We start from the raw sequence: 144,179 nt of genomic DNA, 5'->3' as shown, positions 1-144,179 counted from the left end.
ATAAGGAGGTCAGTATTCTTTATGGTTCGTTATATGGGGACCAATATCCTGTATGGAGCATTTTATGGGGGCCAGTATCCTGTATGGAGCATTTTATGGGGGCCAGTATCCTGTATTGAGCATTTTATGGGGCCAGTATTCTGTATGGAGCGATTCGCTGGTTTCTGAGCTATTGTGGAATTTACAATAGATATCGCTCACGTAATGTAAGAAGTGAAATCTTTGGCATTGTACTATATATACCATTTCTCTGTCCTATCTGTGAATCATGAATCGTGGTATGTGTTAAAGAGGCCCACTGAGACTTTTTCGCCCGGGGCCCAGAAAAACCTGGAGCCGGCCCTGCATTGGAGTTCCTCCAAGTTTTTGGCAGCCGTTGCTTAACTGCATAGGCAAACTGAATAGGAGACCCACTTCCTAATAATATGAACATTGTTTTCAGGAGCCCCCTGGCCTCTACGTCTCTTGCAAGTGGCATTGGAGTGCCTCCAAATTTTTGACAGCCATTGCAGTCACTGCATAGGCAAATAGTATGGGAGACCCGCTCCTTTCTAATGGGAATATGTCGTTACTGAGGCCTACCTCTGTGTCTTTAAATTGTTAGTGGGGTGTTTCCTAAATTTTGTAAGCCGTTGGACTCACTGCATACCCTATAACTGAATAGCACACCCTCTCCTTTCTAATTGGAACATGTCATACTCGTTACTGTGTCCCAGCTCTATGTGTCGTTTAATTGTTAGTGGGGTTTTTCCCAAATTTTGGCAGCCCTTGCAGTCACAGCATGGGCATTACCACTGTAGGAGACCTGCTCCTTTAAAAATGGGAACATTTTTTTTTACTGAGACCCTCCTCTATGTCTCTTCAAAGGGGTATTGGGTTGCGTCCAAATTTTTGGCAGCCCTTGCAGTCACTGCATATGCAATAACAGTATAGGAGACCCACTCGTTAAAATGGGAACAACAAAATATAGCCGGCTGATGGCTCTCTAACAATAGCAAGGGCCGACTGGTGGCCCTTTAAGAATAGTAAGCGCCGCTTGATGGCCCTCTAAAAATAGGCTTTGTGACTTTCAGAGTCCCTCCATCATAAATGAAACAGGATGTGTCTGCTGATGTGTCACACACCACATGGTCAGATAAGGTTGTAATATGTTAAAAGGACATTTCCCGGTGAATGCATTTGTCACTGTTGAAAGCATTGCAAAATTGCTAAAACGCATCAAAAACGCTACGTGTGAACATTATTATTATTATTATTATTTATTTATATAGCGCCATTGATTCCATGGTGCTGCACATAAGAAGGGGTTACATACCAAGTAAAAATATCACTTACAGTAAACAAACTAACAATGATAGACTGGTACAGAGGGAAGAGGGGACATAGCCCAAGGTGTGAAGGAGCATTTTTGTTTTTTCATATTTATTTTGCCTTATATACAAGTCATTACCCAGGAAAGGATGTTCCTTAACATATTTCCCAGGAAAATCCATTTTGGTTTTGTATTTGTATGTGTTATTGTGAGACTGTAAAAGTGGCGTAAAACTTTGACAGCAGTAACCTGGGAGTCAGAAATGCTTCCAGGGGTCCTTCCCATGCCATTTGAGCACTGTTCCCATCGATTTGGGCAATTTTTAGGCCCTCTGCAGACCGCCTGGGGGGGGGGGGGTCACCGGAAAAATGCTCGATTTTCCTGTAGACTTACATTGGGCTCGTTACTCAGACCGAGCACTCGAGAATTCCAATTTGCTTGACTCAAACGACGAATACCAAAGCATTTTAATGCTCGCTCATCACTAGTTATGACTGTATAAGAACACTTACCCGAGTTACATAAAGAACAAGAGAGACAAACACCTTAACACACCATGTCCCTGTTCAGACTATTAAAGTCCTTAATCGGACTCTGATTTGTCCCTTCCTGACAGCGGAGGTTGGCACTATATGTATACACAATGGCGGCTCCACTCAGCGTCGACTTACCCTTAATGTTCTTAACTGCACCCTCTATGTAAACAATGTTCAACACTAGAATAATAATAACTACAAAGTGAAATACACAAAAGCATACTGGGAGCAAGGAAAGGAAAGGATACTGGGGAGACACACAAACAACCATAGGAAAAGCAACAGAGATTAACCAGAAAAAAGAATCCCTTGCTGAGGAGCTGTTTTTTTCCAACGCCATGTGTCTTGAAATATAGCCAAAAAAGATTCAGGTGCAAAGTGAGTATAAATACCCCCTCCCAAGAAGTGACAGAACAGAACCAAATATGAAGTGACATAAACCTGAATAGAGGCAAACCAAAGAAAGGAAAGAAACGACAAAAGAATCATCAGCAGCTGAACAGAGAAAGCTGTCTGTAGCTCAGCAGAAAGGGAAACTGACCACGCAGCAAGAGGTCACTGTATCCTGAAACCAAGGCATAAGAGTTCCCCCCTTCTAAGAGGGGCCACTGGATCCCTACCATCTCACTTCACTGATGGAACTCTCTCATCAGGAGATCCACATGAAGATCCTCTGAATTAACCCAGGATTTATCTTTAGGACCATAACTCTTTGTAACTGGTCTGGGAGGTGTAACCTCTGAGCTACTATACAAAGGGGCAGTCCTTGTAAGGAAGCGGGTGGCTCCCAGGGAAGGCGGGCAGGTAGTCACGGCAAGTGACAGGAACAGTCTCTGGGTAGAAGGGCAGGAGGTCACGGCAAGTGACGGGAACAGTCTCTTGACAGGCGGGTGGTCACAGCAAATGACAGCAGGGTAAGAGTCTCTAGACAGGCAGGTGGTCACGGCAAGTGACAGCAGGGTAAGAGTCTCTAGACAGGCAGGTGGTCGCGGCAAGTGACGGCAGAGCCTCCAGGTAGGCTAGCAGGCAGGTAGCAGGTGAGCGGGTAAGAGTCTCTCGGCTGGCTGGCAGGTCATCACGGCAAGTGACGGCAGAGCCTCCAGGTAGGCTAGCTGGCGGGTAGCAGGTGAGCGCTCCCAGGTAAGAGTCTCTCAGCTGGCTGGCAGGTTGTCTCAGGCAGGTATCAGGCAGGTATCAGGCAGGAAACAGGCAGGTGTCAGGCAGGTATCAGGCAGGTATCAGGCAGGTGCTTCCTGATCCGCAGGCGGACTGGTCCATAGACAGACTGGCGGATGCAGGTAGACAGACTGTCGGACGGCAGGAATACAAGCAGGTAGACAGAACTGGAAAGCAGACTGCCAACGGGACCTGAGGGCTGAAGCAGAGGTGAAAGGCTTTGCAACAACTTTGCTCGGGCATCTCCATTTTGGAGGAGGTGCCTTATATATGGGAGCTCCACCGGCAATTAGCCGGGGACTCCTAAGGATGGCGCGCGCGGCCCCTTTAAGAGAGAGGGAGCGCGCCCTAAGCACAGTGCCCGGGAAGCGGCGAGCGCTGCCAGCAGCGTGGGAAGAGGACGCCGAGGATGGAGCAGGGAGGTGAGAGGAGAAGCGTCTCTGCCTAGCAGGAGGCAGGGACGCCGACGCTACACTCTTCCACTTGACGAGATACTGTAAATGGCATTTAACCTGCCTGAACCCTAGAACTTTCTCCACCTCATAGTCCCAATCCTCCTCCAAATCCACCTTAATAATGTCTTGAGGACCAGGTGTCCCCTCAAACTTTTTTAAAGGAGAAGGAAGAAAGGAGTTATTGATCTTCCAAGCCACAAGGAGTTGAAGTTCATCAGTCACAGGATTCAAAACTCCAATAATCTTATAAGGGCCTACAAATTTGGGGGCAAACCTCTTATATGCAACTTTAAAAAGTAGATTTTTTGTGGATAACCACACAAACTCCCCCGCCCTGAAGAGAGAGACCTTTCAACGTCTGCAGTTGGCACCTTTTTTGGCTTGGTCACCGAAAGACCTCCTTCTACTTCCTTCCTAGCTTTAATTAATTGGGGTTTTCCCACAAACAAAAGTTAATTTTAAGCATTGGTTGTGTCTGACCCTGTACGGAACATACTACAGCTCCTGGGCAGGGGAGGAAGCAAAAGACAATACAGACATTATGGTAGGGGATCGCAGAGGATTAATTTTGTGAGGTAAAACATTTCACTGCCTGTTTTTAAACAACATTTTACCTCACAAAATGATTCCTCTGCAATCCCCTTCTGTAATATCTGTATACTCTTTTGCTTCCTCTCCCACCCAGGAGCTGTAGTATTATCAGGCTGTGTAACGTACACGGTCAGACAAAGCTATAGATTAAAATTAACTTTTGCTTGTGGGAAAAATCCTTTATGTCTCTCCTCCTCTGGATTAAGCAAATCAGTGACAAAGTCCATGGACAATTGAGTACTGGGCTGTGATGGAACCTCGCTAGGCAAGAGAAAACCTGCTGGAATTAAACAAGAGGTTTTAGCTTGGGCACAGACTTTGCAATTATGGACATCACTAAGCGACAAAACATCAGCCTTAACATTCTTAGATCCTGGGTGACACGTTAAGGAAGCCAAATATCTCGACAGACATCTAGAAAAGCAGGGGTCACCCCATAACCTAACCTCTTGGGTCTCTCAATTGATATTCGGATTGTGCTTTAATAACCATGGCAAGCCTGGCACTAATTTGGCAGGTGAAGGTAGAGCCATAAATGAGATGGATTCAGTGTGTAACCCTCCTACCTTCATACATACATTCTCGACCTGCATATCAATAGCAAAAACTTGAATGGTTAGACAGAGAGGAGAAATCATAACCACAATCAACAGCGAAGTCATGTTTAATTAGATTCAAGGTAGAACCTGAATCCATAAATGCAGACTTTGTCTCTGGTGTAGGCGCCCATTTTTTTCATACAGGTATCCCTTGAGACTATCTCAGAATCTTGGAACCTGCAACTCTATGAAAAGTCTCTTCTTTATTTTCCTTTTGAAATGCATTAATATATTTGAACCATTGATCCATTGTTATGATTGTGTACTAACTCACAAGGTAAAATAGATAAAACTCTAGAAATCGCAAATGACCCAGCTGGTTCTTGTACAGATTACAGATTCTGACCCCGCAGTCCCTAGTGGTACCTTCATGGGCAGGAATACCCCTAACAGACTAAACAATGGTAGCTTGGACCTATGCTGCCTGAAAGGCCATCAAGGTCTTCACGTTCCTCCTAAGGAACAGGAGGACGGAGTAGAGTGCAATTTTCCTACAGAAGGTAAGGAGTGCCAAGATAGAAAGAGATCCTAGAATGAATTAAAGCAAATCATGAAATACAAAATGAGAAAAAAAATGTACATACTGCTATAGAGTATTGCTGCCTACTTCGTAAACAAGAAACAGAAGATACGTGCAGGGTGAAAAGCATAATAAGCAGAGAGATAAACCCTAGCAGGACTTTCACTGACTGACATGAACAAAGGCAGTATGGCTGGACATCCAAATGAGAATATCACCAGCAGGAAATACCTGCAGGGGAAAAATAATATTATATATATATATTTATATATATATATATATATATATATATATATATATATGTACACTGCTCAAAAAAATAAAGGGAACACTAAAACAACAGACTATAACTCCAAATAAATCAAACTTCTGTGAAATCAAACTGTCCACTTAGGAAGCAACACTGATTGACAATCAATTTCACATGCTGTTGTGCAAATGGAATAGACAATAGATGGAAATTATTGCCAATTATCAAGACAAACTCAATAAAGGAGTGGTTCTAGAGGTGGGAACAACAGACCACATCTCAGTACCAATGCTTTCTGGCTGATGTTCTGGTCACTTTTAATTGTTGGTGGTGCTTTCACACTCGTGGTAGCATGAGACGGACTCTACAACCTACAGAAGTTGCTCAGGTAGTGCAGCTCATGCAGGATGGCACATCAATGCGAGCTGTGGCAAGAAGGTTTGCTGTGTCTGTCAGCATAGTGTCCAGAGGCTGGAGGCACTACCAGGAGACAGGCCAGTACACCAGGAGACGTGGAGGGGGCCGTAGGAGGGCAACGACCTAGCAGCAGGACCACTACCTCCGCCGTTGTGCAAGGAGGAACAGGAGGAACACTGCCAGAGCCCTGCAAAATGACCTCCCGCAGGCCACAAATGTGCATGTGTCTGCACAAACGGTTGGAAACCGAACCATGTGGGTGGTATGAGGGCCCGATGTCCACAGATGGGGGTTGTGCTCACAGCCCAACACCGTGCAGGACGCTTGGCATTTTCCACAGAACACCAGGATTGGCAAAGTCGCCACTGGCGCCAATTTGCTCTTCACAGATGAAAGCAGGTTCACACTGAGCACATGTGACAGACGTGACAGTCTGGAGACACCGTGGAGAGCAATCTGCTGCCTGCAACATCCTTCAGTATGACTGGTTTGGCAGTGGGTCAGTAATGGTGTGGGATGGCATTTCTTTGGAGGGCCGTACAGCCCTCCATGTGCTCGACAGAGGTAGCCTGACTGCCATTAGGTACCGAAATGAGATCCTCAGATCCCTTGTGAGACCATATGCTGGTGTGGTTGGCCCTGGATTCCTCCTAATGCAGGACAATGCCAGACCTCATGTGGCTGGAGTGTGTCAGCAGTTCCTGCAAGATGAAGGCATTGAAGCTATGGACTGGCCCGCCCGTTCCCCAGACCTGAATCTGATTGAGCACATCTGGGACATCATGTCTCACTCCATCCACCAACGTCACGTTGCACCACAGACTGTCGAGGAGTTGGCGGATGCTTTAGACCAGGTCTAGGAGGAGATCCCATAGGAGACCATTCACAATCTCATCAGGAGCATGCCCAGACATTGTAGGGAGGTAATACCGGCACGTGGAGGCCACACACAATACTGAGCCTCATTTTGACTTGTTTTAAGGACATTACATCAAAGTTGGATAAGCCTGTAGTGTGTTTTCCCACTTTAATTTTGGGGGTGACTCCAAATCCAGACCTCCATTGGTTAATAAATTTGATTTCCATTGATGATTTTTGTGTGATATTGTTGTCAGCACATTCAACTTTGTACAGAACAAAGTATTCAAGAAGAATATTTCATTCATTCACATCTAGGATGTGTTATTTGAGTGTTCCCTTTATTTTTTTGAGCAGTGTATATATATATATATATATATATATATATATATATATATATATATATATATATACATATACAGTATATATATATACATATATATGTGATTGGGCAGACAAATGAATAAATAGATACACCAGTTAACCTAAAAAGACTGAAGCAAGGATAACAGATAATAAACACCCATGGAAAAGGTGTAACTTCTGTGGTTCAGCGGATAAGCTGATCACAAAGCACAGGCTCAGCGTTTCAAACCTAGACACTTGACAACTGTGACGTGACCATAATCACCCCGATATAAACAGAACTGAGCTAATGCTCCAAGTTCAGTTCCCCTCTGGTGTCTCTGTAAGCACCAATTTGCATAGGTTCACCAGTCTCAACTGGTAGCAAGGAAGATGCCATTGAAAAGCATTCAAACGTGTCTCTATCTCTCAGGCGTCCATCAAACGAACAGCGTCATTGCTTCCTCCAGGGACTGCGGGCAGGGACTGTAACCCATCATGTCCCTAATCTGACCCAAAAGCCCCTGATAGAAGTCTTTCTACAGAGGAAAATGCTGGAGAACCCTCAAGCAAGAAAATGCCCAGACCTGCGGATACCTCATGGGGTAAAGACGAAATAATGCACATGCACTGACTCTCACACGCAGAGGAGACAGGACAGAGGCGAAAGTATAACTTGCATGAGGTAGAAAAATTGAGAACTTACTTCTATCTCCGTTGAAGCAGTCTAGTAACTTTACCTTCGGTTCCACTGAGCCATTATGATTAGCGAGTTGTTGATAACGCCTGGTGTTCGCAACTTCCAAGGGCAAAGTTTGAAGTTGTACAGCCAAAGCTTTCATGGATTCCATATATATAAATCAAGAGAGACAAACACCTGAACCCAACAGGTCCCTGATCAGACTAGGAAAGTTCCTAATTTGTCCCTGCGTCTCCACTCAACATCGACTCTGAATTTCCTTAATTGTACCCTCTCTTTAAACAATGCGCAACATTAGAACAATAATAACTATAAAGTGAAATTCACAAAAATCTGAGGAAAAGGCACAGGCCTATGAACATGTTTACACATACACTCAGGAAAGATGGAAGAAAGTAAGAAGAACCACACAACAAACGGAATACGTGGAAAGCCTCCCAGACCCCAAACATAAAAGAAAGTAAAAGATACTGGGGAGGAAGACACACAAACAAACCATAGTAAAAGCAACAGAGATTAATGGGGTAAAATAATCCCTAGCTGAGGAGCTGGATCTCCAAACAACACCTGTCTTGAAATATAGCCAGCAAAGAAGCAGGGGCAAGGTGATAAATAGCCCTCCCAAGAAGTTATAGGACAGAACCAAATTGGGAGTGAGAAACACTTGAATAGAAGCAAACCAAAGAAAAGAAAGAAAAGACAAAAGAACCATCAGCAGTTGGTCAGAGACCAAACTGACTGTGGCTTAGCAGAAAGGGAAACAAACCACGCAGCAAGAGGTCACTGGATCAAGTCTTGAAACCGAGGCATGACAGTATCATTTTAGTCAGCTTTTTATGACCTGCATGCACATAAAGATCATACTGACAGATGTCCTTTAAAGCAACTTTAGAAAGAAGTGGCAAAAAGACCAGTAGACACCGGGCAAATCAGGATACCTCAAGTGTGAGATAGCGATAGTACACTGGAAATTTCAGCTTCTGAACTATGGATGTAAATACTCACATACAAAAATGAGTTCTTGAAGTGTTCTTGAAGTGATACCTTTATTGGCTAACCAGAAAAAAATATATACTGTATGTGCAAGCTTTCAGAGCACAGAGACTCCTTCATCAGGCAATATTACAAATGAATTTATAAGACAAAGGGCACAGCATTTAAGAAATGTTACAGTGTGACATTTGTTCATGAGGAGGGGGTGATGCCTCCTAATGATAAGTCCAAGAGATGTCTGTGGGAATGTTTAATTACTTGGGTACCACCTGGTGGAGGTGTGCATTGACTCCATGTAGTGAGTCATAAACCCAGGTGTTAGATTGAGTCCTGTTGTCAGTGAATTGAACATCTTTATGAATTTGAATTCCCAGATTCTTCTCTCCCTGTCGTCTTTGAAGTGACCTTTTAGTACTAAAACTTTTAGATCTTTTATGCAGTGTCCCTGACTAGAGAAATGTTTTCCCACAGGCGTGTCCAGTTCATTCTTAATTGTGTGTCTGTGTAAATTCATTCTCGTTTGCAGCCTTTGCATAGTTTCTCCAATATAAACTCCTTTTGGGCACCTTGTACATTGTATCATGTACACCACATTGGAGGATGTACATGAAAAGACATCCACGATTTTGTAGTCCTGAATTGTGTTTTAAGAATTTACACAGACACACAATCTTACAGCTGTAGCCGTGGGTTAGTGGGAAGTACAGTTGAATAGAGTGACTGAGGATAACAAATAGGCCAGACCTGGGAGTTTATGTGAGAAAATACTGGGATTGCCGAGTAGGGCACTACAAGAGATTGCGCTGTGGACAAGGCGAGCTGAAGATAGAGGGCCCCTTTGATGTCTATTATATTACTTCAATGTTGTTTACAAGATATGTGTCGCCACCTGCAACAAAAAAGCATGCACCTCATTGTGAAGAAGATGCTAATGTCAAGTTTGATACCTGACACCTGAAATATATATGTTCTATTGTACATACAGTGGGTACGGAAAGTATTCAGACCACTTTAAATGTTTCACTCTTTCTTTCATTACATCCATTTGGTAAATTCTAAAAAGTTATTTTTTTTTCTCATTAAAGTACACCCTGCACCCCATCTTGACTGAAAAAAAACATAAATGTAGAAATTTTTGCAAATTTATTAAAAAAGAAAAACTGAAATATCACATGGTATTCAGACCCTTTGCTCAGACACTCATATTTAAGTCACATGCTGTCCATTTCCTTGAGATGGTTCTACTCCTTCATTGGAGTCCAGCTGTGTTTAATTAAACTGATAGGACTTGATTTGGAAAGGCACACAACTGTCTATATAAGACATCACAGCTCACAGTGCATGTCAGACCAAATGAGAATCATGAGCTCAAAGGAACTGCCCAAGGAGCTCAGAGACAGAATTGTGGCAAGGCACAGATCTGCATTACCCAAGGTTCCTAAGAGCACAGTGGCCTTCATAAACCTTAAATGGAAGAAGTTTGGGACCACCAGAAGTCATCCAAGACCTGGCCTTCCAGCCAAACTGAGCAATCATGGGAGCCTTGGTGAGAGAGGTAAAGAAGAACCCCAAGATCACTGTGGCTGAGCTCAAGAGATGCAGTAGGGAGATGGGAGAAAGTTCCACAAAGTCAACTATCACTGCAGCCCTCCACCAGTCAGGCCTTTATGGCAGAGTGGTCCGACCGAAGCCTCTCCTCAGTGCAAGACATATGAAAGCCCACATAGAGTATGCTCAAAAACACATGAAGGACTTCCAGATTATGAGAAATAAGATTCTCTGGTCTGATGAGATGAAGATAGAACTTTTTGGTGATAATTCTAAGTGGTATATGTGGAGAAAACCAGGCACTGCTCATCACCTGCCCAATACAATCCCAAAAATTAAACATGGTGGTGGCAGCATCATGCTATGGGGGTGTTTTTCAGCTGTAGGGACAGGACGACTGGTTGCAATTGAAGGAAACATGAATGCGGCCAAGTACAGAGATATCCTGGATGAAAACCTCTTCAAGAGTGCTCTGGACCATAGACTTGGCCAAAGGTTCACCTTTCAACAAGACAATGACCCTAAGCTAAAATAACAAATTAGTGGCTTCAGAACAACTGTGTGACCATTCTTGATTGGCCCAGCCAGACCCCTGACCTAAACCCAATTGAGCATCTCTGGAGAGGCCTGAAAATGGCTGTCCACCAACGTTCACCATCCAACTTGACGGAACTGGAGAGAATCTGCAAGGAAGAATGACAGAGGATCCCCAAATCCAGGTGTGAAAAACTTGTTGCATCAGTCCCAAGAAGACTCATGGCTGTACTAGCTCAAAATGGTGCTTCTACTCAATAATGAGCAAAGGGTCTGAATACTTATGACCATGTGATATTTCAGTTTTTCTTTTTTAATAAATTTGCAAAAATTTCTACATTTCTGTTTTTTTTCGGTCGAGATGGGGTGCAGAGTGTACATTAATCAGAAAAAATAATGAATTTTTTAGAATTTACCAAATGGCTGCAATGAAACAAAGAGTGAAAAATTTAAAGGGGTCTGAATACTTTCCAAACACACTGTATGTTACCTATTCATGCTATTAACAGCCGTTTATCTTTGTATCCTTGAGTGACAAGGCCGGTAACAACACGCTGTGGGCCGGAACTGAGTTCTCTTAGCCCTGTGTCCCCTATTCTATAAAGAGCTGAGAGTGGAGTGTGTAGTGTGATAAAGGATTTTCTGTACTCACTGTTACATCGTCCAAGGGAACGGAACCGACTTCAAACAAGACAGGAGATTTCAGATCCGGATGAACAGACTCACTTTTACTGTGCAATTCTTCTACACACAGCTGCAGCATACAGATTAAGACATGGTCTTTAGTTATCCAACGTGTCCTCATTCTGTTCAGAAAACTTGTGCAGATAAAACACTTTCTACACTGCTGTATCTGCTGCTGGAATCTGTCTCCCTGACCTTTCAGTCTTCCTCCTACACTCCACTCTCACTCACATAGGACCTGAACCGGTCCCGCTCCATTGGGGTCGTGTACCCAGAACTCGGGTGTCCGTGTCATGGACTACACCCTGGCTAATTCCCCGTCTAACTGTCTGCAACCGGAAATTGTTTTCTATAAAAATTGTTCTAACCCCTCCCAACTAATGATGTAATCCCTGAGTTTAACTATCTGATGTCTAAGTAATGTAATGTAAACTATATCCCTACCTACTGTATGGTTCCCATAGTGGACAGACTTTTCACATCCCAGGGACAGCCTTAGTCAGAGCCTATAGAAGAACCGGCATACAATAACGGTCATAGGGATAATACACAGCAAAGAAACTTTATCACATAACTTATAATACACATATTTAGCATAAACCCTTAACTCTGTAAACCCATTGAAACGATGTCTTCTCAGCCAGCCACCCTCCTACAACATCTTCCTTATGAGGTTACTGTGTCATGGTTTGCTATGTCATGTAGCAATATGCGGTTTAGTAGTAGAATCAAGAAAAAGGACAACACAAATCAAGGGACCCATTTCACCGGTGATTAGGAATGTATCGCTACACTTTGACCCGTTGTCCCTTACACAGACATCAAGATGGAATGATTTAAATTCCTCATATCGCCTGGTCAAGAGGTCCAAACAAGTACAAGTAAATGTTTTTAAATGATAGTGAAAGTGAAATTTGTCAGTGTGGTTTCCAAACGTGGTAGATTTTGGCACCTTAGAGTCACTATTACTGGGGCATTTTTGCAACTCATTCTTTCAAACAACCTGACCCATGGCTTAGATCCAGAGAATCTTAGTCATCTAATGAATATCCTTGAGATCAGTTATTCTGCGTACACCCAGGATCTTTTACTCAATGTGTATATTTTGTTGTCAATTACTTATGCCCCATTATCCTCGCCACTGATAAGACACAATACTACACTTAGGTTAGCCAAAAGGCTGAGAACTGATATGTTAAGTGGGTTTGGTGATGAAAGTCTGCCATACTATAATTTCTTTTATTTTCACTTGCTCAAGCCATTGCCTAATATGAGTAAAATCATCCAGGTTGTTGAGATCTTTAATGGAGACAGATTTCCTTCATAATCCTGCAAGGAATTGTAGAGCTACAATTATACTGACAAACACTCTTGTTACGCTTTGTTAAATGCTATTGAAAGGTACACATTATGAAGGTGATAGCATTGTCACTAGCACTTTTTCATAATTTTTATTTGAATACTTCAAACAATTGATTCTTAAGTAAGTGATGTTAAAAAATACAAGCTGCACATATTTCATCCTCGGGAGTACAATTGTTATTTATCCAGTAAGTCATTTCTTAACTCTACAAAGTTTCAATATATTAAATACATTTTGGTTACAGATGTAATAATGGCATAATAACTTTTCAGCCTTCTGTCACAGTTATACAAGTCAAAATAATACATTGAAAATAAATAAACTTATAACATGTTATTACTGAAAGTCCCTGCATATACACTGCACTTCGCAATTACATGCAGCAAAATAAAAGTTTGTTGCCACATTCTAGTGTCACATCTGCTAAAATCACAATCTTTTGATATACAGATGATCAATGGGCCATTTGGGTTTTCACAAAATGCATTGGAAAATACAATAACGTCTGCAAAATGTATATCTAAACAGAAAAAAAAAGTAATGCCTCTGAATTATTAGAAATAGTATCCATACAGCGTTATATTACTGAATATTTAACTGTATTACTTCCGCAAATATTGTTAAAGGGGTATTCCTGGCACAAACATCACCTTTATTTGGAGCAGCAGCACAAATGGTTTCCAGTATACTATTTGTCATATTTGTGGAGCAACTCCTAAAAAATGTGTAAATTATACTCATAGTGGGGATAAAAATTATTTTGGTAACAGTCATAATAAGAACACATCAATGAGTAGGTTGGACTGGAAAAGAACAAAAATGTCAAACTCAATAGAAAAATATTTTGGTTTCTGACTGATTTTATCATAGATATCAAGCCAACAATGCAAAAGATAACTGCCTTCTTAATTTTAATAGCATCAAAATACATATTTGCATATTAAGTGAGCCATCCAAAAAACTTTGTATGGTAAAGTTTTTTTCCATCTCCAATGTCACTGGGTAAGTTTTTACCCTGTACAGTTGTGGCATCCCGGTACCCGTTCTACTACTGCTAAATGGGACAGTTGTAGTGTGGTAATATATTTGTTCCATTTTGTGCACTGAATTAGGGGATATAATACATTTCATTGTAAATTATACTTTCCTGCCATCTGCTGGCCAATGTGTGTACATGAAGTAATGATTATTCTCCTCACAACAAGTGGTGGCCATAGCAATGGCTGGGAGGAGTCTCCCAGCTCAGGGCTCTCACTCTGACTAGAACGCTTGTACAATCCAGTTGTGGGTGGTTCCTGCTGTCTCAGGAAGATTGAGGAGAGACATTATTCTCTCAGATAAGTGTTTTCAATGCCAGTCTACGCTGAGGGGACATTTTTTCCTCACATAATCTCCTTCACAAAAAGAGTGACGTGTCTTCCAGTCAGGAGAGAGAAGCTGTACATGGACTCTCCTGCTCTCTGATTATCCTAGCCAGGACAAGATCCATGTGGCTGCCACGCCACCGACTTTGCTTAAACCTACCCCCTGCAAGAGGGAACGGTGGGATAAAAACTGTGAGTACATCCACACTGTAGTGTGTTTCCATGGAGAGACAATCTGTGAAGGTCCCTGCATCAGTGTAATATTTCCTGGACTGTGCATAGAATTTCCTGTACTAACAAGTGAAGAGAACTCTGCTCCAGCCGCCCTGGACAATAACAATGCTTGTCTCATGAGGAGAAAACCATAACTTCTGTATGCACAATATACTGTGAACTTTGCCTGTAAGAGGGACTGTACCCCATTACCTCATTCAGTAAAATTTATAGGTTTACAAGTTCACCTGCGTGTCTGGCTGCTTGAGATTGCACAAACATCACAGGCATTCCAAAACCTGCACCCAGGCACCACCGCTATAGGAGTACCCCTGGGGGGTCCTATACCATCCCCTAGTGCCACCTCCCGCTTTTTAAATTGCTGTGGACACGAGGGAATAGTTGAGGGGTCCAGCGACCCACTTCAGCTACCATAACATCATTATCTGCTGCTAGTGAGGCTTCTGCAACATCTGGTGCCTCCCCAGTGGCCCACCACACAGTGTAAACTCTTACGGTCTTTCTTTTTTATGCCTACAAAGTATAAGTCCCAAAAAGCAAAACGTGTACCAGCTAACAGGGGAGATAGTCCAAATCCAAGACAAGGACCTTGCTCCTGTGTAGCATTCCAGTGAAAATCCAAAAATGCATCTTTAGTCCAGCCAAATGGATAGAGTATAAAATCTTCTTTACAGAATACTAAGTAAAAACATGTTGTAACATAGAAACATCATAGAAAGAGATACAAATTCTATGCTTTTTGAGGGGTTAACCTACTCTTAATCATACCATGGATTCGACTCTGCTTGCCAGTTCAAGTGTGATTTTCATACCTGCAGTCAAGTGCGACCAGATTCCCACTCGCTTTTATCAATATTCTACCCTTCATAGTGAGTTGGCGAATTTAAAAATGCAGGGTCAAGGTAATATGTATAAGGAGGATAAATAATATTACAAGGGGCATCTCAAATCTCTTTAGTACATTAAAATAAAATAAGTGTGGTGGAGTACACCTTCTGTGATTCATTATTTATTATTTTCCTATACAATCCCTTGAGAATAGATAAAGAGAGATTTGCCTCTACATCCTATAATGTTTTGAGAAGTCACCTGAATGGCAGTATGTAACTATATGTATTATACATAAATATGTGATTCTTAACAAAGACATATAAAAAAAATGCTGCAGTGGTGCTTTAAGTTAGGATTAATATATTAGTCTCTGTGGTTTATCATTGACAATATCATTGTAGTAGAAAGGGATTACCTATCTGTTTCAATTTCCCCTTCTTTGGTTCTCAGTGAGCTAATAAAGGGAGATGAACCCTAGCCATTAGGACTTACAATCTATCAATGATAACACTGATAGCTAAAGAAGATACTTTTAGTGAGTGGACAAAGAGGATAGCCTCTGTTCAAGAACAGCTAGTAGCCCTTTTACCCATTAACAGCTATTTTTACAGAGGTCAGTACATTGCTGCTTAGTTTGATAGACATGTGCCTATACTGTCTTGTAGTACTTGCAGTTTTTACATTTTTTATTATTTATTTTTCTAAAAAAAAACGCTTTAAAAAGCAGTCATGTATAGAAAACACTTATAGTTTAATTGATAATAGAAAATTCATGAAAATTCAATTTAACTGAAAAGTATCCCATTACAAATGATCAGTATAAAAAAAGTTACAATATTCCTGTTTAGATGTGTACAATGACTATAAAGCAGCCATGACACAAATCTGACCAACCCATATACAATATACCAACCCCCCTTCATCCCCTGATCAAGAAAAAGAATAGAAGCAATACAAGGTTTAGCAAATTTAGGTTTACTTTGTCATGCCTCTCACCACTCCCCTAAATAGATTGTCCATGGATAATTTTAACTTGCTTATGGGTGTTCAGATTTAGAACATACCCAACATGACATTAATCACCCTTACCTGTTCCTGCACTACAAATGAGCATGTCCGTAGCACACATTAGGCATAAGGGAGCATCATAGTCAAAACATACTAAAGGGATCCATTCGATGGAAAAAGATCACACAGCTCAAACGTTGCTGCGGTTATTACTTTTTGGAGGAATAAAGGACTTCTAAGTGAAAACTTCCTAAGGAGCGTTGTCTTCAATTGGTTCAGTTTCAATGGTGATATCATGACCACAGCGCAGATGACCGCTGCTGACAATCACTGTGAACCCAATGATAGTTCACATGTACTGTAGTTAGCTGTTGTGACGTCACCACAGAAACCTGTACCCCCCTAAAAAGAAAAAAACACCAACATGCGCAGTAATGGAGGTAGAGCATGATTCGTGACCAGTGTACAACTGTGTTTAATATTTTTGCCTACGCACTAGAAACATTTAACCCAGGAAAACCTATTTAAAAAATCACCTGGCTGCAGCATTTTTGGCAAAGCAAAGTCACTATAAAAACACTTTAAAAAATACCATGAAAAGCTTTTTTTATGGTTGCAAGTTACTAAAACTAACACTTAAGCTGAGACTACATGACTATTTTCAGCACAGCACATATTGCACATCCAAAGATTGCTGCATGTACTGTAATTGAATGCTGTAGTGTAGGTAGAAAACCAAATGTTTTCAGTTTTCCCAATTTTTTTCTTACCATATTCACTAACATTAGGGTGTCCTAACACCAACACAATGCAATATTTGGCAGCATAAAGTCTGTCATCGCCAAAGTAATCATGTAGCTTCTATTTCATATTATATATCTCCCTGCAGTATAAACCCTACACTCTGCAATACCACTCATTTAGAGCATTTTAATATGAGTGAATGATTTCAATAAATAGCATTTTACACTCATCACACTGTTCCAGCACTATGTACACATCACACAAGCAGAGCCCAACCATCGTACACACTATGCAAACGTTACGCAAGTACAGTGCACACGTCAAAAAAGCACAGTGCACATGTCACACATACCATGTACAGTATGTCATTTGAGCACAGCGCACACATCACCTATGTACCAGTCAGACAAATACAGTGCACACATCACACTAGCATAGCGCACATCTAACACAAGCCCATCACACAAGTAGAGGATATACAGTATTAAGAGCAAGCATAACCAATGATTACTGCCCAAGCCTAGAGTTAGATCTAGATTTTCCAGAACCCGGGACAAAAATTCCGTTTGCCGCCACCTCCTATTCACACCTTAAGTAGTTTGCGACTGTTCATATGCGATTTTCATACTTACAGTCATGTGCCAACTAGCTGCTGTTCATAATTCTCTCAATGTTCAGTGAAATATTATAGCACTTTCTGGAAGAGAGACTAGCTAGCGAGTCACTGCCCGTAAGTAAGACATTCACATATGAATGGTGATGTGATGACTATTGGAATTGGAAAGCAGAACCAAATTCTGATAGTGAATATATTACACACTGTTAAAATTGGGAATGCTGCAGTGCTTAATTTTATAATTAAAATGGGTTGTCCAGGTTTGTGCTAAAAGTCTGCAGTGATCGCATGAATGCAAATTGCAGACTTGCGGATATATGATATCCTGCTTTTACCATCAGCACCAGAGTATCCTCACAGCATGCAGTGAGCATGCTGAGAGGATTCAGAAGTCACATAGAGTGTTTGAGAGGAAAAACTATCCAGCTTTTAATCAAATTACTGGTAAAAATATCTTTTAAAAACAAACCCTTAAAATACATGCATTCTAAAAGCATAGATGTGTATGTCAATGTGATCCTGAGTCACTACTCACGGGCAAGCCATGAGGAAGAGTAGTCAGGAGGTCCAAGGTCAGATACCAGGAGGGCTGCTAGTACAGAGGGGAGAGTCAAAGGCGTGGTCAAGAAACAATCTGGGGTCAAATGCCAGGGAATACAACAAATAGATAGTCAGGGGACAAAGTCGGGGTCAGATGCCAGGAGGGTATGTCAAAAGCAGAAGGGGAAATCCACAAGAGTAGTCATGACAAATCCTAGGTTCAACAACAGGGTCAGAGGACAGAGACGCAGAGCTAAGCAACCACATCCAGCTAAGCAGAGTTACAACTGAAGCAGACACCTAGAAGCTAGCTTGTTAAATACTTTCCTAATGATTGAAGGATGGGAGACACCTGGGGGAAACACCCACAGACTAAACCAAATAGGACTTCAAGGCTGTCAATCAAAATGCTGACAGCCCAACACCTTCCAGATTCCATAGGGCGGCTGAGCTGTCACTCACAGCGTCCCTAGGCCACAGTCAGTAATGAAATTGTGACAGTACCCCCTCTACAAGGGGGGGCCACTGGACCCCCAGGCTTCCCAGGAAACCTAGTATGAAAGGCCCTGACTAGTTGATCGGCCCTTAGGGATCGTTCTGGAACCCAGGATCTTTCCTCTGGTCCGTATCGCTTCCAATGTATGAGGTACTGAAAAGAATTTCAGACCCTCCGGGAATCTACGCACCTTTGCACCTCATACTCTAGATTGTCATAGACAACAGCTGGAGGAGGTTGGGACGAGGGCGACACTACTGAGGGAACAAATTCCTTTAACAGGGATCTATGGAAGACATTAGGGATGCGGAGAGATGGAGGAAGCTTCAACCTAAATGCCACGGGATTGACTACTTCCAGGATCTCATAGGGACCGATGAATTTTGGACCTAACGTTGCCGACGCTACCTTAATTTTAATGTTTTTAAAAACAGGAACCGCCGAACGTCTTCTATCAGCCTTCCGTTTTTGGTGAACTTGAGCAAATCCAATATTCCTTTCAACCTCCTTCCAAACATCCTCAAGCTTCTATATAGTGACCTCCACCCCAGGACACTCAGAACTTATCCTGGAAAACTGACCAAAATGAGGATGAAAACCGTAATTACAGAAAAATGGCGACATCCCAGTGGATTGATTGACATGACTATTAAAGTCGAACTCTGCAAGAGGTAGGAGAGGACCAGTTCTCCTGCTGAGCCATAAAAAAACACCTCAAAATCTGTTCTGCTCTGATTTGTCCTCTCTGTCTGACCGCTGGTTTCAGGGTGGTAGGCAGAAGAAAAAGGTAAATCAATCCCCAGTTTCTTACAAAAAGCTCTCCAGAACTTGGAGACAAAGTTCACTCCCCTATCAGACACAATATTAAGAGGAATTCCTTGCAACCTCACCACATGACAAATAAACAATCTGGAGTGTGTTTCTGCATTAGGTAATCCAGACAACAGAACAAAATGAGCTTGCTTACTGAAGCGGTAAACTACAACCCAGATAACAGTTTTCTCATCTGACAGTGGCAAATCAGTGATGAAATCCATGGACAGATGAGTCCATGGTCTTTCCGGAATTGGCAATGGAACCAATTCCCCGGCCGGCCGGTTATGACAAGCTTTGGCGTCTGTGCAGATTTCACAGGCAGATACAAATTCTTTAATATTTTACTCATAGACGGCCACCAAAAGAGTCTGTAAATGGGTTTTTGAGTAGCTGTGACCCCAGGGTGACCACTCAAGATGGAATCATGAAACTCCTGTAGCAGATTTAATCTTAAGTACACGGGTACAAATAGCTTGGATCCTGGAGTGGCGGATGGGGCCAACGACTGAGTTTTACGGATCTCCGCTTCCAACTCCGAGGATACCACTGAAACCACAATACCCTTAGGAAGAATAAAAGATGGAGGTCCTGGAGGTGAAAATGAATCAAGACTGCGTTACAATGCGTCAGCCTTCATATTCTTAGTCTACAGGCTGGATGTGATAGAGAACTTGAATCTAGAGAAAAATTAGGACCATCTGGCCTGTCTAGGGGTTAACCATTTAGCTCATTCAATGTTGGCTAAATTTTTATGAGCAGTGACTACAGTGATTTGATGAACTGCCCCCTCCAAAAAATGCCTCCATTCTTCAAAAGCTAATTTAACAGTGAGTAACTCACGATTCCCGACATCATAGTTTCTTTCAGCACAGGAAAATTTCTTTGAGAACAATGTACATGGCCGCAAATTAGTCAGGGTTTTGGGCCCCCTGAGATAAAAAGGCCCATACCCTGACCTCTGAAGCATCCACCTCTACAATGAATGGTTCCTGAAGATTGGGTTGGATTAGAACAGGAGCAGACATAAAATGCTTTTTCAAATTTTCAGGTGACCAACCCTTGAGATCCGCCCCTTTATGTGTGAGGTCAGTTAGACGTTTAACAATCTGAGAAAACCCCTTAATGAATTTCCTATAATAGTTGGCAAATCCTAGAAAACATTGCAAAGCTTTCAGGTCCCTATGTTGAACTCAATATATTATACAGTAGGTTGCACCTTCCTAGGATCCATTTTAAAACCATCAGCCGACAGAATGTATCCCAGAAATGAAACCTCCTGAACAGAAAAAATGCATTTCTCAAGTTTTCAAAACAAAGAATTTTTCCTCAATCTCTGTAATACAACGCCGACATGTTCATGATGAGAATCAAAATCAGGTGAGAAAATTAAAATATCATCAAGGTATATAACAACAAATCTGCCAATGCAATCAGAAAATACATCGTTCATAAAGTTTTAAAACACTGCTGGTGCATTGGTTAACCCAAAAGGCATGACAAGATTTTTGAACAGACCTTCTGACTTTAAAAACGCCGTTTTCAACTCATCACCCTTCCGGATACATATTAAATTGTAAGCCCCTCTAAGATCCAGTTTAGAAAACCATTTAGCCCCAGTAAGCTGATGATAAAAGTCAGGGATGAGTGGAAGTGGGTATGTATTCTTAACCGTGATCTTGTTCAGTTCTCGGAAATTGAGGCAAGGACGGAGACCACCATCTTTCTTTTTTACAAAGAAGAATCCAGCAGCCATAGGGGATGAGGAAGGACGGATATGACCCTTACGTAAACTTTAGTTCACATAACTTTTCATGCCAGTACGTTCAGGCCCAGATAAATTATACAAACGGGCTTTAGGTAATTTAGCACAAGGAACAAGATGCATAAGTCACAGTCATCAGGATGATGGGGAGGTAATATCTCTGCCTCTTTTTCTGAAAACACATCTCCAAAGTCTTTCAGGTCCCCCGGTAGACCCTCCAGACTTGTGGAACATACTTGCACAGAGCTTAGACATTTCTTTTGAAATTTGGTGCCCCACTTAACAATTTGCTTCTGACACCAATCAATAACTAGATTGTGAATGAGTAACCATGGAAGCCCCAGTACCACCCCAGCAGGTAACTAATCCAAGACAAAACAGGAAATTTATTCTGAGTGAAGTGCTCCTATTTGAAGTGTGGTTTCCACCGTTACAAATTTGACACAGTTCTGAAGTAGCAGAGTTTTGTCAATCTCAAAAATTTGAATTAATCCTATATTACAAACCATTTCAGAATCGATAAAGTTAGCTGCAGACCCACAGTCAATGAAAGCCAATGCTGGCAATGCCTGGTTCTTGAAAGACAAAACAGTTTTGAGCAGTACTTTATCTGAGGAGAAAAAGGGTACCTGGAAGTTTGGGTGACCTCCTCAATTATCACCCAGACTTAGACATTTTCTCGGTGACTTATTTGCTTGGGGGCGAGCTGAACAGTCCTTTAAAAAATGTCCTGCGAGACCACAGTAGAAGCAGAGTCCAAGATCCTGTCTCCATTTTTTCTCCACGGCACAAAAACTGGCAGCTCCAACCTTCATTGGTCCTACCGCGAGTAAATGAGTCTGCTCCGGGGAAGGATACAAGGCATCCCACTGCCTACCATGCCTCTCACGAATTCTGCAGTCCATCCATATGGCCCGGGTTATGGCTTACACCAAGGAACAAGGGGGATCATGCAGAACTAGAGCATCCTTCAAGGATTCAGACAGACCTCTATGAAATTGGCACCTTAGGACTGCATCATTCCACAGAACCTCAGTGGACCACTGTCGGAATTCAGTACAGTAGTCCTCAGCGGTGTGGCTTCCCTGTGTCAGGTTCATGACCCTAGACTCTGCGACCTGGATTCTGTCATGTTTGTCATAGATAACCCCTAAGGCGTCAAAAAAGGCATCAACTGAAGATCATTCTGGGGCTTGTGGGGACAAGGAAAATGCCCAAGTCTGGGGACCCCTCTTAACAGGGACATAACTATTCCCACCCGCTGGGACTCATTGCCTGAAGACCGGGGTCATAGGGTAAAGAACACTAAATACCCTGAACACCCTAAACTTGTCTCTCTCCCCAGAAAATTTACAAGGGTGGGCCACTACAGGTTCGGGGGAGCCCAACTGGATGTCATAGGGGTCTCCGCTAGCAGTGAAGGGCTAGGGAAAGTTTACAAGAGACTATTTATCTGTCCCTGCAACTGGTACTGTGATTATCCCAGACTCTGCCATTCCTTAGCCAGATCCTGCATCATCTGAGTCAAATTCGCCACCTGGAAACAAAGTGTGTGAACAGACTCCATACAAGCAAGGGAAAAGGGAAAAAAATAACGTATACGGTCAGTTGTAATGGTACATTGAGTCACTACTCACGGGCAAGCCATGAAGCAGGGTAGTCAGGAGGTCCAAGGTCAGATACCAGGAGGGCTCCCAGTACAGAGGGGAGAGTCAAAGGCATGGTCAGGAAACAATCCCGGGTCAAATGCCAGGGAATACAACAAATGGATAGTCAGGGGACAAAGTCGGGATCAGATGCAAGGAGGGTATGTCAAAAGCAGAAGGGGAAATCCACAAGAGTAGTCACGACAAATTCTAGGTTGAAAAACAGGGTCAGAGGACAGAGACACAGAGCTAAGCAACCACATCCAGCTAAGCAGAGTTACCACTGACACAGACTCCTAGAAGCTAGCTTGTTAAATACATTCCAAATATTTAAAGGATGGGAGACACCTGGGGGAAACACCCACAGACTAAACCAGATAGGACAGTAGGGCTGTCAATTAAAATGTTGACAGCCCATCACATTCCATATTCCTACATGAAGAAATCGAGGTGGCACACCGATGTAATAAAATCTTCTTTTATTCCATTTCCATTAAAAATGCAGGGAAGCGGCGCCTTTTGCGGACGACGGCCGTTTCGCTTGTGTATCACGCTTCTACAGGTCCAGGCATATGGTCATGGGGATGTGCAGGGGTTAAAATACTCCCGACCACACCCACTAGACCAAACATCCATACAAAATGTTACAACAAAAAATACAAAATTAAAAACAATTGTTTTAAAAAAAAAATTTTTTATACAAAATATTCATGGAACCATCATAAAAATACTGCCATGTCTAGCTTGTCGTTTAAGCCGAGGGGTCCCTGGGCATTAGTTTGGAGGATCCATTTCACCTCCCTCTGTAAGAGGATCCTATTGTGGTTTCCTCCCTTGCGTGGCAATTCCACTTTTTCTAATCCTATGAAGCGCATGACTTCAGGATTACCCCTATACTCAGTGTGAATATGCTCTATTAACCTTTTAGAGCCCTTCCCTGAAAGGATTGAATTGAAATGCTCTCTGAACCGTGTGAACAGGGGTCTAATAGTTTTGCCTATATAGAACCTTCTACACGGGCAAAAAATTGCATAAACCGTGAATTTTCTTCTACATGTAATCAGATCCCTGATCACATGGTGTACCCCTCCAAGTTCTATTTGCCGGGCATTCTCATGAAAACTGCAAAAATTACACGTCCCACATTTGTGATTGCCTGTGATTACTGATTTATTTAACCAATTCCTCACCGAGTTACCCTCTATGTGATTCTTTACAAGCTTGTCTTTCAAATTTAGTCCCTGGCGGTAAGTAATCAATGGGTTTCCCACTCCCACCTGGAAATCCCTGTCTGCAGTGAAAAGATGCCAGTTTTTCAGAATTGCTGATCTAATTTTTTTATCCATAGGACCAAACTTAAAATTGAAAATGAATCTCTTTAAACTTTTTTGTATTGTCCTCATTTTTTGGGGGATTTAATAACGAGGTCTGAGGAAATTGGGATACCCTTTGATAGGCATTATCTATGATATCGTCTGGATATCCTCTTTGTTTGAACTTCATTTTCAGATTTCGTGCTTCTTTTACAAAGGAGGCAGTATTGTTATTAATTTTTTTCAAGTGTAAAAATTGACTGTAGGGTAGAGATTGCTTCGTGTGCAAAGGATGCGCACTCTGATAGTGAAGCAGTGCATTCCAGGATGTGGGTTTTGAAAAAGATTCTGTGGATAGATTGCCATCCACAATTTTAAGTTTTACATCCAAAATATTCAATTCCGTGTTTCCAAACACTGAGGTGAACGACATGTTCATGTCATTGTCATCATTCAAATACTTGACAAAGGAGTCAAAATCAGTCCTATTGCCTGACCAGACAATGAAAATGTCGTCCACAAATCGGACATAGAATTTAAGGAATTGGGAGAAACGGTTACTACTGGAGAAGATGAATTTTTCTTCAAAGGAAGCCAGGAACAAATTAGCCAGAATGCAAGCCACCGGGGTCCCCATCGCTGTCCCAGTGCACTGAACGTAACACTGGTCCATAAATTTGAATGAGTTGTGACTCAAAATAAATCCTATGGATTCAAACACAAACAATATAAAATTTTCACTCCTGTTTGTGTGGGAGAGGATGTTGCGAACAGCCCCAAGATTTTGATGATGTGGGATCCTCGTATAGAGGCTCTCCACATCTATTGAGGCCAAGCCAAAATCCTCCTGCCATTCAAAATCCTTTAAGGACTTTAAAAAATCTCCCGTGTCCTTAATATATGATGGAATCTCCCTCAGCAGAGGCTGGAGAAGCCAGTCAATATATCTGGACAACGGTTCAGTAAGCGAGCCAATGCCCGCAAAGATGGAGTGACCCGGCGGCTGCGTTGTGGATTTGTGGACCTTCGGTATAAAATACCAATTAGCGGTCTGTGGAAAATCCAGATACAATTTGTTTGCTTTTTTATCCGTAAGTATTCCTTTTGCAACAGAATTCTCCAATAGAGACTTCAATCTCAATTGAAATTTTGTTAAGGGATTGAATTTGAGGGGTTTATACGTATTTTTATCTGACAGCTGGTGGTGTGCTTCGTGTATGTAATATTCCTTAGTCATAAGCACAATATCCTCCCCCTTGTCTGCCTCTCGTATTACAGTGTCCTCCCATTTCTGAATCTCTTTTAAGGCCTCCCACTCTCCTTTTTCTAATTTTTTGGGTAATTCAGGATATATTAAAGTCTCTACATCCCTGATCACAGCTTCCTGAAATAAGTCGATGTTATTACCAGGAATTATGGGGGGCATAAAGGTTGATGTAACACCCCCCCTGAAAAGCCTCCCTACTAGTCTGTGTGGAGTGCTCCCCAATTGTGTCATCATCATTCAAACTCAACAATAGAGATACATCACTGCCCAACAGGTGTCTGGTTGTCTCATCCGTCATGAAACCTCCGGCACCCGTCGAACAGGGGATCTCTCCCTCTAATTCTTGGTGCACTCCTGATTTATTCTTCAAGAAGGATTTAAACAGATGCATTTTACGTGTAGCCTTTAATAAGTCCACCTTAAAGTCCACAATATCAAATTTATCGGGTATACAATACTTGAGACCTTTTTTCAACAGAGATACCATATCTTTATCAAGCATATGCTGTGTTAAATTAATAATATTTAAAGATTGATCTGTTCCTTCAGTTATCTCTGCCAGGACACCTGTTTTCGTTTTGTTCCTCCTCGACCTATGTTTTCTCCCCCCTCTCCTTGTTCGTTTCCCAAAGGGGACCTCCTTGTAGTTGTCAATCCTGCCTTACGTTCCTGCTGGAAAGTTTCATCTGAGGCAATAGAGTCAGTATCAGATGTCCAGTAATTACGTGGTATGCTTTTTTTATTTCTATTTTTCTGGCTTTGATTTTTACGTGGACGTGTTTTTTGGGACTGTACCCGGGAATTTTTCATCCAGTTAAATATCTGCCCAGTCTCAAAATCTGCTTTGTCCCGTACAAACTTGTCCTTTTTGTGCTGTTTAATTTCAGACTGCAGAGGTATCAGTTTGCTTTCAAGTTTTTTAAGACAGACTTGCCATTGCACTCCTGTTAAATGGGAACGCAGTTCCGTCTTAGTTTTATTCAACTCTGACAGAATAATATCATACTCTTTCTCATTCTGGCGTATAACCAGTAATAATAAATTTTTTGAGCAGTCCAGTTGGATCTGTTCCCATGTTTTGACAAAGTCTTGGTCACCTTTGAAATGTGCCATTTCTTTATACACACGCAAGCCACATGGAACCCGGCCGCAATCCACATAACCCTTTAGGGATTTTATCGACCAAAATAAACGCAATTCCTTCTCAGCCAAGCTAGACATTTTGTATTCAATAGTTTTAGTGCTCAGTACCTGAATATCTTCTTTGTCGGTACATTCAGAAAAAATGGTTGCCGCACCTTCACGTCCTGCTTCAATTCCATTTGAATGCATGTGTGCTGTCGATCTGGGTCGGCATTTAAATCCTGGTTCTGCTGAGTCTCCATGTCTACGGACATCTGCGTGCATGGATTCAATAAGAAAAGTCCAAATACAAATGCACAGGCAACCAGCACTGCAGCGACTCAGTCCTTGTGCAGAGACTCCAGAAGCTCGACCTCATCAGCTGGAGCAATCAATCTTACCATCGGGTGCAACTCCCTCCAGAAACAAAGCAAGTAACAAATCATACTTGAAGAAAGCGAGGTGGCACACTGATGTAATAAAATCTTCTTTTATTCCATTTCCATTAAAAATGCAGGGAAGCGGCGCCTTTTGCGGACGACGGCCGTTTTGCGTGTCTATCACGCTTCTACGGGTCCAGGCATATGGTCATGGGGGTGTGCAGGGGTTAAAATACTTCCGACCCCACCCCCTAGACCAAACAGCCATACAAAATGTTACAACAAAAAAATACAAAATTAAAAACATATTCCATAGGGTGGCTGAGCTGTCAGTCACAGCGTCCCTAGGCCACAGTCAGTAATGAAACTGTGACAGTCGGTAGGGGTAAAACATCATCAAAAAACCATGGGGGCGGCGCTGTGCTTCTTCATTTTCTAGAAACTTCAATATTTTTGACATTGTTTTATTAATTGAAAGCCTTTAATATGGCACCGTAAAGCACAAACTCTGCACTATTAGAAATAGAGTAAGAAAATGTCTACCTTTAATATGTCTACCTTCAGAAAATAAAAAATTAATGAAACAAATATCACAGCGTCTAATAGATAGTTATTAGAAACAGAAAACAATACTAAATTAAAACAGATTATTAGGACACTGTGGTATATGGTGTCATATTTCATTTTTATGATTAGATATAACATATATCATATACTATCTTTGGTTGCTAAACAGCTTTTCATATTAGTAGCAGCAAATAAAATTGATCATTATTTGTTTTGTCAATTCGGTGATGAATGAAACTGTTTATGACCTTATCTGAATGACTAAATCTGGTATCTAAATAGCTTTCATCATCTTGCCTTATAATAAAATGCATTAAACGTGGATGCTGTGTACCAAAAGTGATTTACAATCTAATTTGCTGCAAGTTAGTTTCCTGTGGATAAGTCTATGATGCGGGGTGTAATATTCAGGTGGACACGTTACTGGCACACTTTGATGAGAAACAAAAGTAAATAGGATAAGCGCTGGTCCAATACCTTGTGTAAAGCATGGACTATTAGGTGAAATGAACACATGAGATTGTAAGCGTTATCATTGTGGATCACTATACCAGTCTACAAGAAATGGGTCTTTTCTGTATAATGCATGTTAATTTAGTATACATCTATACTTTAGAAAATAAGAACAAATGCATCCCAGCAGGTGTCACCAGCCCTGTTGTCCTTCAGAGTAACCTTGCTCTGAAAAATTGAAACAGGACAAAATCTTTAAGGCTGTGCGCACACAGTGTCATTTATGAGTTTTCCCAGGTGGAGACGCTTCAGGGAAATGTTGGCTATACCTTTCCTGAATTGGTTTTGCTTTCATTCTTGCAACTTTCACTCTAAATTGTTATGTAATGAGCATGTCACTACTTTTGACTACTTCAGAGTTTCCGAACTCTGGAATGGTTAAAAGATCTAACACAACATGTGCACAGCAATGTTGTTTTGACATTACTGTGCACTATGCACATTGTATGAGGAGTTTTTGCATTGCTTTTCCAGTGGTGTAATCCACCTGAAAAAGATGCTGTGTGCATGATCTCTAAGATTTTGTTGCTTGATACCAATGGGTGCCTAGTAGAAACCATTCAACACAGCCAACCATTGTCTCAAATAGTGTGGTTACCTATTCTCTAATCCAAGCTATGCACCCTATACATCCTGCACTGTCTTTCTGTTAAAAGAGTAGATCTTGCTCACCACTAGGGACATTTAGGTAGTTTTCGGAGCTTGGACGGCTCTGCGTCAGGGCATATGGCAGTTAATGAAGAAGGAGTAGTCCAGCTCTACAAACTGTGAATGTACTTTATTCACAAACAATGCTTGACATAGGATAAAACAGTCCAAGCGATTGGTACTCCAAAACGAAAACGTAACCTCAGATATCTATCAAATAAACGATATTATGGACAATCGCCGGAAATCAAACGATCCAATTTTAAGGTAATCAATTTAAGTAAACATACTTTGTCAGATACTGAACTGGATGTATTACAGAGAGGCCTCCCTTTTTTGCCCAACAGCTACATTTGACAAATTCACTATGATAAAAGATTTGCACATCTTTGTGAGATCATTAATTTTTAAGTGTTTTTTTCATAATGAAGATGTGGTTACTATGTTCCCCACAGAAAAAGAACCGGAGGCATTAGGGATTCTGGAGGAACTTGCTCAAGAACACAACATGGAAGAGGGAGGTAAGATACCATCATCAATTCAACCAAAATCAAAAAAATTCCCCCCCATCTCTTCTTGCCCTAACGTTGAACTTTTCGTCAAACTAGTTAGTAAAGATTTGGATAAAATACCTTTACACCCTAGAGCGGATAATCTAAATAGGGATGAGAGATCAGCGATTAAAACACTCCAGGAACTGAATGATGTAGTGTATAAACCCGCCGATAAAGGTGGAAACATAGTGATCTGGCCAAAAGACATATACGAGGCAGAGGCATTTAGACAATTACGTGATGTAAACTGCTATAAGAAATTGACGTTTAACTCGTTATTAAAATTCAATATGGAACTGATTAAACTTCTAATACAGCTAGAGATAATGGAATAATCTCTAAGGAATTAGTTGCGGCACTCGGAGTCCAGGAACCTACTATTCCAAAGATATATTTATTGCCGAAAGTACACAAAAAAGCAACCATCTCCCCAGGTAGACCCATCATATCTGGGAGAGGTAATTACTTAGAGAAAGTAAATAAATACATTGATTCTCGCTTACAGCCGATAGTCAAAACGCTACCATCCTTCATCAAGGATACAAGTGAATTCCTCAGGAAGATTGATGGTTTGTGTAGCACCCTGAGGACTCGGCTGCTACAGGGGTATTACACCTCAAGCCAGAGGTGTGGTATTCCACTCCCGGGTAAGGATGGAGTGTGGGACTGAGCTCAGATAGCTGCATACACTACATACATCCCATTTCCGGGGGACAGACCGACGGTACTCCCACCAGTATATGTGCAGGTACGACAGTGTCTGTCCCTGGCTGGAGTGGGAGGGGGGTGGAACATCCCAGTAGTGTAGGGGCAGATAGGGGGAGCAGTTTGGGTAAGGCTAGGAGCTCATTGGGTGCTGGTCACCTGAGCTCACACATAGAGGGAGTATATAAGGTGGGCACCATCTTAGATCAGGGTCAGTCTTCTGTAGAGGGTCAGTCAGTCCTGAGAGAGGTCCAGGAGCGCCTGCAGAGAGAAGAGAGAGAGGAGAAGAGAAGGACCCAGAGGGGGAGAAGAAGGAACCCCAAGAACCCAGTATACAACCAGAAGGGTGAAGGGCTGGCACGCAAGGGAACCGGATCCCAAATTAGTGGAGGAGAGAAACTACCCTCAACTAAGAACCGGAGGCTGCGACATAACATGTGGAGCAGCCCCTCACCAAGTCCACTAAGAAGGCACACCGAGCATAGGGTCAGGGAAGCCAAAGAAGGTTCACCCAACAGGAGACCCGAGGGAGCCGGACATAAGTGGACCCCTGGTGGGAACGGCCAGTAGAGAGGACAGTCAGAAAGGGAGCTCAGGACCACGCTCCAGAATTGCTTGGTGGTTGGCCAAGTCCAGGACCTGGTGGACGCAGCACGGCTCGGGCGGTCACTCAAGGCCAGAGTGACCAACAGAACAGCAGTAAGTAAAAACCCTGAACTGCACAGCCCGACTCTGAGTCTTCTTACCATCCACACTGCACCACCACTACCACCATCCTCTACACCTGACCCCCTGAGGCTATACCCCTCCCGTTGGGGGTTATACTACCACAGCTGCACATATACCACCAGCCTCAGCGGACCCTGCTGCAGCGGCGGCCTTTTGACCGCAAATCAACGGGTGGCGTAGTCGACACTAAGAACAACTAATAACATCTGTAAAGACTGCCACACACTGAGTTTGACACCCTGGGCACGGACCGGGTCGCCGCCACTCGGAGACTACAACCCCCATCTGATCCGGCTCCGGGTAATCCCCAAACAGCACTGACCCAGGGGGCGCGTCAACTTTGGCGTAGTCGGCAGGATTTCGTGCCCGCAACCACCGGGTACTGCGTGCCTGAAGAAAAGTTCAAATTTACCTCAAGAAGAAGTCTCCCGCCGGTTCCAGAGGGTCCCCGCCATGGGACGCCATCACGGATCGTTTCCCGCCGGTTGCCCGCCATCTGCAGCTTTTTCCCGCCATCCACGGAGTTTCCCGCCACTGGGAGACGATTCCCACCATTTCCAGAAGATTTCCCGCCTTGGAAGAGCAGACGCCATTATGGGCGTGCCAGAGGGTGGCAAGAGGTCACCTCCCATCGTGGGCCAGGTCAAGGAATGGCGCCAAAAGCGGAAACCGCCCCCACCAACGGAGACTGTGATGCTAGAAATGTCCATCAGCGTGAGAGAACTGCCCCTGGAACTGACAATCACAAAGTTGCCCCGGGACCACCTTCAATGTGGGCGGATACAGAACAAAAGAGCGAAGATGGTTGCAGCCTGGAGGAGTCTGGAGGAGCCGTACCCGGAGATGGAGGGAGAGTCAGGCAGCACCGACCCAGTGGTCAGGAGCCTGTTGCAAGCGACAACCCCAGAAGGCCTGGTGGAGATCCTGGCACAGCTCCCCCGAGACCGGGAGCGTGCACAGACCGCACTGGAGGGCTTGGCTCAGAGGATGGCCCGAGTGCAGCGGGACGTACTGGCCGCATGGAGCAGAGAGATGGCCCAGCAGGCTGGAACCCGCCAGCGAAGCACGCCACCCGAGACGAGGAGACAGACCGCCTCTGAGGATGGTGCAGGAGGAGTGAAGGCCGGAGACGGCGCCGAAGAGGGAGCTGAACAGATGGAGGCAGGTAAAGGGGACGTCACTACCCCGAGCCGAGAAACCGCGTGCCTGCCCCAGCTCCTCGTCGCAGAGCCCGAAATTCCCCCTGCCGTGCCCGTCGCTGCATCGTCACCGCTCCAGACAAGGCCTCAAGCAGAAGCCGCGGCCGCGACCCCTGTGACGTCACGCGCCTCAACCCTGAGCGCGGCAAAGCAGGAAACACCACCGGCCTGGTCGCAAGGTCTAGTACCCCCGGGCGCCGCAGTACCAACAGCGCCCTCTACCTCCACTGAGCCACCGGCCTGGTCGCTGGGCCAAGTAACCCCGGGCGCCGCCGTCTTCACGGTGCCCTTTACGTTCAGGGTACCCCAGGCCTGGTCGCAAGGCCTGGCGAACCCGGGCGCCGCTTCCACCACCGCGCCCTCAACATCTAGAGTGCCGCACCTGGGTGAAGACCTATTTGCCCAGCATACGTGCCCGGATGGGCAGCCCTTTAGATGGCCACCGGAGTACTACCAACTGGAACTCCAAAAAGCAAGGCCCCTGTGCGAGCCCCTGATTCCGGCTCCGAAGCCCGTTAAGAGGACCCCGCTCCCGCTGGAAGAAGCGCAGTTCGAGTGGGACCCCACCGGAGGAGACCTCATGGGGTTCACTCAGGAAACTCGGGCAGCCGCAGCGGAGCGTGTGGAGTGCTGCTGCCAGCAGTTGGCAGTCTTCGAGCAAGAACGGAGAGAGAGGCGGGTCCGTGAGCAGCGGCTGCAGGAACAGAGCGCAGGGCAGAAGAGCAGGACCAGGAGAGACCCCCGTGCAGCTCATGGTCCCCGTACCACCGGGACTGTGATTAAGTTTCAATTGCAGCACGGGTGGGGCTTCATCAGGGATCACCACACCCCCGGCGACGTCTTTGTGACCAGAAGAGACGTGGAGTCCCATCTGCCGGAGGGACACAGAGGTCGTGACCTATATGTAGGGGACGAGGTCACGTTCACCCGGCACAAGTGTGCCAAAGGACCCTACGCCCTCCATGTACACCGGCTGACGGAGGAGGAGCTACGGTGTGAAGAGGAGCAAGAGGATCCGGACGGGTCTGAAGGAGGAGCAGGAGTACGCCGTCATTAAAGTACGGTAAAGAGACTGTACATAGTTACCCGTCAGGGTATAAGAACTGTTACTGCTGCTAGTTAAAATATAGTCCCCGTTGGGACCAGCAAATTGAACTGAAACCCGTGTGTCCCTATTCCCACTGACCGAGGACTGAGAGCGGTCATTCCTTTCCTAATACCTGGCCGAGGACTGAGAGCGGCCATATTTCCCCTTGTATATAGTTGCGCTTTTTAAGGCGCCCCCTAATGGTTTTATAGGAAAGCTGTGTTATTCTACAAGAGACTGTCGCACTTTACCCGGTCACAAGTTGCACCGTGGCCGGAGGAACAAGAAAGTTTACAAGAATGTTTATTATGAAAAAGTTATATGCTGCAGAAATATATATATAATGTTTTATATGTTTATGTTGTTATGAAAAAAAAATTGTATGTTTATGGATGTTTTATTCTCTTACAGCCTGAGGACGTGCTGTGATTTACCAGGGGGGAATGTAGCACCCTGAGGACTCGGCTGCTACAGGGGTATTACACCTCAAGCCAGAGGTGTGGTATTCCACTCCCGGGTAAGGATGGAGTGTGGGACTGAGCTCAGATAGCTGCATACACTACATACATCCCATTTCCGGGGGACAGACCGACGGTACTCCCACCAGTATATGTGCAGGTATGACAGTGTCTGTCCCTGGCTGGAGTGGGAGGGGGGTGGAACATCCCAGTAGTGTAGGGTCAGATAGAGGGAGCAGTTTGGGTAAGGCTAGGAGCTCATTGGGTGCTGGTCACCTGAGCTCACACATAGAGGGAGTATATAAGGTGGGCACCATCTTAGATCAGGGTCAGTCTTCTGTAGAGGGTCAGTCAGTCCTGAGAGAGGTCCAGGAGCGCCTGCAGAGAGAAGAGAGAGAGGAGAAGAGAAGGACCCAGAGGGGGAGAAGAAGGAACCCCAAGAACCCAGTATACAACCAGAAGGGTGAAGGGTTGGCACGCAAGGGAACCGGATCCCAAATTAGTGGAGGAGAGAAACTACCCTCAACTAAGAACCGGAGGCTGCGACATAACATGTGGAGCAGCCCCTCACCAAGTCCACTAAGAAGGCACACCGAGCATAGGGTCAGGGAAGCCAAAGAAGGTTCACCCAACAGGAGACCCGAGGGAGCCGGACATAAGTGGACCCCTGGTGGGAACGGCCAGTAGAGAGGACAGTCAGAAAGGGAGCTCAGGACCACGCTCCAGAATTGCTTGGGGGTTGGCCGAGTCCAGGACCTGGTGGACGCAGCACGGCTCGGGCGGTCACTCAAGGCCAGAGTGACCAACAGAACAGCAGTAAGTAAAAACCCTGAACTGCACAGCCCGACTCTGAGTCTTCTTACCATCCACACTGCACCACCACTACCACCATCCTCTACACCTGACCCCCTGAGGCTATACCCCTCCCGTTGGGGGTTATACTACCACAGCTGCACATATACCACCAGCCTCAGCGGACCCTGCTGCAGCGGCGGCCTTTTGACCGCAAATCAACGGGTGGCGTAGTCGACATTAAGAACAACTAATAACATCTGTAAAGACTGCCACACACTGAGTTTGACACCCTGGGCACGGACCGGGTCGCCGCCAATCGGAGACTACAACCCCCATCTGATCCGGCTCCGGGTAATCCCCAAACAGCACTGGCCCAGGGGGCGCGTCATTTGCATGTGAATAGCAACACACTTCTGACAACTTGTGATGTTGAATCATTATTAGTGTTGAGCGAGCATGCTCGACACTGCTCGGTACTCGCCCGAGCATCTCACTACTCGGGATGTTCGGCGAGCACCGAGCATTTCCGGGTAACTCGGGCGGGAGCTCGGGTCTACGCCCTGCACGTTTGGCGCTCTTTACAGAGCCAATGAACATGCAGGGATTGCCAGCCAGTCACTGTAATGCCGCAGCAATGTTGTTTGTGGGCATTACAGTGATTGACTGGCCGCACAACATCACCTCGAGTATTTAAAACCGGGCGCCGCCATCTTGAACACAGTCGCTCAGGATCAGACAGTGTAGGGAGAGTTCTGCTGAGTTAGGGAGAGATATATAATGCAAAATAGGTAGTGTAGGGTCTCTAAAGCCTGCCAAATCAAACAAAGAGTCCTTCTCAGGACTAATATCCATCCCAGATATCAGGCAGGCAGGCAGGCTGTATAGGAGACGCAGTGGTTATACCAGCAAATGCTGCATTACAGTCCTGTGTGCTCCTGCTGGTCAAATTGCTAGACTTATCCCCTGGTCTCAGGGGCCAGGAAAAATCCTTTTTTTTTTCATCTAAATCCTGTATTTTTTTTTTCCTCAGTCAGACGGTACAATTACGCGTCTTATTAACCTTTTGGTATTCCCCCCCACCAAAAAAAAAATTGAGTGTGTCTGTGACTGTTCAGACACCAATATATCTGTTTAAAGGAGTCTGGTGTAGGCCAGATAACTAGAACTTTGGTTTTGCAGTTCCATGGTTCAAATCTCTGTATTATCCTGCTTTTGGCATTTTTTCCGTAAAAAAAAACTGTAATAGTGTCTCCCTCACTGTTCAGACACAAATATATCTGTTTAAAAGAGTCTGATGTAGGCCACATAACTATAACTGTGGTTTTGCAATTCCATGGTTCAAATCTCTGTATTATCCAGCTTTTGGCCATTTTTCCGTAAAAAAAACAGTAATAGTGTCTTCCTGACTGTTCAGACACCAATATATCTGTTTAAAAGAGTCTGGTGTAGCCAGATAACTAGAACTTTGGTTTTGCAGTTCCACGGTTCAAACCTCTGTATTATCCAGCTTTTGCCCATTTTTCCGTAGAAAAAAACAGTAATAGTGTCTCCCTGACTGCTCAGACACCAATATATCTGTTTAAAAGAGTCTGGTGTAGTCCATCTATACTGACCTCCATCAGGTTGCAAATTAAAAATAATTTTTATCTGCATCTAGCTCTGAAAAAATATTTGGCCTTCTAGCAGTGTGTGGGACTTTCTCTATTAGTCCATCTATACTGACCTCCATCAGGTTGCAAATGAAAAATAATTTTTATCTGCATCTAGCTCTGAAAAAATATTTGGCCTTCTAGCAGTGTGTGGGACTTTCTCTATTAGTCCATCTATACTGACCTCCATCAGGTTGCAAATTAAAAATAATTTTTATCTGCATCTAGCTCTGAAAAAATATTTGGCCTTCTAGCAGTGTGTGGGACTTTCTCTATTCATAGAATCATAGAATCATAGAATCATAGAATGGTAGAGTTGGAAGGGACCTCCTGGGTCATCTGGTCCAACCCCCTGCTCAAAGCAGGATTCACTAAATCATCTCAGACAGATGTCTGTCCAGCCACTGTTTGAAGACGTCCATTGAAGGGGAGCTCACCACCTCTCGTGGCAGCCTGTTCCACTCATTAATCACCCTAACTGTCAAAAAGTTTTTTCTAATATCTAATCTGTGTCTCCTCCCATTTAGTTTCATCCCATTGCTTCTAGTCTTTCCTTGTGCAAATGAGAATAAAGATGATCCTTCTACAATGTGACAGCCCTTGACATATTTGTAGACAGCTAGTAAGTCTCCTCTCATTCTTCATTTTTGGAAGCTAAACATTCCCAAATCCTGCAACAGTTCCTCATAGGACATGGTTTGCAGACCAGTCACCATTCTGGTCGCTCTTCTCTGAACTTGTTCCAGTTTGTCTATGTCTTTTTTAAAATGTGGTGCCCAAAACTGTACACAGTATTCCAGATGAGGTCTGACCAAAGAGGAGTAAAGACCGATAATGACTTCACGTGATATAGACTGTATGCTTGTGTTAATATATCCCAGAATTGTATTTGCCTTTTTTGCTGCTGCATCACACTGTTGACTCATGTTCAGTACATACTATTAGTCCATCTATACTGACCTCCATCAGGTTGCAAATTCAAAATAATTTTTTGTCTGCATCTAGCTCTGAAAAAATATTTGGCCTTCTAGCAGTGTGTGGGACTTTCTCTATTAGTCCATCTATACTGACCTCCATCAGGTTGCAAATTCAAAATAATTTTTTGTCTGCATCTAGCTCTGTAAAAATATTTGGCCTTCTAGCAGTGTGTGGGACTTTCTCTATTAGTCCATCTATACTGACCTCCATCAGGTTGCAAATTAAAAATAATTTTTATCTGCATCTAGCTCTGAAAAAATATTTGGCCTTCTAGCAGTGTGTGGGACTCATTGTATTAGGCCATCTATACCAAGCTCCACCAGCTTTTAAATTAATAATAATTTTTAGCTGCATCTAGCCCTGAAAATAATTTTTCTTCCCAATAGTGGTAGCAATAGAAATATGGGGCGCGCGCCTGGCTTACAAAAATATACGCTTCATAACAAAAAACACCAGCCTAGCGCACTGCATTAATAATATGGCATCATCGTCTCTCCCAGTGCTAGGCCTACTACCCAGGCTAGCATTCCTGTGCCTAAAACACAATGTATGGGTCCGCGCTAGCCACTATGCTGAGGGGTCTAAAGCTGCTGCTAACGCTTTATAACAATTCAATTGGCAGATTTTCACAGAGCTCTTCCACAACGCCCACCCATCGGGCAACAGTTGCCCACCTTCCCTATGGGATCTAGTGGCGAATAGTTGATGCCATTAATCAGAGCGTCAGTTGCCCCGTCGACGTGGCAAGCATACGGTAAGGCATGGGAAGAGTGGACACGACTAGTAGCAGGCAGACGGATTGACAAATGTGAACAAGCCAGATCACAAGTCATCATAGAATTTCTCCACCAGCTAATTATGAGGGGCATATCAGTAGCGTCAGCGCAGCGGTGTCTGACCGGAGTAGCATTTCACTTCCAACTACTGAATTGGGGAGATGTGACAAAGGTTCATCATCAGACAATCCATAAAAGGGTGGAAAAGGGGTCAGCCAAGTCAGGAGTGTAGACGTCCCGTCCCGTGTCACTAAAACTGATTTCTCACATCATATCCCTAACACCATTAACATGACACTCACAATTTGAAGCAACACTACTGTCTAATGCATTTGTTATCACCTTCTTCGGGGCTCTATGCATAAGCGAATTAGTCCCTCAATCCAAAATTACCACCAGTGGAGGCTTATTACACCAGGACGTAGTCATAGCCAATAATGCAATACGTCTACGCATACACAAATCGAAAACGGTTCCAGCGGGCAGGGGCACTTGGATACTTCTACAACCCACAAACGGTACACTGAGTCGGGTAACAATAGTAAAAACATATATAACCATCAGATCACAAAGTAATTTCTTCCTATCACACATTGATGGAATGCCATTATCAAGATACCAGTTCCAAGCTATATTTAATAAATGCATAACATCGGCAGGGAACCACCCCAAAGATTACGGGACACACTCATTCCGCATAGGCGCGGCCACGGAAGCAGCAAGAGCAGGACTGTCAGAAACGGAAGTTCAGAGGATAGGGAGATGGCGATCCACGTGTTTGTCAAGATACATAAGACCGGACTTGTTATCTTAACGTGGTTTGTTTCTTTTACAGGTGACACTAAGCCAACAGTGTGGGTGATAGGCCACTCGTATATGTATTGGGCAGAAAAAAGGGCAAATGTCTGCCCAGGCGGGAGGAAATTAGAGTTTCATAACACATATTTCAACTAGAGAGGTATTAGAGGCCTGCTATGGCTACAGGTACTAATAGAGGTAATCAAGGTAGGGAGAGAGGCAAGATGTCCGGTCATCTTAGTTATACAGGCCGGGGGAAACAACCTAGGTCATCATAACAGCGCATAACTAATGGCAATAATGAAACTAGACACTGAGCGCTTCAGAGAATTTTTCACAAAACTAGCTATAGTATGGTCAGAGATTGTGCCGATAGCGGTATGGCAAGGTACGCGAGACATCACGGCCATCGAACGGACAAGGCGGGTAATAAATATTCGGATGGCAAAATTTAGAAGAGACAGAGGCGCTGTAGTGGTACGACACCGACAACTGGAAGGAGATAAAGCAGGCCTCATACGGCCCGACGTTGTTCATTTAATGGATATTGTACTGGACATATTCCTGTCAGGACTACAGGACGGAGTGGAACAAGCGTTAAGAGTGATGGGTGGGGGTCAGAGTCCTGCATACGAGTACGCTGGATCCTCCGTGGCCTGGAAATAGAAAGGACATGTTGGAGAGTTACACTTGTTGGCCAACTTGCTGGAGTGGAGACCCAGGGCATGCTGCAACAAGCTGAATTATTTTAGAAATAAAATGCCTTTCTAATGGAATGAGTATAAAGAGTGAATAAAGCTGTGACCGATCCTCACCCATCCAGTTGTAAGAGTTACATTATTGTATTGTCAAGGAAAGGGGGGCGGTAGGGGGGCTGAGCGTCTGGGTTTGGTTGGGGGTCCCCACAGTCTGCCTAGGCTAGATGCATTTAAAAATTCTTACTAGATACACAGGCGGTGCAGCTTGCTTCGCAGCTGGGCTACTACGCCTAAAGTATTGCCTAGGCTAGATGCAGTTAAAAATTCTACACTGACTAGCAGACACTGAAGATTTGGAGCAGACCTCTGAGTAAACAGCTCTTCAGACTCAACCATCTGTGTTACCCCAAGCCATAGTGTATGTAGTTTCTTACAGTTAAAAGGGGGGGAGCGACCCAACCCACCTGGAATTGACGATGCCAACGTCACGTAAGACACAGCAAGGGGACTCCAAAAAGAGTCTCCATTTTTTCCCAAAATTGTGGCACAGACACCACTTAACCCTAGAACGCATACCTGGGCCCTCGCAGGCCCGCCCTGTTAATTGTTTTCTATTTTCTGCAAGATTACTTTAGTTAGAATTTTGAAACTCTAGGTATTCTTCATGTATATAGTTGTTTGTCATTTGAGTTTGAGTTATTCCATGTTATTTGCACACGGGCCTAAAAGGCCCCAGGTATATGAAAGTGTAGATTTTTATGGTCTTGCATTCTAGGGTTAAGTGGCATCAATTGCCCCACAGTTGTTTAAAATGGTTGGTGAGGTGATTTTACCAAATCCTCAAGGTTTTAGTCTCCCAAGGATAACACAGGGGTAGAAAAGTCCTTGCGAATCCATGATTTGTTCATCTTTATGAACGTGAGTCTGTCTACATTCTCAGTGGACAGCCGCGTGCGCTTATCTGTCAGCACACCACCAGCAGCGCTGAACACACGTTCAGAGAGAACACTGGCTGCAGGGCATGACAAGATCTCCAAGGCGTGAGTGGCGAGCTCCGGCCATTTTTCCAGATTGGAATACCAAAATGAGCAAGGGTCCAGTGACACAGTCATGGCTTCGATGTTCACTTGGAGATACTCCTGCACCATCCTCTCTAGGCATTGACTATGTGTCAGACTTCTTTTCTCCTGTGGCCTTGCAAAGGATGGTCTAAAAAAGTGGTGAAACGATTCCACAAAATTGCTGTTACCAGCAGATACTGTGTTACTGTTATGGTTTGAGTGATGAAGACTCGACAGTCCCACGGTTGGCAAGTTAGAACTGTGAGATTCACTACGTGCACCACTGGTGTTTTGTGGAAAAGCACATGTAAGATTCTGCAACAGCGTCTGCAGATACTCCTGCATGCGTCAATCCCTTTTTATGGCAGGAATTATTTCGGCAAATTTACTTTTGTACCGGGGATCTAAGAGTGTGGCAACCCAGTAGTCGGGATTACTTCGAATTCTGACAATCTGAGGGTCATGTTGCAGGTAGTGCAGCAAGAAGGGACTCATGTGTCTTGCGCATCCAGGAGGACCAAGTCCTTGTTGTGTTGGTAGCGAGGTAAGAATCATGCTTCCTTCCTCTGCCCTCTCCCCCCAAGCTCGCACAACAGAAATGTGATCAAGGTCTCCCTCATCTGATGAGTCTTCCATGCCCATCGCAAGTTCGTCATCCACTTCTTCCTCGGCTCCTGCACCTTCCTCAACAGTTTGGCTGCTACCATGCTCCCTGGTTAATCCCTCTCCCCCACCCTCCCATGCCTGCCACCTTGGTGCTGCCAACCGTCTGGACCTTGGAGATGTTATCCCTTCCGCATACGACTCCTCCTCTACTTCCTCCACCTCCTCTTGTCCCACCACCTGACTCTGAATTCTGTTTAATGTGTGCTCCAGCATGTAAATCACCGGAATAGTCATGCTGATAATGGCATCGTCGTCAGCACTAAACATCTTCGTCGCCATTTCAAAACTGTGCAGAAGGGTGTGTGGCGCCACAGAGTTACTGCATCTCACCCAGAGGTGTGGTATCTCACCCTCAGGTAAGGAAGGCATATGGCTCGGGACCCTAACACCTGCATCCAACACATACCCGCAGTGGGGGTAGGGCGAGATTGCTCCTAAGGGAGAGCACAGTCCCAGGTCCCTAGCTGGTGGGAGGGTCCTATGTAGTGGGTGCTTAGGGGAGTAGCTTAGCTTAGCACATGACAGGGAGAGTATAAATAGGAAGCCATCTTAGAAAGAGCAAGCCAGTCAGAGGAGGAAAAGTGACAGGAGCAGAGGCTCGGCATGAGCTCTGCTCCAGAGGCGGGCCTAGCCTGGGAGGCCCAGGACTGAAGGAGAGAAGAGAGGAGTGGGAGCAGGAAGGCTCCAGGAACCGAAGGGACCCTAGGGCTACGGGCCGTGCAGAAGGCCACCCGCACTTCTGCTGCTACCAGGAGGTAGAGGGGTCAGGCCAGATAAAGGGAACGGGTCCCTCAACTAGCGGAGAAACAGCAAGGCTCAACTAGAAACTGGACGCTGCAGCATTTTATGTACTGCAGGTAAAAGTCCACACCAGTCTCACTAAGAAGGTAGCCACATAGGACCCAGGGGACGGAACACAAGTTGCCCGCCAAGGCCCGAGGATACCAGATAGAAGTGGCACTGGGTGTGAGGTGCAGGGAGAAGGCCAGAGAAAGGACACACAGAAGGGGGTCCTGCTAAGTACTCCGGAGCTATCTAGGGGTGGACTGAGCCCCTCACTGAGTACGCACAGCACGACGGGTGAGATTGCTCTGGTACCTGTAATCTGGACTGCAACAACTGTGAGTAAAGATCTTGGGACTGCATCACACGGACTGTGTGTTCATTACTGACTCCCTGCACTACAACCACCATCATCCACCCACACTGCCCTGAAGCTACACACTTCCTGTGGTGAGTAATAATACCATTGCTGCAAAACCACCAGCTTCAGAGGACTGTTCCGCAGCGGCGGCCCCTTTTGCCCCACTCCAGAGGTGGCGTAGTCGGACATTATAAAACCCATATATACAAATTACCCTTGGATTGACCGCCCTGGATCACGGACCGGGTCACCGCCACAGTGACTACAACCCCCAGCGTCTACCGGCCCGGCTCAGGGTACCCCACGGCCCAGGGGGCACGTCAACTTCATAGGTCCCTGATCTGAGACCACTCCTGCAGCGTGATTTGCCCCACCTCTGGATCTCGTTGGCCCAGGCTATACGTCAGAAAGTATTGCACCAGGGCTTGTCGGTGCTGCCACAGTCGCTGCAACATGGTCAGAGTTGAATTCCACCGTGTCGGCACATCGCATTTCAGCCGGTGAACTGGCAGGCCCAACGACTTCTGTAGAGATGTAAGTCGTTGAGCTGCGGGATGCGAATGGCGGAAGTGAGCACACAGCGACCGTGCCATCTGCAGAAGGCCATCTAGTCCGGGATAGTGGGCTAACAATTTATGGACAACCAGGTTCAACACGTGAGCCATACAAGGCACGTGTGTGACATTGCCCCGGCGAAGGGCCGCACCCAGGTTTGCAGCATTGTCGCACACGGCCTTCCCTGGTTGCAGGTCCAGTGGAGACAACCATTCATGAAACTGGGTCTCCAGAGCTGACCACAACTCCTCAGCTGTGTGACTCACATTTCCCAGACATTTCAAAGTAAACACTGATGCCTTGAGCCCTGCTGCCAGCATAGTAAGGAGGTGTGCAGGATTCCTTCTGTGCAGTTAGAAAGCAGGTGGCATTACCAGACAGGCTTTGGGTGCAGGTGGAGGACCGAGAGGAGTTTGAGGAGGCAGAAGCAGTGGAGGAACTTCGAGATAAAGAGGATTGAGGCACAACTCGTGGGGACGGTAAGACTTGGACAGCAGCCACTTGTCCTGCTGTCACCATAGTTACCCAGTGCCCAGTCAGCGACATGTAACGCCCCTGTCCATGCCTACTTGTCCAAGTGTCTGTGGTGAAATGCACCCTGTCACACACAGAGTTTCTCAAAGAAGCGGTGATGTTGTGTGCGACATGCTGGTGGAGCGCAGGCACACCTTTCTTTGAGAAGTAGTGCTGACTGGGCATCTGGTACTGGGGCACTGCGACGGACATAAGGTCTCGAAAATCCACTGTGTCCTCCAGGCGGAAAGGCAGCATTTCTGTAGCCAAGAGCTTGCAGATGGTGAAATTCAACCTCTTAGCTTTCTCATGGCTAGGAGGAAATGGTCTTTTACTTCTCCACATCTGAGGGACCAAGGGCTGGCTGTTGTGCTTAGACGGGGTTGAGCAGGGTGTCCCCGGCAAACTGCCGGTCTGTGAGGAAGATGCAGGCGGACATGTTAGGTTGCCTTGATCCAAAGGTGGTGCTCTCGATGTCAGAGAGCGCTCAACACCAGCAGGTGTTTCCACTTCCCAATGAACTGACGACCTGCCAATCACACTGGCTGTTGCAGGTAAAGAGGTGGCAGGTCTGCGTCCAAAAACATGTGTGACTGCAGTCCCCCCAGTCACAGAGGATGAAGAGGCCGCGGATACACAAGATGGGGCAGACGGTGGTTGGCCCAGCCTGCTAGGCCGCATTGTAGCACAGTGAGCTTCCCACTGCAACTTATGCTTCATATCCATGTGACGGTACATGCATGAAGTACTCAAACTATGGATTTTTTGGCCTCTACTTAGCTTTTGGTGACAAATATTACAGATAACATGAGTTGGGTCATCCTTATCATTCTGAATAAATGCCCAGTCTATGCAAGGCTTAGAGCCCATGCGACCTGAAGAGCCACTATGACTTGTGGTCAGAGGCAGAGTTGTGGTTGAGGATGCAGTTGTTGACGTGCTTCCAGTGCTCCGTCTCTGTCCAGGAAGGCGCAACCTAACCTCGCCGTCAATAGCATCTGTGACGCCCCGCTGTGCTTGGTATCACAGATCCTAGAAGAGTGTATGGATGGAATCCTCCACAACAGGCCCCCATAAACTTTCACACATCTCCACCTTCCACCTCAGACCAGCAGAGGGAGCCCGTTAGGGATATAAATAGGGAAGGTGGAGCTAGGAAGTTCAGTTCCTCTGAAGAGTTCCTGCAGTAGAGAAGCCTAAGAGAGGTCAGTCTGCAGTGGAGCTCAGTCTAGTCTAGAGAACTCAGTAGTTCAGCAGTGGAGCACGAGGCTCCTGCTAGCTAGATTCAGTAAGGCATAACCGGAATCCCTGGAGAACTACAAGTCCCAGGATCGCTAAGGTGCTGATAAGTAACAGAGCCAGGAGACGCTTAGGCCCCGCATAGTGGGAGCGTGAACTCCAAGAGAAGGCCCTACCACAAGGTCAGCCAGCGCAGGACAGAGACAAAGTTAGGCCTAGCTCCAGGCAGGTCAGAAACTTACTACGCAGAGGCAAAAAACAGGAGGCCCTACACCCTCTCATTGGGGAGGATCCTGATATTCACCCTTCACCCTACAGTGCTCCGGGATGTGTCTGAATTTCCTCCAGTAAAAGGTACTGAAGTGACTACCGTGTCCGTTCCCGTTCTTGCTCTGACCCAGCTGGGTCTCGCCTGTCCTGCATTCCCCCTGCATACGCTGCCCTGAGACCTAGCTCCACCTGCGGGGAGCTATACCATCGAGCTGCCTTATCACGGGTCTCAGTGGACTGCTGCAGCACTGGTGCTTCTCATCAGATACCACAGGTGGCGTCACGAACTCTTATAAAATTAACAATTATCCACTCTTTTAAAGAGTGACCCCAGGGTACGGGCCAGGGAGCCGACCACCGCGACATCCCCAAGGCCAGGCAAAGGCCCGGGTACCGAGTCATCCCCATCCCCTGGGCTAGTCACATCCTCCTCCACCTCCTCCATGACCTCATCGACTGGCTGACTGCGGGTTGACAGTAAGTGGGATCTCCAACCTCGTCATCACCACCCTGTGTGTTATCACACCGGTCGTCCTCAAAGCCAACCTCTTCCTGCCCTGACCGAAAAGTCAAGTTGTCGCTCCAATCAGGTATTTGAGTCTCATCATCGTCTTCATCATTGTCTCCACCAACAGGAGTGACAGTTTGGGAACGAGGGTCTACATTATGCTCAGAAGCTTCTTCATATGGTCCTGGATCCGACTTATAAAGATTCTGGGCATCAGTGCAGATCATTTCCTCGTCTGGATTAACAGAAGCTCTGGAGCAGACCTCCGTTTCCCAGGCTATAGTATGAGTAAACAGCTCTGCAGACTCAACCATCTGTGTTACCCCATACTCAGACGGGCAGCTGGAGACTTGGGAGCTGTGAGGAAGCAAGTGCGATTGGGGTGACACCTCTGAGGACTGGAGTATTTGTGATGTTGAAATTGAGGTGGAGGAGAGCCCACTTGAAGGGGCACTTGATATCCGCTGAAGCACCTGCTGTTTTTGTGCCTCATCTGGAATTTGTAGCAATGGGATCGTATCACATTGTCCACGAAAAGAAGTCGACATCTTAGTTTGGCTAGAAGATGGTCTTTCTTCTGCAGATGTTACCCCCCCCCCACCGCGGGGGGGCTCGACCCACCAGCGGACAGGCACCAGTATTGGGAGAGGGGGGCTGGCCGTCAGGGCCCACCACGGCTCTGGCACAAACCCGGCGACACGGAGGTGGCACGGGCAGGAACGAACTGGCCGTGTCGGTTTCTCACTTTTTGGATTTTAGAAGGGCATGACATGCCTATATCTGTGTCTCCCCCTCCTTTTACTCCTCCACCTCTTTTCTTTTCACATGACTATATGTACTTGTCACTTTTCCATTTGTTAGTTATGTCTTCTGAGCAGTTTGTCAGCTTTTGGACACCTTTGAAGGTGTTTTCTATGTGTTTCTATGTGTTTTTGTTTGCCTGCCATTGGTTTTAACGGTGTTCGAAGGTGTTCGACGAACAGTTCGACGAACAGTTCGGCGAACACACGGGTGTTCGACGAACCGAACTCGAACTCGAACACTACGGGGGTGGCTCAACACTACTAGTAACTGACCCAACGTGGCAGGAGGTCACGCAGAGCAAGGCCAGCAGCACACAGGGGGAGGGAGGCAGAGTACCCCAACAGGCAGGAAGAAGCAGTGTGGTGGCCGCACAGAGAAGGCGGGCAACAGTTCCCCGTAACACCAACATGAGGGACGTTGCCAGTACAACCGGTAAGTCTTCCAGAGTCTGGAATTTTTTTTAAAGACTCTGCTGATAACCCCAAAAAGGCCATTTTTACCAACTGCCATGCCAGCATCAGCAGGGGTGACAAAACTACCAACCTGACCACCACTAGCATGATCAGGCACATGTCAGCAAAGCACCCGACATTGTGGGGCAAACCCCAGGGTTCACGACCAGTGTCAGCGGGTGTCACCACTGCTTCTTCCGCTATTGTGCGTGTAATAGAACCCCCTGTTGTGCGTGCAAGGCAAACCCCTGTCCATACTGCATGCAAAGATGCCCCCTCCTCTCAGTCTTCACTTGTTATGGCAGTTCTTCAAGAAACAGCATCAACGTCCACGTCCCACCGCAGAGTTCAATTGTCCATATCCCAGAGCTTTGAACGAAAGCGCAAATTCGCAGCCAACGCCCCACAGGCCACAGTCCTAAATTCGCACATTTCACGACTGCTTGCGTTGGAAATGCTGCCTTTTAGGCTGGTGGAGGCAGAATCCTTCCGCACCTTTCTGGCGGTGGCCATCCCTCGGTATTCGGTCCCCTGCCGACACTATTTTGCCCGGTGTGCCATCCCCGCACTACACAAGCACGTGTCCCAAAACATCTGCTGTGCCCTCAACAACGCAGTTACTGGGAGAGTCCACCTGGAAACGGACACGTGGATAAGTGCTTGTGGCCAGGGATGGTACAGGCGAGAGAGACGCAACTCCAATCCAGCAGAGGCAGGGGAACACTGTCAACATTCTGGGACAGTTTTCTGAGACCTGCCCAGCTTACAGGCCCTGAGGTGCGGGGTATTCTCACAAGGAGTGGAAAGTTTCACAAGATGGTGAGGGAGTACCTTGCTGACCGAACCAGCATCCTCCGTGATTCCTCTGTGCCTTTTAATTATTGGGTATCCAAGCTGGACTCTTGGAATGAACTCGCTCTGTACGCCTTGGAGATCCTGGCCTGCCCTGCCACTAGCGTGTTATCGGAGCGTGTTTTTAGTGCCGCTGGGGGAATTATAACTGATAAGCTCACTCGCCTGTCAACTGACAATGCTGACAAGCTGACCCTTATCAAAATAAACAAGGGCTGGATTGGGCCAGATTTCTCATCACCACCAAATGACAGCAGAGTAACAAAAAATCAAATCCACTGTGTTATTTCGGGTGGTATATTCCCATGCACTGCGTCACACCCACACATGGGTATACGCTTCCTCATTTTGGCTGTTTTTTGCTCTTCTCCTTATCCTCAGCCTCCACCACCACTATACCACCAGGGTGACCGTTGTCCATGTTGCCAGCATTGCAAGTTACTACGTCCTAATTTTTGGCAGCTTTTGCTTGGAAGGCATAGGCAAAGACTATGGGAGACCCACTCCGCAATAATGGGAATAATGTTTTTAATATGCTGTACTGCATGGCTCTTGTAAGGAGCATGAAAAATGTCTTGTTAAGCTACTGTGACCTCCACCACTTATCCAAGGGGCATTAAAACCGTCTCGTTAAGCTACTGTGACCTCCACCACTCTTCCAAGGGGCATTAAAACCGTCTTGTTTAACCAATTTGACCTCCACGTCTCTTCCAAGGGGCATTAAAACTGTCTTCTTAAGCTACTGGGACCTCCACCACCCTTCCAAGGGGCAGTAAAACCGTCTTGTTAAGCTACTGTGACCTCCATGTCTCTTCCAAGGGGCATTAAAACTGTCTTGTTAAGCTACCGTGACCTCCATTACTCCTCCAAGGGGCATTTAAACCATCTTGCTAAACCACTCTGACCTCCACGTCTCTTCCAAGGGGCATTAAAACTGTCTTGTTAAGCTACTGTGACCTCCACGTCTCTTCCAAGGGGCATTAAAACTGTCTTGTTAAGCTACTGTGACCTCTACCACTTTTCCAAGGGGCATTAAAACTGTCTTGTTAAACCACTCTGACCTCCACGTCTCTTCCAAGGGGCATTAAAACTGTCTTGTTAAGCTACTGTGACCTCCACGTCTCTTCCAATGGACATTAAAACTGTCTTTTTAAGCTACTGTGACCTCCACCACTCTTCCAAGGGGCATTAAAACCATCTTGTTAAACCATTCTGACCTCCACGTCTCTTCCAAGGGGCATTCAAACTGTCTTGTTAAGCTACTGTGACCTCCACCACTCTTCCAAGGGGCATTAAAACCGTCTTGTTAAGCTACTGTGACCTCCACGTCTCTTCCTAGGGGCATTAAAACTGTCTTGTTAAGCTACTATGACCTCCACCACTCTTCCAAGGGGCATTAAAACCGTATTGTTAAGCTGCTGTGACCTCCACCACTCTTCCAAGGGGCATTAAAACAGTCTTGTTAAGCTACTGTGACCTCTACCACTCTTCCAAGGGGCATTAAAGCTGTCTTGTTAAACCACTCTGACCTCCGCGTCTCTTCCAAGGGGCAATAAAAGCGTCTTGTTAAACCACTCTGAACTCCACAGCTCTTCCAAGGGGCATTAAAATGTTGTTTTTAATTAACTCTAACCTCCACGACTCATCCAACGGGCATTGCATTTCCTCCTAATTTTAGTCAGCTTTTGCTTTTCAATGCATAGGCGAACACTAAGGGAGACCCACTCCCCAATAATGGGTAGAAGGTTTGTAGTACGCTGTAATCCACGTCTGTTTCAAGGGGCATTGCAGTTCCTCATAATTTTTGGAAAGCCTTCCATTCACTGCTTACGCCAACAGTGTACAGGAGACCCAGCTGCTATAAATGGAAAAAACTGTTTAGTTAAGGCCCTCTGACCTTCATGTCACTTCCAAGGGGCATTGGAGTGCCTCGAAATTTTTGGTAGAGATTGCACTCACTGTATGCCCTATAACTGTGTAGCCGAACTGCTCCTTTTGGTACAGAAACATATCCTACAAGACATGTGTGGTTTACTGGCCTGATATTGATGTGAATGGTCCCTGTTCCTCCTGCTCTTTCTCCTTTGCCACCACCTTATCCATCATTCATCACCTGAAGCTTTGTTTTATCAGGAGTCATAGAACTGGGATAGTAGCAGGAAAACATCCAGAAATCCTCGGAGGAGGTAGGATATTCACCAAAAAGCTGACCACCTCAGGCCTAGCCGCTACTACATACATGCGCTTGCATTCCAAGGAACAGAAAGCTAAGGAGATGGATGGGCTCATGATCATGAATAATTTACTCGTTGTGTAGGAGGCCGACTACTGCTGCTGTCTACCTTCTGCATTTTGTGTTGAAGCCTGATTGACCCAGGACCCGCAATCCTCTATGTCTGGAGGACGTGTTGCATTCCATTGTCCAACTGTGTTCCGGCTTCCACAATATTAACCCAGTGTGACGGCGTCAGTCATATGGACCATCCCTGGCCTCATTCACTTGTCCACGTGTTTGTGGTTAGGCTGTCCTTCAAATAGGGGTGGCTGGGGACTGTTTATGGACACCCGGCCGCCCCCAGGCGGCTGGAGACCGTGCGTGGGCACCCGGCCGCGGGGTGGCTGGGTACCGAGTATGGACACGCGGCTGCACCCTGGCGGCTGGGGACCAAGTGTGGACACCCGGCCTCCGGTCGGCTGGGGCTGAGTATGGATACCAGGCCGCCGACGCAGCCATGACGTGGTGGCAAGATTCCGCCTCCACATGCCTAAAAGCCCAATTTCAAGTGCAAGCAAGCAAGCAGTATGGTATTGCAGCCTGGGGGTGGGTGGGTGGCAGGCTGCATACTTGTGCTTGCATTGCAAGGAATGGGGGAGGTACAATTGAATACTGCCCTGGGACAAGACTTGCACGGGGATAGTTGCATCTTCTGATGCGGCAAGGATCATTTCTGATGGGCACACTTTTAGGCAGTGACCTGGGTGTCAGAGATGCTTCTAGGGGTCTTTCCCATGCTGTTCCCATGTCTTTTCAGCACTGTATGCATGTGTCACACAGCACATGGCCAGATATGGTTGAAAAATGTTAAAATGACATTTCCCAGTGAATGCATTTGTCACGGTTGAAAGCAATACAAAAGTGCAAAAACGCATCAAAAATGCTACTTGTGAACATAGCCCAAGGTGTGGAGGAGTATTTTTGTTTTTGGTTATTTATTTTACCTTATACACAAGTCTTTACCCTGGAAAGGATGTTCCTTAACATATTTCACAGGAAAACCGTTTCACTTTCGTTTTTGAACGTTTTATTGTGAGCCCGTAAAAGTGGCCTAATACCTCTGACCACGTTGTTGACAGCAGTGACCTGGGGGTCAGAAATGCTTCCTGGGGTGATCCCCATGCTGTCCCCCTGTAATTTGAGCACTGTGACTATCGTTTTGGGCACTTTTTCGGCTTTCTACAGACTGCCGGGGGTGCCGCCGCAAAAATGCTCGGGTCTCCCATAGACTAACATTGGGCTCGTCGCTTGTGTTGAGCACCCGAGTATCACGGTGAGCTCGGCCCGAGCTTCGAGCACCCGAGCATTTTAGTGCTCGCTCAACACTAATCATTATACACAAACATTAGGCATAGGGATGGACTGAGAGCAGTGAAATTTTTTCTAGACTCATCCGATACATCACCATGTATGACAAATTTCATTCTACAACTACTTGAATTTACATTGTCTCACAACTTTTTTACTTTTAAGGGGTCCTTCTTCTTACAGCTCCAGGGAACAGTGATGGGGGCTGCTTTCACACCATCCTATGCCAACCTGTTCCTGGGGCTGTGGGAGAGGGACATCTTTTTGTCAGGCAGATACGCATCAATGGACCGCATCCGCCTCTGGACGCGGTACATCGATGATGTATTTTTTGTCTGGCAGGATTTAGAAGGAGTCTTGGTTCAATTCATGTTTGAATTGAATCTCAATGAGTTCAACATCCATCTAACCTACCACTGCGATGCAAATTTGATCGACTTTTTGGATGTGAAAGCATACAGAGACATTCATAACTGTTTACAAACTGATTTATTCCGGAAATCTACATCCGTAAATGCCCTCCTACATGCCTCATCATCTGATCCCCGTAAATGATCCAATCTATACCTATTGGCCAATTCTTACGTCTTAAACGCATTTGTTCTAATGAGGATTTTGAGCGGCAATCAAAAGACCTCAAAGAGAGATTTTTCAATAGAGGCTATAGCAAGAGGTCTGTGAAAAGAGCCTATAATCGAGCCAGACACACTCCGAGACAAGAGTTGCTATATCCCAACAATCTGAAACAGAAGGCTAAAAAGAATGAAGCTATACTCATAACTAGTGATGAGCGAGCATGCTCGCTACTGCTCGGTGCTCGCCCGAGAATCTCACGGCTCGAGAAGCGCGGCGCTCGCCGAGTATTTCCGGGTTGCTCGGGCGGAACTCGGGTCCCCTCCCTGCATGTTTGCTGCTCTTTAGAGAGCCAATGAACATGTAGGGATTGCCTGCCATGCACTGTAATGCCGTAGCCATGTTGGTTGTGGGCATTGCAGTGATTGGCTGGCCACACAGCGTCATTAGGTCTATGTCAGACCTGGCGCCGCCATGCTCGTCACAGTCACTCCGGATCAGACAGTGTAGGGAGAGCTACTGCATCAGGGACAGATTTGATTGTGTATTAGGTAGTGTAGGAGAAAAACCGTACATTACACATATCCATCTTCACAAACAGTCCTTCTGAGGACTAATCCATATGCAGAGATATCAGGCAGGTAGGGTGTATAGGCAGGCAGTGTATATAGCAGACTGCAGTGCATATAGCACAAGAGGCTCCATTCCAATTCTGCCTTCTGCTGCTGTTAAATATTTATATACAAAGGCCCAGGTCTCAGGGGCCAGGAATAGTTAACTTTGGATCTTAATCCTCATTATTTGCTTAAAAAGCAATCCAGAGAACATCGTTTTTCCGCGCCATTTGCTTGTGTAGGGAGAGGTGTTGCTGTGTCAGGGACAGATTTTCTTGTGTATTAGGTAGTGTAGGGAGAAAAAACGTACATTACACATATCCATTTTAACAAACAGTCCTTCTGAGGACTAATCCATCTGCAGAGATATCAGGCAGGCAGGGTGTATAGGCAGGCAGTGTATATAGCAGACTGCAGTGCATATAGCACCAGAGGCTCCATTCCAATTCTGCCTTCTGCTGCTGTTAAATATTTCTATACTAAGGCCCAGGTATCAGGGGCCAGGAATACTTTTCTTTGGCTCTTAATCCTCATTATCTGCTTAAAAAGCAATCCAGAGAACACCATTTTTTCTGCGCCTTTCCATATTAGAGCGCTAGAAATCCAGCCATTTAAAACTTTGTTTTCTCTGTCAAACGGATCACATATACGTTGTCAGAATATACTGCCATTTCTGGCCTCCATTAAAAATTTCCTTTAGTGTGTCATTGAAGCAATTCACCGCAGTTTGCTGTTCAAACTACTTACCTACAGGCCAGGTATTTAAAACTCTGTTTTCTCCGTCAAACGGATCACATATACGTTGTCAGAAAATACTGCCATTTCTGGCCTGCATTAAAAATTTCCTTTAGTGTGTCAGTGAAGCAATTCTCCGCAGTTTGCTGGTCAAACTACTTACCTACAGGCTAGGTATTTAAAACTCTGTTTTCTCTGTCAAACAGATCACATATACGTTGTCAGAAAATACTGCCATTTCTGGCCTGCATTAAAAATTTCCTTTAGTGTGTCAGTGAAGCAATTCTCCGCAGTTTGCTGGTCAAACCACTTACCTACCGGCTAGGTATTTAAACCTCTGTTTTCTCCATCACACGGATCACAAAGAAGTTCGTTCCAAACTCAGTCATTTGTAGTGAGCGTGGAAGATACTGTCCTCCATTTAAAATGGGCGAGGCACGTGGAAAGGAACAGGGACGTGATGGTAATGGTTCATGCAGAGGCCGAGGACAAGGCCGTGGGCAAGCCGAAATTATGCCACAACAAACACCCACATCTTCTCGTCTGATTTTCGAGTCCCAATTTCTAGGGGACCGCAGCACACCACTATTGAACCCAGAGCAGTGTCAAAACGTTGTTGGTTGGATAGCGGATAATGCTTCCAGTCACTTAGCCAACACCACCACCCTGTCTTCCACACGGTCAAGTCTCAGTAGCCATGAGTCTGGACCGCATATTCCTCACCCTGATCCTCCTTCCTCCCACCATGCCGAGTACCCAGAGACAACTGATCCCACACTTGGACACTCTGAAGAGCTGTTCTCTTTTCCATTTATAGATTCGGGCCTCTCGCCCGATCCACTTGAAGCAGGGCAAGAGGAGATCGCATGTAGCGATGCCCAAATATATGAGCAGCCACGGTCACACGAAGGCGACAGTGGGAAAGTATCACAAGAGGTGGACGATGATGAGACACAATTGCCAGAAAGTCAGGAGGAGGACCAGGGTGCGGAAGTGGAAGACGAGGTGGTGGATGATATAGTAACTGATCCAACCTGGCAGGAGGACATGCAGAGCGAGGACAGCAGCACACAGGGGGAGTGAGGCAGAGCACCCCAACAGGCAGGAAGAAGCAGTGTGGTGGCCCAGACAGAAGGCAGGCAACCATTCCCCGTCACACCAACACGAAGGAAGTTGCCAGTACAACTGTTAGGTCTTCCCAAGTCTGGTTGTTTTTTAAAGACTCTGCCGATAACCCCCAAAAGGTCATTTGCACCACCTGCCAGGCCAGCATCAGCAGGGGTGGCAAAACGACCAGCCTGACCACCACCAGCATGATCAGGCACATGGCAGCAAAGCACCCGACTTTGTGGGCCGAACCCCAGGGTCCAGGAACAGTGTCTGCGGGTGGCACCATTGCTTCTTCCACTGTTGTGCATGCAAGCCAATCCCCTGTCCATGGTGCATGCGAAGATGCCTCCTGCCCTGCAGCTGTCATTGCACACTCTCAAGTAGCAGCATCAGGAAGCACGTCCATGTCCTTGACCCAGCGCAGCGTTCAGTTGTCCATACCCCAGTCCATGGAACACAAGCGCAAATATGCAGCGAACGCCCCACAAGCCACACTACTAAATTCTCACATTTCACGACTGCTTGCGCTCAAAATGTTGCCTTTTAGGCTCGTGGAGACGGAAGCATTCCGCAACCTGATGGCGGCGGCGGTCCCTCAGTGCTCGGTCCCCGGCCGCCACTATTTCTCGCGGTGTGCCGTCCCCGCATTACACAAGCACGTATCCCAAAACATTAGCCGTGCTCTCAACAACGCAGTTACCGGTAAAGTCCACTTAACCACGGACACGTGGACAAGTGCTTGTGTGCAGGGAAGGTACATCTCGCTGACGGCAAACTGGGTTAACATTGTGGAAGCCGGGACCCAGTCGGACCTTGGGATGTAACACGTCCTCTCGATGCCATGGATTGCGGGCCCTAGGTCAATCAGGGTTGCTCCTGCTCCTGCACCTCATCCTCCTCAGCCTTCTCCTCCTCTTCAGCCTCCATCTCCAAAATGACCATATCAGTCACAAGCTGGAAGCACTGCAGCACTGCCTCGGCCAAGCAGCAACAGGCTGTGCTGAAGCTAATATGCTTAGCTTAAAAACCGCACAATGCTGAAGAGTTGTGGACAGATCTGAAAGAACATGCAGATCTGTGGCTCACACCACTGAACCTACAGCCAGGCATGGTCGTGTGTGACAATGGCCGGAACCTGGAGGCGGCACTGATGCGAGGTGAGCTCACACACGTACCATGCCTGGCCCATGTGCTTAACCTTGTGGTTCAGCGGTTTCTCAAATCCTACCCGGAGCTGCCGGATCTGTTTGTTAAAGTACGCCTCCTGTGTGTCCATTTTAAAAAGTCAGCTACATCTTCCTCCGCCCTTGCCGTGTTTCAGCAGCGTTTGCAGCTTCCGGCTCACAGACTGGTGTGTGATGTCCCCACATGTTGGAACTCTACACTGCAGATGTTGGGAAGGGTTTGTGAGCAGAAGAAGGCAGTTGTTGAGTACCAGCATCAACAAGGCCACCAGTACTCAGATCAGACTCCACACATAAGACCTCAGGAGTGGACATGGATGTCAGACATATGACCATCCTCCAAAACTTTGAGAACTCCACCAAGATGGTGAGCGGCGATGACGCCATAATTAGCGTCACCATTAGTGTTGAGCCACCCCCTTTGTGTTTGAGTTCGGTCAGGTTCGTCGAACACCCGTGTGTTCGCCGAACTGTTCGTCGAACTGTTCGTCAAACACCTTCGAACACCGTTAAAACCAATGGCAGGCAAACAAAAGCACATAGAAACACATAGAAAACACCTTCAAAGGAGTCCAAAAGCTGACAAACTGCTCAGAAGACATAACTAACACATGGAAAAGTGACAAGTACATATAGTCATGCGAAAAGAAAAGAGGTGGAGGAGTAACAGGAGGGGGAGACACAGATATAGGCATGTCATGCCCTTCTAAAATCCAAAAAGTGAGAAGCCGACACGGCCAGTCCGCTCCTGCCCGTGCCACCTCCGTGTCGCCGGGTTTGTGCCAGAGCCGCGGTGGACCCTGAAGGCCAGCCCCCCTCTCCCAATACAGGTACCTGTCCGCTGGTGGGTCGAGCGAGCCCCCCTGTGGTGGAGGCAGCTCTAAGCTTTTTAATTTAAATTGTATCTCTAATTTGAATGAATACACTTTAAATCCTTTTACAAGGATCTATTGGAGGGCAAGTCTCCTGCCAGCAGCCGCGTAATTCCAGCTCCAGTAGCGTCCACTAAAGCTGCTGCAGTTAAAAAGCTTTTATAAGGATCGAGCTCGGCTGTCCACCGCAAGGCATCCTACCGCCAGTCCCAGCCCCTATGCCTTGGGGTGCCTCCTGATGCTCTTCACTGAGTATCCCGTGGTCCCGAAGCATTTCCTTTGAAAAAAAAAAAGTTAAGTGTCCAAACTACAGGTGGTGCAGCTTGCTTAACAGCCGGGATAATCCGTTGACTAGCAGACACTGCTACTAGGCACAAAGTATTTCCTGGGCTAGATGCAGTTAAAAATTTGTAATTAGATACTCTCGTTGGGTGCTGAGAAAGCATTCCAAAGAGTCTCCTGACACGCCATATATTATTCTCTTAAAAAGCTTGGGGTAGGGGTCTAGGGGACCCTTTTATAGCCAAAATGACGGCCCTGTATCGCAATACGTCACCTAGGCTGAAGATAAATGGAACTTTAGCACCCTGAGGGCTCGGTTGCTACAGATGTATTGCACCTCACCCAGAGGTGTGATATCTCACTCTCAGGTAAGGATGAAGTTTGGATCAGGAACCGACAACTGCATGCATTACACCACATTGCCGTGGGGCAGGGCGACCAATATGCCCCTGAGATGGGCACGACAGTCCCTGTCCCTGGCTGGAGTTGGGGGAGGGAACACTGAGGAAGGGGAACCCTGTAGTGCAGGAGCAGGGAGGAAGCAGTTACTGAGTTCATTGAGAAGGGAGTATAAAAGGTGGGCACCATCTTAGTTCAGTGCAGAGAAGTCTGAGCAGAAGTGACAGGGAGCAGGGGCTCTGCATGAGCTCTGCTACGGAGGCGGGCCTAGTAACAGAGGCCCAGGCCTGGAAGAGGGAGAAGGAAGGAAGAGGAGCAGAGAAGGCTCCAGGAACGAGGAACGAAGGGATCCCAGGGGTGAGGATGGGCAAGTCGCCACCGCACGCCCGAATCCACCTGCGTGGAGGGTCAGGCCAAAGGGGGAGACCGGTCCCCAAAACTAGTGGAGGCGGGAAACGACCCTCAGCTAGAAACCAGAGGCTGTGACATTTTATGTGGCGCAGCCCCTCGCTACACCCGCTAGGAAGGCACAACATAGGGTCAGGGAAACTGGCGCCTGTTAGAACCTTGCTGTTAGGTTTTTTTTCCTTTGCTGGTCACATGACCTTGTTGGCCTATTTAATCCTGCTCCGCCCTTCTGGCTTTGCTGGACTTCATTGTATATCTACTTTCTAGCTAGCCTGTGCTCTGTATCTAACTCTGTTAGTTTGCTTGGTCTACGGACCTCTATGTTCTATCTATTTTGTTTGTTCGTCTGTCTGCTACTATTTCTGTTAGGAGGTGTCCCATTTTCCTCCCAGTCCTTAGTACTTGTAGGGATTCCCTCCCCACATCTATAGGTCTCCGTACAGACTAGATTAGGACTTTAGCAGGTCTGATCGCAGGATCAGGTTCCCTGTTACATCGTAGGAATTCAGCTGAGTCCTATAGTAGGGACAGATCTCCTCTCTTTCCTTAGCTTTGGTAGCAGATCATAACAGTAAGTCCAGCCAGCAAATTCTCTAAGGAAAGATTTTTCTGTTCCATCATGGTGTCGGTTCAGGATTTGGCTCATCGCCTGCAGGGACTCTCTCTGGAGGTGGCCGAGCTCCGTCAGCATGTGAGTAACTGTCCTGGAGCACATTTCTTGGAGCCTAAGGTATGTTTGCCGGATTTATTTTTTGGTGAACACCGAGAATTTTTTTCATTTAAAAATGCTTGCTTATTGTATTTTCGTTTGAGACCTAAGTCCTCTGGGGATGAATCCCAGCGCGTAGGGTTCATAATGTCACTTTTGGGCAAAGAGCCTCAGGAGTGGGCCTTTTCTTTGCAACCTAGTGATTCATGCTTCAGATCAGTGGATAGTTTTTTTTCTGCTTTGGGACTATTATATGATGATCCTGACCGTGTCGCATCAGCTGAGACTGAGTTGAGACGTTTAAAACAAGGATCGGGTAATGTGGAAAAATATTGTACACATTTTCGTCGTTGGTCCACTCAAACAGGGTGGAACGATTCTGCTCTGAAAAGTCTATTTCTTGCTGGGCTCTGTGAAAGAGTTAAAGACCTGCTAATTGCTTATCCTACACCTGAGGATTTGCAACAGGCTATGCAATTAGCTATACGGGTGGATAGAAGACTGCGTGCTAGGGTTAATGAGAGCAAATCCTCTGCTATGTCAGTTTCTGGTTATGATAATGTGTGTACTAACAGTGGTGAACCGATGGAGATTGGATCGGTGGCACCTCGCTCTCAAGAAAAAGACCGTCGTTTTTCGGAAGGCTTGTGTTTCTATTGCGGAAAATCTGGTCATTTGATTAAAGGCTGTGAGCTTCGTATGAAGAAAGAAAAAAAAATGGTCAGTCACGCCCGTATTGCCTGTTTAAATTCCAAGGGTATATTTTTAGCTGCTTCCACGATTGCTCAGGAAAAATTAATGGAATTTCGGGTGTTTGTTGATTGCGGGTCTACACTGAATGTAATTGATGGGGGATTCGTGGAAAAACTCAATTTAAAACCTGAGCCTTTGTCATCCCCCATTGCTGTGGTTTCTGTGGATGGCTCCCCTTTGAAGAATATTACTCTCAAGGTCAGTGAATTTCCTCTCACTATTAATGGTGTTCACCATGAGAAATTGGATTTGGTAGTGTTGAATAACTTGCCTTCTCCAGTAATATTGGGTTTGCCCTGGTTAAAATTTCACAATCCTGTACTGGATTGGTCTACCAGTGAAATTAAATCCTGGAGCCATAAATGTTATGACAAGTGTTGTAATGGGCGTATTGCAGCTTTGGATAGGGGAGAATTGCCTGTTCCTATTCAGGATTTTTGGAGAGTTTTTTCTGAGAAGGAATCGCAGGTTTTGCCTCCCCATAGAGACTATGATTGTTCTATTGAATTTGTCCCTGGAGCGACTCTTCCTAAAAGTCGTTTATTTAACCTTACTATTCCTGAGAGGAAGGCTTTGGAGGAATACATACAGACAAGTTTGGCCGCCGGTCACATTAGGCCTTCTAAGTCTCCTGTGGCGGTTGGATTTTTTTTTGTAAAAAAAAAAGGACGGCGGTTTACGTCCTTGTCTGGATTTTCGTGAGATTAACAAAATTACTGTACGCAATCCTTACCCACTGCCATTGATTCCTGATCTGTTTAACCAGTTAATGGGGGCCAAGTGGTTCTCTAAAATTGACCTTAAGGGGGCATACAATCTGTTGCGCATGAAGGAGGGTGACGAATGGAAGACTGCTTTTAACACTCCTGTGGGTCATTTTGAGAATCTGGTTATGCCTTTTGGTCTTACTAATGCTCCTGCATTTTTTCAGAATCTGATTAATGACATCCTTAGACCTTTGATCGGTAAAAATGTGGTTGTGTATTTGGATGACATTTTGATTTATTCGCCAGATCTGGAGTCTCATTGGCGGAGCGTGCGTGAGGTATTACAGTTATTAATGGACAATTCGCTTTTTGCTAAGCTGGAGAAATGTGAGTTCGCTGTACAGAGAATTAGTTTTTTGGGCTACATTATCTCCAGCAAAGGTTTTGAGATGGATCCGGTTAAGGTTCAGGCTGTGCAGGAATGGCCTAGGCCTATTGGTTTGAAATCGATACAGAGGTTTTTGGGTTTCGCCAATTACTATAGAAAGTTCATAAAAAATTTTTCTAGTATTGTCAAACCTCTGACTGATCTCACCAGGAAAGGTGCTGATGCGGTTCAGTGGTCTTCTGAGGCCATTGAAGCTTTTGTGTATCTCAAGGAGAGGTTCACCTCTGCTCCCATCCTTATGCAGCCTGATGTTACTAGGCCGTTTTTGGTTGAGGTTGATGCTTCCTCTGTGGGGGTTGGCGCAGTATTGTCTCAGGATAACGGGGATGGATTACATCCCTGTGCCTTTTTTTCAAAAAATTTTTCGGAGACTGAATTGAATTACGATATTGGTAATCGGGAATTATTGGCTATTAAGCTCGCATTTGAACACTGGCGCCACTTCTTGGAAGGTGCGGAATTTCCCGTTCAGGTTCTTACGGATCATAAAAATCTGATATATCTTGATGCTGCCAAGCGCCTGAATGCCCGTCAGGCTAGGTGGGCACTGTTTTTCTCGCGGTTTAATTTCTCCGTTACTTACATCCCTGGTACTAAGAATGTTAAGGCGGATGCCTTGTCTCGCAGTTTTTCTCCCATAGTCGGTGCTGAGAAAGAGGAAAACATTTTACAAGAAGGTGTTGTGATAGCTGCTTTAGACTCCGTTTTGGAAGATGAGATTCTTAAAGCTCAGGAGAATGCCCCATCTAACACTCCTCATGGGAGGTTGTTTGTGCCTGGGACCTTTAGGAGAGATTTGTTTGTTGAGTGTCACGAATCTCGGTTGGCAGGTCATCCCGGAATCTCTGAGACCAAGAGACTGGTGGGTCGCAGTTTTTGGTGGCCTGGATGGTAGAAGGAAGTCATTAAGTGGGTGCGCCAATGTACTATATGTGCTAGATCTAAGTCCTCACATACTCCTGCTGCGGGGTTACTTTGTCCTTTGGAGGTCCCCAGTGCTCCTTGGACACATTTGGCTATGGACTTTATAACTGACCTTCCCCCCTCTGAGGGTTTTACTGTCATCTGGGTGGTCGTGGACCGTTTTAGCAAGATGTGTCACTTGGTTCCCTTCGTCAAACTGCCCTGCGCTAAAACTCTCGCTAAGGCCTTTGTCAAGGAAATTGTCAGACTTCATGGCGTTCCTACTGACATTGTTTCTGATAGGGGTCCTCAGTTCGTGGCTCGTTTTTGGCGTGCCTTTTGTGACAGGTTGGGAATTCATTTGTCGTTTTCGTCCGGATATCATCCTGAATCTAATGGCCAGACAGAAAGGAAAAACCAGGATGTTGAGCAGTTCTTGCGTTGTTTTGTGGCAGACAATCAAGAGGGGTGGTCTGAGTTTCTGCCACTTGCCGAATTTGCTCTGAACAATCATACATCTTCTTCTGCTGGTTGTTCGCCTTTTTTTTGTTGTTCTGGGAGACATCCGTCGTTTGGGTCGTTCTCCAAGTTGGGATCTGCCGTGCCTGAGGAGGAGAATTTTTCCGGTGATTTGGAAAGAGTTTGGACGGATGTGCGTGGTAATCTTCAGGAGGCCAACAGAAAATCTAAAGACTACTTTGATAGGAAACGACAGGAGGTTTTGTTCGCTGTTGGTGACATGGTTTGGTTGTCCTCTAGGAATCTGCGGTTGAGGATTCCTTCTAAGAAATTGGGTCCCAAGTTTGTAGGGCCCTTTAAGGTGCTTCAGGTTGTCAACCAATCTGCTGTTAGGTTGGAGGTTCCTACCTCCTGGAGAATTAATCCGGTCTTTCATGTCTCTTTTGTGTCGGATGGTGACACCTCTGCCTCTGTTCCTCCGGTGGTGGAGGACGGGGAATATGAAATTTCTCGCATCCTTGACTCTAGACGGTATAGAGGTAGTTTGCAGTATCTTGTGGCCTGGAAAGGTTTCGGACCCGAGGATAACTCTTGGGTGAGGTCAGATGATGTTTCCGCGTCCAGACTTATCAGAGCGTTTCACAGGAGATTTCCTGATAAGCCTGGTCCTAGGGGATCCGGAGGATCCTCTTAGAAGGGGGGGTACTGTTAGTACCTTGCTGTTAGGTTTTTTTTCCTTTGCTGGTCACATGACCTTGTTGGCCTATTTAATCCTGCTCCGCCCTTCTGGCTTTGCTGGACTTCATTGTATATCTACTTTCTAGCTAGCCTGTGCTCTGTATCTAACTCTGTTAGTTTGCTTGGTCTACGGACCTCTATGTTCTATCTATTTTGTTTGTTCGTCTGTCTGCTACTATTTCTGTTAGGAGGTGTCCCATATTCCTCCCAGTCCTTAGTACTTGTAGGGATTCCCTCCCCACATCTATAGGTCTCCGTACAGACTAGATTAGGACTTTAGCAGGTCTGATCGCAGGATCAGGTTCCCTGTTACATCGTAGGGATTCAGCTGAGTCCTATAGTAGGGACAGATCTCCTCTCTTTCCTTAGCTTGGTAGCAGATCATAACAGCGCCAAGTTTACCAAGAGGAGGCCCGAGGCAGCCGGACAGAAGGGTTGGTAAGAAAGGCCAGACAAAGGACACACAAAGGGGGTCCTGTGAAGCGCTCCAAAGTTATCTGGGAGTTGTCTGAGCCCCTCACCTGGTGAGCACAGTACGACGTGTGCAGCCGTTACTTGCAGAAGTGGTCTGGATAATAAGAACTGTGACTAAAGGCCCTGGACTGCATCACTGACTCCGTGTTGTTACTGCTGCTGCCCTGCACCATCACCCCCATCCTCCGCACACACTGCCCTGAGGCTATACTCCTCCCGTGGGGAGTTATACTACGCTCTGCTGCATCCACAACACCAGCCTCAGCGGTCTGCCCTGTCGCGGCGGTTCACTCTGACCGCAATCCACGGGTGGCGAGGTCGGACGTTGAAACATCAAAACCACATAAATAGTTCCGCCACTGGTTTGACCGCCCTGAGCCATGGAAACGGGTCGCCGCCACGGAGACTACAACCACCAGCATCCACCAAAAATGGTCCGGCTCCGGGTGTCCCAAGGCCCAGGGGGCGCGTCAGAATATTTTCATCACCTTTCATAATCACCAATGGGACAAGGCAGGGATGTCCTCTGTCCCCGCTCTTATACATCCTAGTGACAGAGCACCTGCTCTCATCAATTCGCCATAACCCCAATATTAGGTGGATTGAGGTGGGAGGCACCGAGTACAAGTGCTCTCAATTTGCTGATGATGTCCTAGTATATAACACTCAATCACATATATCCATCCCTGCTGTTATGGCTGAAATAGATCACTTTGTTACATGGTCAAATTTTAAAATCAATGCAGCGAAGTCTGAGGCCCTCGATGTCTCCCTCCCCAAATCCATACAGGATTCCATCCAGTTCAACTTTCAACTTTCCCTTTGCCTGGCCCTCACAGGGTATCAAATACTTAGGAATTCCTATTCATAGAGACCTCTCCCATCTATGTTATCTTAATTTTGGGCCCTTTATTGAACAACTCCATACAGACCACGGTTGGCAAGTTAGAACTGTAAGATTCACTACGTGAACCACTGGTGTTTTGTGGAAAAGCACATGTACACTGTGTTCCAAATTATTATGCAAAAAGTGTTTAGGAGTGATAAGGGAAGAATTTGCTTGTTTGTCAGTTATACTCATTGATGGTGATGTGTGTCAGGGCTCTTTATATCACTGTAAGCAATTGCAGACACCTGTGCTAATTAGTTTGGCAGGTGTGTCCAGTGAAAGGCAAGACTACTTAAGAAGGCTGTCCCACATTAATAAGCAGCCTACATTTTCTGCCAAAATGGGAAAGAAAAAGGATGTGTCGACTGCTGAGAAGCAACAAATTGTGGAGTGTTAAGGTCAAGGCATGACTACAATCAACATTGTGCGATGATCAGGATGAAGTGTCTTGGCAATCAAGAAGTATGTAGCTGATTCACAGTACACACGTGTGCGTGCTGATAAGGGCAAATTGAGGACTCTTTCCTACAGGCAATTACGTCCGGTTAAAAGAGCAGCGGCAAAAAAGCCTTGTCATAGCAGCAGACAAGTCTTTGAAGCTGCTGGTGCCTCCAACGTCCCCCGAACAACAAGATGCAGGGTCCTTCAGAGGTTTGCAGCTGTGCATACGCCATCCTGTCGACCTCCTCTATCCACTGCACACAAGCAGAAACAGCTCCAGTGGGCCAAACAATACATGAAGACTGATTTCAAAACTGTTTTGTTCACGGATGAGTGCCGTGCAACGCTCGATGGTCCAGATGGATGGAGTGGAGGATGGCTGGTTGATGGACACCCCACGCAAACACGGCTACAGCGCCAACAAGGAGGAGGTGGAGTAATATTTTGGGCTGGAATCATGGGGAGAGAGATTGTCGGCCCCTTTAGGATCCCTGAAGGGGTAAAGATGAACTCCATAATGTATGTGGAGTTTCTCAAACAGCACTTCCTGCCATGGTTCAAGAAGAAGAACCGTGTATTAAACAGCAAGATCATTTTCATGCATGATAATGCACCGTCTCATGCTGCACATAACACATCTGCATCTCTGGCTGATATGGGCATAAAAGGGGACAAACTTATGGTGTGACCCCCATGCTCCCCTGACCACTACCCCATTCAGAACCTCTGGAGAATCATCAAAAGGAGTGTCTATGATCGCTGGAGGCAGTTCACATCTAAGCAACAGCTCTGGGAGGGTATTCTGTCCTCATGCAAAACAATTGAAGCAGAAACCATCCACAATCTGACAAATTCAATGGACGAGAGAGTTCAGAAGCTCCTTTCGAACAAGGGGTCCTATGTGCAAATGTAACATCACCTAGAATAAAGTTTTGAGTTGAAAACTGTTTGATTTCAGTTTCTAATAACCTGCTAATGCTTATAATTTCAAAAATGACCATTTTTTTGGTTTTTATTAAAATGAAAAGGTTGATCGAAGAGTGTGGGGGATCTAAGAGTGTGGCAACCCAGTAGTCAGGATTACTTCGAATTCTGACAATCTGAGGGTCATGTTGCAGGTAGTGCAGCAAGAAGGCACTTATGTGTCTTGCACATCTCGGAGCCCAAAATTATTTTCCGGGCTAGATGCAGCTAAAAATTATTATTAATTTTAAATCTGGTGGAAGTTAGTATAGATGGCATAATAGAATCTGTACTGCACACTGCTACAAAGCCCAAATTATTTCCAGCCAAGATACAGATAAACATGATTAGTAATTTTAAATCTGGTGGAGCTTAGTATAGATGGCCTAATAGAATCAGTGCTGCACACTGCTACAAAGCCCAAATTATTTTCCAGCCAAGATACAGATAAACATGATTAGTTATTTTAAATCTGGTGGAGCTTAGTATAGATGGCCTAATAGAATCAGTACTGCACACTGCTAACAAGCCCAAATTAATTTCCAGCCAAGATACAGATAAACATGATTAGTAATTTGAAAGCTTAAAACGGTTGGTGAGGTGATTTTAACCAATCATCAAGCTTTTACTCTCCCCAGGATGACACAGGGGTAGAAAACTCCTTTCGGATCCATGATTTGTTCATCTTTATGAACGTGAGTCTGTCTACATTATCAGTGGAGAGCCGCGTGCGCTTATATGTCAGCACACCACCAGCAGCGCTGAACACACGCTCAGACAGAACGCTGGCTGCGGGGCATGACAAGATCTCCAAGGCGTAAGTGGCTAGCTCCGGCCATTTATCCAGATTGGAAGCCCAAAAAGATTGGAAGCCCTCACATGCCTGCCGCCTTGGTGCTGCCGAATGTCTGGACCTTGCAGATGTTAGCCCTTCCGCATACAACTCCTCCTCCTCTACTTCCTCAACCTCCTCTTGTGCCACCACCTGACTCCGAATTCTGTTTAACATGTGCTCCAGCATGTAAATCCCCAGAATAGTCATGCTGATAATGGCATCGTCAGCACTAAACATCTTCGTCGCCTTTTCAAAACTGTGATGAAGGGTGCATAGGTCCCTGATCTGAGACCACTCCTCCAGCGTGATTTTCCCCACCTCTGGATCTCGTTGGCCCAGGCTATACGTCAGAACGTATTGCACCAGGGCTTGTCGGTGCTGCTACAGTCACTGCAACATGTACAGAGTTGAATTCCACCGGGTAGGCACATCTCATTTTAGCGGGTGAAGTGGCAGGCCCAACGACTTCTGTAGAGATGTAAGTCGCTGAGCTGCGGGATGCGAACGGCCGAAGTGAGCACACAGCGTCCGTGCCCTCTGGAGAATTCCATCTAGTCCGGGATAGTGGGCTAAAAATTGCTGGACAACCAGGTTCAACACGTGAGCCATACAAGGCACGTGTGTGACATTTCGCCGGCGAAGGGCCGCACCCAGGTTTGCAGCATTGCCGCACACGGCCTTCCCTGGTTTCAGGTCCAGTGGAGACAACCATTCATGAAATTGGTTCTCCAGAGCTGACCACAACTCCTCAGCTGTGTGACTCACATTTCCCAGACTTTTCAAAGTAAAAACCGCCTCATGACGTTGAGCCCTACTGCTCAAGTAGGTGTGCAGGATCCCTTCGGCGCAGTTAGAAAGCTTGTGGCATGACCAGACAGGCTTTGGGTGCAGGTGGAGGACCGAGAGGAGGTTGAGAAGGCAGAAGCAGTGGAGGAACTTTGACATAAAGAGGATTGACGCACAACTCGTGGGGACGGCAAGACTTGGACAGCAGCCCCTTGTCCTGCTGTCACCATAGTTACCCAGTGCCCAGTCAGCGACATTTAATGCCCTTGTCCATGCCTACTCGTCCAAGTGTCTGTGGTGAAATGCAACCTGTCACACACAGAGTTTCTCAAAGATGCGGTGATGTTGTGTGCGACATGCTGGTGGAGCGCCGGCACACCTTTCTTTGAGAAGTAGTGCTGACTGGGCATCTGGTACTGGGGCACTGCGACGGACATAAGGTCTCGAAAATCCTCTGTGTCCACCAGGCAGAAGGTCAGCATTTCTGTAGCCAAGAGCTTGCAGATGGTGAAATTCAACCTCTTAGCTTTCTCATGGCTAGGAGGAAATGGTCTTTTACTTGTCCACATCTGAGGGACCGAGGGCTGGCTGTTGTGCTTAGACGGGGTTGATAAGGGTGTCCCCGGCAAACTGCCGGTCTGTGAGGAAGATGCAGGCGGACATGTTAGGTTGCCTTGATCCAAAGGTGGTTCTATCGATGTCGGACAGCGCTCAACACCAGCTGGTGTTACCACCTCCAAAGAAAATGATGAGCTGCCAATCACGCTGGCTGTTGCGGGTAAAGAGGTGGCAGGTCTGCGTCCCAAAACAGGTGTGACTGCTGTCCCCCCAGTCACAGAGGATGAAGAGGCCGGGGATGCACAAGATGTGGCAAATGGTGGTTAGCCCGGCCGGCTAGGCCGCAATGTAGCACTGCAACTTATGCTTCATGTCCATGTGCCGGTTCATGCATGAAGTACTCAAACTATGTATTTTTTTTCCTCTACTTAGCTTTTGCTGACAAATGATACAGATAACACGAGTTGGGTCATCTTTATCGATCTGAAAAAATGCCCAGGCTATGCAAGGCTTAGCACCCTTGTGACCTGAAGAGCCACCATGACTTGTGGTGAGAGGCAGAGTTGTGTTTGAGGATGCAGTTGTTGACGTGCTTATAGTACTACATCTCTGTCCAGGAAGGCGCAACCTGACCTCGTCGTCACTAGCATTCTCCTCCACCTCCTCTGCTGACCTCACCTCTTGGCTGACTGTGGGTTGACAGTAAGTGGGATCTCCAACCTCATCATCATCACCCTGTGTGTTATCACACCCGTCGTCCTCAGAGCCAACCTGCTCCTGCCCTGACAAAAAACTAAAGTTGTCGCTCCAATCAGGTATTTGAGTCTCATCATCGTCTTCCTCATTGTCTCCACCAACAGGAGTTACAGTTTGTGAATGAGGGTCTACATTATGGTCAGAACCTTCTGTGTCTGGTCCTGGATCCGACTCATAAAGATTCTGGGCATCAGTGCAGATCATTTCCTCGTCTGGATTCACAGAAGCGCTGGAGCCGACCTCTGATTCCCAGGCTATAGTATGAGTAAACAGCTCTGCAGACTCAACCATCTGTTCTACCTCATACTCAGACGGGCATCAAGAGATTTGGGAGCTGTGAGGAAGCAAGTGCGATTGGGGTGACACCTCTGAGGACTGGAGTATTTGTGATGTTGAAGTTGATGTGGAGGAGAGCCCACTTAAAGGAGCACTTGATATCCATTGAAGCACCTGCTGTTTTTGTGCCTCATCTGGAATATGTAGCGATTGGCGTGGCCATAAGAAAGGGATCTTATCACATTGTCCACTAAAAGAAGTAGACATTTTAGTTTGGCTGGAAGATGGTCTTTCTTCTGCAGATGTTACTGTTGCTTTAACACCTACCCCACGGACACAACCTTTTTTCCCCTTCCCAACACGCCTATTCCCCTTTCCACCAGCAGCAGGCCTTTTTCCACTCATTTTGGTGGTTAACTAATTCACAACTCTGGAGTTGTTTGCACAAAAAAACAATGGATGGGAACCGAGCAGAGCTGAGTGGCCAAACTGTGGTATTAGGTCAAAACTATTGTCTGGGTTAGATGCAGAAAAAAAATATATTCAATTTGCAACCTGATGGAGGTCTGTATAGATGGACTAATAGACCAAGTCCCACACATTGCTAGAAGCCCAAATATTTTTTCAGAGCTAGATGCAGAAAAAAATTATATTCAATTTGCAAACTGATGGAGGTCAGTATAGATGGACTAATAGACCAAGTCCCACACACTTCTGGAAGCCCAAATATTTTTTCAGAGCTAGATGCACATAAAAATTATTTTTAATTTGCAACCTGATGGAGGTCAGTATAGATGGACAAATAGAACAAGTCCCACACACTGCTAGAAGCCCAAATATTTTTTCAGAGCTAGATGCAGAAAAAAATGATATTCAATTTGCAACCTGATGGAGGTCAGTATAGATGGACTAATAGACCAAGTCCCACACACTGCTAGAAGCCCAAATATTTTTTCAGAGCTAGATGCAGATAAAAATTATTTTTAATTTGCAACCTGATGGAGGTCAGTATAGATGGACTAATAGACCAAGTCCCACACACTGCTAGATGCCCAAATATTTTTTCAGAGCTAGATGCAGAAAAAATGATATTCAATTTGCAACCTGATGGAGGTCAGTATAGATGGACTAATAGAACAAGTCCCACACGCTGCTAGAAGCCCAAATATTTTTTCAGAGCTAGATGCAGATAAACATTATTTTTAGTTTGAAACCTGATGAAGATCAGTATAGATGGACTAATAGAACAAGTCCCACACACTGCTAGAAGCCCAAATATTTTTTTAGAGCTAGATGCAGAAAAAAATTATATTCAATTATCAACCTGATGGAGGTCAGTATAGATGGACTAATAGAACAAGTCCCACACACTGCTAGAAGCCCAAATATTTTTTCAGAGCTAGATGCAGAAAAAAATTATATTCAATTTGCAACCTGGTGGAGGTCAGTATAGATGGACTAATAGATCAAGTCCCACACACTGCTAGAAGCCCAAATATATTTTCAGAGCTAGATGCAGAAAAAAATTATATTCAATTTGCAACCTGATGGAGGTCAGTATAGATGGACTAATAGAATGATGCTATGCCCAAAAGGTTTTACTTCACTAGGTGCAGTAAAAAAATTGGTATTCTATACACAGGTGGTGTAGCTTGCAACACAGATAGGCTACTCCACTGACTAACACACTCTGCAATAGGCCAAAAAGGATTAGCTTTGCTAGATTTAGCCAAATGCTGTGAAAAAAACTTGCACAGCACTGGCACAGACCTGCCTGGCAAAAACTGATTGGAACTGATGTAACTTAGTCCTGAAAAGGACTGCAATTAAAATCAGTCTTTACTCCCAACCTATCTATTTAAGAGCACAGACCTGCCTGATAAAAGTCGTAGGAAATGCTGTAACCTAGTCCTTAAAAGGACTGCAATCACAACTATTCCCTACTCCCAAGCTATCTGTAGATTTGTGCGAAAATTGGCTTGAAATTAACAAGGTATAGCGCACACAGCAACAGCGGTGCCATCTAACACGCAGCTGCAGCAGTGAGAAAATGGTGGCGACGGGGAAAATGGCTGGGTCTTATACGGCAAGGACATGTGACATACACTGCCAATGACACATGCCCTTGCTTGTGTGAAAAAAAGCCCTTCGCTCCGTGTGTACGCTGCTGATAGGCTGACAGACTGCACCTCCCCACTGTAAATGCGGGAAAGAGAAAAAAAAATGGAGATCTTCATTATTCCTGCAGAGATCCATCCCCTGCCCCTCCCCCCGCCCCGCTGTACACTCAAACTGCGTATTAACATTAATTTTCATCATTACTGAGAAAAAATCCAGTTATGATTTTGGTGCACGAACAGTTATCGAACATAACCTCGAACAGCCAAATTTTTTTCAAATCGTTCATGTTCGCCGAACAGCTCGAACACCGTCCAAAACAGCTCGAATTTGAGATTGGCGAACAGTTCGAGTCGAACAACACTCATCTCTAGTCACCATCCCGCTTCTCTGTCAGACAGAGAGGAGGAGGAGGAGAGCATGGTCAGTCATCCTCTTGGTGAGGACACGGGAGTCTTGCCTGTTAGTAGTCTGGCACACATGGCTGAGTTTATGTTACACTGCCTTTGCCATGACCCTCACATTCTCAAAATTTTGGGTGACAGTCATTACTGGTTGGTGACACTTCTAGACCCACGCTACAAGGAGAACTTTCTATCTCTTATTCCTGAGGCGGACAGGTCTACAAAAATGGGGCTGTGCCAGAAGGCCCTTGTTGCTGAGCTATTAAAGATATTCCCATCTGAAAACGCTGGTGGCAGAGGGCACACTTCTTTGGACAACCAAGGAGTACAGGCGAGAGAGACACAACTTCAATCCAGCAGAGGCAGGGGAACACTGTTAAAGTTCTGGGAGAGTTTTCTCAGACCCTCCCATCGCACAGGCCCTGAGGAGTGGAAAGTTTCAAAAGATTGTGAGGGAGTACCTTGCCTACCGTACCAACGTCCTCCGTGATTCCGCTCTGCCTTATAATTATTGGGTATCCAAGCTGGAAACGTGGAATGCACTGGCTCTCTATGCCTTGGAGGTCCTTGCCTGCCCTGCCGCCAGCGTTTTATCAGAGCGGGTTTTTAGTGCCGCTGGTGGAATTATAACTGATAAGCGCATCCGCCTGTCAACTGAAAATGCTGACAGGCTGACTCTGATAAAAATGAACAAGGGCTGGATTGGGCCAGACTACTCAACACCACCGATTGATAGCAGCGTAACGTAAAATCAAATCCAGTGTTTTTTCTTGGGAGGTGTATTCTCATGCAACTTTTCACACCCACACATGGGTATACGCTTCCTTATTTTGGCTATTTGCTCTTGTCCTCCTCCTTCTCCTCATCCTCCACCACCATATCAGCAGGGTGACCGTGGTCCGTGATGCAATACCCACATAATTTTTTTAAAGGGTGTTTATGATGCCCGTAAAAAAAATTCTTTATACAGTTTGTTCATGTGTACCCCCCCAGGGGTAAATGTTTGTCAGCCCACACACTTAGTGCATGGGCATTACAAGTATAGGAGGCCCTCCCCTTTCTAATGGGAACATTTTTTTATGAGGCCCTCCTCCACGTCTCTTTCAAGGGTCATTGAAGTGCCTCCAAATTTTTGGCAGCCCTTGCATTCACTGCATAGGCCAACACTATGGGAGACTCTCTCCTTTCTAATTTGTCGTTTCTGTGGCCCTTCTCTATGTGTCTTTAAATTCTTAGTGGGGTTTTTCCTAAAATTGGTCAGCCATTGGACTCACTGCATAAATTATAACTGTATAGCAGACCCTCTCCTTTCTAATGGGAGCATGTCGTACCTTGTTACTGTGGCCCTGCTGTATGTGTCTTTAAATTCTTAGTGGGGTTTTTCCAAAAATTGGTCAGCCTTTGGACTCACTGCATACCCTATAACTGTATAGCAGACCCTCTCCTTTCTAATGGAAATTTGTCGTTACTGTGGCCCTGCACTATATGTCTTTAATTTCTTAGTGTAGTTTTTCCTAAAATTGGTCAGCCGTTGAACTCACTGCATACCCTATAACTGTATAGGAGACCCTCTTCTTTCTAATGGGAACATGTCGTACCTTGTTACTGTGGCCCTGCTCCGTGTGTCTTTAAATTATTAGTGGGGGTTTTCCTAAAATTGGTCAGCCGTTGGACTCACTGCATACCCTATAACTGTTTAGCAGACCCTCTCCTTTCTATTGGGAACATGTCGTACTTGTTACTGTGGCCCTGCTCTGTGTGTCTTTAAATTCTTAGCGGGGTTTTTCCTAAAATTGGTCAGCCGTTGGACTCACTGCATACCCTATAACTGTATAGCAGACTCTCTCCTTTCTAAATGGAATTTGTCATTACTGTAGCCCTGCTCTATGTGTCTTTAAATTGTTAGTGGGGTTTTTCCCAAATTTCGGCAGCCCTTGCAGTAACAGCATGGGCATTACCTCCCACTCTTTTATAATGGGAACATTTTTTTTTACTGAGACCCTCCTCTATGTCTCTTCAAAGGGGTACTGGGCTGCGTCCAAATTTTTTGGCAGCCCTTGCAGTCACTGGATACACAATAACAGTATAGGAGACAAACTTGTTAATAATGGGAACAACAAAGCATAGCCGGCTGATGGCTCTCTAACAATAGCTAGGGCCAACTGCTGGCCTTTTAAGAATAGTAAGGGCCATCTGATGGCCCTATAAAAATAGGCTCTATGTCTTTCAGAGTCCCTCCATCATAAATAAAACAGGATGTGTCTGATGATGTGTCATACACCACATTGCCAGATAAGGTTGTAAAATGTTAAGATGACATTTCCCGGTGAATGCAATTGTCTTAAAAAATTACGTAAAAAAACAAAACAATAGGATCTTTCTTTAGTATAAAAAACAGCGTCACCAATTTAACCTCAATGTAATCACATTGTTCAGCTCATGCACCTCCTCCTCCATCTCCGAAATGACTACATCAGTCACAAGCTGACAGCACTGCAGCACTGCCTTGGCCAAGTGGCAACAGGCTGTGCTGAAGATAACATGCTTAATGCTCAATTGACAAACCACCCAGCGCTGCAGAGTTGTTGAAAGCTGTAACACAGCAGCCTGATCTGTGGCTCTCACCGCTGAACATACAGCCAGGCATGGTCATGTGTGACAATGGGCTGAACCTGGTGATGGAGAAATGACAGCCGGGGTAGATATGGTTTCCCTCTATGCCAGTCCTTTCACCGAGCTAAATAATATGGCTGTGGTGAAATACAACTCCCACTGAGAAGCTGTTTCAGATTGAAAAACATTGTGCCCACCAGAGGATTTGATTCTGAGGGATAACCTTTCTCACCCACTCAAGAGCCCCATAGCAGCTGCATGAACTTTCCTGAGGTAGAAGCCAAGGCACACCAGAGGATTCTCTGGTGGGACCGTTCAACCCTGCCAAGAAGCAGTCCTTGCTAAGAAAAGTGTGTGGGAAGGTTCCCGGACACTCTATTTTTCCTGAGGAGGAAACACATGCAAACACGGGGAGAACATACAAAGTCCTTGCAGATGTTGTCCTTGCTGGGATTTGAACCCAGGATCCCAGCACTGCAAGGCTTCAGTGCTTACCACTGATCCAATGTGCTGCCGTTCACCCTCTAATATCTAACAGGCTGGAGAAACTTGCACCTACTGCCACTCTATCTTCAGTTCCTTTGTGAGAATATGTTTTTGGGCAGCCACTCAGTCTACCAAATAAAATTCCTGAGAAGGAAATTGGGGATGGCTTCGCTACTGGCACTGGAGGCAGTGCTAATACCAAGGCGTTATACCATAGTCTGCTGGAAATATTCCAGGCTGATAGGAGGCAAGCAAATTCCCACAGAAAAGTACCAGCAGTAATGTTCAGGCCACATTTCAAGTGCAAGGAGCTTTAGAGGACTTCCTGGGAGAAATGACACGCAGGGTAGATATGGTTTCCCTCTATGCCTGTCCTTTCACCGAGCTAAATACAACTCTCAGCAAAAAAAGTTGTGGACTGGCTCCGTACCATCCCTGGCCACATTCACCTGTCCACGTGTTTGTGGTTAGGCGGTCTTTCCCAGTAAGTGCACTTGGGAGGACACTGGTAATGTTGTGGGACCCGTGCTTGTGGAAGGCGGAGGCGATACCGGGAAATATAGTGGCGGCTGGGGACCGAGTATGGACACCCGGCCGCCGCCGGCATGAGGTTGTGAAAAGCTTCCGCCTCTACGAGCCTAAAAGGCCATATTTCAAGTGCAAAGAGCTGCCCAGAAATCAGACAGTTTAGTGTTGCTGCCTGTGGGTGGGTGGCTGGCTGCATACTTGCACTTGCATTCCAAGTAACAGAAAACTAAGCAGATGGTGGCCGCTATCATCATCATGGCCTCACTTCGGCACTATGAACTCTCCTGAAGGAGAAGCCAGGGCCCACCGGAGGAATCTCCGGTTCTCTGGTGGGCCCGTCCAACCCTGCTGAAAAGCAACCGTGGCTAAGAAAAGTGTGGGGGAAGGTTCCCGGACACTCTATGGCTGCTTTTTTAATGTGGATCGGTCATGCTTATGCATGTTATTTCTCAAAACGTATTACAGATCAGTCCATTGTCCAACTCTGTATTCAAGACATTAAATGCGCAAAGAAAGATGTGTGTGTGTCAAAGCACCTCCGACAAGTGCGAGTTGAGGTTGGACGGGCGGCCATTGCTTCTGCAACAAGCTCAATTACAGGACTTCCTGGGAGAAATGGCACTCAGGGTAGATACAGTTTCCCTCCATGCCAGTCCTTTCACCGAGCTAAATACAACTCTCAGCAAAAAAAAGCTGTGGACTGGCTCTGTACCGTCCCTGGCCACATTCACCTGTCCACGTGTTTGTGTTAGTGGCTAGGCGGTCCTTCCCAGTAAGTGCACTGGGGAGGGCACGGGTAATGTTATGGGACCCGTGCTTGTGGAAGGCGGAGGCGATACCGGGAAATATAGTGGCGGATGCGGACCGAGTATGGACACCCGGCCGCCGCCGGCATGAGGTTGTGAAAAGCTTCCGCCTCTACGAGCTTAAAAGGCCATATTTCAAGTGCAAGTTGCTGTCAAAAATTTGGCAGTTTAGTGTTGCGGCCTGTGGGTGGGTGGCTGCCTGCATACTTGCACTTGCATTCCAAGGAATGCAGTAGGGACAACTGAACGCTGCTGTGGGACAAGGACGTGGACGGTGATTGTTGTAAGTCTGCAACGACAGGTGCATGGCGGAAGGCATCTTCGCGTGCGCCAAGGATCACTTATGATGGGCACACTTTTAGGCAGTGACCTGGGAGTCAGAGATGCTGCCAGAGGTCTTCCCCATGCTGTTCCCATGTCTTTTCAGCACTGTATGCATGTGTCTGATGATGTGTCACACACCACATGGCCAGATAAGGTTGTAAAATGTTAAAATGACATTTCCTGGTGAATGCATTTGTATTGGTTGAAAGCAATGCAAAAGTGCAAAAAAAACGCATCAAAAACACTACATGTGAATATAGCCCAAGTTGTGGAGGAGTATTTTTGTTTTTGGTTATTTATTTTGCCTTATATACAAGTCATTACCCCGGAAAGGATGTTCCTTAACTTATTTCCCATGAAAATCCATTTTGGTTTCGCTTTTGTATGTTTTATTATGAGTCCGTAAAAGTGGCGTAATACTCTGACCACGTTGCTGACAGCAGTGATCTGGGAGTCAGAGATGCTTCCAGGGATCTTCCCCATGCTGTTCCCATGTCATTTGAGCACTGTTCCCATCGATTTGGGCAATTTTTAGGCCCTCTGCAGACCACAGGGGGAGCCACCTGAAAAATGCTCGAGTTTCCCATAGACTTACATTGGGCTCGTTGCTCGGGTCGAGCACCCGAGTATTCCAATTTGCTCAACCTGAGCAACGAGTACCCAAGCATTTTAGTGCTCGCTCATCACTACTCATAACTCAATATCATGCCAATTCAGAGACTACACGTAAATGTTTAGAGAAATCATGGCCAATCCTACTGACTGACCCGATTCTGGCAAAGTATCTTGGACAAAAACCAAGTATTACATTCAGACGCTCAAGTAATCTGCGAGATACATTAGTGAAAAGCCACTATGTAAATGATAAGACTACCTTTCTGAATGCCAATAAACCTCCATGGTGATGTACACCCTGTGGCAAATGTGTTTCATGCCCAAACATTGTTCGGACTAAAACCTTTAATAACAGAATAGGCACCAAGACTTTTAATATAACACATACAATTACATGTACCACCGCAGCTGTTATTTACTTCGTCACATGTCCCTGCAATAAAATTTACGTAGGCCTAACAACACGCCAACTAAAAGTGAGAGTGAGGGAACACGCCAATGGGATAAATGCCGCCAGGGAGATTGAAGATCCACTCACAAAAAAATCAATCCCTAGGCATTTCAAGATTTATCACAACTGCGATGCCTCTGAATTTGAGGTGAGAGGGATTCATAAGATCGTCACTAATATAAGAGGTGGTAATGTGAGTAATCGGCTGGCAAGATTAGAAGGGAAATGGATCTGGGCCCTTGATACAGTCGATCCCCTGGATCTCGATGAGAATTTAAGTTTTACCCCATTCCTGTGAAGTTGTTCCACCATATTACTTAATGTTCAGGTGATATGTTCTATGTTTCGTTTGTATTTTATTGGTTTTAACTTTTTATTGTTTTTATTCTTAGCTGCCATGCGTCTCATGTCCGTAACACGGTGAAGAGATTCGTACATTTGCATGAGTTGGACAAGTATGAAGTGAATACAATATACATATCCTATACGAATATATAATGATTATATGCACTGTTTTCTATATGTATATAGTATGTTGTATCACACTATGGTACTTGTGACTGACTGACAGATGAATTGTACGTATAACTATGTTACACTACCCCCTCTTATCATTGCTTCCTTCTATCTCTCCCTGCTCTAAGGAGGTTTTTACTATGTTGTGGCTACACTTAAGTGCACAGGTGTATACATGAGTATGGTTGTGTTTGAGTGTGTGGGCATGTCAGTGTACATGTGAGTGGATGTGGTGATATGGATGGATGTATGTTAGTATGTGTAGTTGAGTGTAGGTGCATGTGGACACACATCCGTGTGTATGTGCAAGCATGGTGGTATGGATGTACACACATGTATGGGTGTATGTACAGTACAGACCAAAAGTTTGGACACACCTTCTCATTTAAAGATTTTTCTGTATTATCATGACTTTGAAAATTGTACATTCACACTGAAGGCATTCAAACTATGAATTAACACATGTGGAATTATATACTTAACAAAAAAGTGTGAAACAACTGAAAATATGTCTTATATTCTAGGTTCTTCAAGGTAGCCACCTTTTGCTTTGATGACTGCTTTGCACACTCTTGGCATTCTCTTGATGAGCTTCAAGAGGTAGTCACCGGAAATGTTTTTCACTTCACAGGTGTGCCCTGTCAGATTTATTAAGTGGGATTTCTTGCCTTATAAATGGGGTTTGGGACCATCAGTTGTGTTGTGCAGAAGTCTGGTGGATACACAGCTGATAGTCCTACTGAATAGACTGTTAGAATTTGTATTACGCAAAAAAAAGCAGCAAAGTAAAGAAAAACGAGTGGCCATCATTACTTTAAGAAATGAAGGTCACCTCAATGATATTCAGGTCTGGGGACTGGGATGGCCATTCCAGAACATTGTAATTGTTCCTCTGCATGAATGCCTGAGTAGATTTGGAGTTGTGTTTTGGATCATTGTCTTGCTGAAAGATCCATCCCCTGCGTAACTTCAACTTTATCACTGATTCTTGAACATTATTGTCAAGAATCTGCTGATACTGAGTGGAATCCATGCGTCCCTCAACTTTATCAAGATTCCCAGTGCCGGCATTGGCCACACAGCCCCAAAGCATGATGGAACTTCCACCAAATTTTACTGTGGGTAGCAAGTGTTTTTCTTGGAATGCTGTGTTTTTTTGCCGCCATGCATAATGCCTTTTTGTATGACCAAACAACTCAATCTTGGTTTCATCAGTCCACAGGACCTTCTTCCAAAAAGAAATTGGCTTCTCCAAATGTGCTTTTGCATACCTCAGCCGACTCTGTTTGTGGCGTGCTTGTAGAAATGGCTTCTTTCGCATCACTCTCCCATACAGCTTCTCCTTGTGCAAATTGCGTTGTATAGTTGACCGATGCACAGTGACACCATCTGCAGCAAGTTGATGCTGCAGCTCTCTGGAGGTGGTCTGAGGATTGTCCTTGACTGATCTCACCATTCTTCTTCTCTGCCTTTCTGATGTTTTTCTTGGCCTGCCACTTCTGGCCTTAACAAGAACTGTCCCTGTGTTCTTCCATTTCCTTACTATGTTCCTCACAGTGGAAACTGACAGGTTAAATCTCTGAGACAGCATTTTGTATCCTTCCCCTGAACAACTATGTTGAATAATCTTTGTTTTCAGATCATTTGACAGTTGTTTTGAGGAGCCCATGATGCCACTCTTCAGAGGAGATTCAAACAGGAGAACAACTTGCAAGTGGCCACTTTAAGTAGCTTTTCTCATGATTGCATACACCTGGCTATGAAGTTCAAAGCTCAATGAGGTTACAAAACCAAAAAAAGTGCTTTAGTAAGTCAGTAAAAAGTAGGTAGGAGTATTTAAAACAAGAAAATGATAAGAGTGCCCATACTTATGCACCTGTCAAATTTTGTTTGAATGCAGATTGCACATTTTCTGTTAGTACAATAAACCTCATTTCAAGGCAGAAACATTACTGTGTCCAACAGTTATTACATATATCAAAATGAAATAGCTGTTGCAAAAACACCAATTTTAATAAAACGTTAAGCTTAAGATTAATAGGGGTGCCCAAACTTTTTCATATAACTGTATATTTAGAGAATTAATACACTCTAGGTCCAATTATAATTGGTTCCCAATTATCATATAATCACAACAAGAAGCTAGTATCCTATTACACTAGATTCAAATAGGAAGATAACCAACATTGTATAAAATAAAAATATTTGTTTTAAAATTATTTAAAATAAACATTAGGAAAAGGCAGGTACTTTCAAAATACAACCACTACCAACCACAAGCTGACATCACAATGACTGCCACAGATTTGTATTCTATAAATTAATGTTTAATTGCACCTATCCCCATATTTAAGGTGCAAAAAAACTTCCCTTTTGAAAGAAGCCCAAGGCGAAATGGCGTTGTCGGGGTAAAGACCAGCACTACCATCTACTTTCTGAGACTGCTAATTTGTTAGTATATTTTCTAAATCATCGGTCACGTAGACGGCAACATGGCAGAAACACCAACAAAAAACCCTAGCCTGGCCCCTGTATATATATAATTAATCAATGGTTTATACTGGGACAGATTCCGGCACTTGCACTTTATATTGGTATACAGAATTGTGTTTTTCACGTACTAGAACTGATGTTGATGGTTAATGCGACAGGGGGTATGAAAGGGCCTTTTGCTAAATGACCTTGGCATTTGCACTTTATAGTTTTTTTGCACCTTAAATATGGGGATAGGTGCAATTAAACATTAATTTATAGAATACAAATCTGTGGCAGTCATTGTGATTTCAGCTTGTGGTTGATAGTGGTTGTATTTTGAAAGTACCTGCATTTTCCTAATGTTTATTTTAAATTGTATAAAATAAAAATATTAATTTTAAAATTATGTTGATTATCTTCCTATTTAAAACTAGTGTAATAGGATACTAGCTTCTTGTTGTGATTATATATTTAAAGAAACAGATTAAAATAAAATACTTTGTTTAACATAAAAAACACAGCATTAGATGGAAAACATAAACATCATAGCAAATGAATCGATCCAGTCATGCGAGCAAGGTGTATAAAGAAGTGAGACTTAATTAATATTCACCTATAACTGAGCATATAAAGACTTATGGTGTCACAGTGTGAATTAACACTAGACAAAATAAGGAGCGGCTCAGTATGTACATATACTTGCCACAAATGGATAGGTTATAATTGTATGTGGAATGACATTATATGTTGAGCTCAGCTGCAGCTGATGAGAACATCTCATGAGATATTTGTGTATATACAGTGCCTTGTGAAACTATTTGGCCCCCTTGAACTTTTCTACCTTATGCCACATTTCTGCTTCAAACATAAAGATATAAAATTCAAATTTTTGGGGAAGAATCAACAACAAGTGGGACACAATCTTGAAGTGGAACGAAATTTATTGGATATTTTAAACTTTTTAAAAAAATTAAAAACAGGTCACTGCTGTCAACAACGTAGTCAGAGGTATTAAGCCACTTTTACGGGCTCACAATAAAACGTTCAAAAACGAAACTGAAACTGTTTTCCTGTGAAATATGTTAAGGAACATCCTTTCCAGGGTAAAGACTTGTGTATAAGGTAAAATAAATAACCAAAATAAAAATACTCCTCCTCACCTTGGGCTATGTTCACAAGTAGCATTTTTTATGCGTTTTTGCACTTTTGTATTGCTTTCAACCGTGACAAATGCATTCACCGGGAAATGTCATTTTAACATTTTACAACCTTATCTGGCCATGTGCTGTGTGACACATGCATACAGTGCAGAAAAGATATGGGAACAGGATGAGGAAGATCCCTGGAAGCATCTCTGACACCCAGGTCACTGCCTAAAAGTGTGCCCATCAGAAGTGATCCTTGCCGCATCAGAAGATGCAGACTTGCAACTATCCCCGTGCAAGTCCTTGGGCATTGTTCAATTGCACCTCCCCCATTCCTTGCAATTGAGGCATGTGGAGGCGGAATCTGGCCACCACGTCATGGCTGCATCTGCGGCCTGGTATCCATACTCAGTCCTCAGCCGCCCGGCAGCCGGGGGTCCACGCTTGGTCCTCAGCCGCCAGGGGGTGGCCGGATGCCCACACACGGACCCCAGCTGCCTGGAGGCGGCCGGGGGTCCATAAACGGTCCCCAGCCGCCCCTATTTGTTCCGGTGTGCCTTATACACAAGCACACATACCAAAACATTACCTGTGCCCTCCCCAGTGCATTTAGTCGGAAGTACAGCCTAACCACAAAAATGTGGACAAGTGAATGTGGCCAGGGATGGTCCATCTCACTGACGCCTTCACACAGGGTTAATATTGTGGAAGCCGAGAAACAGTTGGACACTGGGAAGCAACACGTCCTCCAGACATAGAGGATTTGGGTCCTGGGTCAATCAGGCTTCAACACAAAGTTCAGAAGGTAGACAGCAGCAGTGGTCGGCCTCCTACATAACGAGTAAATTATTCATGATCATGAGGCCATCCATCTCCTTAGCTTTCTGTTCCTTGGAATGCAAGCGCATGTATGTAGTAGCGGCTAGGCCTGAGGTGGTCAGCGTTTTGGCGCATATCCTACCTCCTCCGAGGATTGCAGGATGTTTTCCTGCTACTATCCCAGTTATATGACTCCTGTTAAAACAAAGCTTCAGATGATGAATGATGGATGAGGTGGTGGCAAAGGAGAAAGAGCAGGAGGAACAGGGACCATTCACATCAATATCAGGCCAGTCAACCACACATGTCTTGTAGGATATGTTTCTGTACCAAAAGGAGCGGTTCGGCTACACTGTTATAGGGTATACAGTGAGTGCAATGCCTACCTAAAATTTCAAGGCACTCCAATGCCCCTTGGAAGTGACATGGAGGTCAGAGGGCCTTAATTAAACCGTTTTTTCCATTTATAGCAACTGGGTCTCCTGTACACTGTTGGCTTAAGCAGTGAATGGAAGGCTTTTCAAAAATTATGAGGAACTGCAATGCCCCTTTAAATAGACGTGGATTACAGCGTACTAAAAACCTTCTACCCATTATTGGGGAGTGTGTCTCCCTTAGTGTTCGCCTATGCATTGAAAAACAAAAGCTGACTAAAATTAGGAGGAAATGCAATACCCGTTGGAAGAGTCGTGGAGGTTAGAGGTAATTAAAAAGAATATTTCAATGACCCTTGGAAGAGCTGTGGAGTTCAGAGTGGTTTAAGAAGACGGTTTTAATGCCCCTTGGAAGAGACGTGGAGGTCACAGTAGCTTAACAAGATGGTTTTAATGCCCCTTGGAAGAGACGTGGAGTTCAGAGTGGTTTCACAAGACGTTTTTAATGCCCCTTGGAAGAGACGTGTATGTCACAGTAGCTTAACAAGACGGTTTTAAAGCCCCTTGGAAGACACGTGGAGTTCAGAGTGATATAAGAAGACGGTTTTAATGCCCATTGGAAGAGACGTGGAGTTCACAGTAGCTTAATAAGACGGTTTTAATGCCCCTTGGAAGAGACGTGGAGTTCAGAGTGGTTTAACGAGTCGGTTTTAATGCCCCTTGGAAGAGACGTGGAGTTCAGAGTGGTTTAACAAGAAGGTTTTAATGCCCCTTGAAAGAGACGTGGAGGTCACAGTAGCTTAACAAGATGGTTTTAATGCCCCTTGGAAGAAACGTGGAGGTCCCAGTGGAATAAAAAGACAATATCAATGCCCCTTGGAAGAGTGGTGGAGGTCCCAGTGGATTAAAAAGACAATATTAATGACCCTTGGAAGAGACGTGGAGGTCACAGTAGCTTAACAAGATGATTTTAATGACCCTTGGAAGAGACTTGGAGGTCACAGTAGCTAAACAAGACAGTTTTAATGCCCCTTGGAAGAGACGTGGAGTTCAGAGTGGTTTAACAAGACGGTTTTAATGCTCCTTGGAAGAGACGTGGAGTTCAGAGTGGTTTAACAAGATGGTTTTAATGCCCCTTGGAAGAGACATGGAGTTCAGAGTGGTTTAACAAGATGGTTTTAATGCCCCTTGGTAGAGATGTGGAGGTCCCAGTGGAATAAAAAGACGGTTTTAATGCCCCTTGTAAGAGACGTGGAGTTCAGAGTGTTTTAACCAGACGGTTTTAATGCCCCTTGGAAGAGTGGTGGAGGTCACAGTAGCTTAACAAGATGGTTTTAATGCCCCTTGGAAGAGACGTGCAGGTCCCAGTGGAATAAAAAGACAATATCAATGCCCCTTGGAAGAGTGGTGGAGGTCCCAGTGGAATGAAAAGACAATATCATTGACCCTTGGAAGAGACGTGGAAGTCACAGTAACTTAACAAGACTATTTTAATGACCCTTGGAAGAGACGTGGAGGTCACAGTAGCTTAACAAGACAGTTTTAATGCCCCTTGGAAGAGACATGGAGTTCAGAGTGGTTTAACAAGACGGTTTTAATGCCCCTTGGAAGAGACATGGAGTTCAGAGTGGTTTAACAAGATGGTTTTAATGCCCCTTGGAAGAGACATGGAGGTCACAGTAGCTTAACAAGAAGGTTTTAATGCCCCTTGGAAGAGACGTGGAGTTCAGAGTGGTTTAACAAGACGATTTTAATGCCCCTTGGAAAAGACGTGGAGGTCACAGTAGCTTAACAAGATGGTTTTAATGCCCCTTGGAAAAGTCTTGGTGTTCAGAGTGGTTTAACAAGATGGTTTTAATGGCCTTTGGAAGAGTGGTGGACGTCCCAGTGGAATAAAAAGACAATATCAATGCCCCTTGGAAGAGTGGTGGAGGTCCCAGTGGAATAAAAAGACAATATCAATGCACCTTGGAAGAGTGGTGGAGGTCCCAGTAGAATAAAAAGACAATATCAATGACCCTTGGAAGAGACGTGGAGGTCACAGTAGCTTAACAAGACGATTTTAATGCTCCTTGGAAGAGACGTGGAGTTCAGAGTGGTTTAACAAGACTGTTTTAATGCCCCTTGGAAGAGACGTGGACGTCACAGTAGCTTAACAAGACGGTTTAAATGCCCCTTGGAAGAGACGTGGTGGTCACAGTGAAATAAAAAGACAATATCAATGCCCCTTGGTAGAGACGTGGAGGTCCCAGTGGAATAAAAAGACAATATCAATGACCCTTGGAAGAGACGTGGAGGTCACAGTAGCTTAACAAGATGATTTTAATGCCCCTTACAAGAGCCATGCAGTACAGCATATTATAAACATTATTCACATTATTGGGGAGTGGGTCTCCCATAGTCTTTGCCTATGCCTTCCAAGCAAAAGCTGCCAAAAATTAGGATGGAGGAACTTGCAATGCCCCTTGCAAGAGCCATACAGTACAGCATATTAAAAACATTATTCCCATTATTGGGGAGTGGGTCTCCCATAGTCTTTGACTATGCCTTCCAAGAAAAATCTGCCAAAAATTAGGACGGAGGAACTTGCAATGCACCTTACAAAAGCCATGCAGTACAGCATATTAAAAACATTATTCCCATTATTGGGGAGTGGGTCTCCCACAGTCTTTGCCTATGCCTTCCAAGCAAAAGCTGCCAAAAATTAGGATGGAGGAACTTTCAATGCTGGCAACACAGACCACGGTCACCCTGGTGGTATAGTGGTAGTGGAGGCTGAGGATAAGGAGAAAAGCAAAAAACAGCCAAAATGAGGAAGCGTATACCCATGTGTGGGTGTGAAGCGGTGCATGGGAATACACCTCCCGAAATAACACAGTGGATTTGACTTTATGTTACACTGCTGTCATTTGGTGGTGATGAGAAGTCTTTCCCAATCCAGCCCTTGTCAGGGTCAGCTTGTCAGCATTGTCAGTTGACAGACGAGTGCGCTTATCAAATATTATACCCCCAGCGGCACTAAAAACACGCTCCGATAACACGCTAGCATCAGGGCAGGCCAGGACCTCCAAGGAGTACAGAGCGAGTTCATTCCAAGTGTCCAGCTTGGATACCCAATAATTAAAAGGCACAGAGAAATCATGGAGGACGCTGGTACGGTCGGCAAGGCACTCCCTCACCATCTTTTGAAACTTTCCACTCCTTGTGAGAGTACCCCGCGCCTTAGGGCCTGTAAGCTGGGCGGGTCTCAGAAAACTGTCCCAGAATGTTGACAGTGCTCCCCTGCCTCTGCGGGATTGGAGTTGCGTCTTTCTCGCCTGTACGCCTTGGTTGGGCAGCGAAATGTGACCTCTGCCGCTAGCGTGTTCAGATGGGATTTTTTTTAACAGTTCTGCAGCAAGGGCCTTCTGGTACTGCCCCATTTTTGAAGACCTCTCCACCTCAGGAATAAGAGAGTGAAAGTTTTCCTTGTAGCGGGGATCTAAAAGTGTCACCAGCCAGTAATGACTGTCACCCAACATTTTGACAACGCGAGGGTCACTGTTAAGGCAACGTAACATAAAGTCGACCATGCATGCCAGACTGGTAACGGGCAAGACTTCCGTGTCCTCACCAAGAAGATGACTGACCATGCTCTCCTCCTCCTCCTCCTCCCCCCTGTCCTCAGGCCACCCACGCTGAACCGACGGTATGACAGTTGTACAGGTACTACCATCTACAGCGCATGATACCAGCTCCTGTTCTTCCTCCTCCTCTCCTTCATTGTCCCCCAATGCACGTTAGGATGAGATGAGTCTGGGCTGTGTGTAATCGCCCGCTACGGCTTCTTAATCCATCTCATCATACTCTGGCTGCAATGCCTCCTCTTTAATTCTCTGCAGAGAGTGTTGCAAATTACAGACAAGTGGGATGCTGACGCTAATGATGGCGTTATCACCACTCACCATCTTGGTGGACTCCTCAAAGTTAGTCAGGATGGTACATATGTCAGACATCCAGGTCCACTCCTGAGGTCTTATGTGTGGAGTCTGACCTGAATATCGATGGCCTTGTTGCAGCTGGTACTCCACAATTGCTCTCTTCTGCTCACAAATCCTTTGCAACATGTGGAGGGTAGAGTTCCAACGTGTGGGGACATCAGACACCAGTCGGTGTGCCGGAAGCTGCAAACGCTGCTGCAGCACAGCAAGGGCGGCGGAAGCTGTAGCCGACTTCCGAAAATGAGCTGACAGGCGGCGCACTTTGACGAGCAGATCTGGCAACTCGGGGTACGATTTAAGACACCGCTGAACCTCGAGGTTAAGCACATGAGCCAGGCATGGTTAGTATGTGAACTCGCCTCGCCTCAGAGCCGCCAGCAGGTTGCGGCCATTGTCACACACGACCATGCCTGGATGTAGGTTCAGCGGTCTCAGCCTCAGATCTGCCTGCTCTTTCACAGCTGTCCACAACTCACAAGCAGTGTGAGGTTTATCACCTAAGCTTATGAGTTTCAGCACAGCCTGTTGCCGCTTGGCTGAGGCAGTACTGCAGTGCTTCCAGCTTTTAACTGATGTGGTGATATCTGAGATGGAGGCTGAACATCAGGAGGAGGAGAAGGATGATGCACAGGAGCTGTACACTGTGGGGGAAACTCTGACTGACATAGGGCCCGCAATCCTCGGTGTGGGGAGGATGTATTCCGTCCCAAGGTCCGACTGGGTCCCGGCTTTCACTATGTTTACTAAGCGTGGCGTCAGGGAGATGTACCGTCCCTGGCCACAAGCACTTGTCCACGTGTCCGTTGCCAGGTGGACTCTCCCAGTAACTGCGTTGTTGAGGGCACGGCAGATGTTTTGGGACATGTGCTTGTGTAGTGCGGGGATGGCACACAGGGCAAAATAGTGTCGTCCGGGGACCGAGTACCGAGGGACGGCCACTGCCATAAGGTTGCATAAGGATTCCGTCTCAACAAGCCTAAAAGGCAGCATTTCAAATGCAAGCGGTCGTGAAATGTGCGAATTTAGGACTGTGGCCTGTGGGGCGTTGGCTGCGAATTTGCGCTTTCGTTCAAAGCTCTGGGATATGGACAATTGAACGCTGCGGTGGGACGTGGACGTTGGTGCTGTTTCTTGAGAAACTGCCATAACAAGTGAAGACTGAGAGGAGGGAGCATCTTGCATGCAGTATGGACAGGGGATTGCCTTGCACGCACAACAGGGGGTTCTCTTACATGCACAACAGCGGAAGAAGCAGTGGTGACACCCGCTGACACTGGTCGTGGACCCTGGTGTTCGCCCCACAAAGTCGGGTGCTTTGCTGACATGTGCCTGATCATGCTGGTGTTGATCAGGTTGGTAGTTTTGTCACCCCTGCTGATGCTGGCCTGGCAGGTGGTACAAATGGCCTTTTTGGGGTTATCAGCAGAGTCTTTAAAAAAATTCCAGACTCTGGAAGACCTACCGGTTGTACTGGCAATGTCCCTCGTGTTGGTGTTACGGGGAAAGGTTGCCCGCCTTCTGTCTGCGGCCACCACACTGCTTCTTCTTGCCTGTTGGGGTACTCTGCCTCCCTCCCCCTGTGTGCTGCTGGAATCGCTCTGCGTGTCCTCCTGCCACGTTGGGTCAGTTACTAGATCATCCACCACCACCTCCTCTTCCACTTCCGCACCACAGTCCTCCTCCTTACTTCGTGGCAATTGTATCGCGTCATCGTCCACCTCTTGTGACAAATTGCCAGCGTCGCCTACCTGTGGCCGTGGCTGTTCAAATATTTGGCCATCGCTACATGGGATCTCCTCTTCCATCACTTCAAGCGGAGCAGGCGAGGGGCCCAAATATGGAAATGGACCAGTGAACAGCTCTTTAGAGTGTCCAAGTGTGGGATCAGTTGCTGTCAGATGACACTCGGAATGGTGGAAGGAAGGAGCATCAGGGTGAGGAGGAGTATGCAGTCGAGACTCAGGGCTACTAACACTTGACCGTGTGAAAGACAGACCGGAGGTGTTGGGGCCCAGGTGACTGGAAGTATTATCTGCTATCCAATTAATAATCTGTTCACACTGATTAGTTCGCAATAGTGGTGTTGTTGTGTGCTTCCCTAGTAATTCGGTCAAGAACTGGGAGCGAGAAGATGTGGCTGTTGGTTGTGGCACATTTTCACCTTGGTACACCCCATCCTCTGCACGCACCATCACCAGAACGTCCAGTTCCACGTCCCTTGCCACACCCCTTGCTCATTATAAATCAAGTAAAATAGCTTACACTCGCACTATCAATGGCAAAAGGTTAATAAAAAGGAGATTAGAACCGTGCAAGAGGAAAACCACAGTTCTATTTCTCTGGCCTACACCAGAATCTTTTAAACAGATATATTTGTGTCTGAACAGTCAGTGAGACACTCAAACTTTTTTTTTTTATCTAAAAAAGGCAAAAAGGTGGATTACACCCAGATTTGAGCCGTGGAAGAGGAAAACCACAGTTCTATTTATCTGGCCTACACCAGAATCTTTTAAACAGATATATTTGTGTCTGAGCAGTCAGCGAGACACTCAAACTGTTTTTTTTTTGCAAAAAGGTGAATTACACCCAGATTTGAACCGTGGAAGAGGAAAACCACAGTTCTAGTTCTCTGGCCTACACCAGAATCTTTTAAACAGATATATTTGTGTCTGAACAGTCAGCGAGACACTCAAACTTTTTTTTTTTATGTAAAAAAGGCAAAAAGGTGGATTACACCCAGATTTGAGCCGTGGAAGAGGAAAACCACAGTTCTATTTCTCTGGCCTACACCAGAATCTTTTAAACAGATATATTTGTGTCTGAACAGTCAGCGAGACACTCAAACTGTTTTTTTTTTTTGCAAAAAGGTAAATTACACCCAGATTTGAACCGTGGAAGAGGAAAGCCACAGTTCTAGTTCTCTGGCCTACACCAGAATCTTTTAAACAGATATATTTGTGTCTGAACAGTCAGCGAGACACTCAAACTGTTTTTTTTTATGCAAAAAGGTGGATTACACCCAGATTTGAACCGTGGAAAAGGAAAACCACAGTTCTAGTTCTCTGGCCTACACTAGAATCTTTCAAACAGATATATTTGTGTCTGAACAGTCAGCGAGACACTGAAACTGGTTTTTTTATGCAAAAAGGTGGATTGCACCCAGATTTGAACCGTGGAAAAGGAAAACCACAGTTCTAGTTCTCTGGCCTACACCAGAATCTTTTAAACAGATATATTTGTGTCGGAACAGTCAGCGAGATATTGAAACTGTTTTTTTTTTTATGTAAAAGAGGCAAAAAGGTGGATTACACACAGATTTGAACCGTGGAAGAGGAAAACCACAGTTCTAGTTCTCTGGCCTACACTAGAATCTTTTAAACAGATATATTTGTGTCTGAACAGTCAGCGAGACACTGAAACTGGTTTTTTTATGCAAAAAGGTGGATTGCACCCAGATTTGAACCGTGGAAAAGGAAAACCACAGTTCTAGTTCTCTGGCCTACACCAGAATCTTTTAAACAGATATATTTGTGTCGGAACAGTCAGCGAGATATTGAAACTGTTTTTTTTTTTATGTAAAAGAGGCAAAAAGGTGGATTACACACAGATTTGAACCGTGGAAGAGGAAAACCACAGTTCTAGTTCTCTGGCCTACACTAGAATCTTTCAAACAGATATATTTGTGTCTGAACAGTCAGCGAGACACTGAAACTGTTTTTTTTATGCAAAAAGGTGGATTGCACCCAGATTTGAACCGTGGAAGAGGAAAACCACAGTTCTAGTACTCTGGCCTACACCAGAATCTTTTAAACAGATATATTTGTGTCTGAACTGTCAGCGAGACACTCAAACTGTTTTTTTTTATGCAAAAAGGTGGATTATACCCAGATTTCAACCGTGGAAGAGGAAAACCACAGTTCTATTTCTCTGGCCTACACCAGAATCTTTTAAACAGATATATTTTTGTCTGAACAGTCAGCGAGACACTCAAACTGTATTTTTTTTATGCAAAAAGGTGGATTACACCCAGATTTGAACCGTGGAAGAGGAAAACCACAGTTCTAGTTCTCTGGCCTACACCAGAAACTTTTAAACAGATATATTTTTGTCTGAACACTCAGACACACTCAATTTTTTTTTTTGGGGGGTGGGTGAAATACCAAAAGGTTAATAAGACGGGTATTTGTAAAGTCTGACTGAGGGAAAAAAAAAGAGGACTTAGATGAAAAAAAAAGGATTTTTCCTGGCCCCTGAGACCTGGGGCTAAGTCTAGTCTTGAGCAGCAGCACACAGGACTGTAATGCAGTGTTTGTTGGTATAACCACTGCGTCTCCTGTACAGCCTGCCTGCCTGCCTGATATCTGGGATGGATATTAGTCCTAAGATGGACGGTTTGTTTAATTTTGCAGGATTTAGAGACCCTACACTACCTATTTCACAGTATAAATCTCTCCCTAGCTCAGCAGCACTCTCCCTCCACTGTGTGATCCAGAGCGACTGTGTCCAAGATGGCGGCGCCCGGTTTTAAATACTCGAGGTGACGCTGTGCGGCCAGTCAATCACTATAATGCCCACAACCAACATGGCTGCGGCATTACAGTGAATGGCTGGCAATCCCTGCATGTTCATTGGCTCTGTAAAGAGCACCAAACAATTTGGGCGGAGACCCGAGCTCCTGCCCGAGTAACCCGGAAATGCTCGGTGCTCGCCGAACATCCCGAGTAGTGAGATGCTCGGGCGAGCACCGAGCAGTGTCGAGCATGCTCGCTCAACACTAATAATTATTAAATATTACAAGTACTTAATCTACACTGTGTTCCAAATTATTATGCAACAGCTCTGGGAGGGTATTCTGTCCTCATGCAAAATAATTAAAGCAGAAACCATCCAAAACCTGACAAATTCAATGGACGAGAGATTTCAGAAGCTCCTTTCGAACAAGGGGTCCTATGTGCAAATGTATCATCACCTAGAATAAAGTTTTGAGTTGAAAACTGTTTGATTTCAGTTTGTAATAACCTGCTAATGCTTATCATTTCAAAAATGACCATTTTTTTGTTCTTTATTAAAATGAAAAGGTTGAAAACTCTGCTGTGCATAATAATTTGGAACATGCATTTTGAGTGCAGTTTGAGTTTTTAATTTTTTTAAAAATATACTGTTATCATAGGCAGTTTGTACAAAAACCTTTCAATTGTACTCTAATAGTTATTTGACTGGAAAATTACAATGACTGCAATTCATATAGGTAATTTGGGAAAATCTGAGAAAATATTATTTGCATAATAATTTGGAACATAGTGTATAGAAGAAAAAAGATATCCAAAAATCTTACTTGTTATGTTGCCATTGTATGTCTTTCTCGATTATTTAATAAGAAAGATCAGGTAGTGAGAAAGAGAGGCATAGTGGTTAAAAATTATTAATAAAATAACATATCTTTTTTTGATTGAGTCCATAAGGTACTCTGGTATTGAACCTAAAAATCCACTAAGTCTCTCGGTGGAGATCTCAGGTTGTGGGTTGTAATAATCACTTAGGCTGGCTAATGATGCAACAATATTTTATTCCATACAGCCAAGGTTTTACAACGACTTCAGGTCATTGGCCAAAATACATTGCCCCAGTCCACAAGATCCCCTCCCCAAGGCGGTAGTTCCACTGCCTTTGTACCAGTTGATACTCACTGTCTCCTAATTTTTGGTTGGCCCACAGATTTCGTATCTCCAGCCAGTATAGTCTGCATTCATATTCCACGGTCCTCCAGACGATAAATAAAACAATAGAAACACAGGTATCCAGTAGCAACAGTCCTTAAGAAAGTTCATTATATCCAGATGACAAATTCCACAACTGTAGGATGTTTATGCAGCCCAGATGGCAACCAATCTCCAAACTCCATAGCCTATCCATCCATGGGCTCTAGGACCTCAGCCTTGATCCTCTCTCTTCGACATCATTCAACCAACTAGCACTAAAACACATGGCTTAATTGTCCTCCCTCTCCTGAGATCATCCCTCTGGATGAGCAGAACTGTCCACACCATCCCCCTTAAACATTTGATTTTAGCTCAAAGAATGAAGAATATTCCAGAAGTCCAACACCTGAGACAGTATGTGAGACCCACTGTGGTTACTGCTCCACTAGGTCTACTATCCACATCCACACAATGGGACTAGTGGCGGATAGAACAATGGCTTGAGGCTCCTGAGATACTGATGAGATTAATGGAATGATTGATTTACCTTTAGCAATCTATTGTCTTGCCTTATGTATACATAAGATCTAACCAACACATCTTCCTCTGCTTACTGTCATAGAATGAAAACATAGATTTCTGAAGCTGAATACTTTCCAAGTGATATTAGTGCACTTAAACTGACGAGCAAGCAAAACACTAATAAAACACAACAATAAGATTGATGTAACCAGTGCTCTGTGGTGGAAAATGTCTGCATCTCTTAAAGCCGAGGACTCCACTCCACATGCATTGGTCCAATATTCTTAGAACAAGGCCAGCACCTCACATTATTTCTCAATATTCTTTCCGTGTCACCACCTCTGTGAGGTTGGTACATTTTCTCTATAGCGTAGACTTTAAGTGTCCCGAGATTACACTGGTGTTCATTTATGAAATGTTTGGAGATTTGAGATGTATTTCTGTGTAGCGCCGGCGTCCCTGCCCTCTGCTAGGCAGGGACGCTGTTCCCCTCACCTCCCTGCTCCGTGCCCGGCGTCCTCCTCCCGCTCTGCTGGCAGCGCGCGCTCCTTCCCGGCCACTGTGCTTAGGGCGTGCGTGCGCGCTCTCCCTCCCTCTTAAAGGGGCCGCGCGCGCCGTCCTAAGGAGTCCCCGGCCAATGGCCGGAGGACTTCACCATATATAAGGCACCTCCTCCAAAATGGAGGTGCCCGAGCAATGTTGTTGCACTGTTCACTACTCTGCTTCAGCCCTCAGGTCCCGTTGCCAGTTACCTGCCAGTTACCTGCCAGTTACCTGCCAGATTCCTGCCTGATTATCTGCTACCTGCCTGCTAGTCTGAGGTCCGACGGTCTGCCTTACTACTCCTGTCAGTCTGTCTAAGGACCAGCCTGCCCGCTCACCTGGGAGCGCACACCAGCCACCTGCCTGCTTGCCTGAGGTCCGACGGTCTGCCTTCCTACTCTCGTCAGTCTGTCTATGGACCAGCTTGCCCGCTCACCTGGGAGCACACACCTGCTACCTGCCTGCTAGTCTACCTGGAGGCTCCGCCGTCACATGCTGTGACCACCTGCCTGTCCAGTGACTCCTGCTCGCTCACCTGGGAGCGCTCATCTGCTGCCTGTCTGCTAGCCTACCTGGAGGCTCTGCCGTCACGTGCTGTGACCACCCGCCTGTCCAGAGACTTCTGCCCGCTCACCTGGGAGCGCTCATCTGCCGCCTGTCTGTTGGTCTTCCTGGAGGCTCCGCCGTCACATGCTGTGACCACCCGTTTATCCAGAGACTCTCGCCTGCTCACCTGGGAGCTCAAGTCTACCACCAGCCGCCACAGGTCGTACCAACCCTTAACCCAGAGACTGCCCCGGTCACTTGCCGTGATCATCTGCCCGTTCACCCAGAGACTGCCCCAGTTACTTGCCGTGATCTCCTGCCCGTTCTTCCAGAGACTGTCCCGGTCACTTGCCGTGACCATCTGCCCGTTCACCCAGAGACTGCCCCAGTCACTTGTCGTGATCTCCTGCCCGTTCTTCCAGAGACTGTCCCGGTCACCTGCTGTGACTGCCTGCCTGGTCGCCACCCGCTCCCTTACAAGGACTGCCCCCTTGTATAGTAGCTCAGAGGTTCCGCCTCCCAGACCCGTTACATTCTGTTTTCATTAATGTTCTCTACATCATGTATTTGTTCTATGATTCTCCCATTTAATTGGTGTTTCATGCTGCCCACGTATTTTAACTCATATGCTGTACATTCCATTATGTACAATATATGAAATTACATGTATTACAGTTAAGGAAACCTTTAATTTGAAAACTATTTTTATTTTCTGATTCTGTAAAATTCTGACATTTATAGGAATATTTAAAAATTTTGCATTGATGTGTACCACATTTATAAAAACCTTTAAGGTTTAACCAATTAGAAGAATAGCCTTGGGATGTATTTAGAAAACTTGAGAAAAGGCTACATCCCAAAGAGGGTGCTTACCTTGACACTATTCTATATCCCTTTTTGATGATGCTGGCTATGTCTGGATCTTCCTTTAAAATAGATAAATTATTGTAAAAAAATGTTATCAATGAAAATTGACTGCTATATTGCAAGACTAGAGTAACAGGGGTGATATTCTGATTATTATAATTAGATTTCTGTTTAAACCGAGGTCTATGTTCCACTAATTTTTCTGCTCTATCAAAGGTCCATTCGCTATAACCCCTTTTAGGTAATCTTTCTCTGATGTGTTTTACTTCCTCTGTGTAATTATTTTTTGTGCTGCAGTTATACTTGGTTGAAATATTTCTCCTATAGGTATTCCTTTTATTGTATGTTTATGGTGATGGCTGCTGGCATGCAGTATTGGATTGCCTGCTGTAGTTATTCTATAGCTTGATGTAACTATGGGTTCAGAGGGTGTGCCTATTAGTTTAAGATCCAAAAATTCAGCACATGATAATTTTTGGAGAAAGGTGAATTTCAAACTAAATGGATTACAATTAAAATAATTGATTAAATTCTGTACGGCAGCTACATTGGAGTTCCATATGACGATCATATCATTAATGTATCTGCCGTACCACCACATAAATTCTTTATATAGATTGTAAACACTGTACAAATATGACTCCTCCCAGCAGCTCATAACAAGATTGGCCAAAGAAGGAGAGTATTTATCTCCCATTGATACACCAAATGTCGGATATCGTGATTAAGGGTCTCAGGCCACCTGAAACACGTAGATGTCCTATACCATGTGAGGTGTACTGCAGGTTATTTGTGTTATCCTCTGTCAAGCACTGTTTGTGAATAAAGTACATTCACAGTTCGTCAGGCTGGATTACTCCTTCTTCATTGACCGTCTTTCTGTGCAACCTCAAACCATCAGGAAACAGATTTGCTTATCTGTGTACAGACTGTTCATAAAGACACATCTATCAAAAGATATCTGCATCCTTCATGTGAAAATAACACGGTTTATTAGTCATGTATTAGGTATTCCACAGCTATATATATATATATATACATCTGAACTAACAGTCCTTCTAAGGAGTAATCCAGCTGCATATATTATTAATCCTGGTGATTGCAGGCGTCAGCCAGGCAGAGTTTGTGGACACTGTATACAGCAGAATAGGGTCCAGTGCATGTTCTGTCTGCTGCTATTACAGATATCCATAGCCCTATATATCAGGGCTAATTTTTTTTTTGCTCTAAATTTTGATTATTTGCTTAAAAAGCAATACAGTGCACCATTTTTACTGATCCATTTGCTTGTTAGCAGAATACAGCCAGATTTTTTTTATTTTATTTGCATTGCTGTATTGTGGAAGCAGAGAAACTTGTCCATCATCAGACGTGATCCGATATTATTGCAGTAATAATCGTGACATTTCTTGGAGCATGCCTACCTATTAACATTTAGTCGCGGACCATTGCAAATACCATCCTACAAGGCCACGGCCTAAAACCGTGGTCATCAGACGGGATCAGATATTACATGTGGTAATATTCGTCACATTTTTTTGGTGTGCCAAATATTACACTCCAGTTAAAGTTTGCCATTTGTGTGTTGTTCAACCTATTTACACTTGGTCGCTGACCAATATCATATTAATAGGCCACTGCCTAAAACCGTGTTCATCAGACATGATCCGATATTGCTGCGGTAATAATCGTCACATTTTTTGAAGCATGCCAAATATTACACGCCAGTTAAAGTCTGCCAGTTGTGTGTAATTCAACCTATTCACACTTAGTCACTGACTAATACCATATTTTCAATGCCACTGCCTAAAACTGTGGTCATCAGACGGGATCAGATATTACTGCGCAAATAATCCAGAATTTTTTGGGAGCGTGCCAGAAACTACCCTCCATTTAAAGTCTACCAGTTGTGTGCTGTTCAGAACTATTCACACTTGGTCACTGACCATTGCCAATACCATATTACAAGGCCAAAGCCTAAAACCGTGGTCATCCGACGGGATCAGATATTACTGCGCTAATTATCCAGAATTTTTTGGGAGTGTGCCAGATATCAAACTCCATTTAAAGTCTGCCAATTGTGTGTTGTTCAAACCTGACCAATATCATACTAATAGGCCACTGCCTAAAACCGTGTTCATCAGATGTGATCCGATATTACTTAGGTAATAATAGTGACATTTTGAGGAACGTGCCAGACATTACACTCCATTTAAAGTCTGCCAGTTGTGTGTTGTTCAAACCTATTTACACTTGGCCGCTGACCAATAGCATATTTGTGAACAATATTGTCAGAGTATTGCACCATTTTTATGGACTGACAATAAAACATATAAAAACAAAGCTAAAATGGATTTTCCTGAAAGAAATATTATTCTTTGCAGGGTCATGACTTATATATAAGGCCAAATAAATTAAAAAAAAAAAAGGTATGGACTGTGGAAGAGATTTATGCGACCAAATGATACCACCTAGCAGCACCTGTTCCTATTGTAAATGCATCTAACAGCAGTATCAATAGGGAATAGAATAGATTTGCATTTTTTTTCTGCAGCACCAGCAGCACGCATTACAAGGCAATAATACCTGGCTGGATCGGTGTAATATGCCAATAAAAATTTCAGAACCATGTGGAGGAGCTTCTCCAACCCAACCTGGAGGGAAGCCACCACATTTCCTTTGTCCATTCTCTTGCACCAGTGATACATTAGAACTCCTCATCCACTCGATGAGTCCAGATTTATTTATCCTGTTCACAGAGTTGAGCCATATCTAAGGTTCGCAGGCTGCACTGGCTGCTCCCTTCTGTTCCATGGCTACTCTCCTGTAGTGTCTGTGGCTCTTTGGATAAAGCCATGCTACCAAGTTGATGGTCTGCAGAGAGTCTGATCTATGATTTTCCTTGTGAAGTCTCTTTCAATTCTCTGCCTCTAATCTCCTGCTACAGAGGCATATGTTCCTTAAATAGTTTAATTGTCCTTTGAAGTACACTTCCACAGGTCAATGATTAGGGAAGTAATTCAGGAGGATGAGGAGAACATGGACATGGTCATCCTCTTGGTGACATATGTGCTTGTGTAAGGCGGGGATGGCACATTGGGAGAAATAGTGGCAGCTGGGGACCAAGTACCAAGGGAAAGCCGCCGCCAAGAGGTTGCAGATTGCTTCCGCCTCCATGACCCTAAAAGGCAAAATTTCTAGTGCAAGCAGCCGAGAAATGTGGCAGTTTAGTATTGCGGCCTGTGGGAAGCTGCGTATTTCCCACTGACTTACATTGGGCTCGTTGCTAGTGTCAAGCACCCGAGTATTACGATTTGCTCGACCCGAGCAACGAGCACCCGAGCATTTTAGTGCTCACTCATCACTAATAATAGTGAATTGTTAGAACCTTGCTCTTAGGTTTTTTTTCCTTTGCTGGTCACATGACCTTGTTGGCCTATTTAATCCTGCTCCGCCCTTCTGGCTTTGCTGGACTTCATTGTATATCTACTTTCTAGCTAGCCTGTGCTCTGTGTCTTGCTCTGTTAGTTTGCTTGGTCTACTGACCTCTATGTTCTATATATTTTGTTTGTTCATCTGTCTGCTACTATTTCTGTTAGGAGGTGTCCCATATTCCTCCCAGTCCTTAGTACTTGTAGGGATTCCTTCCCCACATCTATAGGTCTCCGTACAGACTAGCTTAGGACTTTAGCAGGTCTGATCGCAGGATCAGGTTCCCTGTTACATCGTAGGGATTAAGCTGAGTTCTATCGTAGGGACAGATCTCCTCTCTTTCCTTAGCTCTGGTAGCAGAACATAACAGTAAGTCCAGCCAGCAAATTCTCTAAGGAAAGATTTTTCTGTTCCATCATGGTGTCGGTTCAGGATTTGGTTCATCGCCTGCAGGGACTCTCTCTGGAGGTGGCCGAGCTCCGTCAGCACGTGAGTAACTGTCCTGGAGCACATTTCTTGGAGCCTAAGGTATGTTTGCCGGATTTATTTTTTGGTGAACACCGAGAATTTTTTTCATTCAAAAATGCTTGCTTATTGTATTTTCGTTTGAGACCTAAGTCCTCTGGGGATGAATCCCAGCGCGTAGGGTTCATAATGTCACTTTTGCGCAAAGAGCCTCAGGAGTGGGCCTTTTCTTTGCAACCTAGTGATACATGCTTCAGATCAGTGGATAGTTTTTTTTCTGCTTTGGGACTATTATATGATGATCCTGACCGTGTCGCATCAGCTGAGACTGAGTTGAGACGTTTAAAACAAGGATCAGGTAATGTGGAAAAATATTGTACTCATTTCCGTCGTTGGTCTACTCAAACAGGGTGGAACGATTCTGCTCTGAAAAGTCTATTTCTTGCTGGGCTCAGTGAAAGGGTTAAAGACCTGCTAATTGCTTATCCTACACCTGAAGATTTGCAACAGGCTATGCAATTAGCTATACGGGTGGATAGAAGACTGCGTGCAAGGGATAATGAGAGCAAATCCTCTGCTATGTCAGTTTCTGGTTATGAGAATGTGTGTACTAACAGTGGTGAACCGATGGAGATTGGATCGGTGGCACCTCGCTCTCAAGAAAAAGACCGTCGATTTTTTGAAGGCTTGTGTTTCTATTGCGGAAAATCTGGTCATTTGATTAAAGGCTGTGAGCTTCGTATGAAGAAAGAAAAAAAAATGGTCAGTCATGCCCGTATTGCCTGTTTAAATTCCAAGGGTGTATTTTTAGCTGCTTCCACGATTGCTCAGGAAAAATTAATGGAATTTCGGGTGTTTGTCGATTGTGGGTCTACTCTGAATGTTATTGATGGGGGATTCGTGGAAAGACTCAATTTAAAACCTGAACCTTTATCATCCCCCATTGCTGTGGTTTCTGTGGATGGTTTCCCTTTGAAGAATATTACTCTCAAGGTCTGTGAATTTCCTCTCACTATTAATGGTGTTCACCATGAGAAATTGGATTTGGTAGGGTTGAATAACTTGCCTTCTCCAGAAATATTGGGATTGCCCTGGTTAAAATTTCACAATCCTGTACTGGATTGGTCTACCAGTGAAATTAAATCCTGGAGCCATAAATGTTATGACAAGTGTTGTAATGGGCGTATTGCAGCTTTGGATAGGGGAGAATTGCCTGTTCCTATTCAGGATTTTTGGAGAGTTTTTTCTGAGAAGGAATCGCAGGTTTTGCCTCCCCATAGAGACTATGATTGTTCTATTGAATTTGTCCCTGGAGCGACTCTTCCTAAAAGTCGTTTATTTAACCTTACTATTCCTGAGAGGAAGGCTTTGGAGGAATACATACAGACAAGTTTGGCCGCCGGTTACATTAGGCCCTCTAAGTCTCCTGTGGCGGTTGGATTTTTTTTGTAAAAAAAAAGGACGGCGGTTTACGTCCTTGTCTGGATTTTCGTGAGATTAACAAAATTACTGTACGCAATCCTTACCCACTGCCATTGATTCCTGATCTGTTTAACCAGTTAATGGGGGCCAAGTGGTTCTCTAAAATTGACCTTAAGGGGGCATACAATCTGTTGCGCATGAAGGAGGGTGACGAATGGAAGACTGCTTTTAACACTCCTGTGGGTCATTTTGAGAATCTGGTTATGCCTTTTGGTCTTACTAATGCTCCTGCATTTTTTCAGAATCTGATTAATGACATCCTTAGACCTTTGATCGGTAAAAATGTGGTTGTGTATTTGGATGACATTTTGATTTATTCGCCGGATCTGGAGTCTCATTGGCGGAGCGTGCGTGAGGTATTACAGTTATTAATGGACAATTCGCTTTTTGCTAAGCTGGAGAAATGTGAGTTCGCTGTACAGAGAATTAGTTTTTTGGGCTACATTATCTCCAGCAAAGGTTTTGAGATGGATCCGGTTAAGGTTCAGGCTGTGCAGGAATGGCCTAGGCCTATTGGTTTGAAATCGATACAGAGGTTTTTGGGTTTCGCCAATTACTATAGAAAATTCATAAAAAATTTTTCTAGTATTGTCAAACCTCTGACTGATCTCACCAGGAAAGGTGCTGATGCGGTTCAGTGGTCTTCTGAGGCCATTGAAGCTTTTGTGTATCTCAAGGAGAGGTTCACCTCTGCTCCCATCCTTATGCAGCCTGATGTTACTAGGCCGTTTTTGGTTGAGGTTGATGCTTCCTCTGTGGGGGTTGGCGCAGTATTGTCTCAGGATAACGGGGATGGATTACATCCCTGTGCCTTTTTTTCAAAAAAATTTTCGGAGACTGAACTGAATTACGATATTGGTAATCGGGAATTATTGGCTATTAAACTCGCATTTGAACACTGGCGCCACTTCTTGGAAGGTGCGGAATTTCCCGTTCAGGTTCTTACGGATCATAAAAATCTGATATATCTTGATGCTGCCAAGCGCCTGAATGCCCGTCAGGCTAGGTGGGCACTGTTTTTCTCGCGGTTTAATTTCTCCGTTACTTACATCCCTGGTACTAAGAATGTTAAGGCGGATGCCTTGTCTCGCAGTTTTTCTCCCATAGTCGGTGCTGAGAAAGAGGAGAACATTTTACAAGAAGGTGTTGTGATAGCTGCTTTGGACTCCGTTTTGGAAAATGAGATTCTTAAAGCACAGGAGAATGCCCCTTCTAACACTCCTCATGGGATGTTGTTTGTGCCTGGGACCTTTAGGAGAGATTTGTTTGTTGAGTGTCACGAATCTCGGTTGGCAGGTCATCCCGGAATCTCTGAGACCAAGAGACTGGTGGGTCGCAGTTTTTGGTGGCCTGGATGGCAGAAGGAAGTCATTAAGTGGGTGCGTCAATGTACTATATGTGCTAGATCTAAGTCCTCACATACTCCTGCTGCGGGGTTGCTTTGTCCTTTGGAGGTTCCCAGTGCTCCTTGGACACATTTGGCTATGGACTTTATAACTGACCTTCCCCCCTCTGAGGGTTTTACTGTCATCTGGGTGGTCGTGGACCGTTTTAGCAAGATGTGTCACTTGGTTCCTTTCGTCAAACTGCCCTGCGCTAAAACTCTCGCTAAGGCCTTTGTCAAGGAAATTGTCAGACTTCATGGCGTTCCTACTGACATTGTTTCTGATAGGGGTCCTCAGTTCGTGGCTCGTTTTTGGCGTGCCTTTTGTGATAGGTTGGGAGTTCATTTGTCGTTCTCGTCCGGATATCATCCTGAATCTAATGGCCAGACAGAAAGGAAAAACCAGGATGTTGAGCAGTTCTTGCGTTGTTTTGTGGCAGACAATCAAGAGGGGTGGTCTGAGTTTCTGCCACTTGCTGAATTTGCTCTGAACAATCATACATCTTCTTCTGCTGGTTGTTCGCCTTTTTTTTGTTGTTCTGGGAGACATCCGTCGTTTGGGTCGTTCTCCAAGTTGGGATCTGCCGTGCCTGAGGAGGAGAATTTTTCCGGTGATTTGGAGAGAGTTTGGACGGATGTGCGTGGTAATCTTCAGGAGGCCAACAGAAAATCTAAAGACTACTTTGATAGGAAACGACAGGAGGTTTTGTTCGCTGTTGGTGACATGGTTTGGTTGTCCTCTAGGAATCTGCGGTTGAGGATTCCTTCAAAGAAATTGGGTCCCAAGTTTGTAGGGCCCTTTAAGGTGCTTCAGGTTGTCAACCAATCTGCTGTTAGGTTGGAGGTTCCTACCTCCTGGAGAATTAATCCGGTATTTCATGTCTCTCTGTTGAAAAAAGCTGTTGTTTCGGATTGTGACGCCTCTGCCTCTGTTCCTCCGGTGGTGGAGGACGGGGAATATGAAATTTCTCGCATCCTTAACTCTAGACGGTATAGAGGTAGTTTGCAGTATCTTGTGGCCTGGAAAGGTTTCGGTCCCGAGGATAACTCTTGGGTGAGGTCGGATGATGTTTCCGCGTCCAGACTTATCAGAGCGTTTCACAGGAGATTTCCTGATAAGCCTGGTCCTAGGGGATCCGGAGGATCCTCTTAGAAGGGGGGGTACTGTTAGAACCTTGCTCTTAGGTTTTTTTTCCTTTGCTTGTCACATGACCTTGTTGGCCTATTTAATCCTGCTCCGCCCTTCTGGCTTTGCTGGACTTCATTGTATATCTTCTTTCTAGCTAGCCTGTGCTCTGTGTCTTGCTCTGTTAGTTTGCTTGGTCTACTGACCTCTATGTTCTATATATTTTGTTTGTTCGTCTGTCTGCTACTATTTCTGTTAGGAGGTGTCCCATATTCCTCCCAGTCCTTAGTACTTGTAGGGATTCCTTCCCCACATCTATAGGTCTCCGTACAGACTAGCTTAGGACTTTAGCAGGTCTGATCGCAGGATCAGGTTCCCTGTTACATCGTAGGGATTAAGCTGAGTTCTATCGTAGGGACAGATCTCCTCTCTTTCCTTAGCTCTGGTAGCAGAACATAACATGAATAGTACTGATGAGCTAATACATTGGAGGAGGTCAGTAGGAAGGAAAAAGAGCAACCATAAAATGAAATATAAAAGATATTGCGATGTCTAGTCTGATTACGTATAAATTGGTATAATAGAACAATAATAGAACAATATTGCATCAGTAATACGAATAAAGAATCAGTAATACGAATAAAGTACTATCTAGTCTGATTAGGCATGAATTAATACAGAAAAATAGTACAGCATCAGAAATATGAGCAAAGAATGATCGGCATGTAAAATATATAAAAAATAAATGCTCATGAATGTTAGTCAACATACACAATGAACTGGTTCATTGCAACCTCTATAAAAATCCTTATGGAAGGTGCAGGATGCCGACTCTGCTGTGTGTACTCCGGTGAGCGTAGTATAATGAGGAACCAGAAGCGCTGTGAATGTGAGACACGTTTTAAAGGCATAGTAATCTTAGTGTATGTAAACTTTGACTTTGCAATAAGTAATAAAAATGTCTTAAAACATTCTCTCTCTCATTATTCTGGCATTCGGCAAATATTAAAAATTATGGTAATCCTAAGTGACCTAAAATGGGAAAGGTTATTCTGATTTCATGTCAGATATTGAGAAAAACATGCATATGTGTCTTTTTATTTAGTGTATGTAAACTTCTGGTTTCAACTGTATACATGATTACCATTGACTATTAAAAAGTATTGCTGGATCAAATAGTGGTTTAAAAGTATATTAAAAAAGTAATTATTTTATTAGTTAAGAGATAAAAAGTTTTACAATGGCCCTCACAGTCTTCTGATCTGAACATCATTGAAAATCTGTGGCTAGACCTCAAAATAGCAGTGCATGCAAGACAACCCAGGAATCTCAAAGAATTGGAAGAATTTTCCAAGGAAGAATGGATGAAAATCCCTCAACCAAGAATTGAACGAATTGACTGGCTACAAAAAGTTTTTACAATCTGTGACATACTACATTAAGTGGCAGGGAGCCTATAGGATGGTGGAAAAGGTGATAGAGGTATTCCCAGGGAAAAGGGAGCTTTTACAAGCTGTTATACTTTCAAAAGGAGGTGTTACTAGGTACTAAACATCCAGGGTGTCCAAATTTTTGAATCAGCCCAAAGGGGTTAAAAAAAGGGGAGGACACATAGTGGTGGAATTCCACTAAAGATATATGTCAAGCGCCTATAGACAACATGGACTGCCAAGAATTTCCGTCTCTAAAAAGGGATTTGCTGATACACATGCTGCTATGTTAATAGTTGGGCCACTGCCAAGTAGACCCCTCCTGTACCTGGTTAGATATACAATGCAGACCAAAAGTTTGGACACACCTTGTCATTTAAAGATTTTTCTGTATTTTAATAACTATGAAAATTGTAGATTCACACTGAAGACATCAAAACTATGAATTAACACATGTGGAATTATATACTTAACAAAAAAGTGTGAAACAACTGAAAATATGTCATATTCTAGGTTCTTCAAAGTAGCCACCTTTTGCTTTAATGACTGCTTTGCACACTCTTGACATTATCATGATGAGCTTCAAGAGGTAGTCACCGGAGATGGTCTTCCAACAATCTTGAAGAAGTTCCCAGAGATGCTTAGCACTTGATGGCCCTTTTGCCTTCACTCTCCGGTCCAGCTCACCCCAAACCATCTCGATTGGGTTCAGGTCTGGTGACTGTGGAGGCCAGGTCATCTGGCGTAGCACCAAATCACTCTCCCTCTTGGTCAAATAGCCCTTACCCAGCCTGGAGGTGTGTTTGGGGTCATTGTCCTGTTGAAAAATAAATGATGGTCCAACTAAACGCAAACCGGATGGAATAGTATGCCGCTGCAAGATGCTGTGGTAGCCATGCTGGTTCAGTATGCCTTCATTTTTGAATAAATCCCCAACAGTGTCACTAGCAAAGCACCCCCACACCATCACACCTCCTCCTCCATGCTTCACGGTGGGAACCAGGCATGTAGAGTCCATCCGTTCACATTTTCTGCGTCGCACAAAGACACGGTGGTTGGAACCAAAGATCTCAAATTTGGACTCATCAGACCAAAGCACAAATTTCCACTTGTCTAATGTCCATTCCTTGTGTTCTTTAGCCCAAACAAGTCTCTTCTGCTTGTTGCCTGTCCTTAGCAGTGGTTTCCTAGCAGCTATTTTACCATGAAGGCCTGCTGCAGAAAGTCTCCTCTTTACAGTTGTTGAAGAGATGAGTCTGCTGCTAGAACTCTGTGTGGTATTGACCTGGTCTCTAATCTGAGCTGCTGTTAACCTGAGATTTCTGAGGCTGGTGACTCGGATAAACTTATACTCAGAAGCAGAGGTGACTCTTGGTCTTCCTTTCCTGGGACGGTCCTCATGTGAGCCAGTTTCTTTGTAGTGCTTCATGGCTTTTGCAACTGCACTTGGGGACACTTTCAAAGTTTTCCCAATTATTCGCACTGACTGACCTTAATTTCTTAAAGTAATGATGGCCACTCGTTTTTCTTTACTTAGCTGCTTTTTTCTTGCCATAATACAAATTCTAACAGTCTATTCAGTAGGACTATCAGCTGTGTATCCACCAGACTTCTGCACAACACAACTGATGGTCACAACTCCATTTATAAGGCAAGAAATCTCACTTATTAAACCTGACAGGGCACACATGTGAACTGAAAACCATTTCCGGTGACTACCTCTTGAAGCTCATCAAGAGAATGCCAAGAGTGTGCAAAGCAGTCATCAAAGCAAAAGGTGGCTACTTTGAAGAACCTAGAATATAAGACATATTTTCAGTTGTTTCACACTTTTTTGTTAAGTATATAATTCCACATGTGTTAATTCATAGTTTTGATGCCTTCAGTGTGAATGTACAATTTTCATTGTCATGAAAATACAGAAAAATCTTTAAATGAGAAAGTGTGTCCAAACTTTTGGTCTGTACTGTATACAGGAGGATAAACATAGTCAATAGGGCCAAGTTGCTCTCAAGACATGGTTCACTGGCAGGATACCACAGGCCGATGTGTGCACAAACTATAAAAGTCAGAGTGGGTGAAGCCCGGATGCTGAAGTACCTGTGTGTCAGTTTGTCCTCCTGTATGGCTCTTGCATCCACAGATGAATCCTGCTGCAGAGGTATGATGCAGGAGCGTCCTCCCAAAGGTGCGCACTTGCCATGCTTTCTGGATGGCGTGTTGATGGCAGTATGCTCCGGCTGGAAGCCGCACCGCTTACTGCTCGTCACCCACGGGGGGCATGTAAAGGATGTGACGTCACTGCTAGTGGGCTACGGGACCTGAAGCGGGCCACAGAGTGAATATGCTAATGGAGTTCGATGATGCAATCAGATCATACAGTCTAGGCCAGTCAATAAGGGGAGCCATTACAGCCAGTATAAAAGATAGGGGCCGGCCATGGAACCCCATTTTAAGTTTGTGCTGTGTAAAAATAGGAGCAAAGAGCACACTACAGAGGGATAGAAAAGGTATAATGCGATTGTGGTGTACTACTTCAGTGCTGATGTACCAAATTAAAATGGGAGTGCTAGTCCCAATTTGTGAATACTAATCTAAATATTCAGATAACATATAGGGAACTTCTGTAGCTATATAGTCATACCCACTGTAGGGATTCACGCTCTCAGGTAGGCATTAGTTAGCGTTCACACAGGCACTGGATTCTTGTTTCAAAGCAATGTGACATTTATTTTTCACTTTTTGCACAGCATCAAATGAAAAACAGAAACATAAATCCCTAGCCTTGTCCATGCGCTAGCTAAACAACACAGACGCTGGCTACTCATAGATGACTGAGATAGTCCCAAACAAAACAGCTATCATCTGTAGCAACCAGTTATACTTGTAGTTTGGTGCACATGGCTTAAGCAGTCTCTTCACAGAGAGAGATTCTGGCTTGTCTCTCTCTTTAGCTTCAATAAAAATCCACTCTGGCCACCTTCCCCAGCTGACTGACTAAGGTGAACACCCAGCCTGGTTATGTGCAAAGCCAGTCTGGGGCAAATAATCAGAGTCTGTAAAACTAGACTTTAACCCTAGCCTGCGTGGCTTTGCTACACCACTCAGCGAGTGACTGTGAATGAATAAATTTGTGATATTTTGCAGTGACAGCACCTTAATAGCGTAATTCTTTTTGCCACACAGTGCAAGCAAGGAGCGTCAGTATTAAACCACTCATTGCTAATTTTGCAGCTACAACAAATTTCTAAATTTAAGGCTTGTATGTCACAGAAAATGTAGTTCCAGTATTGTGAGACACGCAAACCAATTTTTTTTAATATTATTATTATTTTTTTAAGAGAAATCTCCATAATCTTGAGACATAAACACAACTGTCTACCTACCAAAGAGTGCGCATTGATAAAAAAAAATTAGCAAACTCTAATAGACTAATATTAAGTGCATATACAGTATACGCCTCCTAAATACAGTGGACAGTTGCAGGTGCTTGGCTTTGAGTCACGATTCTATCTAGATTTTCTGGTACCATGCTATTTCGTAAAGGCATGTGGTAATTTTTTTAACCTTTAAAATAAAAGATCTTTTTTTATTTTTTAAATACTTATTTTAAATGTCTACTTCAGATAATGGCAAAACCAAATTTTTGGAAAGGTAATATATTGGAGTCAAGGATATGAGTGCACACATGGATTCTTCCTATCTATAAAACGTAGCAAATAAAAAAATGCACTCCAAACAGCATTAATATGCTATAAAAAAATGTTTTACTCTATGCAATTTCTGTTAGTACAATTTCAATAACAATTTCATATTTAGTATATTACCATATACAGATGAAATGTCCTTAATCCTTGTTTGGCAATTGTAAACATTTTATTTTGACGCAAATGCCTGCAATATGAGATCCAGACTCCAAGACATGAAGCACTACTTTTGTGTCTGCTATGTGTCTTGCAGTTGGATTTCATATTGGGGGCATTTGTGCCAAAAGAAAATGTTTATAATTACCAAACAAGGATTAAGGACATTTCATCAGTATATGGTAATATACGAAATATGAAATATATGAACTATACTAAAAGAAATTGCATACAGTAAAATGTTTTTTTATAGCATATTAATGCTGTTTGAAGCATATATTTTTTCAATTTTCTACTTAAGATAATATACACTTCCCATCACCATACTGCTTATTGTTGTTGCTTGCTCATTTATGTTCATGAACCTACCTGTAGCAACTTCGCAACCAAGCATTTTTGGTTTCTTTAATTACATTTCAGTTTGATTGAAGCAGGGTGCTTGTCAATATTTAATTAAAAAATGTAAATATAAGATTATTAAAAAAACACAAAAAATTGCAGTTAACAATCATAGGTACCACAACAATACTGCTGACTGTTGCCACAAATTACTCCTGTATTTACGTGTACTGATGATATTGACAGTTTAATTTTTTAATAAGCATTTTTTGTTCAGTGGTAGAATTTTAAACCAAAAATATCTCCTCCCAAAAAATGAAAAAAAAGTTTAAAAATATGAATATAGTTGCACACATTTTACTTTTTGCCTACCTATTTCAATATTCAATTTTGACAATGGTACATCACATAACTAAATTGTGGGCTGTTGCAGCATTTTTAGGCAGTGTTCCTTCCTTGTGGCATTTGTTTTTACAGGGCCCTTTATTGCAGTAAATCGAGACATTTAACATTGCAGGTTTATTTTTGCACACCTGTTTAAGTTGTCATATTAGAGTCACATACATGCCACAATGATATTACAGCAACATGAACCCTGCCAGCGCCTAGCATTTTTCATTGTCATATTTTTCCAGTTTTGGCAAAATTTGTTAACAAATTTTAGATATTAAATATTAAGTTCAGATCCAAAATGCCAAAATGTATGCTAAACACAAACATGGCATGAGCAATGGATGTGTTAAGGTGATAGAAAAAAAATTATCATGGATGAAAATGTTTTATCCACTGGCTGCATCACCACCAGTTCTACTGACAGCAACCGTACTGGTAGTAGTAGTACCAAATGCCGATCACATTTGGCTTCCTTTGGAGGCATCTATCAGCTGAATCAGGAATGATGATAAAGATGGCAATGTTTCTGTGATGGACAAAACCTGGGAAAAAGACAGGTGACAAGAAAGTAACATCTACAGAGGAGGAGTTTGCTGGCATAAGTGATACCCAGCGCTAGCAACGTACGTCAAAAAGTTACTATAAGGCAAAATCAGCTTTTTCTGCAGTCAGCTGTGGAGCAGTTGATGATGCACAAGCTGTTGATGGAGGAGGCTCTACAGTGCCTGAAAAGTCTCCTCGTGATGGTATTGAGTTGTACGCATGGGCTTCTTGTGTGTAGGAATTATTTTCCACATTGTCGGATGACCAGTTTGGTTGTACTATGCAGGATATGCTTTTGGAAAATAAGTCAGGCACATCAATTGAATAGGAATGCCATCACTTTGTCAGCACATGAAATGGCATCATCTGCTCATGTGGAGAAAGCAAACAGACCAGGAAAATGAACAAGGCTCAAGCTATCCTCCTAGCTTTCCTCATGATTGTCTTTTTAGTAAACAAGTATGCAACCACAAGTACAGGATGGGCTATTTATTTGGATGCACCTAAATGAAATGGGAATGGTTGGTGATAACAACTTCCTGTTTGTGGCACATTAGTATATGGGAGGGGGAAAACTTTTCCAGATGGGTGGTAACCATGGTGGCCATTTTGAAGTCGGCCATTTTGGATCCAACTTTATTTTTTTCAATGGGAAGAGGGTCATGTGACACACAAAACTTATTGAGAATTTCATAAGAAAAACAATGGTGTGCTTGGTTTTAATGTAACTTTATTCTTTCATTAGTTTTTTACAAGTTTATGACCACTTATAAAATGTGTTCAAAGTGCTGCCCATTGTGTTGGATTGTCAATGCAACCCTCTTCTCCCACTCTTGACACACTGATAGCAACACCACAGAAGAAATGCTAGCACAGGCTTCCAGTATCCGTTGTTTCAGATGCTGCACATCTCGTATCTTGATGGTATGGTGTGGTATATGGGGTACAAAGATAGTGGGGCCATTCTTCATCAATGGAAACCTTAATGCCACTGGATATCAGAAATTGCTACATGAGGTGTCTTGCCCTCTTTATGCATTGAAGATGACACGTTCTCTGAGTTTTTCCAACAAGATGGTGCACCATCACATTATGGGTGTCAGGTCCGAGAATTCCTACATGAACTGTTTCTTGGAAAGTGGATTGGTCGTCGTGGGCCAGTTGAATGGCCACCAAGGTCTCCCGATCTGACCCCCTTAGACTTTTATCTTTGGGGTCATCTGAAGGCAATTGTCTATGCTGTGAAGATACGAGATGTGCAGCATCTTAAACAACGGATACTGAAAGCCTGTGCTAGCATTTCTTCTGCGGTGTTGCTATTAGTGCTGCCATTGCTGGCCGTGCACTCCCAGACATCCCTTTCTTCCCCATTATAATTCTCTAAAGTGCAGTTATGGCTTCAGCCATCGCACAGTCATGCATGCAGCTCTTTTCAAAGACAAGTCAAACAATACCTTAACTTATAAAGTCACTTCCTCCACTACTGAGAAATAAGCATTAAATTGATATGCAAATTAGGTTATGCATCTGAATCCTCTGTCACTCCAGCTCTGTTCCCAGCCACCTAGTGCTTGAGAGATGGCTCCTTTGCTGGATGTCATACATGACAGGTAAGTCAAGCAGAAGGAGGTGGAGCTGGGCAGAAAATAAAGTTGGAGTGACAGAGGCTTCAGATCCAGAGCCTTATTTGTATATCAATTCAATGATTGATCTTTCAATAATGGAGGAACATGTCGGCCATGTAAAGGTATTGCTGGACTTGTCTTTGAAAGAGATACATGTGCATATAAATAGACTATGGTGTGGGGAGAGGTGGGTGGATGGGGTGATTACTAGTGATGAGCGAGCACTAAAATGAGCGAGTTAAACAAATTGGAATACTCGAGTGCTCGGTCCGAGTAACGAACCCAATCAAAGTCAATGGGAAACTTGAGCATTTTTCCGGCGGCTCCCCCCAGCGGTCTGCAGAGGGACTAAAAATGACCCAAATCGATGGGAACAGTGCTCAAATGACATGGGAACAGCATGGGGAAGACCCCTGAAGCATTTCTGACTTTTACGGACTCACAATAAAACATGAAAAAATGAAACAAAAATGGATTTTCCTGGGAAATATGTTAAGGAACATCCTTTCCAGGGCAATGACGTGTATAAAAATGCAAAATAATAACAAAAAAAAAATGTTCCTCCACACCTTGGGCTATGTTCACACGTAGCGTTTTTGATGCGTTTTTGCGATTTTGCATTGTTTTCAACCAAGACAAATGCATTCACCCGGAAATGACATTTTAACATTTTACTACCTTATCTGGCCATGTGGTGTGTGACACATCATCAGATACATCCTGTTTGATATATGATGGAGTAACTCTGAAAGTCACAAAGACTATTTTTATACTGCCATCAGGCGGCCCTTACTATTCTTAAAGGGCCAGCAGTCAGCTATGCTTTGTTGTTCCCATTTAGTGTTGAGCCACCCCCGTAGTGTTCGAGTTCGGTTCGGTTCGTCGAACACCCGTGTGTTCGCCGAACAGTTCGTCGAACTGTTCGTCGAACACCTTCGAACACCGTTAAAACCAATGGCAGGCAAACAAAAACACATAGAAACACATAGAAAACACCTTCAAAGGTGTCCAAAAGCTGACAAACTGCTCAGAAGACACAACTAACACATGGAAAAGTGACAAGTACATATAGTCATGCGAAAAGAAAAGAGGTGGAGGAGTAAAAGGAGGGGGAGACACAGATATAGGCATGTCATGCCCTTCTAAAATCCAAAAAGTGAGAAGCCGAGACGGCCAGTCCGCTCCTGCCCGTGCCACCTCCGTGTCGCCGGGTTTGTGCCAGAGCCGCGGTGAACCCTGACGGCGAGCCCCCCTCTCCCAATACTGGTGCCTGTCCGCTGGTGGGTCGAGAGAGCCCCCCTGTGGTGGAGGCAGCTCTAAGCTTTTTAATTTAAATTGTCCCTCTAATTTGAATGAATACACTTTAAATCCATTTACAAGGATCTATTGGAGGGCAAGTCTCATGCCAGCAGCCGCGTAATTCCAGCTCCAGTAGCGTCCACTAAAGCTGCTGCAGTTAAAAAGCTTTTATAAGGATCGAGCTCGGCTGTCCACCGCAAGGCATCCTAGTGCCAGTCCCAGCCCCTATGCCTTGGGGTGCCTCCTGATGCTCTTCACTAAGTATCCCGTGGTCCCGAAGCATTTCCTTTGAAAAAATTAAGTGTCCAAACTACAGGTGGTGTAGCTTGCTTAACAGCCGGGATAATCCGCTGACTAGCAGACACTGCTACTAGGCACAAAGTATTTCCTGGGCTAGATGCAGTTAAAAATTTGTAAGTAGATACTCTCGTTGGATGCTGAGAAAGCATTCCATAGAGTCTCCTGGCACGCCATATATGATTCTCTTAAAAAGCTTGGGGTAGGGGTCTAGGGGACCCTTTTATAGCCAAAATCACGGCCCTGTATCACAATACGTCACCTAGGCTGAAGATAAATGGAACTGTAGCACCGAGGGCTCGGTTGCTACAGACGTATTGCACCTCACCCAGAGGTGTGATATCTCACTCTCAGATAAGGATGGAGTGTGGATCAGGACCCGACACCTGCATGCATTACACCACATTGCCGTGGGGCAGGGCGACCAATATGCCCCTGAGATGGGCACGACAGTCCCTGTCCCTGGCTGGAGTGGGGGGAGGGAACACTGAGGAAGGGGAACCCTGCAGTGCAGGAGCAGGGAGGAAGCAGTTCCTGGGTGCATTGAGAAGGGAGTATAAAAGGTGGGCACCATCTTAGTTCAGTGCAGAGAAGTCTGAGCAGAAGTGGCAGGGAGCAGGGGCTCTGCATGAGCTCTGCTCCGGAGGCGGGCCTAGTAACAGAGGCCCAGGCCTGCAAGAGGGAGAAGGAAGGAAGAGGAGCGGAGAAGGCTCCAGGAACGAGGAATGAAGGGATCCCAGGGGTGCGGACGGGCGAGTCGCCACCGCACGCCCGAATCCACCTGCTTGGAGGGGTCAGGCCAAAGGGGGAGACCGGTTCCCGAACTAGTGGAGGCAGGAAACGACCCTCAGTTAGAAACCGGAGGCTCTGACATTTTATGTGGCGCAGCCCCTTGCTCCACCCGCTAGGAAGGCACCACATAGGGTCAGGGAAACTGGCGCCAAATTTACCAAGAGGAGGCCCGAGGCAGCCGGACAGAAGTGTTGGTAAGAAAGGCCAGACAAAGGACACACAAAGGGGGTCCTGTGAAGCGCTCCAAAGTTATCTGGGAGTTGTCTGAGCCCCTCACCTGGTGAGCACAGTACGACGTGGGCAGCCGTTACCTGCAGACGTGGTCTGGATAATAAGAACTGTGAGTAAAGGCCCTGAACTGCATCACTGACTCCGTGTCGTTACTGCTGCTGCCCTGCACCATCACCCCCATCCTCCGCATACACTGCCCTGAGGCTATACTCCTCCCGTGGGGAGTTATGCTACGCTCTGCTGCACCCACAACACCAGCCTTAGCGGTCTGCCCTGTAGCGGCGGTTCACTCTGACCGCAATCCACGGGTGGCGTAGTCGGACATTTAAACATCAAAACCACATAAATAGTTCCGCCACTGGTTTGACCGCCCTGAGCCACGGAACCGGATCGCCGCCACGAAGACTACAACCACCAGCATCCACCAAAAAGGGTCCGGCTCCGGGTGTCCCAAGGCCCAGGGGGTGCGTCAGAACATTTTCATCACCTTTCACAATCACCAATGGGACAAGGCAGGGATGTCCTCTGTCCCCTCTCTTATACATCCTAGTGACGGAGCACCTGCTCTCATCAATTCGCCATAACCCCAATATTAGGTGGATTGAGGTGGGAGGCACCGAGTACAAGTGCTCTCTATTTGCTGATGATGTCCTAGTATATATCACTCAATCACATATATCCATCCCTGCTGTTATGGCTGAAATAGATCACTTTGTTACATGGTAAAATTTTAAAATCAATGCAGCGAAGTCTGAGGCCCTCGATGTCTCCCTCCCTAAATCCATATAGGATTCCATCCAGTCCAACTTTCCCTTTGCCTGGCCCTCACAGGGTATCAAATACTTAGGAATTCCTATTCATAGAGACCTCTCCCATCTATGTTATCTTAATTTTGGGCCCTTTATTGAACAATTCCATACAGACCACGGTTGGCAAGTTAGAACTGTAAGATTCACTACGTGAACCACTGGTGTTTTGTGGAAAAGCACATGTACACCGCGTTCCAAATTATTATGCAAAAAGTGTTTAGGAGTGATAAGGGAAGAATTTGTTTGTTTGTCAGTTAAACTCATTGATGGTGATGTGTGTCAGGGCTCTTTATATCACTGTAAGCAATTGCAGACACCTGTGCTAATTAGTTTGGCAGGTGTGTCCAATGAAAGGCAAGACTACTTAAGAAGGCTCTCTCACATTATTAAGCAGCCTACATTTTCTGCCAAAATGGGAAAGAAAAAGGATGTGTCGGCTGCTGAGAAGCAACAAATTGTGGAGTGTTTAGGTTAAGGCATGACTACAGTCAACATTGTGCGATGATCAGGATGAAGTGTCTTGGCAATCAAGAAGTATGTAGCTGATTCACAGTACACACGTGTGCGTGCTGATAAGGGCAAATTGAGGACTCTTTCCTACAGGCAATTACGTCAGGTTGAAAGAGCAGCGGCAAAAAAGCCTTGTCATAGCAGCAGACAAGTTTTTGAAGCAGCTTGTGCCTCCAACGTCCCCCGAACAACAAGATGCAGGGTCCTTCAGAGGTTTGCAGCTGTGCATACGCCATCCTGTCGACCTCCTCTATCCACTTCACACAAGCAGAAACGGCTCCAGTGGGCCAAACATTACATGAAGACTGATTTCAAAACTGTTTTGTTCACGGATGAGTGCCGTGCAGCGCTCGATGGTCCAGATGAATGGAGTGGAGGATGGCTGGTTGATGGACACCCCACGCAAACACGGCTACAGCGCCAACAAGGAGGAGGTGGAGTAATGTTTTGGGCTGGAATCATGGGGAGAGAGATTGTCGGCCCCTTTAGGATCCCTGAAGGCGCTAAAGATGAACTCCATAATGTATGTGGATTTTCTCAAACAGCACTTCCTGCCATGGTTCAAGAAGAAGAACCGTGTATTTCACAGCAAGATCATTTTTCTGCATGATAATGCACCATCTCATGCTGCACATAAAACATCTGCATCTCTGGCTGATATGGGCATAAAAGGGGACAAACTTATGGTGTGACCCCCATGCTCCCCTGACCTCTACCCCATTCAGAACCTTTGGAGCATCATTAAAAGGAGTGTCTATGATGGCGGGAGGCAGTTCACATCTAAGCAACAGCTCTGGGAGGGTATTCTGTCCTCATGCAAAACAATTGAAGCAGAAACCATCCAAAACCTGACAAATTCAATGGACGAGAGAGTTCAGAAGCTCCTTTCGAACAAGGGGTCCTATGTGAAAATGTAACATCACCTAGAATAAAGTTTTGAGTTGAAAACTGTTTGATTTCAGTTTCTAACAACCTGCTAATGCTTATAATTTCAAAAATGACCATTTTTTTGGTCTTTATTAAAATGAAAAGGTTGATCGAAAAGTTTGGGGGATCTAAGAGTGTGGCAACCCAGTAGTCATGATTACTTCGAATTCTGACAATATGAGGGTCATGCTGCAGGTAGTGCAGCAAGAAGGCACTTATGTGTCTTGCGCATCTCGGAGCCCCAAAATTATTTTCCGGGCTAGATGCAGCTAAAAATTATTTTTAATTTTAAATCTGGTGAAGCTTATTATAGATGGCCTAATAGGATCAGTGCTGCACACTGCTACAAAGCCCAAATTATTTTCCAGTCAAGATACAGATAAACATGATTAGTAATTTGAAAGCTTAAAACGGTTGGTAGGGTGATTTTAACCAATCATCAAGCTTTTACTCTCCCCAGGATGACACAGGGGTAGAAAAGTCGTTTCGGATCCATGATTTGTTCATCTTTATGAACGTGAGTCTGTCTACATTATCAGTGGAGAGCCGCGTGCGCTTATCTGTCAGCACACCACCAGCAGCGCTGAACACACGTTCAGACAGAACGCTGGCTGCGGGGCATGACAAGATCTCCAAGGCGTAAGTGGCTAGCTCCAGCCATTTATCCAGATTGGAAGCCCAAAAAGAGCAAGGGTCCAGTGACACAGTCGTGGCTTCAATGTTTACTTGGAGATACTCCTGTACCATCGTCTCTAGGCGTTGACTATGTGTCAGACTTCTTGTCTCCTGTGGCCTTGCAAAGGATGGGCTAAAAAAGTGGTGAAATGATTCCGCAAAATTGATGTTACCAGCAGATACTGTGGTTCTGTTACGGTTTGAGTGCTGAACACTTGACGGTCCCACGGTTGGCAAGTTGGAACTGTGAGATTCACTACGTGCACCACTGGTATTTTGTGGAAAAGCACATGTAAGATTCTGCAACAGTCTCTGCTGATACTCCTGCATGCGTGCATCCCTTTCTATGGCAGGAATAATTTCTGCAAATTTACTTTTGTACCGGGGATCTAACAGTGTGGCAACCCAGTAGTCAGGATTATTTCTAATTCTCACAATTCGAGGGTCATGTTGCAGGTAGTGCAGCAAGAAGGCACTCATGTGTGTTGCGCATCCAGGAGCACCAAGTCCCTGTTGTGTTGGTGGCGAGGTAACAATCATGCTTCCTTCCTCTGTCCTCTCCCCCCAACCTCGCACAACAGAAATGTGATCAAGGTCTCCCTCATCTGATGAGTCTTCCATCAGTTCGTCCTCCACTTCTTCCTGGGCTCCTGCACCTTCCTCACTAGTTTGGCTGCTACCATGCGCCCTAGTAAAATCATCTCCCCCACCCTCACATGTCTGCCGCCCTGGTGCTGCCGAACGTCTGGACCTTGCAGATGTTAGCCCTTCCGCATACAACTCCTCCTCCTCTACTTCCTCCACCTCCTCTTGTGCCACCACCTGACTCCGAATTCTGTTTAACATGTGCTCCAGCATGTAAATCACCGGAATAGTCATGCTGATAATGGCATCGTCAGCACTAAACATCTTCGTCGCCATTTCAAAACTGTGCAGAAGGGTGCATAGGTCCCTGATCTGAGACCACTCCTCCAGCGTGATTTGCCCCACCTCTGAATCTCGTTGGCCCAGGCTATACGTCAGAACGTATTGCACCAGGGCTTGTCGGTGCTGCCACAGTCGCTGCAACATGTGCAGAGTTGAATTCCACCGGGTAGGCACATCGCATTTTAGCCGGTGAAGTGGCAGGCCCAACGACTTCTGTAGAGATGTAAGTCGCTGAGCTGCGGGATGCGAACGGCGGAAGTGAGCACACAGCGACCGTGCCCTCTGCAGAAGGCCATCTAGTCTGGGATAGTGGGCTAAAAATTGCTGGACAACCAGGTTCAACACGTGAGCCATACAAGGCACGTGTGTGACATTGCCCCGGCGAAGGGCCGCACCCAGGTTTGCAGCATTGTCGCACACGGCGTTCCCTGGTTTCAGGTCCAGTGGAGACAACCATTCATGAAATTGGTTCTCCAGAGCTGACCACAACTCCTCAGCTGTGTGACTCACATTTCCCAGACATTTCAATGTAAAAACCGCCTGATGACGTTGAGCCCTACTGCCAGCATAGTAAGGAGGTGTGCAGGATCCCTTCTGCGCAGTTAGAAAGCTTGTGGCATGACCAGACAGGCTTTGGGTGCAGGTGGAAGACCGAGAGGAGGTTGAGGAGGCAGAAGCAGTGGAGGAAAAATGACATAAAGAGGATTGACGCACAACTCGTGGGGACGGCAAGACTTGGACAGCAGCCCCTTGTCCTGCTGTCACCATAGTTACCCAGTGCCCAGTCAGCGACATGTAACGCCCCTGTCCATGCCTACTCGTCCAAGTGTCTGTGGTGAAATGCACCCTGTCACACACAGAGTTTCTCAAAGAAGCGGTGATGTTGTGTGCGACATGCTGGTGGAGCGCAGGCACACCTTTCTTTGAGAAGTAGTGCCAACTGGGCATCTGGTACTGGGGCACTGCGACGGACATAAGGTCTCGAAAATCCTCTGTGTCCACCAGGCGGAAAGGCAGCATTTCTGTAGCCAAGAGCTTGCAGATGGTGAAATTCAACCTCTTAGCTTTCTCATGGCTAGGAGGAAATGGTCTTTTACTTGTCCACATCTGAGGGACCGAGGGCTGGCTATTGTGCTTAGACGGGGTTGATAAGGGTGTCCCCGGCAAACTGCCGGTCTGTGAGGAAGATGCAGGCGGACATGTTAGGTTGCCTTGATCCAAAGGTGGTGCTATCGATGTCGGACAGCGCTCAAGACCAGCTGGTGTTACCACCTCCAAAGAAAATGATGACCTGCCAATCACGCTGGCTGTTGCGGGTAAAGAGGTGGCAGGTCTGCGCCCCAAAACAGGTGTGACTGCTGTCCCCCCAGTCACAGAGGATGAAGAGGCCGCGGATGCACAAGATATGGCAGACGGTGGTTGGCCCGGCCGGCTAGACCGCATTGTAGCACACTGAGCTTCCCACTGCAACTTATGCTTCATGTCCATGTGCCGGTTCATGCATGAAGTACTCAAACTATGTATTTTTTGGCCTCTACTTAGCTTTTGCTGACAAATGTTACAGATAACACGAGTTGGGTCATCTTTATCGATCTGAAAAAATGCCCAGGCTATGCAAGGCTTAGCACCCATGCGACCTGAAGAGCCACCACGACTTGTGGTGAGAGGCAGAGTTGTGTTTGAGGATGCAGTTGTTGACGTGCTTCCAGTACTACGTCTCTGTCCAGGAAGGCGCAACCTGACCTCGTCGTCACTAGCATCTTCCTCCACCTCCTCTGCTGACCTCATCTCTTGGCTGACTGTGGGTTGACAGTAAGTGGGATCTCCGACCTCATCATCATCACCCTGTGCGTTATCACACCCGTCGTCCTCAGAGCCAACCTGTTCCTGCCCTGACAAAAAACTAAAGTTGTCGCTCCAATCAGGTATTTGAGTCTTATCATCGTCTTCCTCATTGTCTCCACCAACAGGAGTTACAGTTTGGGAATGAGGGTCTACATTATGGTCAGAACCTTCTGCGTCTGGTCCTGGATCCGACTCATAAAGATTCTGGGCATCAGTGCAGATCATTTCCTCGTCTGGATTCACAGAAGCGCTGGAGTCGACCTCTGATTCCCAGGCTATAGTATGAGTAAACAGCTCTGCAGACTCAACCATCTGTTCTACCTCATACTCAGACGGGCAGCTGGAGATTTGGGAGCTGTGAGGAAGCAAGTGCGATTTGGGTGACACCTTTGAGGACTGGAGTATTTGTGATGTTGAAGTTGATGTGGAGGAGAGCCCACTTAAAGGAGCACTTGATATCCGTTGAAGCACCTGCTGTTTTTGTGCCTCATCTGGAATTTGTAGCGATTGGCGTGGCCATAAGAAAGGGATCTTATCACATTGTCCGCTAAAAGAAGTAGACATTTTAGTTTGGCTGGAAGATGGTCTTTCTTCTGCACCTACCCCACGGACACAACCTTTTTTCCCCTTCCCAACACGCCTATTCCCCTTTCCACCAGCAGCAGGCCTTTTTCCACTCATTTTGGTGGTTAACTAATTCACAACTCTGGAGTTGTTTGCACAAAAAAACAATGGATGGTAACCGAGCAGAGCTGAGTGGCCAAACTGTGGTATTAGGCCAAAACTATTGGCTGGGTTAGATGCAGAAAAAAATTATTTTTAATTTGCAACCTGATGGAGGTCAGTATAGATGGACTAATAGACCAAGTCCCACACACCGCTAGAAGCCCAAATATTTTTTCAGAGCTAGATGCAGAAATTTTTTTTATTCAATTTGCAACCTGATGGAGGTCAGTATAGATGGACTAATAGACCAAGTCCCACACACTGCTAGAAGCCCAAATATTTTTTCAGAGCTAGATGCAGAAAAAAATTATTTTTAATTTGCAACCTGATGGAGGTCAGTATAGATGGACTAATAGACCAAGTCCCACACACCGCTAGAAGCCCAAATATTTTTTCAGAGCTAGATGCAGAAAAAAATTATTTTTAATTTGCAACCTGATGGAGGTCAGTATAGATGGACTAATAGACCAAGTCCCACACACCGCTAGAAGCCCAAAAATTTTTCAGAGCTAGATGCAGAAAAAAATTATATTCAATTTGCAACCTGCTGGAGGTCAGTATAGAAGGACTAATAGAACAAGTCCCACACACTGCTAGAAGCCCAAATATTTTTTCAGAGCTAAATGAAGAAAAAAATTATTTTTAATTTGCAACCTGATGGAGGTCAGTATAGATAGACTAATAGACCAAGTCCCACACACTGCTAGAAGCCCAAATATTTTTTCAGAGCTAGATGCAGAAAAAAATTATTTTTAATTTGCAACCTGATGGAGGTCAGTATAGATGGACTAATAGACCAAGTCCCACACACTGCTAGAAGCCCAAATATTTTTTCAGAGCTAGATGCAGAAAAAAATTATTTTTAATTTGCAACCTGATGGAGGTCAGTATAGATGGACTAATAGACCAAGTCCCACACACTGCTAGAAGCCCAAATATTTTTTCAGAGCTAGATGCAGAAAAAAAATATTTTTAATTTGCAACCTGATGGAGGTCAGTATAGATGGACTAATAGACCAAGTCCCACACACCGCTAGAAGCCCAAATATTTTTTCAGAGCTAGATGCAGAAATTTTTTTTATTCAATTTGCAACCTGATGGAGGTCAGTATAGATGGACTAATAGACCAAGTCCCACACACTGCTAGAAGCCCAAATATTTTTTCAGAGCTAGATGCAGAAAAAAATTATTTTTAATTTGCAACCTGATGGAGGTCAGTATAGATGGACTAATAGACCAAGTCCCACAAACTGCTAGAAGCCCAAATATTTTTTCAGAGCTAGATGCAGAAAAAAATTATTTTTAATTTGCAACCTGATGGAGGTCAGTATAGATGGACTAATAGACCAAGTCCCACACACCGCTAGAAGCCCAAATATTTTTTCAGAGCTAGATGCAGAAAAAAATTATATTCAATTTGCAACCTGCTGGAGGTCAGTATAGAAGGACTAATAGAACAAGTCCCACACACTGCTAGAAGCCCAAATATTTTTTCAGAGCTAAATGAAGAAAAAAATTATTTTTAATTTGCAACCTGATGGAGGTCAGTATAGATGGACTAATAGACCAAGTCCCACACACTGCTAGAAGCCCAAATATTTTTTCAGAGCTAGATGCAGAAAAAAATTATATTCAGTTTGCAACCTGATGGAGGTCAGTATAGATGGACTAATAGAATGATGCTATGCCCAAAAGATTTTACTTCACTAGGTGCAGTAAAAAAATTGGTATTCTATACACAGGTGGTATATCTTGCAACACAGATAGGCTACTCCACTGACTAACACACTCTGCAATAGGCCAAAAAGGATTAGCTTTGCTAGATTCATCCAAATGCTGTGAAAAAAACTTGCACAGCACTGGCACAGACCTGCCTGGCAAAAACTGATAGGAACTGATGTAACCTAGTCCTGAAAAGGACTCCAATTACAATTAGTCTTTACTCCCACAATCTATCTATTTAAGAGCACAGACCTGCCTGATAAAAGTCATAGGAAATGCTGTAACCTAGTCCTTAAAAGGACTGCAATCACAACTATTCCCTACTCCCAAGCTATCTGTATATTTGTGCGAAAATTGGCTTGAAATTAACAAGGTATAGCGCACACAGCAACAGCGGTGCCGTCTAACACGCAGCTGCAGCAGTGAGAAAATGGTGGCGACGGGGAAAATGGCTTGGTCTTATAGGGCAAGGACATGTGACATACACTGCCAATCACACATGCCCTTGCTTGTGTGAAAAAAAGCACTTCGCTCCGTGTGTGCGCTGCTGATAGGCTGACAGATTGCACCTCCCCACTGCAAATGCGGGAAAGAGAAAAAAAAATGGAGATCTTCATTGTTCCTGCAGAGATCCATCCCCTGCCCCTCCCCCCGCCCCGCTGTACACTCAAACTGCGTATTAACATTAATTTTCATCATTACTGAGAAAAAATCCAGTTATGATTTTGGTGCACGAACAGTTATCGAACATAACCTCGAACAGCCGAATTTTTCTCAAATTGTTCGTGTTCGCCGACCGGCTCGAACACCGCCCAAAACAGCTCGAATTTGAGATTGGCGAACAGTTCGAGTAGAACAACGCTCATCTCTATTCCCATTATTAACAAGTGGGTCTCCTATACTGTTATTGCGTATGCAGTGACTGCAAGGGCTGCCAAAAATTTGGAGGAACTCCAATGCCCCTTCAAGAAACGTAGAGGTCGGACGGCCTCCTGCAAAAAATGCTCCCATTATTAGGAAGTGTGTCTCCCATACTGTTTGCCTATGCAGTGAAGCAACGGCTGCCAAAAATTTGGATGAACTCCAATGCCCTCCACAGGAGAAGTAGAGGTCAGAGGGCCTCCTGAAAACAATGTTCCCATGATTCGGAAGTGTGTCTCCCACACTGTTTGCCTATACAGTGAAGCAACGGCTGCCAAAAATTTGGAGGAACTCCAATGCCCCTTGCAAGTGACGGAGAGGTCGGAGGGCCACCTGCAAAAAATGCTCCCTTTATTAGGAAGTGTGTCTCCCATACTGGTTGCGTATGCAGTAAAGCAATGGCTGCCAAAAATTTGGAGGAACTCTAATGCCCCTTGCAAGAGATGTAGAGGTCGGAGGACCTCAAGCAAAAAATGCTCCCATTATTAGGAAGTGTGTCTCCCATACTGTTTGCCTATGCAGTGAAGCAACAGCTGCCAAATATTTGGAGGAACTCCAATGCCCCTTGCAAGAGATGCAGAGGTCGGAGGGCCTCCTGAAAACAATGTTCCATTATTAGAAAGTCTGTCTCCCATACTGTTTGCCTATGCAGTGAAGCAACGGCTGCCAAAAATTTGGAGGTACTCCAATGCCCCCCGCAGGAGACGTAGAAGTTGGAGGGCCTCCTGAAAACAATGTTCCCATGATTAGGAAGTGTGTCTCCCATACTGTTTGCCTATACAGTGAAGCAATGGCTGCCAAAAGTTTGGAGGAACTTGAATGCCCCTTGCAAGTGACGGAGAGGTCGGAGGGCCTCCTGCAAAAAATGCTCCCTTTATTAGGAAGTGTGTCTCCCATACTGTTTGCCTATGCAGTGATGCAATGGCTGCAAAAATTTAGAGGAACTCTAATGTCCCTTGCAAGAGATGTAGAGGTCGGAGGACCTCAAGCAAAAAATGCTCCCATTATTAGGAAGTGTGTCTCCCATACTGTTTGCCTATGCAGTGAAGCAACAGCTGTCAAATATTTGAAGGAACTCCAATGCCCCTTGCAAGAGATGTAGAGGTCGGAGAGCCTCCTGAAAACAATGTTCCCATTATTAGGAAGTGTGTCTCCCATACTGTTTGCCTATGCAGTGAAGCAACAGCTGCCACAAATTTGGAGGAACTCCAATGCCCCTAGCAAGAGACGTAGAGGTCAGAGGGCCTCCTGAAAACAATGTTCCCATTATTAGGAAGTGTGTTTCCCATACTGTTTGCGTATGCAGTGAAGCAATGGCTGCTAAAATTTGGAGAAACTCCAATGCCCCTTGCAAGAGACTTAGAGGTCGGAGGACCTAAAGCAAAAAATGTTCACATTATTAGGAAGTGTGTCTCCCATACTGTTTGCCTATGCAGTGAAGCAACAGCTGTCAAATATTTGGAGGAACTCCAATGCCCCTTGCAAGAGATGTAGAGGTCGGAGGGCCTCCTGAAAACAATGTTCCCATTATTAGGAAGTGTGTCTCCCATACTGTTTGCCTATGAAGTGAAGCAACGGCTGCCACAAATTAGGAGGAACTCCAAAGCCCCTTGCAAGAGATGTAGAGGTCAGAGGGCCTCCTGAAAACAATGTTTCCATTATTAGGAAGTGTGTCTCCCATACTGTTTGCCTATGCAGTGAATGCAACGGCTGCCAAAAATTTGGAGGAACTCCCATGCCCCTAGCAAGAGATGTAGAGGTCAAAGGGCCTCCTGAAAACAATGTTCCCATTATTATTAAGTGTGTTTCCCATACTGTTTGCGTATGCGGTGAAGCAATGGCTGCTAAAATTTGGAGGAACTCCAATGCCCCTTGCAAGAGATGTAGAGGTCGGAGGGCCTCCAGAAAACAATGTTCCCATTATTAGGAAGTGTGTCTCCCATACTGTTTGCCTATGCAGTGAAGCAACGGCTGCCACAAATTTGGAGGAACTCCAAAGCCCCTTGCAAGAGATGTAGTGGTCAGAGGGCCTCCTGAAAGCAATGTTTCCATTATTAGGAAGTGTGTCTCCCATACTGTTTGCCTATGCAGTGAATGCAACAGCTGACAAAAATTTGGAGGAACTCCAATGCCCCTAGCAAGAGACGTAGAGGTCAGAGGGCCTCCTGAAAACAATGTTCCCATTATTAGGAAGTGTGTTTCCCATACTGTTTGCGTATGCAGTGAAGCAATGGCTGCTAAAATTTGGAGAAACTCCAATGCCCCTTGCAAGAGACTTAGAGGTCGGAGGACCTAAAGCAAAAAATGCTCACATTATTAGGAAGTGTGTCTCCCATACTGTTTGCCTATGCAGTGAAGCAATGGCTGCTAAAATTTGGAGGAACTCCAATGCCCCTTGCAAGAGACTTAGAGGTCGGAGAGCCTCCTGCAAAAAATATTCTCATTATTAGGAAGTGTGTCTCCCATACTGTTTGCCTATGCAGTGAAGCAATGGCTGCCACAAATTTGGAGGAACTCCAATGCCTCTTGCAAGAGATGCAGATACGTAGATATGTTGATATGGTACATATGGTGGTGATATGGTAGTGGAGGATGAGGATGCGGAGAAGGAAGAGGACAAGAGCAAAGAGACAAAATCAGGATGCATATACCCATGTCTGGGTGTGAAAACAGAGGTGCATGGGAATACAGTTAAACCTCCCAAAAAAAGACACTGTATTTGAGATTATGTTACGCTGCTATCATTCGGTGGTGTTGAGAAGTCTGGCCCAGTCCAGCCCTTGTTCATTTTTATAAGAGTCAGCCTGTCAGCATTTTCAGTTGACAGGCGGATGCGCTTATCAGTTATAATTCCACCAGCGGCACTAAAAACCCGCTCTGATAAAACGCTGGCTGCAGGGCAGGCCAGGACCTTCAAGGCATAGAGAGCCAGTTCATTCCACGTATCCAGCTTGGATACCCAATAATTATAGGGCACAGAGGAATCACAGAGGACGTTGGTACGGTCAGCAAGATACTCCCTCAGCATCTTCCAAAATATTGCACTCCTTGTGAGAGTACCCCGCGCCTCAGGGCCTGTGCGATGGGAGGGTCTGAGAAAACTCTTCCAGAACTTTGACATTGTTCCCCTGCCTCTGCTGGATTGAAGTTGTGTCTCTCTCACCTGTACACCTTGATTGTCCAACGAATTGTGACTTTTGCCGCCAGCATTTTCAGATGGGAATTGTTTTAATAGTTCCGCAACAAGGGCCTTCTGGTCCAGCCCCATTTTTCTAGACCTGTGCTCCTCAGGAATAAGAGATATAAAGTTCTCCTTGTAGAATGTGTCTAGAAGTGTCACCAACCAGTAATGACTGTCACCCAAAATTTTGAGAACGCGAGGGTCATGGGAAAGGCAGCGTAACATAAACTCAGCCATGCGTGCCAGACTACCTAGAGGCAAGACTTCCGTGTCCTCACCAAGAGGATGACTGACCATGCTCTCCTCCTCCTCCTCAACTCTGTCCTCTGGCCATCCACGCTGAACAGATGATATGACAGCTGTGCAGGTAGTACCGTCTGTAGTGCATGAAACTAGCTCCTGTCCTTCCTCCTCCTCCTCTTCCTCATTGGCTGTGTGTAATTACCCTGTATTACCCTTCCTCCATCTCATCGTGCTCCGCCTGCAATGCATTCTCTTTGATTGTGAGCAGAAAGCATTTCAGAAGACAGAGAAGTGGGATGGTGACACTAAATATGGCGTCATCGCCGCTCTCCATCTTGGTGGAGTCCTCAAAGTTTTGGAGGATGGTACATATGTCTGACATCCATGTCCACTCCTGAGGTCTTATGTGTGGAGTCTGAACTGAATACCGACGGCCTTGTTGATGCTGGTACTCAAAAACTGCCCTCTTCTGCTCACAAATCCTTCCCAACATCTGCACTGTAGAGTTCCAATGCATGGGGACAACACACACCAATCTGTGAGCTGGAAGCTGCAAACACTGCTGAAACAAGGCAAGGGCAGCGGAAGCTGTAGCTGACTTTCTAAAATGGGCACACAGGCGGAGTACTTTAGCAAGCAGATCCGGCAGCTCCAGGTAGGATTTGTGAAACCGCTGAACCACGAGGTTAAGCACATGGGCCAGGCATGGTACGTGTGTGAGCTTGCCTTGCCTCAGAGCTTCCACCAGGTTCCAGCCATTGTCACACACGAACATGCCTGGCTGTAGGTTCAGCGGTGTGAGCCACAGATCTGCCTGCTCTTTCAGAGCTGTCCATAACTCTTCAGCATTGTGCGGTTTGTCACCTAAGCATATTAGCTTCAGCACAGCCTGTTGCCGCTTGGCCGAGGCAGTGCTGCAGTGCTTCCAGCTTGTGACTGATGTGGTCATTTCAGAGATGGAAGCTGAAGAGGAGGAGGAGGCTGAGGAGGATGAGGTGCAGGAGCTGTTGACCATGGGGGCAAGCCTGATTGATCTAGGGCCTGCAATCCTTGGCGTCGGGAGGACGTGTTTCGTCCCAAGATCTGACTGGGTCCCGGCTTCCACTATGTTAACCCAGTGTGCCGTCAGCGAGATGTACCGGCCCTGCCCACAACACTTGTCCACGTGTCCGTGGTTAGGCGGACTTTCCTAGTAAATGCGTTGTTGAGGGCACGGCTAATGTTTTGGGACATGCGCTTGTGTAATGGAGGATGGCACACCGGGAGAAATAGTGGCGGCTGGGGACCCAGTACCGAGGGATGGCCACCACCATCAGGTTGCGGAATGCTTCCGTCTCCACAAGCCTAAAAGGCAACATTTCGAGCGCAAGCAGTCGTGAAATGTGAGAATTTAGTAGTGCGGCCTGTGGGGCATTTGCTGCATATTTGCGCTTGCTTTCCAAGGATTGGGGTATGGACAACTGAATGCTGCGCTGGGACAAGGATATAGACGTGCTTCTTGTTGCTGTTACTTGAGAGTGCTCAATGACAGGTGCAGGGCTGGAGGCATCTTCGCAAGCACCATCGACAGGGGATTGGCTTGCATGCACAACAGTGGAAAAAAGCATCAGCAGGGGTGGTCGTTTTGCCAACCCTGCTGATGTTGGCCTGGCAGGGGGTGCAAATGGCCTTTTTGGGGTTATCGGCAGAGTCTTTACAAAAACAACCAGACTCGGGAAGACCTAACAGTTGTACTGGCAACTTCCTTTGTGTTGGTGTTACGTGGCACGGTTGCCCACCTTCTGTCTGCTGTCACCACACTGCTTGTGCTTGCCTGTTGGGGTGCTCTGCCTCCCTCCCCCTGTGTGCTGCTGTCCTCGCTCTGCATGTCCTCCTGCCAGGTTGGGTCAGTTACTATATCATCCACCACCTCGTCTTCCACTTCCACACCCTTGTCCTCCTCCTGACTTTCTGGCAATTGTGTCTCATCATTGTCTACCTCTTGTGATACTTTCCCACTGTCGCCTTCATGTGACCGAGGCTGCACAAATATTTGGGCATCGCTACACGCGATCTCCTTTTGCCCCGCTTCAAGTGGACTGGGCGAGAGGCCTGAATCTACAAACGGAAAAGTGAACAGCTCTTCAGAGTGTCCAAGTGTGGGATCAGTTGTCTCCGGGCACTCAGCATGGTGGGAGGAAGGAGGATCAGGGTGAGGAATATGCGGTCCAGACTCATGGCTACTGAGACTTGACCGTGTGGAAGACAGGGTGGTGGTGGTGGTGGTGGCTAAGTGACTGGATGCATTATCCGCTATCCAACCAACAACCTTTTGACGCTGCTCTGTGTTCAATAGTGGTGTGCTGCAGTCCCTTAGGAATTGGGACAGGAAGGTCAGGCGAGAAGATGTGGGTGTTTGTTGTGGCACAACTTCAGCTTGCCCACGGCCTTGTCATCGGCCTCTGCATGCACCATCACCATCACGTCCAGTTCCCCGTCCCTTGCCACGTGTCTTGCCCATTTTAAATGGAGGACAGTATCTTCCACGCTCACTACAAATGACTGAGTTTGGAGCGAACCTATATGTGGTCCGTGTGACGGAGAAAACAGAGTTTTAAATACCTGGCCTGTAGGTAAGTAGTTTGAACAGCAAACTGGTGTGAATTGCTTCAGTGACACACTAAAAGAAATTTTTAATGGAGGCCAGAAATGGCAATATTTTCGGACAACGTATATGTGATACATGTGACGGAGAAAACAGAGTTTTATATACCTGGCCTGTAGGTAAGTAGTTTGAACAGCAAACTGGTGTGAATTGCTTCACTGACTCACTGAAAGAAATTTTTAATGGAGGCCAGAAATGGCAGTATTTTCTTACAACGTATATGTGATCCATGTGACCGAGAAAACACAGTTTTAAATACCTTGCCTGTAGGTAAGTAGTTTGAACAGCAAACTGGTGTGAATTACTTCACTGACACACTGAAAGAAATTTTTAATGGAGGCCAGAAATGGCAGTATTTTCTGACAACGTATATGTGATCCGTGTGATGGAGAAAACAGAGTTTTAAATACCTGGCCTGTAGTTAAGTAGTTTGAACAGCAAACTGGTGTGAATTGCTTCACTGATACACTGAGAGAAATTTTTAATGGAGGCCAGGAATGGCAGTATTTTCTGACAACGTATATGTGATACGTGTGATGGAGAAACAGAGTTTTAAATACCTGGCCTGTAGGTAATTAGTTTGAACAGCAAACTGGTGTGAATTGCTTCACTGACACACTAAAGGAAATTTTTAATGAAGGCCAGAATTGCCAGTATTTTCTGACAACTTATATGTGATCCATTTGAGGGAGAAAACACGGTTTTAAATAGCTGGATTTCTAGTGTTGTAATATGGAAAGGGCTATATTCTGCAGTGCCAACAAGCAAATGGCGCAGAAAAACGGTGTTCTCTGGATTGCTTTTTAAGTAAATAATGAGGATTAAGATCCAAAAAAAAGTATTCCTGGCCCCTGAGACCTGGGCCTTTGTATAGATATATCTAACAGCAGCAGAAGAAAGAATTGGAATGGAGCCTCTTGTGCTATATGCACTGCAGTCTGCTATATACCCTGCCTGCCTGCCTATATACACTGCTTTCCTGATATCTCTGCAGATGGATTAGTTAGTCGTCAAAAGGACTGTTTGTTAAGATGGATATGTGTAATGTACGGTTTTTCTTCCTACACTACCTAATACACAAGCAGATCTCTCTCTGACGCAGCAGCACCTCTCCCTACTCTGCCTGATTCCAGAGTGACTGTGACGAGCATGGCGACGCCAGGTCTGATATAGACCTGATGACGCTGTGCGGCCAGCCAATCACTGTAATGCTACAACCACCATGGTTGCGGCATTACAGTGAGTGGCAGGCAATCCCTGCATGTTGATTGGCGCTCTAAAGAGCGCCAAACATGCAGGGAAGGGACCTGAGCTCCCGCCGAGCAACCCCGGAAATACTCGGCGAGTGCCGAGCATCTCGAGCTGTGAGATGAACGGGCGAGCACCGAGCAGTAGCGAGCATGCTCGCTCTTCACTAGTATTGATGGCTCATTACTAAAATCACAACCCCTCTTTAATTACTTATATTACAGGGGCTGTCTATGGTTCTGTTCATAGTTACATAATATGGCTAAAAAAAGGGATGGGAAAGGATAAAGGGAATAGACTATAGGTACAGTGGTGGCCAAAAGTATTGGCACCCCTGCAATTCTGTCAGATAATACTGAGTTTCTTCCTGAAAATGATTGCAATCACAAATTCTTTGGTATTATTATCTTCATTTAATTTGTCTTCAATGAAAAAAACACAAAAAGAATTGTCCTAAAGCCAAATTGGATATAATTCCACACCAAACCTATAAAAGGGGTTGGACAAAAGTATTGGCACTGTTTGAAAAATCATGTGATGCTTCTCTAATTCGTGTAATTAACATCACCTGTAACTTACCTGTGGCACCTAACTAGTGTTGAGCCACCCCCGTAGTGTTCGGGTTCGGTTCGGTTCGTCGAACACCGGGATGTTCGAGGAACTGTTCGTCGAACTGTTCGTCGAACACCTTAGAACACCGTCGAACACCGTTAAAACCAATGGCAGGCAAACAAAAACACATAGAAACACATAGAAAACACCTTCAAAGGTGTCCAAAAGCTGACAAACTGCTCAGAAGACGCTTTCTTTAAAAAAGCCGGCCGGCAATTCAGCAGCGGCATACACCGGTACCCGACAATTTAGACAAAAAGGAATAGAGCATCACACATAGATTAGATAGATAGAAACATGTCAGTCACATATATATGAAGTACAGTGACAGTGTTGCTTACTGTACATGTCATTTAGTGTAAAGGATTTATTAAAAAATATAATAGTGTTTTCATGCACTGTCTCTTTAAAAAAGCCGGCCGGCAATTCAGCAGCGGTATCCGACAATTTATAACAGACAGAATAGAGCTTCACACATAGATTAGATAGATAGAAACATGTCAGTCACATATATATGAAGTACAGTGACAATGTTGCTTACTGTACTTGTCATTTAGTGTAAAGGATTTATTAAAAAAAATAATAGTGTTTTCATGCACCGTCTCTTTAAAAAAGCCGGCCGGCAATTCAGCATCTGTACCCGACAATTTATAACAGACAGAATAGAGCTTCACACATAGATTAGATAGATAGAAACATGTCAGTCACATATATATGAAGTACAGTGATAGTGTTGGTTACTGTACTTGTCATTTAGTATTAAAATAAAGGATTTATTATTAAAAAAAATTGGCGTGGGGTTCCCCTTAATTTTAGTCTCTAGCGGAGGTTAAGCAGACAGCTGAGGCAGATGTTTGAAGCCTGGGAAGGGGGTAATACCCACGGAGCTTCCCAGGCTACTAATATGAGCCCCCAGCTGAATACATAGCCTTTACTAGCTATTAAAATGGGGGACCCCCCCCAAAAAAATGACGTGGGGACCCCCCTAATTTAATAGCTAGCAAAGGCTAGGCAGACAGCTGGGGGCTGATATTAATAGCCCAGGAAGGGTGCCATGAATATTGGCCCCCTCCCAGGCTAGAAACACCAGCCGTCAGCCGCCCCAGAAATGGCGCATTCATAGGATGCGCCAATTCTGGCACTTAGCCTCGCTCTTCCACGCTGTCCTGTAGCGGTGGCAGGGGGTAATAGGGCTGGGGTTGATGTCAGCTTATAATGCCAGCTGACATCAAGCCCAGGTTAGTAATGGAGAGGCGTCTATAAGACACCCCCATTACTAACCCCATAGTCAAAGTTAAAAGAAAACACAAACACCCAGAATAAAGTCCTTTAATTGAAATAAAGACACAATCCTTTATTGTTCTAAATTAAACCATACTTACCATCACGCCCATTCCAGCTGAAGCCAACGATCTCCTGCAATAAAAGAAAAATAATAAAGCAACATCATCCTTACCTTTCCATGGTTCCCACGACAGCTTCAGCTCTGCTACATCGAGATGACAGGCTGGACCGCAGCAGAACGCCGCCATCCGGCCTGTCATCCCGCAGACACTGAGAAGTGCAGGCTTGCTTGCGCTCTGCAGTGTCTGGCTGTGACGGCATAAAGATGAGACGAGTTCATGTCCAATGAACTCGGCGCACCTCATGCACGTCACTGACAGCGTGGGAAAATTCTCACGCTGAAGCGCTGAGTGCAGGAGAATTCTCCCACGCTGTCAGTGACGTGCATAAGGTGAGCTCATGTCCAATGAACTCAGCTCACCTCCTGCACGTCACTGACAGCGTGGGAGAATTCTCCTGCACTCAGCGCTTCAGCGTGAGAATTCTCCCACGCTGAAGCGCTGAGTGCAGGAGAATTTTCCCACGCTGTCAGTGACGTGCATAAGGTGAGCTCATGTCCAATGAACTCAGCTCACCTCCTGCACGTCACAGACAGCGTGGGAGAATTCTCCTGCACTCAGCGCTTCAGTGTGAGAATTCTCCTACGCTGAAGCGCTGAGTGCAGGAGAATTTTCCCACGCTGTCAGTGACGTGCATGAGGTGAGCCGAGTTCATTGGACATTAACTCGGCTCATCTGGATGCCCTCACAGAGAGACACTGTGGAGCGCAAGCAAGCCTGCGCTTCTCAGTGTCTGCGGGATGACAGGCTGGATGGTAGCGTTCTGCTGCGGTGCAGCCTGTCATCTCGATGTAGCAGAGCTGAAGCTGTCATGGGAACCACGGAAAGGTAAGGATGATGTTGCTTTATTATTTTTCTTTTATTTCAGGAGATCGTTGGCTTCAGCTGGAATGGGTGTGATGGTAAGTATGGTTTAATTTAGAACAATAAAGAATTGTGTGTTTATTTCAATTAAAGGACTTTTTTCTGGGTGTTGTGTTTTTTTTAAATTCTTTACTAGAAATTCATGGTGGTCATGTCTAATATTGGCGTGACCCCATGAATTTTGGGCTTAGGGCCAGCTGATAATGCCAAGCTGGCCCTAACCCCTTTATTACCCAGTGAGCCACCGCATCAGGGCCCTGGATGAGTTGGGTACAGCGCCAGAAGATGGCGCTTCTATGAACGCGCCATTTTCCGGGGTGGCTGCGGACTGCAATTTGCAGCGGGGGTGGCCCAGAAAGCTTGGGCCTCCCTGCGCTGCGGATTCCAGCCCCCAGCTGCATAGTTGTACCTGGCTGGACACAAAAACAGGGCGAAGCCCACGTCAATTTTCTTTAAATTATTTCATGAAATAATTAAGAAAAAAAGGGCTTCCCTATATTGTTGTGTCCGGCCAGGTACAAATAGGCAGCTGGTGGTTGGGGGCAGCCCGTTCCTGCCTGCTGCACCTGACTGGACACAAATATAGTGCGAAGCCCCACGTCAATTTTTTTTTAATTATTTCATGAATTTCCTGAAATAATTTAAAAAAATTGAAGTGGGGCTTCGCACTATATTTGTGTCCAGCCAGGTACAGCAGGCAGGAATGGGCTGCCCCCAACCACCAGCTGCCTATTTGTACCTGGCCGGACACAACAATATAGGGAAGGCCTTTTTTTCTTAATTATTTCATGAATTTCATGAAATAATTAAAAAAAATTGAAGTGGGGCTTCGCACTATATTTGTGTCCAGCCAGGTACAGCAGGCAGGAACGGGCTGCCCCCAACCACCAGCTGACTATTTGTACCTGGCCGGACACAACAATATAGGGAAGGCCTTTTTTTCTTAATTATTTCATGAATTTCATGAAATAATTAAAAAAAAAATACGTGGGGCTTCGCCCTATTTTTGTGTCCAGCCAGGTACAACTAGGCAGCTGGGGGCTGGAATCTGCAGCGCAGGGAGGCCCAAGCTTTCTGGGCCCCCCCCGCTGCAAATTGCAGTCCGCAGCCACCCCGGAAAATGGCGCGTTCATAGAAGCGCCATCTTCTGGCGCTGTACCCAACTCATCCAGGGCCCTGGTGCGGTGGCTCACTGGGTAATAAAGGGGTTAGGGCCAGCTTGGTATTATCAGCTGGCCCCAAGCCCAAAATTCATGGGGTCACGCCAGTATTAGACATGACCGCCATGAATTTCTAGTAAAGTATTTAAAAAAAACACAACACCCAGAATAAAGTCCTTTAATTGAAATAAACACACAATTCTTTATTGTTCTAAATTAAACTATACTTACCATCACGCCCATTCCAGCTGAAGCCAACGATCTCCTGCAATAAAAGAAAAATAATAAACCAACCTCATCCTTACCTTTCCATGGTTCCCACGACAGCTTCAGCTCTGCTACATCGAGATGACAGGCTGGACCGCAGCAGAACGCTGCCATCCAGCCTGTCATGCCGCAGACACTGAGAAGAGCAGGCATGCTTGCGCTCCTCAGTGTCTCGCTGTGACGGCATCCAGATGAGCCGAGTTCATGTCCAATGAACTCAGCTCACCTCATGCACGTCACTGACAGCGTGGGAAAATTCTCACGCTGAAGTGCTGAGTGCAGGAGAATTGTCCCACGCTGTCAGTGACGTGCATGAGGTGAGCTCATGTCCAATGAACTCAGCTCACCTCATGCACCTCACTGACAGCGTGGGAAAATTCTCCTGCACTCAGCGCTTCAGCGTGAGAATTCTCCCACGCTGTAAGTGACGTGCATGAGGTGAGCCAAGTTCATTGGACATGACCTCGGCTCATCTTTATGCCGTCACAGAGAGACAATGTGGAGCGCAAGCAAGCCTGCTCTTCTCAGTGTCTGCGGGATGACAGGCTGGATGGCAGCGTTCTGCTGCGGTCCAGCCTGTCATCTCGATGTAGCAGAGCTGAAGCTGTCGTGGGAACCATGGAAAGGTAAGGATGAGGTTGCTTTATTATTTTATTTTTATTACAGGAGATAGTTGGCTTCAGCTGGAATGGGCGTGATGATAAGTATGGTTTAATTTAGAACAATAAAGAATTGTGTCTTTATTTCAATTAAAGGACTTTATTCTGGGTGTTTGTGTTTTTTTTAACTTTGACTATGGGGTTAGTAATGGGGGTGTCTTATAGACGCCTCTCCATTACTAACCTGGGCTTGATGTCAGCTGGCATTATAAGCTGACATCAACCCAGCCCTATTACCCCCTGCCACCGCACCAGGGCAGCGTGGAAGAGCGAGGCTAAGTGCCAGAATTGGCGCATCCTATGAATGCGCCATTTCTGGGGCGGCTGACGGCTGGTGTTTCTAGCCTGGGAGGGGGCCAATATTCATGGCTCCCTTCCTGGGCTATTAATATCAGCCCCCAGCTGTCTGCCTAGCCTTTGCTAGCTATTAAATTACGGGGGACCCCACGTCATTTTTTTTGGGGGGTCCCCCATTTTAATAGCTAGTAAAGGCTATGTATTCAGCTGGGGGCTGATATTAGTAGCCTGGGAAGCTCCGTGGGTATTACCCCCTTCCCAGGCTTCAAACATCTGCCCCAGCTGTCTGCTTAACCTCCGCTAGAGCCTAAAATTAAGGGGAACCCCACGCCAATTTTTTTAATAATAAATCCTTTATTTTAATACTAAATGACAAGTACAGTAACCAACACTATCACTGTACTTCATATATATGTGACTGACATGTTTCTATCTATCTAATCTATGTGTAAAGCTCTATTCTGTCTGTTATAAATTGTCGGGTACAGATGCTGAATTGCCGGCCGGCTTTCTTAAAGAGACGGTGCATGAAAACACTATTATTTTTTTTAATAAATCCTTTACACTAAATGACAAGTACAGTAAGCAACACTGTCACTGTACTTCATATATATGTGACTGACATGTTTCTATCTATCTAATCTATGTGTGATTCTCTATTCCTTCTATTCTAAATTGTTGGGTACAGATGCTGAATTGCCGGCCGGCTTTTTTAAAGAGACGGTGCATGAAAACACTATTATTTTTTTTGATAAATCCTTTACACTAAATGACAAGTACAGTAATCAACACTGTCACTGTACTTCATATATATGTGACTGACATGTTTCTATCTATCTAATCTATGTGTGATTCTCTATTCCTTCTATTCTAAATTGTCGGGTACCGCTGCTGAATTGCCGGCCGGCTTTTTTAAAGAGACGGTGCAAGAAAACACTATTATTTTTTTTGATAAATCCTTTACGCTAAATGACAAGTACAGTAAGCAGCACTTTCACTGTACTTCGTATATATGTGGCTGACATGTTTATATCTATCTAATCTATGTGTGAAGCTCTATTCTTTCGGTTCTAAATTGTCGGGTACCGGTGTATGCCGCTGCTGAATTGCCGGCTTTTCATGTTTCACTGTTGGCACTGTTCCCATCGATTTGGGCAATCACTGTAATGCCACAACCACCATGGCTGTGGCATTACAGTGAGTGGCAGACAATCCCTGCATGATTGGTGCTCTAAATAGCACCAGACATGCAGGACACGCTTTTGGTGCACGAACAGTTATCGAACATAACCTCGAACAGCCGAATTTTTTGCAAATCGTTCGGGTTTGTCGAACAACTCGAACACCGCCCAAAACAGCTCGAATTTGAGATTGGCGAACAGTTCTAGTCGAACACCGCTCATCTCTACACCTAACAGGTGTTGGCAATAACTAAATAACACTTGCAGCCAGTTAACATGGATTAAAGTTGACTCAACCTCTGTCCTGTGTCCTTGTGTGTACCACATTGAGCATGGAGAAAAGAAAGAAGACCAAAGAACTGTCTGAGGACTTGAGAAACCAAATTGTGAGGAAGCATGAGCAATCTCAAGGCTACAAGTCCATCTCCAAACACCTGAATGTTCCTGTGTCTTCCGTGCGCTGTGTCATCAAGAAGTTTAAAGCCCATGGCACTGTGGCTAACCTCCGTAGATGTGGACGGAAAAGAAAAATTGACGAGAGATTTCAACGCAAGATTGTGCGGATGGTGGATAAAGAACCTCGACTAACATCCAAACAAGTTCAAGCTGCCCTGCAGTCCGAGGGTACAACAGTGTCAACCCGTACTATCCGTCGGCATCTGAATTCAAAGGGACTGTATAGTAGGATACCCAGGAAGACCCCACTTCTTACTAGAGTTGAGCGTTGTTCGACTCGAACTGTTCGCCAATCTCAAATTCAAGCTGTTTTGGGCAGTGCTCGAGCCGCTCGGCGAACACGAACGATTTGAAAAAAATTTGGCTGTTCGAGGTTATGTTCGATAACTGTTCGTGCACCAAAATCATAACTGGATTTTTTCTCAGTAATGATAAAAATTTATGTTAATACACAGTTTGAGTGTACAGCAGGGCGGGGGGAGGGGCAGGGGATGGATCTCTGCAGGAATAATGAAGATCTCCATTTTTTTTTCTCTTTCCCGCATTTACAGTGGGGAGGTGCAATCTGTCAGCCTATCAGCAGCGCACACACGGAGCGAAGTGCTTTTTTTCACACAAGCAAGGGCATGTGTCATTGGCAGTGTATGTCACATGTCCTTGCCGTATAAGACCCAGCCATTTTCCCCATCGCCACCATTTTCTCACTGCTGCAGCTGCGTATTAGACAGCACCGCTGTTGCTGTGTGCACTATACCTTGTTAATTTCAAGCCAATTTTCGCACAAATCTACAGATAGCTTGGGAGTAGGGAATAGTTGTGATTGCAGTCCTTTTAAGGACTAGGTTACAGCATTTCCTACGACTTTTATCAGGCAGGTCTGTGCTCTTAAATAGATAGGTTGGGAGTAAAGACTAATTGTAATTGCAGTCCTTTTCAGGACTAAGTTACATCAGTTCCAATCAGTTTTTCCAGGCAGGTCTGTGCCAGTGCTGTGCAAGTTTTTTTCACAGGATTTGGCTAAATCTAGCAAAGCTAATCCTTTTTGGCCTCTTGCAGAGTGTGTTAGTCAGTGGAGTAGCCTATCTGTGTTTCAAGCTACACCACCTGTGTACAGAATACCAATTTTTTTACTGCACCTAGTGAAGTAAAACCTTTTGGGCATAGCATCATTCTATTAGTTCATGTATACGGACCTCCATCAGGTTGCAAACTGAATATAATTTTTTCTGCATCTAGCTCTGAAAAAATATTTGGGCTTCTAGCAGTGTGTGGGACTTGTTCTATTAGTCCATCTATACTGACCTCCACCAGGTTGCAATTTGAATATAATTTTTTTCTGCATCTAGCTCTGAAAAAATATTTGGGCTTCTAGCAGTGTGTGGGACTTGGTCTATTAGTCCATCTATACTGACCTCCATCAGGTTGCAAATTCAATATAATTTTTTTCTGCATCTAGCTCTGATAAAATATTTGGGCTTCTAGCAGTGTGTGGGACTTGGTCTATTAGTCCATCTATACTGACCTCCATCAGGTTGCAAATTCAATATCATTTTTTTCTGCATCTAGCTCTGAAAAAATATTTGGGCTTCTAGCAGTGTGTGGGACTTGGTCTATTAGTCCATCTATACTGACCTCCATCAGGTTCCAAATTAAAAATAATTTTTATCAGCATGTAGCTCTGAAAAAATATTTGGGCTTCTAGCAGTGTGTGGGACTTGGTCTATTAGTCCATCTATACTGACCTCCATCAGGTTTCAAATTAAAAATAATTTTTATCTGCATCTAGCTCTGAAAAAATATTTGGGCTTCTAGCAGTATGTGGGACTTGGTCTATTAGTCCATCTATGCTGACCTCCATCAGGTTGCAAATTAAAAATAATTTTTATCTGCATCTAGCTCTGAAAAAATATTTGGGCTACTAGCAGTGTGTGGGACTTGGTCTATTAGTCCATCTATACTGACCTCCATCAGGTTGCAAATTAAAAAGATTATTTATCTGCATCTAGGTCTGAAAAAATATTTGGGCTTCTAGCAGTGTGTGGGACTTGGTCTATTAGTCCATCTATACTGACCTCCATCAGGTTGCAAATTGAATATAATTTTTTTCTGCATCTAGCTCTGAAAAAATATTTGGGCTTCTAGCAGTGTGTGGGACTTGGTCTATTAGTCCATCTATACTGAACTCCATCAGGTTGCAAATTAAAAATATTTTTTATCTGCATCTAGCTCTGAAAAAATATTTGGGCTTCTAGCAGTGTGTGGGACTTGTTCTATTAGTCCATCTATACTGACCTCCATCAGGTTGCTAATTGAATATAATTTTTTTCTGCATCTAGCTCTGAAAAAATATTTGGGCTTCTAGCAGTGTGTGGGACTTGGTCTATTAGTCCATCTATACTGACCTCCATCAGGTTGCAAATTAAAAATAATTTTTATCTGCATCTAGCTCTGAAAAAATATTTGGGCTTCTAGCAGTGTGTGGGACTTGGTCTATTAGTCCATCTATACTGACCTCCATCAGGTTGCAAATTCAATATAATTTTTTCTGCATCTAGCTCTGAAAAAATATTTGGGCTTCTAGCAGTGTGTGGGACTTGGTCTATTAGTCCATCTATACTGACCTCCATCAAGTTGCAAATTAAAATAATTTTTTGTCTGCATCTAGCTCTGAAAAAATATTTGGCCTTCTAGCAGTGTGTGGGACTTTCTCTATTAGTCCATCTATACTGACCTCCATCAGGTTGCAAATTCAAAATAATTTTTTGTCTGCATCTAGCTCTGAAAAAATATTTGGGCTTCTAGCAGTGTGTGGTACTTTCTCTGTTAGTCCATCTATACTGACCTCCATCAGGTTGCAAATTAAAAATATTTTTTATCTGCATCTAGCTCTGAAAATATATTTGGGCTTCTAACAGTGTGTGGGACTTGTTCTATTAGTCCATCTATACTGACCTCCATCAGGTTGCAAATTCAATATAATTTTTTTCTGCATCTAGCTCTGAAAAAATATTTGGGCTTCTAGCAGTGTGTGGGACTTGGTCTATTAGTCCATCTATACTGACCTCCATCAGGTTGCAAATTAAAAATAATTTTTTTTCTGCATCTAGCTCTGAAAAAATATTTGGGCTTCTAGCAGTGTGTGGGACTTGGTCTATTAGTCCATCTATACTGACCTCCATCAGGTTGCAAATTAAAAATATTTTTATCTGCATCTAGCTCTGAAAAAATATTTGGGCTTCTAACAGTGTGTGGGACTTTTTCTATTGGTCCATCTATACTGACCTCCATCAGGTTGCAAATTGAATATAATTTTTTTCTGCATCTAGCTCTGAAAAAATATTTGGGCTTCTAGCAGTGTGTGGGACTTGGTCTACTAGTCCATATATACTGACCTCCATCAGGTTGCAAATTAAAAATAATTTTTATCTGCATCTAGCTCTGAAAAAATATTTGGGCTTCTAGCAGTGTGTGGGACTTGGTCTATTAGTCCATATATACTGACCTCCATCAGGTTGCAAATTAAAAATATTTTTTATCTGCATCTATCTCTGAAAAAATATTTGGGCTTCTAGCAGTGTGTGGGACTTGGTCTCTTAGTCCATCTATACTGACCTCCATCAGGTTGCAAATGAAAAATATTTTTTATCTGCATCTAGCTCTGAAAAAATATTTGGGCTTCTAGCAGTGTGTGGGACTTGGTCTATTAGTCCATCTATACTGACCTCCATCAGGTTGAAAATTGAATATAATTTTTTTCTGCATCTAGCTCTGAAATAATATTTGGGCTTCTAGCAGTTTGTGGGACTTGGTCTATTAGTCCATCTTTACTGACCTCCACCAGGTTGCAAATTGAATATAATTTTTTTCTGCATCTAGCTCTGAAAAAATATTTGGGCTTCTAGCAGTGTGTGGGACTTGGTTTATTAGTCCATCTATACTGACCTCCATCAGGTTGCAAATTAAAAATAATTTTTATCAGCATGTAGCTCTGAAAAAATATTTGGGCTTCTAGCAGTGTGTGGGACTTGGTCTATTAGTCCAACTATACTGACCTCCATCAGGTTGCAAATTAAAAATAATTTTTATCAGCATGTAGCTCTGAAAAAATATTTGGGCTTCTAGCGGTGTGTGGGACTTGGTCTATTAGTCCATCTATACTGACCTCCATCAGGTTTCAAATTAAAAATAATTTTTATCTGCATCTAGCTCTGAAAAAATATTTGTGCTTCTAGCAGTATGTGGGACTTGGTCTATTAGTCCATCTATGCTGACCTCCATCAGGTTGCAAATTAAAAATAATTTTTATCTGCATCTAGCTCTGAAAAAATATTTGGGCTTCTAGCAGTGTGTGGGACTTGGTCTATTAGTCCATCTATACTGACCTCCATTAGGTTGCAAATTAAAACGATTTTTTATTTGCATCTAGGTCTGAAAAAATATTTGGGCTTCTAGCAGTGTGTGGGACTTGGTCTATTAGTCCATCTATACTGACCTCCATCAGGTTGCAAATTGAATATAATTTTTTTCTGCATCTAGCTCTGAAAAAATATTTGGGCTTCTAGCAGTGTGTGGGACTTGGTCTATTAGTCCATCTATACTGAACTCCATCAGGTTGCAAATTAAAAATAATTTTTATCTGCATCTAGCTCTGAAAAAATATTTGGGCTTCTAGCAGTGTGTGGGTCTTGTTCTATTAGTCCATCTATACTGACCTCCATCAGGTTGCTAATTGAATATAATTTTTTTCTGCATCTAGCTCTGAAAAAATATTTGGGCTTCTAGCAGTGTGTGGGACTTGGTCTATTAGTCCATCTATACTGACCTCCATCAGGTTGCAAATTAAAAATAATTTTTATCTGCATCTAGCTCTGAAAAAATATTTGGGCTTCTAGCAGTGTGTGGGACTTGGTCTATTAGTCCATCTATACTGACCTCCATCAGGTTGCAAATTCAATATAATTTTTTTCTGCATCTAGCTCTGAAAAAATATTTGGGCTTCTAGCAGTGTGTGGGACTTGGTCTATTAGTCCATCTATACTGACCTCCATCAAGTTGCAAATTAAAAATAATTTTTTGTCTGCATCTAGCTCTGAAAAAATATTTGGCCTTCTAGCAGTGTGTGGGACTTTCTCTATTAGTCCATCTATACTGACCTTCATCAGGTTGCAAATTCAAAATAATTTTTTGTCTGCATCTAGCTCTGAAAAAATATTTGGGCTTCTAGCAGTGTGTGGGACTTTCTCTGTTAGTCCATCTATACTGACCTCCATCAGGTTGCAAATTAAAAATATTTTTTATCTGCATCTAGCTCTGAAAAAATATTTGGGCTTCTAACAGTGTGTGGGACTTGTTCTATTAGTCCATCTATACTGACCTCCATCAGGTTGCAAATTCAATATAATTTTTTTCTGCATCTAGCTCTGAAAAAATATTTGGGCTTCTAGCAGTGTGTGGGACTTGGTCTATTAGTCCATCTATACTGACCTCCATCAGGTTGCAAATTAAAAATAATTTTTTTCTGCATCTAGCTCTGAAAAAATATTTGGGCTTCTAGCAGTGTGTGGGACTTGGTCTATTAGTCGATCTATACTGACCTCCATCAGGTTGCAAATTAAAAATATTTTTTATCTGCATCTAGCTCTGAAAAAATATTTGGGCTTCTAACAGTGTGTTGGACTTGTTCTATTAGTCCATCTATACTGACCTCCATCAGGTTGCAAATTGAATATAATTTTTTTCTGCATCTAGCTCTGAAAAAATATTTGGGCTTCTAGCAGTGTGTGGGACTTGGTCTACTAGTCCATCTATACTGACCTCCATCAGGTTGCAAATTAAAAATAATTTTTATCTGCATCTAGCTCTGAAAAAATATTAGGGCTTCTAGCAGTGTGTGGGACTTGGTCTATTAGTCCATCTATACTGACCTCCATCAGGTTGCAAATTCAATAAAAAATTTATCTGCATCTAGCTCTGAAAATATATTTGGGCTTCTAGCAGTGTGTGGGACTTGGTCTATTAGTCCATCTATACTGACCTCCATCAAGTTGCAAATTAAAAATAATTTTTTGTCTGCATCTAGCTCTGAAAAAATATTTGGCCTTCTAGCAGTGTGTGGGACGTTCTCTATTAGTCCATCTATACTGACCTCCTTCAGGTTGCAAATTCAAAATAATTTTTTGTCTGCATCTAGCTCTGAAAAAATATTTGGGCTTCTAGCAGTGTGTGGGACTTTCTCTGTTAGTCCATGTATACTGACGTCCATCAGGTTGCAAATTAAAAATATTTTTTATCTGCATCTAGCTCTGAAAAAATATTTGGGCTTCTAACAGTGTGTGGGACTTGTTCTATTAGTCCATCTATACTGACCTCCATCAGGTTGCAAATTCAATATAATTTTTTTCTGCATCTAGCTCTGAAAAAATATTTGGGCTTCTAGCAGTGTGTGGGACTTGGTCTATTAGTCCATCTATACTGACCTCCATCAGGTTGCAAATTAAAAATATTTTTTATCTGCATCTAGCTCTGAAAAAATATTTGGGCTTCTAACAGTGTGTGGGACTTGTTCTATTAGTCCATCTATACTGACCTCCATCAGGTTGCAAATTGAATATAATTTTTTTCTGCATCTAGCTCTGAAAAAATATTTGGGCTTCTAGCAGTGTGTGGGACTTGGTCTACTAGTCCATATAAACTGACCTCCATCAGGTTGCAAATTAAAAATAATTTTTATCTGCATCTAGCTCTGAAAAAATATTTGGGCTTCTAGCAGTGTGTGGGACTTGGTCTATTAGTCCATATATACTGACCTCCATCAGGTTGAAAATTGAATATAATTTTTTTCTACATCTAGCTCTGAAATAATATTTGGGCTTCTAGCAGTTTGTGAGACTTGGTCTATTAGTCCATCTTTACTGACCTCCACCAGGTGGCAAATTGAATATAATTTGTTTCTGCATCTAGCTCTGAAAAAATATTTGGGCTTCTAGCAGTGTGTGGGACTTGTTCTATTAGTGCATCTATACTGACCTCCATCAGGTTGCAAATTCAAAATAATTTTTTGTCTGCATCTAGCTCTGAAAAAATATTTGGCCTTCTAGCAGTGTGTGGGACTTTCTCTGTTAGTCCATCTATACTGACCTCCATCAGGTTGCAAATTAAAAATATTTTTTATCTGCATCTAGCTCTGAAAAAATATTTGGGCTTCTAACAGTGTGTGGGACTTGTTCTATTAGTCCATCTATACTGACCTCCATCAGGTTGCAAATTGAATATAATTTTTTTCTGCATCTATCTCTGAAAAAATATTTGGGCTTCTAGCAGTGTGTGGGACTTGGTCTATTAGTCCATCTATACTGACCTCCATCAGGTTGCAAATTAAAAATAATTTTTATCTGCATCTAGCTCTGAAAAAATATTTGGGCTTCTAGCAGTGTGTGGGACTTGGTCTATTAGTCCATCTATACTGACCTCCATCAGGTTGCAAATTCAATATAATTTTTTTCTGCATCTAGCTCTGAAAAAATATTTGGGCTTCTAGCAGTGTGTGGGACTTGGTCTATTAGTCCATCTATACTGACCTCCATCAGTTTGCAAATTAAAAATAATTTTTTTCTGCATCTAGCTCTGAAAATTATTTGGGCTTCTAGCAATGTGTGGGACTTGGTCTATTAGTCCATCTTTACTGACCTCCATCAGGTTGCAAATTAAAAATATTTTTTATCTGCATCTAGCTCTGAAAAAATATTTGGGCTTCTAACAGTGTGTGGGATTTGTTCTATTAGTCCATCTATACTGACCTCCATCAGGTTGCAAATTGAATATAATTTTTTTCTGCATCTAGCTCTGAAAAAATATTTGGGCTTCTAGCAGCGTGTGGGACTTGGTCAACTAGTCCATATATACTGACCTCCATCAGGTTGCAAATTAAAAATAATTTTTATCTGCATCTAGCTCTGAAAAAATATTTGGGCTTCTAGCAGTGTGTGGGACTTGGTCTATTAGTCCATCTATACTGACCTCCATCAGGTTGCAAATTCAATAAATTTTTTTTCTGCATCTAGCTCTGAAAAAATATTTGGGCTTCTAGCAGTGTGTGGGACTTGGTCTATTAGTCCATCTATACTGACCTCCATCAAGTTGCAAATTAAAAATAATTTTTTGTCTGCATCTAGCTCTGAAAAAATATTTGGCCTTCTAGCAGTGTGTGGGACTTTCTCTATTAGTCCATCTATACTGACCTCCATCAGGTTGCAAATTCAAAATAATTTTTTGTCTGCATCTAGCTCTGAAAAAATATTTGGGCTTCTAGCAGTGTGTGGGACTTTCTCTGTTAGTCCATCTATACTGACCTCCATCAGGTTGCAAATTAAAAATATTTTTTATCTGCATCTAGCTCTGAAAAAATATTTGGGCTTCTAACAGTGTGTGGGACTTGTTCTATTAGTCCATCTATACTGACCTCCATCAGGTTGCAAATTGAATATAATTTTTTTCTGCATCTAGCTCTGAAAAAATATTTGGGCTTCTAGCAGTGTGTGGGACTTGGTCTACTAGTCCATCTATACTGACCTCCATCAGGTTGCAAATTAAAAATAATTTTTATCTGCATCTAGCTCTGAAAAAATATTAGGGCTTCTAGCAGTGTGTGGGACTTGGTCTATTAGTCCATCTATGCTGA

Source organism: Phyllobates terribilis, unplaced genomic scaffold (assembly GCF_046119375.1).
Source record: "Phyllobates terribilis strain yellow unplaced genomic scaffold, ASM4611937v1 Scaffold_1__5_contigs__length_1240528914, whole genome shotgun sequence".
Taxonomy (NCBI): Eukaryota; Metazoa; Chordata; class Amphibia; order Anura; family Dendrobatidae; genus Phyllobates; species Phyllobates terribilis.
Note: the sequence above shows the minus strand (reverse complement) of the source record.